At 36.9% G+C, this 119,646-nt stretch overlaps 5 protein-coding genes across 7 annotated transcripts; 2 read left to right on the top strand and 3 right to left on the bottom strand.

Annotated features, from left to right (window-relative positions):
- Positions 1–4,224: 4,224 nt before the first annotated feature.
- Best1 (bestrophin 1) lies at positions 4,225–31,939 on the bottom strand. Of its 2 annotated transcripts, none has more exons than XM_074109004.1 (13): positions 31,318–31,939; positions 21,128–21,238; positions 20,165–20,336; positions 14,877–15,079; positions 14,622–14,790; positions 14,097–14,345; positions 13,772–14,005; positions 12,479–12,722; positions 11,998–12,145; positions 8,788–8,873; positions 6,735–6,920; positions 4,911–5,059; positions 4,225–4,514 (listed from the first exon to the last, which is right to left on the bottom strand). In XM_074109004.1, exons 1-13 carry the CDS (start codon positions 31,386–31,388, stop codon positions 4,395–4,397), a joined length of 2,142 nt encoding a protein of 713 aa, XP_073965105.1. In that variant the 5' UTR covers positions 31,389–31,939; the 3' UTR covers positions 4,225–4,394. The 2 variants fall into 2 exon arrangements, with proteins under 2 accessions (XP_073965105.1, XP_073965096.1); XM_074108995.1 differs by having other exon boundaries at positions 13,745–14,005.
- A 1,258-nt stretch (positions 31,940–33,197) lies between these two features.
- On the top strand, positions 33,198–49,608 carry LOC141443750 (uncharacterized). The gene is made up of 9 exons (XM_074109104.1): positions 33,198–33,483; positions 33,560–33,631; positions 36,662–36,912; positions 40,099–40,247; positions 41,553–41,754; positions 43,384–43,557; positions 45,392–45,589; positions 46,042–46,137; positions 46,298–49,608. The coding sequence occupies exons 1-9, from the start codon at positions 33,399–33,401 to the stop codon at positions 47,858–47,860; spliced, it is 2,790 nt and encodes a 929-aa protein (XP_073965205.1). The 5' UTR covers positions 33,198–33,398; the 3' UTR covers positions 47,861–49,608.
- A 2,754-nt stretch (positions 49,609–52,362) lies between these two features.
- On the bottom strand, positions 52,363–84,145 carry SP1173 (major facilitator superfamily domain-containing protein SP1173). Its single transcript, XM_074109174.1, has 14 exons — positions 83,937–84,145; positions 66,867–66,992; positions 63,926–64,064; positions 62,581–62,728; positions 62,268–62,372; positions 59,765–59,899; positions 58,930–59,128; positions 57,704–57,896; positions 56,802–57,053; positions 56,052–56,216; positions 54,810–54,976; positions 54,065–54,232; positions 53,743–53,934; positions 52,363–52,843 (listed from the first exon to the last, which is right to left on the bottom strand). Exons 2-14 carry the CDS (start codon positions 66,928–66,930, stop codon positions 52,752–52,754), a joined length of 2,019 nt encoding a protein of 672 aa, XP_073965275.1. The 5' UTR covers positions 66,931–66,992; positions 83,937–84,145; the 3' UTR covers positions 52,363–52,751.
- Positions 84,146–84,713: 568 nt separating this feature from the next.
- Positions 84,714–111,861, top strand: LOC141443671 (uncharacterized). Its single transcript, XM_074109015.1, is given in 30 exon segments — positions 84,714–85,162; positions 85,697–85,802; positions 88,593–88,772; positions 89,109–89,215; positions 89,451–89,648; positions 89,729–89,878; positions 90,041–90,661; positions 91,012–91,164; positions 91,279–91,374; positions 91,488–91,691; positions 92,015–92,140; positions 93,356–93,461; positions 94,211–94,300; positions 96,517–96,613; positions 96,740–97,026; positions 97,331–97,441; positions 97,756–97,901; positions 98,307–98,389; positions 98,469–98,547; positions 98,990–99,072; positions 101,588–101,666; positions 101,974–102,064; positions 102,142–102,212; positions 103,547–103,664; positions 104,086–104,195; positions 107,016–107,113; positions 107,836–108,008; positions 108,011–109,317; positions 111,445–111,520; positions 111,689–111,861. Coding segments are annotated over 30 exon segments (5,286 nt in total). The 5' UTR covers positions 84,714–85,027; the 3' UTR covers positions 111,694–111,861.
- A 33-nt stretch (positions 111,862–111,894) lies between these two features.
- On the bottom strand, positions 111,895–116,554 carry LOC141443677 (uncharacterized). 2 transcript variants are annotated; one of them, XM_074109024.1, is made up of 2 exons: positions 115,823–116,554; positions 111,895–112,177 (listed from the first exon to the last, which is right to left on the bottom strand). In XM_074109024.1, exons 1-2 carry the CDS (start codon positions 116,127–116,129, stop codon positions 112,041–112,043), a joined length of 444 nt encoding a protein of 147 aa, XP_073965125.1. In that variant the 5' UTR covers positions 116,130–116,554; the 3' UTR covers positions 111,895–112,040. The 2 variants fall into 2 exon arrangements, with proteins under 2 accessions (XP_073965125.1, XP_073965133.1); XM_074109032.1 differs by having other exon boundaries at positions 111,895–112,341.
- Positions 116,555–119,646: the final 3,092 nt, after the last annotated feature.

Below are 119,646 nucleotides of genomic sequence, written 5' to 3' on the forward strand. Positions count from 1 at the left end.
AATAGGGTCCATATTGACTCTCATAAGATCTTATTCCTATTTTTTATTTTACTACCGATTTGTGTTCATAATAATCACTTCATAATTTTTTTCCTCATACTTTTTTTGTTCATAAATTTTTATTACTAACATCGGAACTCCTTAACAAACAGTGTTCATATTATTTTTACTTATAATGTCATTACTAAGAACAAATCTCAACTCATAATGTTGTTTTTCAGAAAACTTCCCTTCATAACAGACGAATATCATAATTTTATTTTTCATAACGGTAACTACCTATTCAAAATAAAATTCACTTATATCGTTAATTATTTATATTATATTAGTATTAGTTGAAAAATATGTTCGGTCCTAGCGCTTCGCCGGCCGCTGCCGCGGCATGCTCGCTCGGCTCGCGCGCTGTAGGGTCACAGTCGTCGTACCTAACGGAGACCTTCATTTTGCACCATCGAGAATTTTCCAAGTCCCTGCGCGTCAATAATGCGATGCGGGTAAATAATACTTTAACAAATATATGAAAAAAAATAGTATCAACAAAGTTATGAATATTAGCGTTATGGAATAGAATGATTAGGAGTTCCGGTCGTTAGTACTTATAAGAAAATATAATGAAAACCAATAATATTATAAACAAGGTGTATGATTAGTGATATTATGATTTCTGATGATTGAGTTTCGACCGTTAGTATTAAAAAAATGAAGTGATCGTTATGATGTAAAATGGTATGAGAAACATTTTCGGACTTCCGATAATAGGACTTAAAAAGTTATGTCAAAAAATGCACACCCACACCCTTGGAAATAACTAAATTAGCCAATCGCAAGCAAACATCAAACTGACCTCACGATACTAACGCCATCTAGCGATATTTCACCTCTGTGAAAACCCTCATTGAGCTGGTTATGTGTGAAACCCTTAATTTGATAAATATTAAAAAGGTTCGTTCGTGATTCAAGCCTGGTCGTAATTTTGGAGTCCTAAAAATTCTATGTATAAAAAAAAACAAAAAGCAAGCCTGTCCAATATACTGTACAGTAGGTACACTGCCAAATTAAGGGTCATGACGACTGTGTTCCTCATGAGGCCCCTCTTTTCCACTGGACGCGTGCCCTGGATCATGCGAACGATGCCCTCCCTCGTGAACGGAGCGCCCAGTCATTCTTAACCACAGAATATGCAATAGTATAAGTCCGTGCCCACGGCCCCCGACAGGTTTAAATTCTCACCAACCTTATAAAACCTGTTACCGACTAAGTTACCGTACTGCAAATAATAGTTAATACCTACCTGAGGTGTGAGCCGTGGTGGCCTATTATAGTGGTTTGACGTTGACCTAAGGCCTCTCAAGCAGAGGATCGTGGATTCAAACCCCAGCTCGCACCTCTTGAGTTTTTCTAAATTCACATTCACGAGTTTTTACGGTGAAGGAAAACATCGTGAGGAAACCTGCACAAACCTGCGAAGCAATTCAATGGAGTGTGTGAGTGAAGTTCCTAATACGCACTGGGCCCGCGTAGGAACTACGGCCCAAGCCCACTCACTGAGAGGAGGTCTGTGCCCAGCAGTGGGACGTAAATAGGCTGGGATAAAGCTTGGGAAGGATTTTTCGAAATTCCCACGGACTATATAGAGAGGAAACGGTTAGGGGAGGAGTTCTAGAGTGGCCAGTGGCCACCACAAACCGAAAGACAGTGTTGGTACGCTTCCCACTTGGTGGACCTGGACCAACAGCACCAGAGTTGCGGGCACCTGATGTATTTAGGTTTTTTTCATTTTCATTGTGGCGTTTTAAGATCTTTTTACTTGACTGCCTACGTGCTTCTCAGCTGGTGATGTGACGAGCTAGGGGGAACTGATTTATTTTATTCCTTTCCACTAAGGGAAGCCGTTGAGTTTTCTAAGCTAGTTTATAAAATTTCCTGACTAGTTCAGATAAGTAGCTAAGAAAACATTCTGGTAGTACCGCGTGCTGCGGTTATACCCCTTGAAAATATGAAGTAGGTAACTTTTTTACTTGACTAAATTTAAGAGTTAAAACAAACAATTCATTTTCTCACCCGCGACACAGTACCCGCGACCTCACGATAGCTACGTCAATGCAACAAATATGTGTTCATGCAGCTCCTCCACCTTCTCTCTTACAGTGTGGAGGTGGAGGAACTGCAGGAACACACATTTGATGCCTAGACGTAACTAATATGGTAGTCGTGGGTGAGCAAGTAATTGTTTATAGTTTATTGACATGGACCTCCGCAAAATAACACCTGATTCAAAAAATTATTCAAATACAATTATTGGCATTGATCACTTTTTTGCAATGTGGTCTAATTCCAAAACCATTTCGAGGGATAGGTTTATTCAATCATTTTATCACATTTTAACAAAAAAGTACTAAATAATCTTTGCAAAATAAACGTTTGACCTTCATCGTAATAGTACATTACTGCAGAGGCCATGAAGTAAGGGATTGATGGACGAGTTCGGGGTAGACGGCCGAGTCGTAGACGAGGCCGGATAAAACGAGTCCAGCAATCCCTGTTCTGGCCGAGGCTTGTATAGTGCTTTTCTCAAACAATGTGAGGAAATATTTCATCCATCCATCCATCGCATCGCATCGCATCGCATTGCAGTATCGCAAATGCTTACAGAGTAGTGGTGGTTGGCTGTTCGTAATTTTTCCTTTGTCAGTTTATGTTAGTAAACAAATTTAAAAAGTTAGAGCAGCGGACAATTGATAGGAACTTGTTTAAAAGTTGATAGACCACTTATTTGGCTGATGGTACCTACGTATATATAACTAAACCTGAGGCCTAATCCTGACAGGCCTGTCAAGTATGTCAACGGTGTCAGTTATATTTAAAATTCGTTAAATTTTTAATTACGACTAAATATAATCAATATTAGCCGTGGTGGCCTAAGGGTCGTGGGTTCAAACTCCGGCTCGCATCTCTTGAGTTTCTCAAAATTCATGTGCGGAATTATATTTGAAATTCACGATCTTTGCGGTGGAGGAATACATCGTGAGGAAAGCTGCACAAACCTGCGCAACAATTCAATGGTGCGTGTGAACGTTTTAAACATTCGTGATTCTCACTCATAGTCAAAATACCACAAACGACGAGTAAAATACGTCGAGGTAAATATTACTTGTGTAATAATAGCGTGATAGATAAGTCCCGTTTGTGGTATTTTGACTATGGTGCGTGTGAAGTTCCCAATCCGCATTGGGCCCGCGTGGGAACTATGGCCCAAGCTCTCTTGTTCTGAGAGGAGGCCTGTGCCCATCAGTGGGACGTATATAGGCTGGGATGGATAATATGATATTCTATTGTAAATTTATGCGATCTACGGAATGAGCGAGCGAAGTGGATATGGGTGCATAGGAGGAATTCGTGTCTGTCCTCCTGTCCAGTGGTAGTGTAGGGGTATGGCACGCAACACGGAATGCTGAGGACCTGGGTTCGATTCCCAGCGCTGGTCTCTTTTTCTGGTTTTTCTGTGCATCCATGTCTGTTTGTATTTTCGATATATAAAAATAAATAAACATTATCTTTTTTTTAGACCAATGGCAATTTTTTAACTTGCACAGAATCTTCCGGCCAGCTTTATATATACGATGTAGCTAAACAAGCATCCCTAGCAGTTGAGCTTTCCCATTTCCAAGATAACCTGAATCAGTTCGAAAGACTGGGTGCATTACCTGGACATTAGTCGTTTAATTTGGTCTTATTTTACTCAACATGGGTTTTGCTTACATAAAGACAGTATTTTCACACTATCCGATCCGATATCGGTATCGAACGACGATGGACGACACCCGATAGCCGACACCATGTGCTGTTTTCACTTTTCACATATTTCCGACAAAATTGTTCCGATAGCCGGCTCTATATGGCCACGCATCGGGCTCTGCGCAAACAGACAATTTAGATACATGCATAGCACACATAAAACATTATCGTCCGACAGCCCACGGGTGACCGATATTGCCGCCAACATATCGGTGTCGGCTCCGATATCTGATATCGGGTCGGACAATGTGAAAGACAGGTACATTATTTCATACATTTTACTTGCCCCAATATCGTATCCCCGTCGGATAATGTGAAAACGCTCTTAGTTGTTATGGTTGGAAAGACTCCTAATAATTTGTGATTCCAGTTGAAATTGGATCTTGACTTGAAGCATTTTTAGGAAGTTCTAACAGAGCAAAGAAAAAATGAACGAACCAAATTTGCACATTTTAATGTAGGTATTAAATAAAATAAGTCCCTCATATACATACATCATTCTGATTCACATGATCTGTTCTTATAAGTATCACAATAATAATACTGAAATTGTGCAAAGAAAGAATTCAATCCCACTGGAATATAGAGCTTCTGCTGTGTCAGGTGGTGTCTTCTTTGGAGCCATTCATCATCTTCTCTTGTTCCTTCTTTAAAACCGATTGTACTAGGAGTTCATCTAGTAAAATTTCGTTGTCTAGCAATTCAAAGCTACCAGCTGGCTGGAATAAAAAAAAATGGTTAAGCTAAATACAAATAGTAACTACAAGAACCACAACGCCGCATCCGCATAACAAAATCGAAGAATAAAGTTAATTTCTATCTATCGAAACAATACGTTAGGTAGTCAATCTAACCTCATATAGGTAGACCGCCGTAAGCTCGAACCGCACAATACAACCTTTTTACAATAAATGCCCCAATGAAGAAACTTCCTTGATGCGCTGTATTTGAATGGATCTGATAATTTATAAATGCGATAATTTGTGTTTTTTCGCACTTGTATTTTTGTGTGCGCTGGAATTAATTTAATGAAATTTGGTATGCAGGTAGCATATTTTTCACGCGAGCAAAGCCACCGCTAAATCGCTATTTACTTATATGTCAATAATACCAACCTGTTGAGCGCTGACAGAGCGAGCCATTAGCTTTTGCAAATATTTTGCTCTCCGATGTTGCTCGCGAATGCTGCGCAAGCGATCGAATTCGTCCATATCATTGTCGGGGTCGTCCCCCGTGTCACCGCCGTCTCCATCTATTTCATCCACTGCAAAAACAACGAAGTAAGTTTCGGCCGTATTGCCTAACTTTACTGACGCTCGCGATCGCAAACAATTGACTGTTATTTGATTGCGATCGCGAGCGTCGGAAACATTAGGCAATACGGCCTCTGGCCTGCAGAATGGTTATGAATGTTATGATATTATTCGAAGAGGTCATCCATAAAGTACATCGCACATTTAGGGAGGGGGGAGGGGGTCAATACAAGGTGTCTTAAAATGAATTCGTTTAAATTATCTTGAATTTGCTTTACGGTGAAGGAAAACATTGTGAGGAAACCTGCACAACAAACCAGCGAAGCAATTCAACGGTGTGTGTGAAGTTCCCAATCCGCACTGGGCCCGCATGGGAACTACTGCCCATCATTCCGAGAGGAGGCCTGTGCCCTGCAGTGGGACGTATATAGGCTGGGATGAACTTGAATTACTCTGACTAACGGTTTTCAAACATTCTATCCGTTTCCCAAAATACCCATTCCTTTTTTAACTTCCGTTTTTAATCTTTTTATTTTGGAAACGGTCAGTTCAGGATTAGCTCTTTTTGGAAAATGGATATCAAGCCAAACATAAATTTTGGGAACCACGTATACCTATAATAAAATGGATTATTAAAGAAATGGTAGTGACAGGAACGGTTTTTTTTGGAAAATTGTGCGTTGAGAAATGGATAGTATCTATAATGATCCGAAACCGACTGAATACTGTAAACGGTTGTCAGTTTTTTTTTTTAATTGATGTTCAAACTGTACCGCGTTAAAAGCCTGACTACATTTTGAAAACCATTTATTCTTCTTTCTTCCAATGCCGAATCGGACTTTTTGCACACCCGTCCGCTCAGTCCATACCGCTCATTATCCTTTTTAGGGTTCCGTAGCCAAAGTGGCAACAAAAACGGCACCCTTATAGTTTCGCTTGTCTGTCTGTCTTTCTGTCCGTCCGTCCGCGGCTTTGCTAAGAGACTATCACTGCTAGAAAGCTGTAATTTTGCACGGCTATATGTAGCATGCAACTATACTGACAAAAAATTGAAAAAAAAATTGGGGGTTGTGAAGACGATTTTTGATTCAGTGATCTGTTTGCGAAATATTCAACTTGAAAGTGCATATTTTCTCATCCACCCTCTTATAACCCGTCCCCTTTTAAAAGCTAAACTTTTGATTTAAAAATTTAGAAAATATTCATGATGGTAGTAAGTTAAGTAAATCAAACTTACCAGGAAGACTATAACGGCTATGTTTGCTTGAGAATTATTAGTAGACTACTAATAATTTACTCTAAGCGCAAGTTATATAAAAATATACCTACTTAAACTAGGAAAATTCCGTACAAAATACAAAATCTTTAGAAAAATATGAGGTAAGTACTTGTTTAATACAGATACTTAGTATGATTTTTTCGTAATGGCTACGGAACCCTATTCTGTAGAGTGTGGAGCTACCCACTAAGAAATTCGAAAATCGAACTTTGTATCGTACCGTCTCTCTCACTCTCGTATTAAATAATATAAGCGTAAGCGGGACCGCAAGATACGAAGTTCGAAGTTTGCACTTCGAAGTGCAAATAAAAAGCAAAAAAAGTATAAGGTCTGAACATGTCTGACACGCTCTTAGCCGTTTTTTTTGTTGGAAGGCGGGCATAAGAGGGACTTGTAAATGGGCATACGCAAGGTCTGGCTGCCGGCGGCGCTGAGCGAGGGCCCGACGTCGCTGTCGAGGCGCGGGCGCGGCTCGTCCGCGTCGGCCGGCACGCTCACGAACGACGGCTGCGTCGACATCGACAACGCGGCCGGGCTCGTGTTGCCAACTGGCCGCGCCCAGTGAGTCGGCGCTGATGACGACAGTCGGGTGCCTGGAAGTTAAACATTTTTTTTTTTAAACTGACCAGCGATTGACCATCTCAGCGTTTCCTAAACTTTATTGACCCTAGTCCGGACGATTAAATATTCGAGCGTTTCCACCGCCTCATTTTTCTGGTCATATTATTTACGAATTGGCTGTAGATTTTGATTTTTCAATTATTTGTTAGAGTTCTTGTATTTTTACCGGATAACTAAAAAAAACTATCAGAATATTCGGCCATTTTTACAGAAGTGTCCAGAAAAATTACTGTTGAAACGGTCAAATTTTAATATTTCTCTATCGTGACCCACCACAAGTTTTTTAATCCTCCAAATGAAAACATACCTACAGGGAAAATAAGAAACACATTGCAATGTCCACATGTGATAAGCGTGACGACCACCACGGAGCGAGCGTTTGCATTGACGCAAAGGCAACGCATCTCTTTGATCTTGAACGTGTATGACTGTATGATTAATTGGATCGAAGACAACGTTTCGGACCCGATATTATATTTTCGTGGTCTGGTTGGTACCGAGGCAATGAAGTAGCGATTCGTCATAATACTCTTTTGAATCTGAAAGTCACTTCGCATTTACTACCGGCGCACGCCGGAGTAGTTGGTACTCATGGGCAGCGGTGATCATTTCCCATCAGATGACCCGCTTGCTCGTTTTCCTCCCTCTCATAATAATAATTAAAAAAACGCTCAGCGCCCGAACATATTCTCACAAAGTTCCATATCTCAAAAACGGCTGAACCGATTTTGATAAAACATGTCTAAGAACTATCGCTAGAAAATCTGCTTTCAAATAAAAAAACACATTAAAATCGGCGCACCCGTTTAAGAGCTACGGTGCCGCAGAGACACACATACACACACACACACACATTGCGTCGGTGTTTAAATATAGCTGAGTCCCCTCGCCCATCGCGAGGCGCTCGATCCAGTAGGTTGGTCGGAATTAGGAATTAGTGACTCCTCGGATATCGGAGTCACAGTATATATATATAAAATATTTTTTTTGTTCGCGCTGTATCTCGATCGAATAGCTAAAAATAACGATTCTGAAAGTTCCGTATTATCATCAAATTTTTAAATAATTTATTGAATCAGGCGCAACTAAATAATTTATTGAATCAGGCGCAACTTTGCGGAGGTCCATATCAATGAAGTAAAAGAATTCTTTTAGTTCAATCATATTTTTCACCACTAAAAACGCGCGCTTTATAAACGGCAAATATTCAATTCAATTTATTCCGATAACAATTGACATTGTGTTGGATATTAAAAACTATGAGATATACATATATAAACAAACAAAAAACAACAACTAAGAAACTGGTAGAACGATAGATAGGTACATATTTCTTACAACTAAATATAATTGAAAACTATCATTAATAAAATCACTCACATCCTAAGCTTACATCATAAAACCACTTACACTCCGTGAGCTCTTAAAAACCTTCGGATTTTAGAAGCATGCTTCGGATATTGACGGTGGCTGGACGGTATTTATCAGGTCAAGATTGATCACCGCGGTACGATGCATACCGGGCTGATATTTAACGGCATGGCTTTCAATGTACGTGTACACGAAAAACATGGTCGGTGTTTCCATGTCGGTATTGTCCGGGCCGATAAAGACTGTCACTTCACATATCTCCGAGCCAACAAAGGTTCGTTAGCTCTAAGCAATATGAATCTGCGTTTGATGACACGACAAATTCAAATTTACTCAGAAGGTTAACAACCCTTAAATCCAAGTTCGGGGTAAAATGAATCAAAGGTTATGCTAACCACGGAATGTTTATTCGTATATCGTGTCAGCTCATGTTTTCATGTCAAAGCATAATTAAATTAACGAACTTACTGCTTTTATTCGTGTTCCGAGTGGGGACGTTAACTGGTTGGCTGGGCGTAGGGGGGCCATTTGCAAATAAACTCATTGCCGTAGGTCTGAAAAAAAAATTTTTTTTTTTCAAGTTTCCAAGCCATACCAGGAATCTGGTGGGTTATTATGTTATTAAATAGCATTCTGTACCTACTTCCCGCTGTGCACTGCGCGCAACTAATTGGTCGTAAGTAAATGTCTTCTAACTGAAGAAATTCGTTCTCAATGGAATATTAGACGTTAACCAGCGTGAGTCGAAGACACGCGAACGTTTATTTATTTGCTGATTTTCAAGGTTAACAGTTGGCGTTCAGAACACGCTTAGTTCAGTCGCTCGAAATACAAGTAAGTGGCTCTGATATCGAATTACACACATCAACAAAAGTTTTAGGATATCTACTCATTATCCCTAGACAAATTTGATGTTTTGTTTGACTCAGTAGTACTTAATATGCCTATATTGAAATATTCAAAACTGTCTAGGGATAAAAAATACCTATCCCTTCGCACTTTTAATCAGTGTAGGTACTATAATGTTACGAAAGTTAAACCAAAATTCATCATCATCATCATCATCATCATCCCAGCCTATATACGTCCCACTGCTGGGCACAGGCCTCCTATCAGAATAAGAGGCCAAACCAAAATTATTGTACATTTATTACAAACAAACTAGACATTATATGGTGTTATCGGAAGTGTAACTAATTTATTTGGCGGATACTAATCACCGGTGTCGCTTCCATTGTTGCACAACACAAAGCGTGAGAATAATAAATGTCAAGCATTACCTCGATTACATTATACAGTCGCGGAATGGCTACTTCTGTTTAAAACGACTGGACAGTTTTCTAGAACTAACAGCAGGAAAGCAAAAATTACCATTAGATGAATAACTAGATTAACAAGAACTTGAAACGACAGCTATTTTATTATCACATCACATTTTGCAGTTGTTGGTAAAGATAGCGCTTTGAGATACCGCACCGGTTATATTGTATAGTGTTAGTTTTCTAAAAGATAAGATCTAAGTACCTATTTGTGTTGTAATCATGACATGCAGTCATCACCACATCACCTTCAGAGACTTAACAAATATCACCTCTTTAAACAGGCAAGCAGTCAGTAGAGTAGTAAACTAGTGGCGGATAAATACCTATGAGAAGCGTCGCGTGAGATGCATTATGATATGACCTTCTAGTTTATAGCCAAGGGCAATTGCATTTAAAAATCCCAACGCAACTATCGACTACCTAGTATAACATAAAGTAGTAACTTATCAAAGTACCTACCTACTTATTCATATTATATAAATTATTAGTTAGACGAACTTATTTCCAGAACAATACAGGTCCAACTAAAAAAAGGTATATTAGGTACAATAAAATTAAATAAGCTAAAACTATAATAAATCTAAAAATGGACCCTGCGGCATGGTACCAAAGATGCTGGCAGCATTTCCTCGTTGGATCGCAGACTGATGCGTTGAAAGAGGAAACTGCCAGCTCTTTGGTCTCCTGTGGTATCTCTGAGTCTCTTTGATAGATCTTTGAAGAGACTCAGAGCGCCAGGGCCCCACAGACCAAGAGTCTTAATATTTCATATTCAAAAATAGAAATCAGGATTACCTAAATCCCACAGATAGAGGTTATCATAAAATTTCAGGGTACGGGGAGGTAAATGTCTAAGGCACAAGTAGGAATAGGCCTGCTTCGGCCGCTTGTAGACGTCCGTTGTTTTCACCGTACAACGGACCTTTTTTGCGGTGTTGTATAGTTTCGTCGCCGGACAAGTGTCCGGTGCATGAACACACATTCAGGCCGCTTGTAGACGTTCACCGAACAACGAACCGTTTTTTTTTGCCAGACTTGCGGTGTTGTATTGTATGGCTTACATGAATGTGTGTACATGCACCGGACACTTGACCGGCGACTTAATTGCCCGGTGCATGTTCACATTCATTGTAAGACATACACCGCAAGTCCGCCAAAAAAAATAAGGGCCGTTGTCCGGTGAAAACCACGGACGTCTACAAGCGGCCTCTTTGTAACCATACAACACCGCAAGTCGGACAAAAAAAACGGTCCGTTGTCCGGTGAAAACAACGGACGTCTACAAGCGGCCTTAGCCGTTTCGTAATATCAGCCGAAACATTTATTACATTAAACGCCTGATAATATATATATTTTTTTTAATTGTCAGTGTTTGTCAGTGCCAAGGTGTAGTAGTACGGTTGCTATGGTCACCCTACGAATAAATATTTATTCGTAGTGGTCACCTTTAATCAAGATTATGTTTAGCAGGTTGACAGTTTGACGCAGTATGTCATACTCAATTGGTAAAGCAGATTATCGCTCTACTGAGCAAAGGAAAATAGATCTTAAGGTGACGAACCTTTTTTTACTCCGACTGTACACATATCTATGTGAGGACAACAATGATTCCATAAACTAGTTTAATAGTTAGTAGGTACTTAAAATAACGACTTTATCTTGACGATCTTGCATCATTCCGGGGCTGTTAAACACACTTACGTCAAGTTCTAATCAACACAGACAACACAGTACAAACATGCTGACACACTCGTGAAGCACAGATGAGTCAGTCTTTCCTCTTAGGACATAGCAAGGTTCGCATCGTTGATAAGCACGTGTTTGAACAATATGCACACTATAGTCGGAATAACGTGTGGCATTCTATTTTGCCAATCTAAAACCGTTCAAAATTGTTTGTATATGTAGATTTGTCAGTCTGGTTTTATCAAATTACTTAGCAACATCGTGCCCGATTTCTTTTAAATTACATTATTTGAAAAAACTATTGGAAAGTAATAAAAATTTGCATACCTACACAACTTAAACTCAATTAAATTTTCATCTAGTGGTCCAAGTTGACAAGAATAATTAGAGCTCTTATTTTCCACTAGATACTCTACTTGTATTACAAATACGGCACAATTGTTGGCACTTGAACAATTGTGATTGGCTGTGATTTAAAAAAAAATGGTCCCCATGTCAGTTAAAAATGGTATTAATGGTTATTCGAATTGGTAGCATGGTAGTCGCGCAGGAAAACCAAGGATTAAATCCATTGTTTGCTCCACAACACTAATTATAATTACGTACCTACCTAACAAATGAAGTAGGTACCTATATAATTTTTTTTTTATTATTTTACATCTATGATTACCTGTTATCCGGTCGCTTTCCCATACTGGTGATTGTAGCTTGCTCATCGACTTCCTCGATGACGTCATTGGCAATCTTCATGCTACCGCCTCCCGCGGTAGCGGGTTTGTTCAGAGTTGGATTACTGGCTGATATTGTGAAACGGCCCACTGCAATAAAAATAGGTACATGTCATTAATAAACCGAGACGAATACCTAACGAATAGTTAAGTCGCTTATTCACAAGGCGTACTTAACGTCGTCGGCGCACTTAATATGTTATTGGCAAACATCCTCCCACAGTCCCACACCGCAACGGTGTCAATGATCTAACTCACTTACGTAATGCGTGATCGAGACACATCAAAAGTTCTCGATTAATGCACAGTTCAAGGTGTTCTTTGGGTTTTGCCGATTGGTACGAAAAAGTTTGGTACGATTTAAAATAACGTCATTTTTTTCTCAGTAAAATTCATACTCATCGGTTTTTATTGGTGTCTCACCTCCGTCAGTTTGCACCTGGCTCTGGTTAGGCGTGGGTGGTTGTCGCTGATCTTCCTTCGAGAATAGTCTCTTTAACATGGATGTCACGGAGTTCGTCCGCGTGATGGGAGTCTGCTGGAGCGATATCATGGAATTCGTAGAGCCCAAACCCATGGAATTCCTATCTTCCTTCCGCCCGCGTTTACTGCCCCTCGAAACGATGAAATGAATGCCCGACTGTGCATCGTCGTTCATTTGAAGTTGCTGTACGGACCAACACAAATAAATGTTAAATTAAAATTAAGATAAGACAAATACAAGAAAGACAAATTATTAATTTGGAAAGACACAAAAAAAGATTTCATGGAGCACAGATAAGTACTTAAAAAAGTATTTTGCAGGGATGAAACGACATCAGTGCATGACAAAACAAAAGAAACATTGAGCTTTATTTACATCGCACATTTTCAGTTCAAGATACATCAAGAAAGGGATAGAATAACAACAGTAATTAAAATCACATTTACCTCACTATTTTATAAGAAATTGTTAAAAGAGAGCAATATTAACACATTTTTATTTGCGATGCAACATTTACTAACACGCTTTGGGTGGCGCATGCTTTAGTCAAGTTAATATGAAAATGCTATGTTTTTCAATCAGACAAATGTTAACAGAAATAGTATTAATATGACAATAAAAAACCCGGTAACCGTGGTTAGATATTATTATGGACTTATAAGAATGGAAAAATTAGGTACACACGTTTATTGATTCTGTTACGTTAACGTAGTTAGGTGTTATGTTATGATGTTAGTGTAAATTAGTTTACACAAGTACCCATTGTGTAAATACATAGTAGTCAGAGTAATAAATAAGCATAAAATCAGTTTCGTAGGCATTTATAAATATGATTCGTTGACGTGTTTTAGATTTAATTAAATCATATTTTCTGTTTTAGGTTAGGTACCTACTTTATTTTATTTCATTGATCAAAAGGGAATATCCTTTACCACACCGAGGAGATCCATAACCGTATCTCGAAAACAATGCAACAGTACCAATATAACGGTTGCCTTCCCAATGGCAAATAATAACCATAAGTCCATAAAGTAAGTACTGCACATTAAAAATAGATAGACGGCATAGTTTCTTGCGAATCTGTTAGTGACAAATAGGGAAAATAAACTAAACAAATATTGTTTGGCGACCCGTAACACCGACACACTGCCAAGCTCCACGTATAGTCCGAACGTGCAGCATGCTATATAATTAACGCGTCTAACCTCGGGCGGGGCGAACTTGTAACTCACGGTGTGAGAGGGGGCCATCTCGTCCATTTTGACGGCGGAGGGAGCGATGGTGACCATGCTGCGCTGGCGCGGCGGCACGGCCACGCGCGCCGTCGACGGCTCGGGATGCTCTTCCCGGTTGTTCTCCGTCGCTATCGTATATGGTAGCTCCGAAGGGAACACCTCGTCCCAGTACTGATCTTTGATCAGCTCCGGATGCTCGTGGTGCATTTCATCCACAATCATGTATGATACCTGGAATTAAATCGCAAAATTCATTGCTACTCACATCCACATTTTCTTTAATCGTTTACCAATCCAAATGCATTCAAATTAGTATGTTTACCTGTAAATCTCTGTCAATCAACCAGTTGACTTCAAAATCATCGTCGTCTTCACCGAAAGGGTTTATTAAAGACTCTGCTACTTTTAACCAGCCCATATAAAAGAAAAATTCTAATGTACTAAATATTGGAAAATATAAGTCTATGTTAACTATATAGACAGAGTCACTCGTAGTGTGCAGTTTGTTATCGACCCACTGACTGCCTAAAGCGGATGTAATAAAATATGAGTATACGGCTATTGTAACTACCTGAAATAAAATGAATTTTCGTTAATAAGTTTAACAAATTCAACCTTGTTTAATACCTAAGTACATTAAATTTGTTTTTATGTATTAAGGCAATATATTAAGTACAATATACTGCCCTTTTAAGCCAAAAGCCGCCGTTTCAAAAAAGCGAGTTATTAATACTATTGTGCAGCATTCTGCATCACATCACATGGTAAAAAATAACTTATTACTTACTAGTGGTTTTTTTTAAATAGCACCTTTTGGCAGGATACTGCCCAGTATACAAGTACATACCTGAGTATAAACAAGAGGTACACTGATTGTGTCGTAACTGAGCAATAATCCAGCTTGTCCTCTGAACTTATTAAGTTCATCTACAATTGTTTTGACAGCGAAGTCATCTCTTACTCTGCCCTCTTTTCGTGCTCTTGTCACAATACTCGCTGCCCAAACAATTGGCATCCTAAAAAATACCATATAGGAGGTTAAAAATGATGTAATTCTTACTCGTAACTTAGAGGCAGCGATCCTAATAACAAGTGACGGTACCAGTGTTTAGATGGTTTAGGAAATTTGTCGTTCAGGTTTTCCATAATAACTTTCTCATTTTCGAGAAGAAGGCCTGCTTCCACGAAATTGTCCAGAGTGGGAAACCGCTTTTTGACGCGGGGTGAGATCATACTTAGCACCATGGTAAGACAGAGACACACGTAGCGCACAATCGTTCGCCGCATTAGACGCCCGCGCTCATCCTGCGGACAAACTAGTTAATTTAGCACTGTATGATGAAGTCCTGTCTTATTTATACTCGTATTTTTAGGTGAGAAGCATTTGCTGAATAGTGACATTTTTAAGAGAGATCTTTCATCATCATCACATACCTATTATCATCGTAATATTTTAAACTTTCTCTACTTAAGTCTATTATAGCATCGCCTAGCTTAACGGTTTAAATTGTATTTGGACATTTCTCTACTAATTAGAAAATGCTTACCGAGATGCTAAATCATCTATCTATCCTATACATATAATAAAGCTGAAGAGGGTCGAACGAAAGTCTGTACATCTATACATACCCGTATAATAAAGCTACACACATGTACATGGCAGATATCCGAAAAAATGTTAGCTGGGGGTACATGGGGAGTTTACATATTTAGGTACAGTCGAGTTCATAAACTTGTGAGCAAAATTTTTATCAAACATATCTGAATAGGCTTCTTTCACATTTAAACGGAATATTATTAATTGCACATCAAATAAATAATTGCCTATCAATTTATTCTCATAATTTTTATACCTTTTTACATCAATTAAATTATTTCAATACAAATAAACTAACAGCCTTATTCATAAAAAGTTAAAGCCTCCTTGAAGGCCCGATGCTAAAAAACATGATTCATAAACGTCTGTTAGCGCTTATCAGTCGATCAAGGCTCTGCTAAAGTTAGAGGACCGTAGACCCTCCTTTACGAGGGGCACACTGAAATGATCGGAAATAGAATATTTCGGATTGAGTTACAATAAAACCTTTTTTAGAATTTGAATACTGGCCTCTTAGAATTTTAATGACATTCGAATAATTAAAAAAAATGTTTAAAAACTAAAACTATGTTGGTTTAAAGTTGACACGTCGTTAACAGTATCTCTTAGTAGCAAAGAGGTTAAGTACCTATGTAGAATAGAAACTTAGTAGTCTGTGGTCGTTAACAGAAATGGAGCTCACGCGTGAACATTTCCGTGCCATAATTTATCACAATTTTCGTCGCGGCTTATCTCAAGATAAATGTCTCAGCGAACTTGTTTCGATTTATGATGTTGAAGCACCGAGTCAAACGACAATATACCGCTGGTATGCCGAGTTCCGACGCGTTCATGTGTCGCTCAGCAGCACTGTTCCTTCTGCAGGTCGACCAAGAACAGCGGTCACGCATGAAAACATCGCTTGCCATTTTGGCACGTGAAAAGAGATAAATAGATATTTGTTCGCACGTTTTTAAAAATTCTTCCTGTGAGGGGGTGAAATAGGGGATGAAAGTTTATATGGAAGATCGTCATTGTCGAAGATAAATGGATGGTTCCTTATGAAACTTGGCATTTGGGTACGTGATAAGAGATAAATAGATATTTTTCGCGCGTTTTTTAAAATTCTTCCTGTGAGCGGGTGAAATAGGGGATGAAACTTTATATGGAAGATCGACATTGTCGAAGATAAGTCGACGGTTCTTTATGAACTTGGCATTTGGGCACGTGCTAAAAGATAAATACATATTTGTTCGCGCGTTTTTAAAAATTCTTCCTGTGGGAGGTGAAATAGGGGATGAAACTTCATATGGAAGATCGTCATTGTCGAAGATAAATCTATGGTTCTTTATGAAACTTGGCATTAAAAGAAATAAATAGATATTTGTTCAAGCGTTTTTGAAAATTTTACCTGCGAGGGGATGTTAGCAGAGGGGATGATGCAGTGTTAGCAGAGCCTTCTAAGCTCATGAGCAAAATGTACGCAATGAGGGGTAATTTTAGACGGCTTATTCACATGAAAAATTATGATTTTCAGATTTTTCTTATTTATTGTGCTATAAGAGCTACCTTTATGCAAAATTCCAAGTTTCTAGGACAGCCGGAAATACCCTATAACTTTTTCTGTTAAGGCAATTTGTATGGAAACACCTTTTTAATGACTGTTGCTTTTGATTGCCTTGACTTAGTAGAGGTTTGATTTTTTCACAGCTTTCGGGACTAATGACCTGAGTTTAGGGTTTTAATTTCAACTCGATACCTACCAAGATAAAGGGTCTTGACAGATAGACGAACGGACGGACAGCAAAGTAATCCTATAACGGTTCCATTTTTTCCTTTTTAGGTACGGAACCCTAGAAAACATTTGCTCCGGCGCTTTTCAAATTTCGACCTATTTACTTGAAAATATGGGGATGAAAGTTCTTAAGGAATTCCAAACAAATTACTAAATATAAGTATATTAATCGGAAATATGTGTAGCTATTGTTTATACATACTCACCCTGCGCAAACCTTTCTTTCCCGGGCCTTGCAGTAATGTACCTACTATTGGGATCACTGTCAGGTCGACGGCCCTGGGCTCATGCCCCATGTACCCTTTTGAGAAAGGTACCTACTCTACTTAGAGGTACTCGCAGTACTGGCCTTGATCTGACAACTTATCTCATTCAAAAAGTTCAAAGCGGAAGAGAGATAATTCGTTGAATTGACTGTGAACATTGCCATTAATGACACATTCACTTATTCATTGCCTTATCAAACAATTACTGACTAAAGTGACAAAGATCTTTTAACTTGGTCTGTTTCATTGAATTTAATCGTTAGGGGCCATTCATTTATTACGTAGATATGCATAGATCCGTCGAATTTTTTTATCTAACGTTATCACGTCTATTATTAATATAAATATAATGTTATTTAGAAAAGACTAAAGTACCAACTTAACGCCTCATGTGTCAAGATAAGATTGCGATTTCTCAAAAGTTTTATTTAATTACATAATTCTACGTAGTTAACCTTCAGCTGAATCTCTTGATTAAAGTAAATTAAAATTACTCAGACACACTAGCCCCTTCGCATCTCCACCGGACCTCCACAAGGGCAGCAGCCGCAGCAGAGGCAGCCGAAACCGCCAAGATAAGCAAATATGTACGAGAGCGACACTGAAAGTTTGTAGAACTGGCCACTTGTAAACAATATAATAAAAAAGTAAATTTAAATTTTGAAAATGGAACTCTGCCGATATTATTTGTTATTTGTTTTACAATTTGGCGGCTAATTGAAAATTGTCTGTGTCACGTCAACATGAATTTAACGCGAGAAAATTTTCGTGCAATGATTTTTTATGACTTTCGATGTCATTTAAGTCAACAAGAAAGCTATGATAGACTTCAATTGGCCTTTCATGATGAAGCTCCATCTCGTGCGACCATTTATAACTGGTTTAATGAGTTTAAACGTGGTTGCACTAATCTCACCGATGATCTGCGTGAGGGACGGCCTTCTACGGCGACGACTGAAAATAACATCAGTGTTGTGCGGCGTATGATAGAGACTGACAAAAGAGTGACGTATCAGCAGATTCGGACAAGCTTAGGCATAGGTATGAACAAATCCTTCATGAACATTTGTTGGTCAGGAAGCTTTGTGCTAGGTGGATACCTCATAATTTGACCGAAGCCCAAAAACTCCGTCGGGTTGATTGGTGCCGTCAAATGATTCAAAGATTTAACGGAGGTGACTCAAATTCTGTTTTCGACATACTTACGAGTGACGAAAGCTGGGTTTACTGTTATAATCCAGAAACCAAGAGACAGTCTGTTCGATGAGTGTTTCCTTTCGAGGAGTTGCCAACTAAAGTGAAGAGAGGTCGAAGCGTGGGAAAAAAGATGGTGGCCTCGTTCTCGGAAGGACAGGTCATCATCATCATCATGTCAGCCGAAAGACGTCCACTGCTGGACAAAGGCCTCCCCCAAGGCTCTCCACTCAGACCGGTCTTGTGCTTTTCGCATCCACCGCGATCCCGCTATCTTAACCAGGTCACTATGCGACAATTGTTTTAGAGGATCAAAAAACAGTTACTGCAGAGTGGTACACTAACAATTGTTTGCCACTTGTATTGGAAAAAGTTCGGGAGAAACGACCTCGAAGTAGGATCCTTCTTCACCACGACAACGCTTCGTCGCACACCGCCAGGCGAACGATCGACTAGCCGTATAGCCCCGACCTCACACCTTGCGATTTTTATTTATTCCCGAAAATAAAATAAAAACTTCGAGGAAAACTTTTTATGAACACCGAGGAAGCAGTAACAATAACACACTGATAAGTCGAATTTTGCCAAACATTTGTTGGAACTAAATCATTCTTTATCGGACTCAGATTCGTATGAAGTGTTACATTATTGTGGCAAGGGGTTTCGTCTCGATGTTTTAGAATGCATGGAGATAATTAGATACAACAGTATGGGGTCTATTATTAATGAGCAAGTAAATTTAGTTTGATCTCCCTTGCTACGGCTTGGATCTAATTTCAGCAATGGTAGTTAATAAAACATGCCTTGACAGTAAATAAATAAAAATCAAGGTAGTTTTGAAGGACGGTTTAAAAAAAATATTAATAATTTGTGGGTAGTTTTGTTTTGTTTCATAAAACGTATGTGGGTACTTGGGGAGTTACAGTGACAAGTTAAAACGGTGGTTGTGGTTCGTTAGTATAACAACTGGTAGCATGGTGGTTGTGTCACTCTGAATATGAGCTCTGGTTAAGTTCGAAACGCGTCAGTGTAGTGTGGTGGTGGTGATAGATGGATTTGTGTGTGTTCTTACAGTGTGGAGGTGGAGGAACTGCATGAACACGCATATTTTGCATAAGCTTAGCTATCGTAAGGTCGCGGGTGAGCAAGGAAATTCTTTTAGTTCATAAACGAAATAATCTATTTTCTCGTATAGCCAATAGCATTACATTCATATTTCGTAATATTGTGCCAATATTACGCGTTTGGCACATAACTACTGTCACTAGTTATTTAAAAATAGCTATGAAACGGCCAATTAGATTTAGGTAGTGCCACGAGAGTTGAAGTGAATGATTACACATACAGCTACACCTGATTACATAAAAGGAGAATGAATGAAATGAATGATTGCATGTCAAAATCCTGCTGTCATTACATGACATGTTCTTGTGTGCGTGACCTCTACCTTGGTGGCACTACCTATACAATACAACGCCAAAAACAACGTAAAAATGAAGTTAGCCTTGATGATTGGCTTATTATATTTTAACAAAAAGCAGTTCCAACATGTGGCTCACCTGACCGTGGACCGTGGCCGACACAAAAACGGCGATGGAGTCGGGCCAGGGTATAGATGTGTATTGATTCCACCATCGGTTCATAACCACTGTCACGTAGAAACCCAGTACGAAGGATAGCGGAATGACGTTGCCATGAAAACTGCAATAGTTTACCACGCCTTCGAATACCCTGTAAGTTGTATCTACTGAGTATCTACTATTTTATATCGGTACTGAGAAATATCAAAAGTACTTCTATTCATAATAGCGGCCTTAATGCCAAACAATGCATACAAATATGAAATATTCATAGAGAAGTAACGAGCATGCTTAATTAACAGTCGACTAAGTGTCGGCAATCGGCATGTATTTTAGCTATTGTATGCCGTTATCGGTAACGATGGTCGTGATATACAAATGTAAGTAAGGATTGGAACATAACTCTGAACTTAGTATTATAGCTATTAAAATTTATTATATCTATAGCACTGAGCAGTCCACACACCAATAAACTTGGTATACGCAGTCTAGTTTTAATTACTGCTCGTCAAACTCAAGCATTAATTTAAAGGCGCGTGGGAGAGATACTAAGTAAGGTGTTAGGTTTTTATAAACGATAAAAATTTCGCCAATAGCAAGTTTGGTTTGGTTTTCTTATTAGTGTTAAATTACAAGCATAAGTGTTAGTAATCATCGCAAACCAACAGAAAGTCTTTAGCATTAGGTAATATTTGTGCAAACACATGCTCTTTTTGGGCACGGCGGGGCGGTGACATAGTCTGTAATTGTTCAGTCGACCGACACACCGCACCCCTTTATTTGATGAAGTCTAAAATGCCAGTTCAGATTACTATGTGCATAAGCGAGAGTTAATAAAGTTAAAAAATAAAGCTGATTTAAATTAGATTTTATCTTAAGCGTATTAACAATAAGCACCTGCACAGCCACACGGTGAAAAGCCATTGCTTGTATTTGTATTACCTCTTTGAGTGCTCATCTAGTAGCAAACGATAGGTCAAATTTAATACGTAGTAAAAAAGTAAGAAACACAGGAGATCCAGCCACACAAGTTTGTAAATGCTTCCCCGCCATCTGGAAGAAGAGAAAAAGTTGTTGTAAAAAATCTATAAAGGTAAATCTGTTAAACTTTAAAAAAAAATACAACGGGTATGCTGGTTTAATTTTCAACATTTTCTGATTTGTTTGTGGAATAATTTTCATTAAGTCTTCTAATGCCTGAGCTGAGCGAGATAAAACACATAATGATTGGCAGTATAACCGACTGACGTCACCAAGGGATATAATAATATGGTGGTGATAAATCAGGCTAAACAGCAATTTTACTACAGCGTCAGAGATTAATCGGCTTATGTAAGTATCAGATGGGACGGTGTGTGACCGTACCACCACCACTTGTTTGAGTGAAGATCTAAGTTTCGATTTTATCCATGTTCTTCTAACAATACTACAAATACATTCATTACGAGTATTTCTCTTACCCGAGGACAGTGGATGTTGTATTAAAAAAGAATTAGTTTAGTATAACATTAAAGTACGAAAAATCCTCATTAAAAACCGTTATACATTGTAAAAAAAAAAGACAACCCCAATTGACGCTTGAATTACAAGTTTCAAGTGCATAAATGTTCACTAATTGTTTTCAAATTCGATAAGATAGCGACTTAGTAAGTTCTAATAGATAAATATTTTATCATAATAACCCTGTAAACTAAGATGTCATAGAAGTTTTGTTAGCTAGTGTTACATAATACTGTATTATATTTAAATCATCTATCTTCTTCTAATAAATACGACTTTTACGAAACGAATCAATGCGCAATATTAAATATAAGAGCGGGCTTTGTTCTATCACACTGATCGTGTTTAATGTATTGACCTTGTAACCGTGAGGAAGATATACTGCAGAGTTGATACCATGTCGCACGCAAGCCGAACGACCTACTCGTCTTTGTAGTTTAGCACAAGCAACGTGCATTCATAATTATAAGGTACGTATAAGTACCAACCATACACAACGAGTTATTTATGATTTCCGTTAACTTTAAGGGAACATTTAAAAGATGAAATGAAGTTAATTCCTCCAAGACCCTAGTTGGCTCCAGTAGCTCTTACTGTTAAAAAAACTAATCAAAAATTAAAATTAATAATTATTCGCAGTAAAACAGAATACAGGTACGTCTTTTTTAAAGTCCGTAACTATTTTTTTAATTCATACAAATTTAGAAAAAAAAAAAAAAAGTGCTTTTTTGCTTTGTTATTCTCATTTAATTACACCCGCGTCAAATCTTGTAACATTTTAACCTTAATGACTGAACTTATATTTTTGTGAACATCCTACTTAATATTATAAATGTGAAAGTTTGTGAAGATGTTTGTAGGTTTGGATGTTTGTTACTCAATCACGTCCAAGCCGCTTAACTAATTTAGATGAAATTCGGTATACAGATAGTTTTTATCCCGGAAAATTGCATAGTTTCCGCGGGATAGCGATAAACGAATACTACGCGGACGGAGTCGCGGGCAACAGCTAGTAAAAAAATAATAATCAAAAAGTTAAATATAGCCAGGTTCAACGAACCGTCATCTCTGTCGAGTTAACCCAAATCAAGTAAAACTCGCTGTACAAGCCTCAATTATCACGATTGTTATAGATAGAACCTGGTACTTGGCCGGCCCTAGTTATTATGTCGACGGCCGATCGTAAAATCCGCCAGATCATGAATTTCCTAGGCATATCATGAAACGCCGCCATTTCATGATTTGGCTAGTTCAGGCAGATCATGAAATTCCTAGGAATTATCGGATTTTGGAATGACAATTTCAAGCAAAATTAGTATGGAACTAGGACTTAGAAAAAATATTTGAAGTACATTTTGATGAACAAATAGCTTAGGTTAACGACTTTCATAGGTTCATAGATTCGTGATCAGGCGGATTTCACAGTTACAAAATGAGTCATATGAAAAACATATAGAAATAATAGTATCTTCATATATACTTTAGGAGTGAACTTTAAACATAAAGCAAAAACAATTAATATTTTAAGAATGCGGTATATATTGGTTATTTAATATCGCATCAGGAAGTCCCGTATCATTCATTAAGTACGTCATTTTGCAATGTATTCTACAACTACATACTCACGTTAACCTGACAAGAAAATAAGTTATCTGCTGTTTGCGATACGCACTTGATAATATTTAGCCAAAGATATCAGCTAACTGATGGACTTGGACATGAATGGCGGAAGTAAGTTAGCTAGCACGACGTATAATATTTAGAAATCTAATATTTATTATTGGAGAAAAATGAAAAAGCTAGCTTAACTAATAGTCTGCTTCTCTGTTTGGGTACAATAATTTAGAGCATTAATATAAAAGCACACATTTAAGCCGCGCGATGCGCGATGTACTTTTGTTCGTAGCGAACCTACTTGTTCTATTTTTTCATCACACTTGCTCGTCAATGACATTATTCCATACCTGTATAATAAAGGACAATGGCCTCAATTGTTCCCGCGGGAATTATGGATTTACGTATAGTTTTCCTCCCCAAGGGAGTTATGACTTAAGTTATTAGGTACGTCATTTCAGACTAAAGAGGTTTCAAGTCAGCCAATGTTTTATTTACATCTTTAAAACAGCTATAACCTAAATATACACCATAAAAATTTGCCACGCTTCATGAAACTTCGCTATTTTTATATTTTAAATTTATATCAATGTGTTTTGCTATAATTTTAGTAAATATTTTTTTAGCTTGTTGAAATGCCATTCGAATTCTAAACTAAACACGGTTCTTATTATTATTAATGGTAGACGACTCGAAAAAAGTGACAATCAGGGGGGCTACCACGAAATTCAAAAATCGAAGTTCATGCCGTGCTCCTGACGCTAATATTATTTAATACGAGTGAGAGGGACAGTACGTTACGAACTTCGATTTTCAAATTTTGTAGTAGCCTCCTGTATTGGCAGGTAGCCATATTTTATTCAGTTGTTTTTTTAGCGTCTTGCTTTTGTTGAGCTGTGAAGTGTTTGCACACACTAATTTAATTTTTTGCATTTTTTTCCTCGCAATGTGATGAAAATCATTGTGTATCACGAACCGGAAGAGGATTACAAATCACGTTAGTAATACCCTTCTTACACCCCTTAATGCACAATGTACAGTATAGTATAGTAGTTACTAGTATAACTAACTATGCATATACCTTTACCTATACTATGCCTATACCTTTTAAAGAGTAACGCTACTAAATGTACCTATCACTATCACTGAATTATCACTGACATACAACGCACATCTCAAACCATTAGAGCTAGAGACTTGAAATGAGGCAGATAACATTTCTTGAGGGTTACTACTAGGGATTTATATTTTTGTTTCTAGCCCAACACATTGCCGATTTTTTTTCAATATCAGCTGTGTCTTGCTTGGGATTATAGTTAAGTAATTCAATTAAATATAATCAACTTAAACAATTATTTCAATGTAATAGATAGATATAATCGTTAATTTTACTACCTACGCGATCGAAATGACGGGCAAATGTTAGATTAACATATTTTAATAGTGAATCCTTTATTGACTCGAAATAAATATGTAAATGTATATGAAAAAAATCTACTATCGTTATCACCATATCGGGTTTTAAATCCCAATACACCCGAACGTGTATTGTATGTAGATACTTACTCGTATAATAAACTACACGGTGATTTTTAACCGGTGATCAGGAATAACAAAAAGCGATAAAGGCGGTCATACTGAATAACTTTTCCCATGGGATCAATACGAAAATCGGGAAAAAAAACCCTGGTTTCATTCATTGAGGCTGATGAGGTGTTAATAAATAAAAACATGATTGTACTTATGTACAACTACAATAATGACTTTTTCATTGTTTACGTTTACAACAAATTTTAGTAGAGCCTCGGCCAGCAAAATAGTAGGTTACCTATGTTGACGAAAGTAGTATGATTTTATTTCATATATTTTAAATGTGTTAGTATAGTATTCTCGCAACACAATTACAATTAATCTTCATAACAACATAAACATAAAACCCTTTATTTAAGTGGACAAAGTAAGTAGAAAGAGAATAGAATCGATACAATATTGAAATGATTTTTATAATTTTCAGCCTGGAAATGGTGCAACGACCCCGTTTAAAGTGGGGAAGGACAATGCACTATTAACGGTGAATAATAGATATCCCTTACCTGGTAACGACCAAGTAAACCATGAATGAGAACTATTCACGTTTTATAGGCACGTCAGAAGTGTGTCACAGTTGGATAGAACTGAAGACTAAGGGAAGAAACTGAGGCGTGGTAGCAGAGGGTGTTTTGAATACTTCGTTACTAAAAATAGAATAATCATTAAATAACAGAAAAGTATTACTTTTCCTTAAGTAAGTGCATATTTTCGTTCAACACAGGCCTTAGACAATCGCAATGCCTTAGTTACGCTTGAAATAACAGTCTCTCTTCTTTAGATAACATGAATCTGCTTCAGTTTTGATTTTCGTAGGTACCTACCGGTTATACAATATGGACTGACTGAATGGAAGACTGCTTAGTTGTAGTAACTTCTGTAAAACATCTTTTACAAAACGAAACCAAACCATTACTGAAACTACATGGCCACTGCAGCTCTAGTGACCATGAACAGAATCCATAAAACTGTCACTAGAGGATTCATGATAATGATAACGAAGTGCGTATTTCAAGTGTGGTTCATGTCATAATTGTTTAATGTTGCGCATCTCAATGCGAAAGAACACTTTTGAAAGGAAAATAATTTATGTATTGTATTGTATGTATTTCAAGTGATATGTGTGTAAAACGTGGCGGTATTTTATTTGAATGCAAGAGATTTTAATTTAATTCAGGGCTTTTCCTAGAGATCCATAAGTCGTTTTGTTGACTCACCTCGGCTGGAGAAATGACTGCAGTAGGTAGTAGTAGCCCAGCCATATCGATTTGTTGGAGCAACGACCGTTTTGAGAGCTTTTAGCGTACCTATATTGCAGACTTCTTCCAACAGGAAGCATTATAACGATAGTGGATGTTCAATACTAAGATACTTAAAGTTTTTTATTTACAGATTCTAAGTATGATCACATTTTTGGAAACGTAACAAATAGGTAGGTCTTATATTCGCGAGTTTTCTGTGCACAAGACAAACCTCACTAATTTTTAGCCCATTTAGAGACATGAATTTAGTTAACTAACGTCGTTAACTTATGACTCAGAGGACAACTTCGATTTTTCATACTTTAGAACCCCTTTGAAACCTTTAGTAGGACGTCAGTAGGAGTGTTTTTGTGAGAAGTGAGTAGAAAATTATTTATCGAACAGCGATTCACTGTAATGGACCATGACCACAGCCTAAAGCGCCACAAAGGCGCCACACAAAAAAATGTTGCAAAGCATACATACAGTAACTAATTCGCCTTTTTCAGATAAAGCAGAAGAAATTTTTCAAGTTTAGCGGTTATTACGTGGGTCATGCCAAAAGAAATTAGATATTCAAAAACTACAAGGTTTATTATTTACTAGCTTTTACCCGCGGCTTCGCACGCGTTAACTATTCGGTCTGGTAGTTGCAATTGAAATTTTCGGGATTTTACAAAATTCCCCTGGAAAATTCCAAAATTTATATCGTAGTCTTCATTTTTTTTTTTTTTTTTTTTATTTATTCTCAAAGAAAGGTACATAATTTTATTTACATAACTAATTTCGCCAAACTATGACGTTTATTGGCGAATATTGCGCTCACTTAGAACAATTGTACCCTACTTAATTAAAACTTATCTACTTAATGTTTTGCGAATCAAATTTTTCTAGCAAAAACTTATTTAGTTTATTCTTAAAAACTTTAAGACTATTACAATCATTTTCCAGAGGAATATTATTAAATAATCGTGGAGTGATGTATATTCTCGTTCTCTTACCGTAATAATTATTAGCTTTAGGTTCAACATACCTATTTAGGTTGTGTTGTGAATAACTGTACAAAATTCAAGACTAAACCCAGTGCTGAAATTTCAATTTTTTTCCCTATCCAATTTCAAATTCAAATAATTTATTAAACTACCAGCGTTTTCGGAAAGACCATCATTGCCAAGAAGAATGCGCCGCAAAAAACTTGGCAGAAAGTCATTTTTTTTAAAATAAAATAATTACTTACAAATAAAATACTTAAAAACTACTAAAATACAAAATAATAATAATAATACAGGGATGTATGGGGTCCCTTAGTTACAAAACTATCCCGTGGGAATATCGGGATAAAAAGTAGCGTATGTGTTATTCCAGACGTCCGGCTACCTACATACCAAATTTCATGCCTCTAAGCCCAGCGGTTGTTATTTCAAGATTTTATCCCTAGGTATCCCATGGGAATATTGGGTCAAAAAGTCGCCTATGTGTTATTCCAGACGTCCAGCTACCTACATACCAAATTTCATGACTCTAAGCCCAGCGGTTATTATTTCAAGATTATATCCCTATACCGTGAGAATATCGGGATAAAAGTAGCCTATGTGTTATTCCAGAGGTCCAGCTACCTACATACTAAATTTCATGGCTCTAAGCCCAGCGGTGGTTATTTCAAGATTTTTTACCTACGTATCCCGTGGGAATATCGGGTCAAAAAGTCTCCTATGTGTTATTCCAGACGTCCAACTACCTACATACCAAATTTCATGACTCTAAGCCCAGCGGTTGTTATTTCGAGATTTTATCCCTATCCCGTGGGAATATCGGGATAAAAAGTATTCTATGTTTTAATCCAGGTTAAAAACTAACTTTTCGCCAAATTTCATCCAAATCCGTCCAGCCGTTTCAGCGTGAAGAAGTAACAAACATACTCACTCACTCACAAACTTTCACATTTATAATATTAGTACGATACGATTATTGCTATCTATTTTTTCGAAGTATTCAGCGTGAGCACGTATACACTTTTTCATCCGGCTAAACCACATGGAAAATGTCAGTGACCATTCTTCTTTGGGTGCCTCAGAAATTTCATAATTATAGGCAGCCAGGGCATCTTCTTTGGTTTCAAATCGCCTTCCTTTTATCTTTTGGAAACAGGTAAAATCACAGGGTGCCAGATCGGGAGAATATGGCGGGTGAGGGAGTATAGTGACATTTTTCGAACTAAAATAGTCGAGTGTTCTGGCAGAAGTGTGCGGGGCGGCGTTGTCGTGGTGCCAGAGCAGGTGCGGGGTTCCGGACTTTGGCCGCTTGTCACACCAAGCTGACAGCACCTGTGGAGCACAAACTGTCACATACCATTCTGAGTTGACAGTTCTTTGATCCTCTAGCACCACAGTCGCAATATGGCCTGTCTTGCAGAAAAATGAGGCAACTATTAGTTTCTGTGTGCTTCGTGCTCGGCGACATTTTGTTGGAGTCGGTTCATCTTCAAAGCACCATACCGTTGACTGCCGCTTTGTTTCAGGATCGTAGTTATACAACCATGTTTCATCACTTGTCAGTTTATCATACACAGTTTTCTTCTCGCCAGCATCGAATTTATTTATCATAAATTTACACCAATCCACGCGGCGGTCTTTCTGCAAATCGTTGAGTTTATGCGGCACTCATCTCGAACAACGCTTATGGTGGGACAGTTGTCCATGAATTATGGTTTGCAGTGCTGCTGATCCAAATGCCTAGATCACGCTCAAGCTCTACGTATGTAATTCGTCGGTTCCACGATTTTTTTCCACGGCTTGCACATTTTCTTGAGTAACTGCGGTTGGCGGTCGCCCCGACTTCGCCTCATCTTCAAAGCTCTCCCGCCCTCTTTTAAATTCAGCAAACCAATTAAAGACAGTTGCACGAGAACAAACAGACTCACCAAAAGTCGTGGCTTAAAGTTCAAAACATTCTTGGGGCTTTGAACGTTTTTTAAAGTCATAATAAATCATAACTCGAAAATCACGTCGACTAAGTTCCATTGTAACCGCAAATTCCCGCCAGAATCAATCAGAAAAAAAATATTTAAAAAAATATTACGCAGATTTCCGGAGTATTCCATTTTTAAATTTATAGCTATTTAATCAGCCTTCACGGTGGTGTATAACTGGCCAGTATCAAATCAATCAAACGAGCATGGAGTATCTAATTGACAAGATTTAATTTTTTTAACATCTGTTAATTACTACAGGAATCGAAAGAGTTTTGCCTCCTGAACATGGGGAAATATATATTATAATTGATTTCTCCATATTAAAAAAAATACAAAAAATTGAAAAAATATGTCTGAATTTGCCAACACTACCACAGAATAGATATGTTTCCTTTGCCTTTATCACCAGAAAAAGGAGCGGTCATAATTTTGATATTGTCTCTATGCAACGTCTACGTCAGATTTACGTGATCTTTTTTTTAAGAGACTAGACAAAAGTAATAGATCTATTGTGTCGTAGTTTTGGAGTTATGCCCTTTTAGAATAAGCACATCTTAAAAAAAATGTAATAAATTAATTAATAGTTGTAGCGAAATTTTAAAAATATCAGCGTTTTTCTCTTTTCAAACAGAATACAGAGAACGAATCAAATTATAGTCTTAGAAATATGAAATCTTTTGGCATGACCCTCGTAAAGTATATATTATTAAAGTGGATTAAAGACAATCAAACACAAAGGGGTTCAACTTTTTTGGTGACGGAGCCTCAAAATAGCCAGATGCACCTACTGGTTTTTTTTAATTATGGCCAGTAGTTTTGCGGTGCGCCTGGAGAAGCTTCGCGGAGCCCCTGGGCACAGAATATATAATAGTATTGACGTACCCTGGGCTTCGCGGAGCACACTGAGTAGGGCTTCATTGAAAAGGAAAATTTGCGAACTGTAGACAAATAGGGTAACATGATCCAGACAAATTAATTTTCGAATCTATGTTTTTATAAAATTAATGTATTTTTTTCCTTGGTCACGCTCACGCTACCCCTCCGGCGTCTTACGTACGTCAAAGTCGTAAAATGTCCAGGTGCCCAGGTTGTAGAATGACCAGGTAGTAGAATGTCAAGATCGTAAAATAACCAGGTGGTAGAATATCAAGGTCGTAAAATAACCAGGTAGTAGAATATCAAGGTCGTAAAATAACCAGGTAGTATAATGTCAAGGTCGTAATATAACCAGGTAGTAGAATGTCAAGATCGTAACATACTCGTAACCAGGTAGTTAAATGCCAGCAGGGCTACTACGAAACTCGAAACTCGAAGTTCGTATCATACCGTCCCTCTCGCTCTCGTATTAAATAGTTTAAGTGTCAGAGGGACCGCACGACACGAACTTCGAGTTTCGAGTTTCGTAGTAGCCCTGCAGGTGGTAAATTGATATTAATAGTACAGTTGTCAGGTGTGCCTCAATTGGTGCGAAGTGTATGCTGCATTGAAATCATGCACAGCTTTTTGGGGTTTCGTACCTAAATGGGTGCCAAGTTCAATGGTGAGTCCTGAAATTTATTTATAACAACTTAAAATATTTCATAAGAAAATATCATTTTGTCTCATCCTACTAATATCCAACTTCCTACTTACTAATATTATAAATGCGACAGTTTGTGGGTTTGTTTATTTGTTACTGCATCACGTCTAAACCGCTGAACCGATTTAGATGAAATTAGATATACAGATAGTTTGAGTCCCGAGGAAACATAGTTCCCGAAGCATAGCATAGTTCCCGCGGGATAGCGAAAAAAAATTCTACGCGGACGGAGTCGCGGGTAACAGGCTAGTAACTTTTATATTATAGCATTTATAGTCTTCGCAATTTGTAAAGCTGTAAGTTATTATTTTATTCTTCCGACCATTTGGCTTGCTGGTAGAAACTAGCCATCGATAGGGGTCTTCCAAGACTGTTTTAGTAGGTACTTAATTATAATTCGTATATGAGAACAAACCGTCAGAACTTCAATATATTATCCTATGAGACGAAATTATATTTTTATTTGTTTTGAACACGATAATGGTGATAAACAGACCACATACGGATAAGGGAGAATTTAGATGACATGTTTTTCTCTTGAAGTGTCTTGAAGTGTAAAATCCGAAAAAGCTAATGAAGCGTAAAGTAACTAACTACCGACCGACCATCTAACTTTTTCCAAATCCAAAGTTTGTCTTACCTGTACAAAAGTTTCAAAAATGTTCCAAATCCACGGCAAGTTGCAACCTCACCGGTGTAAGTTATTGTCATCTTGCTCTTATTTAATTTGTAACAGCATACAACACAAACATTGTTTTTTTTTATTACTTATTAACCGATGCAGCGCATCCCAAAGTTCTTAACTATCTGTATAAAGTGATAAATTATTTTAAGATTAGGCTGGCCCTTAATTTTTTTTACACTAACAAGTAAAAAGGTGTACATTTAATTATTTTAATAAAAGTTCGATAAATGCAAACGATTTTTTAACATTATCACACTGATCACATTCACGTTGATCCAATGCATGTTTAGGGAATAACCGAATAACTAAAATTAACTGCAGCGAAACAAATGCTGCAGCACTGCTTTGTTATTCGGACAGCATTAGTTTGTAGGTACATAAAAAATCAACACTTCCACTCCACTTCACGACCAAGCCGACACAATAATAATCCGACATGTGCGATGCGCCGGTGTGCGGCATAGGCTTACTAGCACTAGCACTCCACTCACTTCACTAACTACCACTATTAGCACTATATATATAGCATACACGAACAGACAAGAACAACGAAATCAACCACAGAACATTTTAAGTTGTTCTGTCTGTGATCGAACGAAACGAGTCATTGAACGAATACAACGAATGGATTAGCAGACGAAAATAAAATACAAAGCACGCACAACGCGCACGTGTGCGTATGGCGTGCACACAGTGTGAGTGAGTGAATGAATGAATGATATAATTACGGTAGTACTATTAGTTATTCTGTGATATAATACAGATACAATACAAGTATATGTTTGCTGCTGGGCTACTCCGAAACTCGAAGTTCGTGTCGTGCGGTCCCTCTGACACTTACACTGTTTGATACGAGAGCGAGAGGGACCGCACGACACGAACTTCGAGTTTCGGAGTAGCCCGCCTGGATCGGTGGGTAGGGTTACCATATATCACTATTTTCCGAATTTTCTGCAAAATTGTAAAAGAAAGGAATAGTAAGTATTGCTTCGATCAATGAAGTAACTCGTGTATTGGCTCGTGAAAATCATCATTTGGTGAAATGGAACTGAGGATGAAGACCACATTTGACCAACGGGGCTACTACTCAGTAATAATACTTCACTGGTTGAATTTAAATTGCTTTAACACAGTTGCTAAGCAATTTATGCGCAGCGTAATGCATATGGTGAAATGGAACGGGTGGTGAAGCACCAGGTCTCCTCATTAATTAACGTGCTCTGCATCGGAAAAAGCAATCTTTCCTTTCGTAAAAGGTGACGAGCAGTTCACATTTAACTATTGTATCTTAGATTATATACGCTAAAAAGCGTGAAAAAAATGTAGGTATAACAAAAAATTTAACCGACTACAAAAAAACCATGAATATAATTCTCTACCAGTCTGAAGTCGGTGCCTCAGCACGAGCCAGCAGGAGTGATTGAAGCCTAATAAGTATATGTATCCTCCTGCTGGCTCGTGCTGAGGCACCGACTTTACTGGTAGAAAATAATTTTCATGGTTTTTTGAAGTCGGTTAAATTTTTGCTATACCTAGCTTTTTCTTAGTTTACTTAGTTTACATTCTATTCTACCCCATTGTACCTCGATCTGCGCGATACGACGTCATCAATAAGCTTGTCTATGGTTTTCATTTAGTTGCATTTTTATTTTTCATTGTCTTCAAATATTCCAGTGCACACCGCATCTTACTGATATTATTTCTGGTTGAGTACAATAATATTTGAAGTTTTTGATTCTCCTGTAGTAGGTTTTTAAAGATTATTTACATAAATTACTGCATGAATATCAGAATTAAATTAATAAGTACTGGCAACACTACATGTATGTCTTTGGCGTTGATAACTTTTTAATTCATGAAAATGCCAAAATGGCTGAACTTCTACAGTATTTGCGTCAGTGGATTAATGTAAAAGTTTAGGTTTTGTTAAAAATCTTATACGAATTATACCTATAGCCACTCCATATTTCATGTGCATCTATAAACCTCCCACGAACGAATGTCAATATAACAGTTACTAATTAGCAACTTTCATTATGAGTGAAACTGCATTGACCGAGTCAAATTCTTTGGACCCTCTTGTGCCGGCTGACGAAGATGTTAAATTCCCGCCTTTACCTGGTAAGCACTTTATATTGGCATATAACACTGCTATAATAAAGTGGTGTAGATTGTCCTTATGTCACTTTTGTTACAGAACCAAGGGATGTAGATTTTGATGAAGATATTAGTGAGGATGAAAGAACTTTTTACAAAACTAAATTTAATGGTGAGTATTGTAATTTGCTGATTAATTTTAATAACTTCTTAGCAACGTGAAAGATCATGGCAAAGCTTAACTCGCGAAATAGATAATTGCTGTCTGGTTTGGTTTGGTCTGGATACATAACATTTACACTCATGGGATGGGGTGGCCTCACTACTTAAGTGAGAGTATGATTGAGCCCAGTGTCTTAGTAGTGCCAACTGCCACATTAAGAGGCTTAATAGAGGAGAGGAATCTGTTTTTTCTTTTCATTCAAATTTACAATTTCCACCCTAAATTGTATTTAAAGTTTTTTTTTATAACTTGTTTTCACTTTAACAGTTACATCTTTTCAAATTAAAGGTTTAAATTACCTAATCAATTAATTATATTTAAAACCTTTTTTAAATCACTCTTAAACACACTTGTTGTCTGTTTGCAAAATACTTAATGAATATTATGTTAAGCTGTTTATTTATTTTGACACCAATAAACTGAGCTTAAGGCCCAAAACCACGAAGGTGGCGAATTCCGATTTTGTAATTTGCAAGTAAAATCTTGAAAGGAATAGCACAATTAAAGACAACACACTCAGGGATTGTAGAACCGGTTTTATTAAATACTGGTATATAAATTGACAAATTATTACCGCTCAAAAGAGAATACCTAGATATTCTATTGTATTTTTCACCTACGATGAATTCTGTGACACTTGAAAATTTACCATATTACGCATACTATGTTTGCAAAATATTTTTTTTATAAATAATTTCTATGTTGAAGCAAAATAATGAAAAAAATGTAAAACTGTACTTTTTTAAATATATAGCAATATCAGTGTCCACTAAATAGACTCCATGGAATACGATGGAAAAATATATATTTTTTATAATGATGCAATGTGTGAAACAGAACAGAGTAGTGACGTGACACGACATTATCGGCAATTGCTGCGGTTCATTATTCAATAACAATGAACACTAAGATATTTTAATGTTTTAAACAAAACTTGCAAGGTTTTGTAACCATGGCTATTTGGAACCATTGTGGAACACGATCACAGCCATCTTGTGCCTCTTGTGGCCAGTGGTTCTCAGTATCACTGTCAGGACGAGTGTGTCTGCCTACCATACGAGTTGAATTTCCATTGCATTTTTTTTGCATTGTACTTTGTTATTGTTCATTTCTGTTATTATTGTTGTTGACTGTTTGTCGTTAAGTTTTAAGTTTGTTGTTATTTTTTGGCAAAATGCCAGTTTTGCAAGACTGTTTTGAACTCCCAGAGTCGGGAGTTTGTAATTCGTTTGAGGGATTATTTCCAGCAAGAACGAGAAAACGGTGGCCCAGTGGGCGGAAAAGTGGAATAACATATTTTTTAAAATATAATGCAACTTCTCCAAAAATACGCACTAATAAATCTTTGTTTTGATTGTTCACTCGATAAATGGTGCATCTCTAAAACTGTCAAACTCGAAACGTCACAGAACTCATTATAAGTGAAAAATATTATAATTAGAGGTATTGTTGTCATTTACGCTTTTGTATTTATCTCTATGTATGTATACCTGTATTCAATACAGCTATTAATTTCACTTGAAAGGCAAGGTGTCACTAACTAGACATTAATACTGAAATGCAACAAATAGGTGTAATTAGAGTACGTCACGCAATAGGCTATTTTAAAAACTGGTTAGTTATACCTACACCTTGATACTTAATTTATCCCTAAAACAAATTATTTTATAGAAAACTAATATTAATGGACCTTTAACCTTGTTTTCTGTTAAATTAATGACAATTACTTATTTTTAATTTTTTTTTTAAGGTATAGATATAACCAAGTAATTTCAATAGTATTAAATGCTTATTTACTTAAATTCATTCAGATTTATTTTTATGAGTTGCCAAAGCAAATTCTCCACCTTCATGATTTTGGGCCATAACAAATGGGTTTTTTTTTTTCAGAAAATGAGCATTACTGTACAATAAATAAATAAACACTTCTGAGAATATATGGATAATAAATTATAAAAAAAAAACCGGCCAAGACACGCGCGCAAAGGGATCCGTACCATTATCTGTAACAACATTAGACATTAGGCAAAAATGGCAAAAAAATCACTTTTGTTGTATGGGGGCCCACCTTAAATATTTATTTTATTTGAATTTAATTATTTATTTTTATAGTGAATATACAACAAATATTCTGTGAATATTGCAAGTGTCTTCCTGTTGCCATTATTAATATTGAGCAAAAAATTGTATGGGATTTATTATTATATTTATTTTATTGTTTTTAGTATTTGTTGTTATAGCGGCAACAGAAATACATCATCTGTGAAAATTTCAACTACCTATCTATTTAGCTATCATGGTTCATGAGATACGATCTGGTGACAGACAGACAGAAGACAGGACAGTGGAGTCTTAGTAATAGGGTCCCGTTTTTACCCTTTGGTTCTGTATGGAACCCTAAAAATATAATTGTTACATGTCTTGGTTTAAGAGTGATTGTCCACAGTCCCTATTTTGTCAATGAGGTCATGTTAAAAAAATAATTTTTAACTTGACCTCATTGCTAAATGATCCACTGTCCTGATGTCCTGGTTTGGCATTCAAACCTTTACTGTCACCTTCCTTACTCATCTTCTATTTTTGTACCATCAATTTATATGAGGTCCACAGAGTTGATCTGATTGCATTTATGGTCCACAGTACTTGTGACTGAAATATCAGGTTTTGCTGGTATACGCAATTAATGCAAAATATCAGCTATTGCTGATATACTATTGTAATCCTAAACAAAATTGCATACCTATGCTAAAATGACAAGTTGACCCTCACAGACTGAACTTTCCAAGTACAATGATTGTAATTTAAGGATTCAAACTGAATCCATGCTGCATACATTTTGCTTAAGAGCAGGATTCTGCTAACACTGGACATTCACAGAGACCTACAAATTTATTATTCAACTCTCAGCCAAATCTGACTCTTACTTGGTTGGTTTTCTAAAACAAGCACCATTAAAATGTAATTATTTCACAATTTCAGATTTAAATTGGGTAACAAGCTACAGGTTACATTGCACTGCCTGTGACCGTCATCTAGGATGCTCTGCTACCAATGAAAGTCGGATGCGAGCACATCCTATGCTACGCACTTTAATGTGCAATACATGCTTTGCATTTTATAATAGTGGAGAGTTTGAGAAGGGTGATGATGGCTCAGAGTTGTATTGCCGCTGGTGTGGCCAGGGAGGCCAGGTCTACTGCTGCGCGGATTGTCCCCATGTATTTTGTGCGGTAATATATAAATTTACTTATTGTTTGAACATAAGAAAGCTACTATACTGAGCGGCAAAAAATCTGGCCCTTAAATGTATGCAATTACAGGTAATTTTGTATGTAGAGTGGGCCAAATTTTGTGCCGCTGAGTATATAATTCGGCCAGAAGTAGATTGTTAAATGACAGTTTTCTATTCAAATAGTACTTGCCATTGTTTGTGTGGCAGAATTTTGATTCAAAATTTTGTCAATTCTTTGACGCCATATACTTTGATTAAGTGATGACCAATGTATGGAAGGAAATATTTGTCAACCACGAAAAAATAGTCTTTTTTTTATCTTATATTTGAAAGAGGCTTTAGTACACTAAATGCCAGCCTCATGGGGAGCCTCAGATACATGTTACACTCTCCCTTGTGCCGAAACCTAGTCTCTGGATGCAAAGGCCCGTCTGATGAACTTGTAAATCCACATTGCTTCTTTTGAAAGTGGTTGACTCAGCATCACATCAACATTTTTTGCCACGAAATTTAATTTGCCTAATTTTGTGAGAGTCACAATGGCGGGTGTATCTATACAAATATAAAAAACAATTATACTAAAATAATGTACTCAAAATGTACTATTTAGTACCTACCTTAAAAAAAATTGTACCCTACATGAACTTACTCGTATTACAATGTAAAGGTACACCCGCCATCCTGCCTGACTGGCAGGGCGGCGGGTGTATGCTAATTTACTATGAACCTATTGATTATTCACAAATGTTACTCAAAAAAAAGTACTAAATTTGAAGTTTAGTATGCCGTGAATTTTGAGCAATCAGATTTATGGTTTTTAAGTTATACCCATGTATTGTTTTTCTGCTTAATTTGTTTAAGTAAAAAAAAAATACCTACACGTGTATTACTACGAAACGATAAATCTGATTGCTCACATTTTGACGGCATATAATAAAGTACAAATTTAGTAAATTTTTTGGAGAATACTGGATCCGGTAGCTAAAGTTTTTGTGCCGAAGCTCAAAAAGACCGAAGTCAAAGAAAACAAAAGAAAATGTAGAAACTACACCCATTTTATCAATAACAGAAACGTACGGTAAGAAACAAGCTTAAGGTACAGTCAACTACAAAGATATGTATCCATGTTAATCTTTCAAAATGTTGTAACTTTTCGCATGTCATAATTAATTACCCATGGTAAGTGACATTTCTAGTAGCAACAAAACCTTAAGGTAGACTTCCGAGTAGAGTGGCTCCGGCGTCACTAACGCAGCGACAGTGACGCTGCGTTCGAACGTTAGTTCATACGTTTCCGTACTGCATAATACTATCGCTCTATCGCCGCGTTACTGTCGCTGCGTTAGTGACGCCGGAGCCGCTCTACTCGGAAGTCTACCTTAACATTATCATCGACTCGTTCAAAATGCAACAATTATGTATCCCGCAACGCTTCCTCCGAATGTACAGTCAAGTGTAAAGATATGTATCGATTTGAAGCACTGATAAATATGTTACCACGGCCTTATTACGCCGGAATAAGAGCCTATGAAAAATATTTTTGAAGGGTTAGATAAGACCATATGTTTGCAATTGACTGTACACTAACAAGCCTCTTTTACTATCTACCGATATATTTTGACAAATATAAGTAAACGTTCAATGTTCCAAAGAAATGTTACCAACACTCGAAATAAATATTATTTATCCAATGTTTACGTGAAACGTCAGTTTTTATTTTTTATTTTAGCGGCACTTATTTTATTAATTTTCAAATAGTACTATACTAATATTTTAAATGCGAAAATTTGAGAGTATGTATGTGTGTGTGTATAGTTTGTCACTCCTTCACGCTAAAACGGCTGGACGGATTTAGCTAAAATTTGCGAAAGCTGCGTGACTGGAATAATACATAGGCTACTTTACTTTTTATCGAAATATTCCCACGAGATCTCGATACGAGTAAAATTTCGAAATCTCAACTAGTAGGTTCAGAGCCATGAAATTTAGTACAGTTTTTTTGTAGCGTTAATGAAATCTACAATATTTTTTAGGAATTCTCATGGGAATCAAGTAAATCCCGGAAGTTCAATTCATCGGCTGGATCTAACGGTTTACGCGTGCGTAGCCGCGGGAAAAAACTAGTAGATAATGAAGAAGAAATTGAGTGTTTAAACTTCGAATCGGCTTGCTTGGATTCAGGGGGGCTACTACGAAATTCGAAAATCTACGGTCCCTCTCACTCGTATTAGCGTCAACAGGACGGCAAGATACGAAGTTTGAATTTTGCGCTTCGTAGTATAGTTTAGGGCCTGTTCTGAATTTAAAAATATTGGTTACATTTTTTTGGAACATTGAACTTTTGCTTATATTTGTCATAATATATCGGTAGATAGTAAAAGAGGCTTGTTAGTGTACATTCGGAGGAAGTGTAGCGGGATACATAATTGTTGCATTTTAAACGAGTCGATGATAATGTAAGGTTTTGTTGCTACTAGAAATGTCACTTACCATGGGTAATTAATTATGACATGCGAAAAGTTACAACATTTTGAAAGATTAACATGGATACATCTCTTTGTAGTTGACTGTACCTTAAGCTTGTTTCTTACTGTACGTTTCTATTATTGATAAAATGCGTGTAGTTTCTACATTTTCTTTTGTTTCTTTGACTTCGGTCTTTCTTAGCTTCGGCACAAAAACTTTAGCTACCGGATCCAGTATTCTCCAAAAAATTTACTAAATTTGTAACGTCAGAATGTCTGGTCCACTTTCATACTCGTTTTTTTATTGTCTATCGAGGTACTAATTATTGTAAGTTAGGTATTAAATAGTAGCAAATAGGTAGTAAATTTTGATATTTTCTAAACATCAAATATCTCCATTGGTCCAGGGGTTCTGACGGTTACATTAAATTTTACCTCTTCTAATTAACTTCGGTCAAGCTTCAATCTCGCCTGTTCAAAAAATAAGATGACCGTTAGTCAGTTCACTAGCTTACATTATGTGTGCATGTCATACACCAGCATCTAATATTGCAACCAGTCTACTACTGATCATCAACCTTATTCTGCAACCTTATTTTATAAGGAAAGCGTGGTAAATCTGATAAAACGCATCGTCAATCATTTCATCAACAAATGCTACATAAACTCTGATGTCCAGCTTCTATGATTCCAACTTGAAAGTATTGTTTTCGTTTCAGAAATGTATCAAACGTAATTTAGGTATACCGAAAATCAAGGAAATCGAAAATACTGATGATTGGAAATGTTTTAAGTGCAACAATAGGCCATTATGGGATCTCCGGGCAGCATGCTGGGCTCTATTGCGGTACTGTGACCTGAGAAACAGGTACGTTATTTTAACAATTATTTGTGCGCTTTATTTTTAAATCACTGCTCTTGTTTTTATATGGTTTTAGTTAGTTAGTTAGCCCCATGTGTTGTTGTTTTTGGGTCAAATCTAGTAATTGATTTTTCACCTCAGCAGCTCAAACAGGCAAGTTTTGCTATTAAAAATCAGTGAGCAAAATGCGATTTTGCTCACTCCGTGAGACAAAGTAATTTTTTAACAATTTTTTTTAAATGCTGGACTTGACTTAGATCCGTCACTTTCACTTCAACATGAAAAAAGCAAAAAATAGGATCAAATGTTCGATTCGATTTTCAAATTTTGTAGGCCTAAAAACACTAAAAAGAAACAAACAAATGTTCGGGTTCGCATACACATATAACCGCAAAATTATAAAACAAAAAACTACAAATAAATTCATTCATTCCAGATAAATTAGCTAACAAAACGAACATAAATTAACGAATATCCCGCTCCATTTTACTTTTTTTCTGTTCTTTTTTTTACTTTTTAATTAAACAATCTTAAATTATACTTACCTTAAGTATTAAAAATATCTTAAAAATTAATTAATTAAATGTATGGTAATAATAAAAAAATAAAAAATTACATGACAGCGAAATATTTCCAAAATGTTACAATTTTCCCGCTCTTTTAACAAAGTATGCAACCTCGTTGCACAAAAGCCGCTGCTCTTGTTTTTTTTTTTTAATAAAATTAAATTGAATAAATTTGCAACTAATCTATTTTTATATTTATGTTTCAAACAATAGAAATCCTAATAAAATCGTATTTAAATTTAAGTTTTTATAAAAAAAAAATACTTTTATGGTTCAACCTTTTTAATGACCCAAAGATGAGATCTTTTGCAGTATTAAAAAGTATGACATATTTTACAAAGAGTTCTAACCATGTTAAAGAGTTATAACTAAACTAAAATTCTTAACAATCGGATTATATTTAAAAGTTTTTGATATTGTTTGTTTTCTAAATATATAATAATATGTTATGTGATTATTTTAACCTTTAAATTAAATGTTCTCGCTGCTGAGGTGAAAAGTTGTATGTGTCACTCACTTGAGACCAAAGTTTTTTTGCATCTCAAGTGTTTGAATCTTTCTCTGATCTCAGGATTCTAACCTAGAATCACTCGCTACGCTACGCTCGTGATTCAATTGTAGAATCCTTTGCTTGCTCAGATTCAAAATCAACACTTGCAGCAAAAAACAATTGTTCTCTTGTTGCACAAATAACTATAAATATGATATTGTAAGTCTTGCCTGTCATATATGTTTTTTTTAACAGGATTACAATGGCTACTCAAGATCAGGCTCTTAAAGAAAAATATCAAGTTAGCTGTGCAACAGACTACACAGAATGTTGCAAACATAAAAAACGGCGAGAAAAAATAGAGAGCAATAAGAAACGGGAAGAAAAAAAAGAAGCTGAAAATTCAGCAAAGAAAGCTGCTGCTGCAGTTATTTCTAAAATTCCTCCTACTATCCAGGTATGTGATTCCAAGTGATCTTAAAGCTCAGCCATCTATTGTTATACTTCATTAAATATTTCTGGCAAAAGGATCTGGTCCTACTACCTTCCTCAAATACTAAATGATTTTCCCAGGGCTACAATTGATAAAATAACTAGCAATCTTAAGAACATAAAAAACATCATTAAGAATTTACTTATCAAGGGCAACTCATAGCCTAGCACTTAGAATCTTTAAAAATAAAGATTAGTTAGGTGAATTATGCAATTTATTCTAAAATGGTTATGAAATAAACAGATAAAATTTAATTTAAATTTATTTTTTAATTAATTACTTAGTACACTTAATACCACAGTAATGCGAAATAATTAATTTGCGTCAGGGTGCGAGGATATACATCACGATTATATTTTTTTTATAAAAATCATTGATATTATATTCATTTTTTTAAGTTTCAGAAACTAAACTATTTTCTTAAGACTAAAATGGCTGAATGGGCTAGATTCCTTTGCCTTAAACCGGAATAACAAAAAACAACACTAGCAACATTTTAATTTTTATTTAATTAAAGTAAATATGCAACTAAATATTCTGTGAATATTTCGAGCGTCTAACTGTCGCCCTTATTAATATCGACCAAAAAACGGCAAAAACATCACGTTTGTTGTATGGGAGCCCCCACTTAAATATTTATTTTATTCTGTTTTTAATGTTCGTTGTTGTAGCGGCCACAGAAATACGTCATCTGTGATAATTTGAACTCTCTAGTCTACCTATTACAATTCTTGAGATACATACAACCTTGTGATAGACGGACAGTGGAGTTTTAGTAATTAATAAGGTCCCGTTTTTACCTTTTGGGTACGGAACCCTAAAAACTTAAATAATATGTCAAAATAAAAAGAATTGTAGTGTTTGTTGTTTTTGCCGGATTTTGACCACAAGGTACAAATTGAATTGAATGTAAAATGGTTTCTTTCTGCACACAAATTATAAAATAATTATCTCTATATATATCTGATATATATCCGATATATATAAAAAGTCAGATTTTTGATTTTTATTATTAAAATTGGGATTTTTCGCACCCTGCTTTGCGTAAAGAATTTAGATGTTTTTTTCTTTTTGAAGAAGAACTTCACTTTTTTAAACATAGCCGAATGATCGCCAAAGCCTCGAAATATATTTATAAGATATTTGTCTTGTTTCAAGTTTCCACCCAATTTTTCGATACCTAAAGTTAGTATGTCAGTGTTATGTGAAAGTTGGAACTGATATTCGAATTGACAAGTAGTTTTGGGGTAGATGCAAAATTGACAGTAATTCAAAACGGGCGTGATTTATTCCGGGGGTAGTTAAACTATGTCAACTGGAGTGTCATTTTATTTACCTCAGTCGTTTAATGACATCGACCGTTACCAACGCGCTTAAATCGAATCTATGAAACAATTAATGTCAATAAAACGTTATAAAGTCCTCATTTTCTTATGGTAATAAAATGAGAACTTAATTTAATGTTTATTGTTATTAATTTTGTTCCTTACTGACAATTTGTAAAACAAAAACCGTTAAAAATAACGAACAAAGTAAAGATTTCTCATGAGCCTTTATAAGTGTTTGGTCTAAATAGTTTTTTTTTTTTTTTAGGTGAAAAAGTTCGCGTCCATCAATGTTGATGATGTAAAACAAGAAAAAAAACCTGTGAAAAGGTCAATAAGCCCCAAAAACAAAACCCTCTATCTCAAGAACCCTATTGCAGTATCGAGTCCAAAGTCTTATGGCAATTCAATGAATGTGTCGACTTATCCGAAGAAAATAAGGGTAAGTATATTTTAATTTTCAGGCACAGTCAAAGAAACAGAATAGCATACCAGAGTTTCCGTCTTGATACGCTCATGATTAATAGCAGTGATCAGAATAGGTGCAGAGTCAATTTACCTGCACGCAGAAAGAAGTAATATGCAGTTGTTGATACCAACCACCTAATCCCGCGATTCTATTCCGATCACTGTTGATAAGGTTCCCCTTGTCGCTGCAAATGCCATTTTGACATATCATGTGTCAAAAATCATAGTAAAATTTATTGTGGAAAATGTCTGCTTTGGTCCATAATTCAGTTTCCTTGTGTGTACCTAAATTATGACTACTTAACTCAATCTTATTATATTGCTGTTAAATTGGCTTATTTTTTTTACATAAATTATATCACTACTATGGTCTGTCCCAGAATTTGAGATACTAAAATGACGTTTCATGTGTTACCTGTTTTTTGCGTCTCATAAATAGTGATGTGCCGCAACCGGTTATTACCGTAAGATTTTGTAGGTACCTATGTATGTACGTCGTAAAATATTAAGATATGAACGGATCCGTGGTGTACTAAAATGTAGGACACTTAGGACATTCTAGAAAAGGTAAAATAGTTCTAATAAAAGTGCGACCGTTTTCGAGATATTTCGACTTTTTATAGATGTTGATGTTTAAGTTTCAATTTCATTCTAAGTAAGTTTTACATTAACTAAATAATATGAGAATAATGAATATTTGATTTATTATTCTATGATATGAATATCTAAATAAAAACACGAGTAAAGTAACGAAAATCGGTAAAATACCACTTGAATACGAAAAACATGAACAATGACGTTGTGTGATATCTGAGGGCCTACTCCGGAATTCGAAAATCAAAGTTCGTACCGTAACGTCCCTCTCACTTACGTATTAAATTTAGTAGTGTCAGAAGGACGGAACGACACGAACTTCGATTTTCGAATTTCGTAGTAGCCCTGCTGGCCCTGACTACGAATGCAAAACTCGAACTTCGTATGTTGCCGTCCCGCTGACGCTTATCTCAATCACATAACTATCTAACTGGACAGATCCAGCGGCTCTGCTGTGGCAAATATTAATGGAAGTGACTGTAAAATATGGTGGAGCGTCTATGTATGAAGAAAAAAAATGCTTAATCAGTCTCGAATACTTCGATTTTTTTATATATATTTTTATATTATTTTTTCGACATTATGTTTTAGCCCTCTTTACCTCAAAGATTTTATTTTTGAATGAGAATTTCGTAATTTCGCAAAAATAAATAAATATGTTTAATGCTGAAAAGTTGGGACATCAATTTGAATCAGAAATTGTATCAATACATACATTTGCGTGTTAAAAGTCCCATAGACATACTTAAACGAAAATTGGTAGTATTGGTAGTTTTGGCAGTCCATTTAATTTCAATTTTCGGTACATGGTTCCTTACAAAGGCGTTTTACTTGAACTAAGGACTAAGGTATGTTTTGAATAAGATTACAGCACACTGAGGTAAAAAAACCATATTTTAAGGAATTTAACTTAACGGTTTTTTTAAATCTTTGAATGACAGTAGAGGGCTTAAAGTAGGTTTATATATTTTTATTTTTCTCGTAATCCTTTAAACAAATCGCAACTTTTTAGCACTATTCAGCATTCAAAATCCAAAAAATAATAATTCGCTCAACCCTACTGTACAACTATTAATAAAAAAGTTGCCTGGAATAAATCCCTTTGAAAGACGTCACCTATTGCTCCTTTGTATGCAAACAACATTTTTTTTTTGTATTACTTGTGGAGAGTACTGACATATTTTTATAGTTATTGTAATGTATTTCTGTTTCAGTTATCTTCTTCGCCAATAATAAATCCTGTTCGGTTTGTTGCTGATCGTAAACAAGTTACTACCCCTATTCGCATCAGACCCAAAGGTCCAACGCTTCCAATTCCAATAATGACTCCATTCAATGGATACAATAATGTTAACACATACAACAACTTCATAAACGATAACATCAACCTTTCTTTAGAAAATTTAACACAGGTATGCTAGAATATTAACTATCACTTTTTAATTTGGTTCATGGTTAATAAAAATAGGTTTTTACAAACTTCCACTTAACTTGAAATGTTTGTTGAAAACCATTTTTCGACTACTTTCTGGTATCAAATTGACTTGAAATTTGGCATAATTATTTTACCATAATCTGGTAGTAAAATTTTGGTCGTCCGGCCAGCATCATCTCCAGGGAGCGTAACTTTGGTGTCGATGACAGACGTATGACGTCAAGCTAAATACAGTGTTTTTATCTAGACCTCTTTAGTTTACTGATATTATCAATGTCAGATAACGCAGTCAATTTTCATGGATTGCTTTGGGATTTGGAATTGCCAGAATTTTTACGCAAAGAACTATTTTTAAAATCATTGCCATAAAAAAAAATTACATGAAGATTTTTTTTATCTTATACATAGTTTTAAAAACCATGGTTTCAGGGATTAGATATGGCGGCGGTAGCGTCAATGAACAATAATGGCGGGGATGATGATGTAGTTTGCACACCCGATTTTCCCATGGAGCCATTATGTGAGGTATGTAAACGCAATAACTACTATTCGGATCATGACAACTGTGGAACTTTTCCGAATTAACTATCATACCTAACACCATGCTTAATATTAAACATTACAAGTCAGGTCATATGGTCCGGTCTTAAAACAAGATAATAACTTGTCGTTTATTTATTTTTAGGTCACAGAGGATAATACCGACGATGATGTACAATGCATCACGCCGGCACCTAAATCGTTCCCGAGAATAAGCAATCCGCCGCCACTTGTGCCACGCTTGGCGAACACGCTACCTGACCTGTCAGCTGAAAATATTGTACAAATGACTGAAAACGACGTCACAGTAAACGCACAAACAGGAGGACTAAAGTTCCGCGTGGACCCACAAACACTCTCTTCTAATAAAATGTATCGCTTACCCGATGGAAGGATTTTTGCCATTAATGCTAATCCTAATATGCCTGGCGGATATTCGGCTACAATTGTCGCAGTTACTGAAACTGCCAGCAAAACTGCGCCTAAAGGAGCGACATATGCAGCAAAACTAAGCGCAGTCACACCACAAGCTGTAAACTCTACTCCCAAACCTGTCCGTATTCCAGCAACTCGGTCTGGTGTTGCAAAGCGCAAGGCACCTAATACTGCCAAGGTCACGAGAGGAACTGAGACTGTGTCGAGAGAATGTGATTTGGATGTCCCTATTGAATGGTACAGACATAATTTGATAGATGCCATCGATGCCTTAGATTATTCAATGTCTCGTTTAAATAAATTGAGAAAAGAAGCTACTACAGTGCATTTGCGGACCCGCACGGTGGGTGAAATGAAAGTTCTGCACAAGACATTGGAGCGGCTATTACAAACCTCTAATACTAGGTTTAACGAAATTCGAGACAATTTAAGTAAAGGGTTCAAACAATATTTAGTCAAGAAAGCGGGTGGTAGCAATGGTACTAATAATATTAGCGATGATGATGATGATGATGACGATGATGATGTGGAAATATTACCCAATCCGGAAGAAAACGACGATCCAATCTTTATTGATGAGAATTCAGTTGATTCTAATGCCAATGACACAAACTCAATTGATCAACAGGAAGTAGATTTAACAGGTGCGATGAGTAGTGGTGAACTCAACGAAAGTGGGGAAAAGGCAGTAGATATGAATAATGTCACAAAAGTGAACGAAGAAATGCAAGATAAATCTAGTGAACAAGATGACACAATATCAAAAGCGCCTGAAGATGATCCTCTTGCTAATACTGAAATGGATCATAGCAACGAAAATAATAACGATGAATCAGAGCCCACAGATGAAAATCAAAAAAGTAACCAAAATGTAGACAATAAGGAGTCTTCTGAAATAGATGATGATAATAATGAAAATGAAAGTCACAATGAAAAAGAAATTTCTGAAAGTGATTCTTTAAAATTACATGAGTTGAATGATATTAATGGTGAGGAGAAAGTAGTTGATTCAAATGCCGAGAAACATAATGAAGAGAATATAGATGACTCAAAAGTAGCTTCTGATATCGCTGATGATAAAACTGGTCACAGTGAAATCAGTAAAAATGATGACGGCAAAAATGACGATAGCCAAGAAAACGACAATGATAGTAAGTTACAGGACACTGAAATGAGTGAAGAGATGATTGAGACTTTACTAAAAGATGATGACGGTGTAGATGATGATAATACTGAAACAAGTAATAATATGGATACTTCGGAAGGTGTTTAAATGTAAAATTAGGATTTTTTATTCTTTGTGCGCGGTCCGTGTCAAATATATCAAAGCTACCATGGCTGAAAAGTGTTCAAAATGATCTTCCTCGGAAGTATTTTTGAGCTCCTTTCTCATCTATGTATCTAACGCTGACAGCGCAAGTAGATAAACATAGGTTATATAAGTAAAGTTAAAAAGATTTATTATGTCTTAGGATTATGTAAGTCAAGTAAAATATCATTCCTGGGTATAAATTCCTAAACTGACATAATTTTTTACGTTTCAAATTATTGACGATGCATTGAACCACCCTTGGAACTAGAATCAGTACAGATATATATTGTAATTTGAGTTGGATCTGAGTTCTAGCTTATAAAAAATGTAAATATTTTAAGTAAGAAGTTAGGAGAAACTTACACAGGATACAATATTATATGTGTTGCGTTGTCAATTTTTATTTGTTCACAAATTATAAAGAGGTTTTTTTTTTCGTTATTGTAATATTAGTCATTCGAATATATTAAATATTGTATCTTTGATAAGACATGGCGTTTTGTGGTTATTAAACAATCGATGTCAACCACTTTTTGATAGATTTTCATCCTTGTAACCCAGAAAAGAAAGAGTGAAAATGATAATTGTTTTAGGGGTGCCAACTTACATTTCTGACCATTGGTAGCTAGCTAACTATAATTAATTAATTATCGTTTGATGTCTAATTTTGCTCCAAGTAATAGACCATTTTCTCAACGTATAATCGAGTTCAAAAGTAGTTTATTAGTGGACATTTACTTCGATTGCAAGTGTTGGACTGGCCGTATTCTAGAGATGGTAGATTTGCCGGCGGCCCTAGTCTGTCCTTCTCTGGCTTTCCACCTACATGAAAATTTACCACTGTACCAGAGGCCGTATTGCCTAACGTTTCTGACGCTACAAAAGCGCATAATTCTATGAAGAACGCTCCTATGTGTTAGCGGTTTAGCTATCTTTGTTGTTATTATTTTAACTTCATAAGGACTACGGAATCATTCATTACGCGTTCGGACATGTACCTACTTGGCCGGTTTAAGTAGGTACTTCAAAGCAATCAAAGCTGATAAATAAGACTTAATTTTTTTGGATGTGGCACATTTTTGTATGTGCCTGAATAATTTTTGCAAACTGCTGGCAAATCTTGTAATTGGGGAACGAAAGAAGGGCCCCTGTCAAAGTCGCTCTTGTATGTGTGTGCGTGCCACAGTGCGTGCGCGATACGTGTCATTTTGCTTTAGCCCTAGGCCAAGGCCGTTCCGTTTGTTCCCTAAATGTAGTACATTATATATTTCAAGTGTGTATTGTCTTAATTGCATGATTATACTGTACATCAAATTGTTATTAGTGTTGGTCTTTTAAGTTCCAATCGGTTATACTAGCTGATTGAGAGGGCAGATATATCGTACACTATAAAAACTAAGATTGTGTAGTTTAGCACATTGTGTTTGAACTGAATAGTATTGATTATTTGAAGTGTATAAAATTCGAAGAATTTATGGATTATGTTTGTGATAATTTTGTATGACTTAGCCTGGAACATTATAATTAAAAACTAAGTACATTTCATATATGAATACGATAGTAGTTAAGTTCGTAACATATATTTTTAAGCGAAGCAATGATTGTAAATAACACGTTAGGCCCAAGAATGTGCGCATGTTTATGCCAGCTACAAAATTAAATGTTTGTAATCATTATTTTGGGAATAAATTAGCTCTCATAACGTGGAATTGCGGGTTTCATTTGTCCTGTAATGGATCATACTATTCCTTATAGTGTAGGTAAGTGTGTAACAGAAGTAATTAGTAACTAAATATATTAAAATTAAAAAAAAAACCCTGCTTGCTGGTGCACGTCCGAGTGCGGTGTAAGGCGCAGAGCTTTGTTAGCGACTCCGCTACTTACAAAAAATCCATACTTCCATACTAATATTATAAACGCGAAAGTAACTGTCTGTCTGTCTGTTACGCTTTCACGACAAAACCGCTGAACCGATTTGGATGAAATTTGGTACAGAAATAGCATAGACTTTGGGAAAGAACATAGGCTATCTTTTATCGCGAAAAAGAGGCTTTAAGGGGTTGAAATAGGGGATGAAAGTTTATATGGTGGAAGTTCGTCGCTGTCGAAGATAAAACGGTATTTGTATGAGCTTTTTTGAAAATTCGACCAGTGAGGGGATGGAAGTTCATATGGAAGGTCGTCATTATCGAAGATAAATCGATGAATCTTTATTAAACTTACCATTTCGGCACGTGATTAAAAGATAAATAAACGTTTGTTCGTTCGTTTCTTTTTATTCTTCCTGTGAGGGGGGTGAAATAGGGCCTAAAACTTTATATGTAAAGATCGTCATTGTCGAAGACAAATCGATGGTCCTTTATGAAACTTAGCATTTGGGCACGTGATAAGAGATAAATAGATATTTGTTCGCGCGTTTTTTAAAATTCTTCCTGTGAGGGGGTGAAATAGGGGATGAAAGTTTATATGAAGGTCGTCATTGTCGAAGATAAATCGATGGTTCTTTATGAAACGTGGCACTTGGGCACTTATTAAAAATAAATAGATATTTGTTCAAGCGTTTTTGAAAATTTTACCTGTGAGGGGATGAAAATTTATCTGGAACGTCGTCTTATCACAGATAAATCGATGAATCTTTGTGTTTAGGTATTCGATAAGATAAGAACTAAAAAAACCGGTTAAATTCGACTCGGACTCGCTCATCAAGGGTTCCGTACGTAGGTATTTATAAATTTCCAGTGTTAGAAGAGCCTATTTTAAGCTCATAAGCAAAATGTACGCAATGTGGGCTCATTTTAGATGGCTTATTGACATAGACAGTCAGACATGAAAAATTATGATTTTTCAGATTTTTGTTATGTATATTGCTATAAGGGGAAAAAAATTGCTAATAGAACTACCTTTATACAAAATTCCAAGTTTCTAGGACAGCCGAAAGTACCCTATAACTTTTTCTGTTAAGGCGATTTGTATGGAAACACCTTTTTAATGACTAAAGCTTTTGATTGTGTTAACTAGAAGTTCAATTTTTTCACAGCTTCCAGGACTATTGACCTGAGTTTAGGGTTTTAATTTCAACTCGATACATACTCCGCGCGTTTACGGGATAAAGGGTCTTGACAGACAGACGGACGGACGGACAGAAAAGTGATCCTATGAGGGTTCCATTTTTTTCCTTTTGAGGTACGGAACCCTAAAAAACATTTGTTCCGGCTCTTTTCACATTTAGACATTTTTCATACTTGAAAATATGGGGATGAAAGTTTGTAAGGAATTCCAAACAAATTTACTATAAGTATACCTATTTATCGGAAATATGTGTAGTTATGCTTAGTAAGAATGCCGTCTTAATTATAATCCTACCCTCCTAACTTACAATAAAGGACGTAAGATGATGTCAAGAGTTCACTATGAAGAATTAGTCCTTTTGTGTTGGCAGGGTAGAATACACGTCGTATTGCTAAAATGTGGCTACCCGCAAAATATTTATGTTTTACCAAAGAATGAAAGAACAAAAAAATAGTTTAGATATAAAGCAATGTATTAAAATAGGTTATTTTCAGTAAACCGTAAAAGTTTCTATGTTCTATTATTGGCAGAAAAGGTACCCTAAATAAATTAAATACTATCCAAAGTTACTATTCCACGCGGACGAAGTCGCGGGCAAAAGCTAGTACTAACTAAATTGTTTTGTTTCACTGAAAAACAAATCAAAAGAACAATGTACCTAGTACGTAGTTCTAAATTGAAATTGTAATAGGAGAAGCGTAGTGATTATCTTATATTTTCCTTGGACGAAGTCGGGTACAAATCTAATAAAAATGATAAGACAAAACAACAACCTTCAAAAGAAGAAGGCATCACGGTATAAATATCATCATCATCATGTCAGCCGAATAAATAAATATAATTCACACCAATTGACCTAGTCCCAAAGTAAGCTTAGCAAAGCTTGTGTTATGGGTACTAAGAAAAGGATAAATATAATTATATAGATAGATACATACTTAAATACATATCGTCACTAATTTTAAAAAAGCTCTTATCCTTAAGATGAATGATTGGTCTCGCGCGCGAGACCAATCATTCATCTAAGCTCTTATCTTAAAATCGGCAGTTTTTATGAGTGAATTTTATGAACTTCATTTCAAGGGCCACTTTTGTTAACGTATCGATCGATTTGAGATACGAGATTTTTTCAAATTAGTGACGATATTAAACAAACATTCGTATTTTTCATACAAATATCTGCCCCGACACGGGAATCGAACCCGGGACCTCAAGCTTCGTAGTCAGGTTCTCTATCCACTAGGCCATCTGGTCGTCTAAACAACACAAGACAAGACAAGGAAAATTATTCATTTAGCCAATATGTATAAATTTAATGCAAAAGGATTTTACATGCAATTTCCATACAGCGTGTTATTTCCTGGATGGAACATGTTTAAAATAAAAGTCAAGAATTTCGTGACATTATTTTATTATTTTAATTAATTGTCATTTAACTCTTACCTAAAATAACTAGGTACAAATGCAAACAATATTAATAAGTAACAGTCAAACTGTTAAATAAATATTCATAGTTCACAAAAAGATTCTATTATTAAAAAGCACTTATTATATCACAATTGTGTACTCCATTGTTATGATATTAACATCAAAATACTTAGTAATAAACTTAAAGCCTATTCCAATGTAGGTAGACATGACATATGAAAGTGGAGGTCCGTAATCACATAGATTCAGTTGCATTTATCTACTTCAAATAGATCTTATCGGTTTTCTAATTTAAATTTTATTCCAGGTATGAAGGCAAATCATTAAGACACTTGAGTTTAGGGCTAGTCGTGATTTAATAGCGGAAATGACCCTTTCTGGAGCGTTCTTCGTGGTATACACGAGTAGGGGAGTATGTTCCGTTGGAGCCCCCGTTCGTGTTCAAGCCTGAAACAAACGAGTTGGAATTATTTTTCTGTTCCTGAATTGACGGAGTGGTGTTTCGACGTACCTTTGCCATTCAGACGTCCATCCACAGTGGGAGCTTTTGAAAAAGAAACAATAATTTATGTTCGTTGGACCAGAATATAAAGTGTAAGTAGAGTTTTCCATTCTATGTACCTTTGTGTTAATTAATTGTTTTTTTATCTTGTGAAAAACATCAGCTCGTATTTGAATATTTGAATTTTTTGCTTGAGACATGACATGAGTAGGTATGTACCACAACTATAACAAATGACACATTTTTTTTAAATAATTATGGAGCCGAAAAATATTTAGAACAATGTGCGATACATTTGAAATTTATGATGAACGTTTTGGCGAAGAAAAGCATCGTGAAGAAATTTGAATACACCAGCGACGCAGTTCCATCAAATGTGTATGAGGTTTCCAATCCGCGCATACTAGGCCCGCGTGAGAACAGCGTGCTTGTGCGGCCCACGCCATCTCATTCTAAGAGGGAGGATGCCTTGTGCCCAATGTGTCAGTGTCAGTGTCAGTTAGGTTCCGGCACACACGGAGGCACAACTGGCACAAGCCCGGATTCGAACTCACGACCGCTCTGCCTTAGAGGCCATAGGTCAAGCCACTAGAATACCACGGCTAACCTAGAGGCTACCACGGCTTCCAATTATACCATAGGTGTGGTTTTACAGTGACGCTTACGCCAGCGCGGTTGGTAAGCGCGGCCCGTAAAACTATGTAAACGATCAAGCGGACCGAACGTTAAACTAAGTAACGATCCAAGAGACGCAAAGCTCGTGGCCTGCGACGCTTATCAACCGCGCTGGCGTAAGCGTCACTGTAAAACCACCTAAGAGTGATACAGCTACTGGTACACGCACCTTGCAACAGATGAGTGGGCGGCGGCGCGGCGGGCGAGGCGCATCGCGGCGCCAGCAGTAAATGGTACAGCGCGAGGTAGATGGCGGCGGCTAGCAGCGCCACCACGCCGAGCGCGCGGTACGCGTCGCGGGCAGACTCCAGAGGTTGGCTCAACGTCACTATGCCGCTTACTATCGCGCCGATACAACGACCTGCGAGATTGGTGATCGTTAGCAACTGGCATGATGTGGCTTGCTATCAGATATTAGGTGAATCGGTACCTATTGATTTGGTTCGTTAAATAACGTTCGTCGTTCGTTCGTCGAAATTTTTTTTTCTTACCAATACAGAAATGCGCGATGACTGGCAGCGCCTGTCCCGTAGCTGTGTACTTTCTGGGCACAAGATGGCGGAAATACAACATAGCCGTTACCCACACCAGGCTAATCGTGAACACTTCTAAGATCTCGCAAATCACTATCCAGTTGTAATTCGTGCTGTACGCTAGACCTGTTGACAAAGATAAGTAAATTATTATTATTATTTAAATTATCAGGCAGGCAGTTGGAAGCAACTGTTAGGTGCCTGTATCTAGCTGTAAATTACTTGCATTTCATGTTCGAGATACTGTGCTGTGGTTCGTGTACCTACCTAAGTATAATTAGTAGAATATTTACCCATATACTCGTATAAAGAGAAGAGAAGATGGAAGTTGGAGGGTGAGATAAAATAGGGGACATAGTGTCTGACCCCCAATATTATTGGAGAGACCAAAGCGTTCAAACTCCGGTGGCTCGAACACGTGGAAAGGTTGGGAGAGGATCGAGCCGTGACGAGAGCGTACTTGGGACGACCGATTGGCGTAGACCGGTTGGTCGTCCCTGGTACCACAGGAGGGACGAGGTCCAGAGAGACCTTTTGGATCTCGGGGTCAAAGGCTGGCACGAGCTGGCCCAAGATCGTAAAGCATGGCGCAGTCTGGTGTTGGAGGCCAAGTCCCACTTTGGGTCACTGCGTCCGGATAGTAAGCAGTAGTAAGTAAAACGTTGAGTTATAAACAATTAAGTAGTTACTCGTAAGTTCGTACCAGTGTACCGCAGGCAGTAGAAGGTGAACGCGGTAATGAAGACGTTCGAGTGTCCGACGTAGTCAACGACAGCTTCAGCCCACCACAGCGCCGGGATCGCGGGCAGCGCGCCGATCGTCATCGTCAGCCCCAGTTCAGTCCAGGTACCGTTCAAGTCCATCACCATCCTGGATAAACATTTTCTTTTTATGAAGCAAAACAAACACGTAGTAACCCGCAACTATACAGAGTGCGTGTCTAATAATAACTAATAACAGAAAGCTGTAAGTAACTTTGGTTATCCCATAACACTGCTCTCGCGACGCTTTTATCTACATACGTCACATAGGTACGCCATAATATCAGATATTTCGGACCAGCCAAGGTGGTCAAAAATATCGGAACATGCACTATGCACTCTATTAAGTATTTCGTGTTTCGATATTTTTGAGCATGGCGACTGTAGCAGAGATGAACGAAGCCATTATAACACCACTCTTTTTGCGACGGGGCGGGGATTGAAAATTAATTTAATTTATTTTTTATTTATTGGTTTGCCAACAGATATAACACCATTAAAATTACAGAAAGTCGATAATTATGTTGGTAACATACACAGAGTGTTAATCCAATAACAGGCAAACACAACCTGCATAACTATTCGTTACAATGTGGAGCGCAGAAAATCAATCAAGGACGTTCTAATTGACAGTCTAAAGTTTATAGAAATTATAGATCAGTAAATTTATTCGATTGTTATCAAGACCCTAGCAGTCCTGGATTTTTCAATAGGCCGTATAGGCCGCGGCCTAGGGGCAGCAGCTTCCTAGGGGCGACAGATTTCAGAGGACGAGAAAATTATTATTATAATTATTGGGGCAGCGGAAATAAAGTGGCCCCCATAAAAAATATAAATCCGGCACTGGACCCTAGTTCAAAGTCCTGGACCCTAGTTAAAAATCAGCTTATAACATCCTCAGGAAGTAGGAAAAGTCACCGATTAGCTTTTACTAAATCTACAAGTTGCAGGCAAGTTGTCCGTCATTGGTGTAGGTAAGTATGTTTTTGTGTGAGCATGGTTTTCGGTTGGTGGTCAAAGTTATCATAGCATAATTAAATAGGTATGTCACTGTTTTAAAACACTGCGCTGTGTGAATTGGCTCTATAGGATAGGTATTCAAATACTCTCTAACAAGCCTCATCATGGCAAGCATTAAAACTCCATCCCTACTCATAAGCCCTTAGGTATCTATAGTTACTAACCAAGGTAAGTAAGCGTCGATACCGCTCCACAATATGCCAAGCAGAGTGACGACGGCGAACACAGCGGCTGTCTCAGCGCCGTAGCGGCGCACGGCATTCATTGGCATCGCTAACATGCCTGTTGAGGTGTGCCACCACCACTCCGGCGTTGACAAAGGCATGCGACTGGGGACATTAAAGGTACAAGTATCATCTGTCTGATGTTGGTGACCCGGTTAATTCATACTAAGTAATGTGTCGCGCAACTCGGTTGCGTTTGCTGGTCGCGGTCGCCAATATCGGAATGCAACCTTAAGATAAGAGTATCTCCTCTAGTAGTAGTAGTCCGTAGTATCGGACCGAACCGAACATCATTTAAATTATTTATTATTTTTGCCGAAACAAGAGTTCGGCTTTAGTTCTAGTTTCGGCCGAAACCGAAATATAAAATGTATATATACCTATAAACTAGTTATTTCTAATTTTAATTTTAACAGATCACAATCAGCCAGCCTCGAAAGACTAATTAGAATTCACTTATCATAGTTATCATTACCTAAACCTTCGTTCTTCGTTCCACGTTCCTACAAGATACTTACCCTTATTAGTTTCGCCATGTCATTAGTACGCGGCTTAGTTTACGGACTGTTAATCCTGGAAAGCTGTTACAACTTTGCATGGGTTTGGGTATAGGTTATAGTTTGTAATAACACGGATAAAAAGCGATTAAATACATGGTAAAGGTTTCCAAATTAGAGTAAGGAATCTTACCTATCTACGATCAAGATGACGGCTCCGATCAGCATGAATGCAGCGTGCAGCAGGAAAGGTATGAGAAAGGGGTTCTCGGGCATGTTTTGTGAGGCCAGGCCTGCCAGTGGGGGGAATATGGCAAGGCCTATAGTCCCGAAGGCTAACTGCCGGCCCACGTCACCACGCCCTATGGATGTCTCTCGCGTGGCAATGACGCAAGCTGTGCCTAGAAGAGCCAATGCTGCCGTAGGCCATATGTCTGATAATACCCTGGAAAAAAGAAATGCAAACAATATTAAATTAACTCTGTAACTTAAATATACATATTTAAATATCTGAAGGCCCCAACTCTGCCACCTGTCAAGTTCAGCTTTTTGAGATTTGATCAGAAAGCTGTTTGTTTGCTAACCGATTAGTACCAATATTTAGGTCAGGTAAGTGTAAGCACCACAATCATACTGCGGTACAATTAAATTTATCCCTTTTGCGTCAGATAAGAAACTGAATTTAAAAACTAGAAGGCATTTTTTTAATGGACTGAGTCTGGGGACGAATATCAAGTCGTTGTTATGGCGGCTTCTGTAGGTATATACAGCATGAAATTTTATGGACCGTTCAAATTTTGTATTGCTCAGACCATCAATCTGGACAACTTTCATTATGGGAGCAACTCTGAAATCACGAAAAAAAACAGCAGTTTCATACAAAAGTTCGTTACCTACTTGACCAAAATGTATGAAACTGCTGTTTTTTTTTCGTGATTTCAGAGTTGCTCCCATAATGAAAGTTGTTCAGATTTATGGTCTGAGCAAGTATACAAAATTTGAACAGTTCATAAAATTTCACCCTGTATTTAACTCGTTGATTACTTTTGGAATACCTATAGGTATAAATTAAATTACTGCGACAAGAATATAAACCTTATAACAAAGTAGCTCCAGAAAGTGGTAGTGGGGTCTCCAGTGTAGATTTTGCACTCAGCATGTGCCAGGACCCCTTGAGGCTCGTCGTATGGATCCAATACTTGGCATCGCACGGTGGGGATACATTCATCGTCCTCTCCTGTGATATCGGCGAGCCGCTCTGGTGGGACTATACATCTGGCTTCTCCTCCTGAAGAGGTTGTAAGGTTGCATTAGAAGACAAGAAGTATGATGAGTGATGGCTCATTATTTAAAGTTCTTAAGGTAAATAAAAAGCAGTAGACAGGTAGATGTAAAGTAGGTGGATGTAAATAGGTACCTACATCTTGCCAAGCCGGTGGGCCGTTGCTTGCTGGGTAATGTGCGTTAGACGAATACTTCTATGTCCATTTATTACTAAATAGCGCTATTTTGCAAGACGAGGTCAAAATATAATCAATCATTGCTGTCCGGCGAAATACTTTCGATGGGCGTAAAAAAGAGCACCATCCCGTCTGCTACTCATCATCAGGTACTTTAGATTAACTGAACACAGGGCAACGTGTAAATATCTAAGGGCCACGGTTCACGGCGAAACATCGACAGCATTGCCATAAAATATATAATATTCTCAATCAAATCTGAAGGGGTAAAACTTTGTTTCGTGAGGAGTAACGAACAAGATACCGACAACGATAGCGAGTAGGTACAAACGCGACGGAAGAATCACGCATCACTTGTTTGAAGGGGTAAATGCTATTTATGTCTTTACTGTGTTTTTGTTGTGATGTAGTGTGTTTTTCTTGTCAAAAAGTTTGAGTTTAAATGACAGTTCATTACAATTTTCAGGAGTGGGTAAATAAATAAATAAATACGGGACAATTCACACCAATTGACCAAGTCCCAAAGTAAGCTTAGCAAAGCTTGTGGTATGGGTACTAAGCAACGGATAATTATATAGATAAATACATATTAAATACCCAAGATCCGAGAACAAACATTCGTGTTTTTCATACAAATATCTGCCCGACACGGGAATCGGACCGAGGACTCAAGCTTCGTAGTCAGGTTCTCTAACCACTAGGCCATCAGGTCGTCTAGTAGGTACTTAGTTAAGTAAAATAAAATAAATCATCAAAACAAAAAAATATCTACGGATTGCCTAACGAAAGTGCCGAATCCACGCCACAGATGTGCATAGATAATAATGTAGTGAAGGGTCGCGGGTCGCGGGTCGAGCATACCTATGCGGTACGTGCACCACTGTTCGTCGGTGGTGGCGTTGTCGGCGGGGTCGCTGGCGGCGATGGTGAGCGGCACGCGCATGCGCGCCATGTGCTGCATGTACACCTGGCACTGCCCGTCGATGCACAGGTGCGGAGGGTTCGACTCAAACTTGAAGTTCGCGTCCTCGTCGTCCTCTGTCACCAGGATTGCTGAGGGCTGAAGAACACACAATAATTATCCTGGCCGGACAGTCTGACTGGTTCTTTAGCGATTATCGTGTTGGGTCTACCTAAGTTTTCAGTCTATGTAAGCAGCAGTCTCTTTCTAACCATCTAATGTCCATCGACCTCTACGAGTATATGACCAGCATATCACTGGTTCAGTGACAGCCTATTCACTAAACATTCGTTCTGCAATGGATAATTGCAAAATTATATAGCTCCCTTGGATGTTATTCGAGGCATTTGGACACCCTAAGGCCAAGGGGCCGTGTGCGCCATCTTTACAAAGATTAGCCTGTGCACTTTGTAAAAGCCTCTTTACCACAGGACTATATTTGCTGGCGAATAACGGAATAACGCTGCCAGTCACTGGACACCCCTCTTTCTCTCTGTGCTCTTTTACTAAACTATACAAAAACTCACATTTGACTTGCTCCTTCGCGAAGAAAAGTAAAGTTATACAAAATAGCCACGAAAGGCTGATTAACCAAACTGAGTGACGAAAAAAATTGTCCCATTGGACAGAAGCCATTTATAAAAAAACCTACTTATACTGCTCCTTTTGAGTAAATTTAAGTACCTAGGCCATAAATGTCGAACAAGAATAATTATAGTAAAGTTGTGTACTCACAGTTGCATTAGCGACGCTTTCGTACATGGGGCTAAGGGTCGTCGATGTTGAAGTAGTTGTGTACGGCTGTCTCACCCACGTCATGTTCTTGTCTCCGCAGCCATACTCACAAGCACCTAACGCCAAGACGCCTGGCTGTAGAAAAAAAGGTTGAAACTAATGCCCAATGAACTATAAACAATTACTTTGCTCACTTTTGATCAAAGCGAGGTCACATTAAGTGAGTAAAGTACCTAATTGTTTATAGTTCACTGATATGGACCTCTGCAAAGAAACGCCTGATTCAATAAATTTAGTACCTAAATGGACTTCAAAAAAGACAAGGCAGTACTCTGCCTCAGGCAGATCAGAGCCAGGTCAAGTCAGAAGAAAGGTCGCTGCTAATAAGTAAGAGATAGGAATATCCGAGTAAACCATTAACATTGTTTTAGATAATGTGAGAAAATTATCACGAAAAGCCCTATCAATGTACAGATTCAGAATAACAGTAGGTACTTACTTACAGGCATAACATTTCCCTTACTTTTGTATGGAAGTTTTAGATACAAGGTCAAGGCCAAGGAATTTTAACGAATACCTACCTATAACTAATTTCAGCAATGTTTCTTAGATGATTCTGCAAACCAAGTTGTATCTAACACTAGAATAGTCACGTTTTACGATTTTTAACTCGTGAAACAAAAAACAAAAAGTACCTACGCTAAGCGGAAATAAACAAATAGGTACTTAAGTAGGTAGAGTCAAAAACGCAGTCAAAGGTAATTGAACTTTTGAGTAAAGCAAAACAATGTTAAATTATACAGAATGTATTGTTGTACGGAATATTTGCTTGCAACGCGAGTCATCGTCTAAGGTATGTACAAGTATTTCAAACAGTGCCAATCTCATACTGCTAGTAAAGACCATTTATACAAGATTTCACGTTGCTATAAGATTTACGAGTGGGTTTACTGGTGGAATTCTATACCTACTGATTAATGCCTTTGATGGGAGACTTTGGCACGTAAACAGATCGATTATAGACTCCGAGCTTCATCGCTACCTATTTTTTTCTTAGAGATTCGACGTGTCAACTTAACAATCGATCGTGGTTATGACTATGAGATGATTATTTTCTGGCCCTAATCGTATCCAGGGACGACAAGGGGACATAATTGCTGCTGATGATAGACCACTTACATACATATCCATGTCGCGTAGGTGTAGTATTGTACTTCTCGCACCGTTTAAATGGCCCTTGAGTTGACTTTAAAAATAGTATAATGTCTTAAACTTTCGTGATTTTCACTCATAGTTAAAATACCACGCACAGGACTTATCACGCTAACACGCACGAGTAATATTTATCTCGACGTTTCGGCAACATAACAGTGGCCGGCGTGGTCACGAGTAGACCACGTCGAGTTGAGTCTACTCGTGACCACGGCCACTGTAATGTTGCCGAAACGCCGAGGTAAATATTACAAAACTAGTTTTAAAATACCATGCACAGGACTTATCACGCAAACACACACGAGTAATATTTACCTTTCTATACGCTGTCATTGCAATATTTGTAACAGTAGGTAACATCCGTATCCTAATTATAAATGCGAGTATAGTTTGTTTGTTACGCTTTCATGCTAAATCACTGAATCGATGTAGATAAAATTTGGTTGTGGTGGTTTGAAATTGGGAAGGGCGTAGGGTAGTTTTGATATTGGAAAATGGTGTAGCTCCCATGGGTTAGCGCTAAATGAACTATACGCAGGTGAAATCGTGGGCAACAGCTAGTAAATGATAATAGGTACTAATACTACCACCTATGTATATCTACAGCTACTAAAGTAGGTAACAAGCAATATAATAATAATAATAACCTTTATTTCAAGTAACTGTGACTCATTTTGTTAGTAGACAGGCTTATTTCTAGAGTTAGTAATAGAATATTAAAATGAAAAATACAATTAAAATAACATTTACACGAAGGTGTGGAGTTGCATCCACTTTCTCAAATATATAGCACCCTAGTTCAAATCAAGCATTAACAGCTTTAATCCACTTTGTATCATGCATGAGCATGACCCAATTTCCATAATATTGTTTGTGCCTGGAAAAATCGTAAAGTGACCCGGTCAGTGACCGCCGAGACACTGACATTTATATGCAAAAAGCCTGTAGGTGAAGTTAGAAGTCCCCCTCTTGTTATATCTTAACTAGTCTATTACCCGCGACTCGTCCGCGTAGAATTCATTTATCGCTATCCAATTTCGATCGAACTATGCATTTTCCGGGACAAAACTATCCTATGTCCTTTCTCGGGACAAACTATCTGTATGCCGAATTTCATCTAAATCGATTCAGCGGTTTAGTCGTGATGAGGTAACAAACAAACAACAACAACAACAACCAAACAAACTTTCGCATTCATAATATTGTGGGATTTACTAGATTTCGATTTTCGATCCTTCGAACCGGATATTACCTACCGGAAATTGGTTCGTAAAAGTAAGTCTGCACACACCTTTTCTTCAGAAAAATAACTGCACCTTCTGCCTTCCGTGCAAACTTCTTGCATAATATAGGCACCGTCAGCATCACACGAAAACCAAACATGAGGTCTACGGGCCTGTAAAAATAAACTTGACGTGTAAAATGAAATAAACAATAAGTAGGTACTCTTATAAGTAGGTAACCTTTAGCTATCCTAACGAAAATTGGATTAGATATTGCTACACTGAGGCACCTAAGAAATAATATATTAAAGTAAGTACTAAACAAATAACTTTATAATTCGAACCGTATTCGGACATCGACCTCTACATTTCTATATTTACCTCTTGTCGGTCAGTATAAGGCACAGCCAAGAGCAACGTGTAGAACAGTGCGCTGAGGATAAGGCAGACGGCGGTGATGATGCGAAGGAGACGGCCCGAGCCACTAGGCCCGGAGCCGCCCGTCGTGGACCCTCTGCCCACTGACAACCTGTGCCATACAAAATGACAGTTATTTATTGTGTCGATTCAAAGCGCCCCTACCCAACCAAGTGGCGCCGGTAATATAATTGATAGCTTACTACTTGTTGTGAAATGTTGTCCAATATTAATTCGTTAATAGCCTCTCCAGCTTGGTTGTATATTTAATACAGGCATAGCTTCGTGGTTAGCCCCGACTTATTATGATAGTCGCTTATATATTTTCAAAGCAGCCTATGGCTATGTAGAGCAACAAAACTCATCGTAAGATTGATCCAAATTCAAACAACTCGTAATAGGTAGGAACGACTTCTTACCTAAGCTTGCTAGCTTCCAAGAACCATTATACAATGAAAAATTAGGTAGATCCACTCAGTCAAATTGGGCAGTCGTCATTTAAATTTTACATATCAATTGTGCGACTCGAATCTACAGTACTTAACTTAGTACAGTACTAAACTGGTAGGAGAAAAAAATACACTTTGTTGTGTGAAACAATTGGATGAAATAACATTGAGTTTTTCAGAGAATCGATCGAGCGCGTTTCCACACGCGATATGGCTTTTATAATACCTCCTTGCCCCATAAGAAAGCCTAAGGCAATTTCACAAGAGTTGTTTGTAATTTGAAAATTTGTAAATACAAATGCTACTTAATAAGGTATATAAACTAAGCTGTCGTAATTGTTTATAAAATTATAAATATTTACCTGGTATCAAAGTTAAATGTTAATGGGAAAGTAGATCAATGGGGTATAGATAGATACTACTTAGTATACATTAGTCCGTATGTGGTATTTTAGCGTATAGACCCCAATTGGATGAGTTAGCTGGAAGCCATTGTAAGTATAGTATAGATCGACAGATTGAATCGGACAAACAAGGAAGTACGACAATGGGCCACTAAAGACGGCATCAGAAATAGAGCGGGAGAAGACACTCAAAACATTTGTCTGTCTGTCTAGTATTATTTTTAAATAAAATTAGCTCAGGCGTAACGTGTCTTCGAAATTCAAGAAGTGCTTTGTCGCGTTCACTTCTCTCTCTAATAAAGGATATTGAGCAAATAATATGTAGCTCTAAATAAACTTTGGTTTATTGAATAAAATAAAAACCCAGTACTTACTTAAAAATAACTCGCGTCTAGGCTTCTCGATATATTCTATGGCGACTGTAGCTACACCTACATAAATAAAATAGGTACTAACTTATCAATGAGATGTCCTAGAATGGCGGGGCCGAGTAGCGCGACGCAAGGTGCCACTGCTGATATGAGTCGAGCCTCTCCTCGCGTTAGTCCCGCCGATAGCATATGTACTGGCAGAAATGGAAATATGCATCCCACACCTATAACAAAGACATCAGGTAAACTTTACTAAGCACTTTATTATTTACTCACCCACTAGCTTTGCCTTTTGCATACTTTGTTGAATGCGCGCCCACATTTTAACCTTATCTATCAGTAAGTTAAGTGGAACCAACTTATTATCAAATCTTCATTGATCAATGTATGTTTTAAGCTTTAAATATGCATATGCATATGCACCAACAGTGAACACTGTTGGCCTTTTAGAGAGGCTCAGAGTCACGCAACGAGCTATGGAGAGAGCTATGCTTGGAGTTTCTTTGCGCGATAGAATCCGGAATACGGGAATTCATCCAAAGGCTACTAGAAACACAGGGAAGCTTAAAGTTCCATCTTACAGACTGGCTAAAACCAAAAAGTTGTTTCTGGGAAGTTGCATACGTTTTATAATAAAATTACAAAAAATATTATAAATTAAACAAATACAAAATTCAGATCTATTGTCAAGAAGACATTAATATCTAAGGCGTATTATAAAGTTAATGATTATATCATGGACAGTGATATTTGGAAATAATTCCGATCCGCATTAGCGGTCACTTCAAATAGCGAACCTACTGTGTTAAAAATAAAGTTGTGTTAAATTGTTAAATACTTGTGTTCGTAGTGTGATGTATACATATCATGTAATAATATTGTAAATCTGTTTAAAAAAATATGCCTCGTTGAGTTTCTTGCCGGATTCTTCTCAATTTTCCAAACCGGTGGTAGATTTTTTTTGACATTCATAAGTGCTTGTTATAGCCTAAATTGAATTAAGATATTTTTGACTTTGAACTAAAGTCACCGACATAGCTAGAAAAATATGCAAGTTGAAGTGGCAATGGGCCACATCGCTCGAAGAACAGATAACCGTTGGGGAAGAAAAGTCCTCGAGTGGCGACCACGAACCGGAAGACGAAGCGTTGGCAGGCCTCCCACAAGGTGGACTGACAACATCGTGCATGAGAGTTGCGGGAAACCGGTGGATGCATGTGGCGAGTTAACGTTCATTATTTTGTTCAGCAGTGGACGTCTTCCGGCTGATGATGATGATGATGATGATATTTAAGTATGCATGTGTAGTTATTATTTAAAAAAAAATAAAGAATAACTTACACGTGCTTACAAAACGAGATTTGCTCTGATTTATGTTCTTAGGGCTGCCAAGAAAGGTAAGTACTTCAATCTTTTCTTTTTCAATTCAAACGAAACGGTCGCAAAGCAGGTCGAGGTGAATGGTCCCTAAATCATTCGGTACCTTCGCGGAGCTCTGAGCGCTCCATAGATGGAAGCTTGCAAGTGCACTACGGCATTATTGCGAGCGACCATCCGGCCGGCCATCGCATTGTCGCCCGACCGCTTTTTATTGTGAAGCGACCGAGATGGGATTGAGATTGAACCAACTGCACTGTCTACTGCACTTTGCAATTAACGAAATGGTGTTAAACGATTTACCGGCAGTTCAATGCTGTCGATTGCTGCCCATATTCATACAACTCGTTTATCTACTCGGCCCGTAATTGAATAAAGACTTGGGTTATAAGCGTATGGCAGTCGTTCTATTAAAGATTGACATCATCTTTATACTGAGAGATGAGACATTCATTAGATATTACACCATTCGTGAGTTTGTTTAGCCGAAGCAACTATTAAATTCTTTGTAATCGTAGTGCATTATTACTAAGAAGGAGGATAAATGCCAATCAGACCAGTTAGACTTCGCGATTATTTTAATATAATAAGTAGTATTTTCTCAAACATGCTCGGAAATGTATGCATTAATGTCACGAAATGGAGACATGAAGTTTCTCATTTATGGCTCCTTACCACCTCCCTACATAACTTCTTGGCCTAGTCCATGAAGTATGTATGAAAATCCATTATTGTCCGCTGCTCTAACTTTTTAAATTTGCTTACTAACATTAAACTGACAAAGGAAAAATTACAGACAGCCAACCACCACTACTCTGTAAGCATTTGCGATATTGCGATGCGATGCGATGCGATGCATGGATGGATGGACGGATGGTTAGACGGATGGACGGATGGTTAGTCGGATGGACGAATGGACGACGAATGGACGGATGGTTGGACGAATGGACGGATGGACGGATGGTTAGACGGATGGACGGATGGTTGGACGGATGGACGGATGGTTAGACGGATGGACGGATGGTTAGACGGATGGACGGATGGTTAGACGGATGGACGGATGGTTAGACGGATGGACGGATGGACGGACGGACGGACGGACGGATGGATGGATGGATGGATGGATGGATGGATGGATGGATGGATGGATGGATGGATGAAGTATTTCCTCACATTGTGTGAGAAAAGCATTACCCAAGCCTCGGACAGAACAGGGATTGCTGGACTCGTTTTATCCTACCCCGAACTCGTCCATCAATCCCTTACTTCATGGCCTATGCAGTAATGTACTATTATGATTTTAATGTTCATAGAGGTAATAATATCGTTAAGCTAAATGCACGAGTGTGCCTACTTCAAGTATGACTGTATAGCTATTAATAGGCTGGTTTGTTACAGACCTTGCACAAAAAACTACGAGTAAATAGAGCTATGGTCCAGTTGACAACGAGTTTAATTTAAATTAATAGGCGGTAAGTCAGCAGATGATTATAAAAAGAAGATTAAAATAGAATAGTACCAGTTCTAGTACGAAATGGTTGAGTTGCATATTGAATGTATCAGACAGATACTATATACTTACTAGTGAAATTAAAGATACTTTATTGCCAAATATGAAGAGTGAGTTATACTTAGTTAGTTATATTTACCTGAAAGAAAACAGAAGAGTACGCATTTTAGCGTAATAAGGTTCTTGTTGACTAGTTGCTTCATCTTGCTGCTTTTTAACCGCGCGTCAGTAGTTGAAAGGATTGACGTTTGCTAACATCTTGCATCTGAAACCGGAAAACACTAATTAAAGCCAGACTATACACACCTTCTTTATTACCAAACTATACCTAGGTACCTACCTACATACATGGGACCCACTGAAAAACAGCGTTGCGGCTTGCCGCAACATTGTGCTGAGTTGGGCCGAATTTATACTATTCGCTGTCCTTTTCTATATATAAATTTATGTTTCTCTCTCTCTACCGTCTACATAGATGTTGAATTATTAAAATTGTAACACTATTTAGCTATGTGTGTACTTACCATTGACGAGATAAATTAAAATAGATAGTCGAATTAAAATTACAACGGGAAATTATTAATTGCACATCAAATAAATAATTGCCTATCAATTTATTCTCATCATTTATATACTTTTGTACATCAATTAAATCATTTCAATACAAATAAACTACATGTTTAGCAAAACTAGTAGTGCGGATAATTCGAAAATATCACATTAAAAATACTGACTGCACAGCAAATTAATTAGATCGTGCGTGACGATACTAATTCTCATAGAAAAATAACTTTTAATGTCAATTTGGCACCGGGAAATTAGGTAGGTACATTAGGAAGAAGAAGAAGAAGAGGAGCATTAGGTACAATTGCGACCGCAACGCACGAGCCGAGCGGGCGAAGCGAGCTGGCTAATTTAAGCCAGAATGTAATTTACTTAAGTAATGTAAAATGTATATAAATGCTGAAAATAAATTGATAGGTATACATTATGTTGTACTTAATAATAAATAATAAGATGATATGTCAAATAAAATGCTGTTTCATTTATGTAAACTGCTGTGCGTTATATGAAAATAGAAGATAGATTAAAAAAAAAGAGTTACAAGTAATGATGTGCGCTATTAGCTGTGCAATAATAAAAATGCTTTACTTTAAGATAAATAGCGGTACTTACGCCACGAATATAAGTTGCGGTTTATTAAGTACGTAATATTTTGAGTGGAGTATTTTGCTGTGCAATCAGTACCTAATTTTGATGTGAATTCGGATTTTTATTGGATAAAAAAGGGTTTTTTTTTGATGTGCGATTAAATACTACCCAATCAGAACACCCGATGTCGCGTTCAAAAACTACACTAATACAAAAATAAATCTAACGATTTCGTTTTTAACCCCCGACGCTAAAAGAGGGGTGTATAAGTTTGACCATTAGGTATGGCTGTGTGATTTGCTCATTTAAATGTCATAGGTACGGAAGGACTTTAATTTATGACCCACCATGGAACCATTTCAAAGAAAAAGTCATTACCATTTTCCTTGTTAATTAATGCCATCACTATGACGTTTATTGTGAAATGGTTCCATTGCGGCTCATGAATTAAAGTCCTTGACCGTACCTACTTAAATTAAACGTTTACTCGTGACTATAATTAATAAATAAAGAAATTACTGATTTATGTAAGTACATTAGCGGTCTTGCGCTTAAATGGTCACACACACAAGCTGCTTGTCAATGTGTCTCACAGAGCACTTATACATATACCTCTATTTACACGACCACGTGCTAACATAGTAGAGGTAGTTCTATTATATATTTTGTGGTAGAGGCCACATCAAATAACAAGTTGTAAGTACTCACGTTTTAATAATGTTATGTGTTAAGAGGTTTTGTATACATATGGGCCAAATTAGGCAACGTTTGTATAGATATTTAATTTACTTTACAGGGTTATTATTAATTATGTTAAAATGCATTGAGTTAGGTTTAGGCTAGGGTTTTCTATACTTGAAACAATCGCAGAAAGTTTGCTTCCATAGTAAATCAAATTATATTAAATGTTAAAGCAAGTTATAGCAATATTCTATCATTACACACCTGAATGGTATAGGTATAGGTGCACAGTAGGTACAACAGCTAAATACATTTTTCACACCTCTCCTTCTGAAAAACTTTTCCTCCCTGACGAGAGGGAGCAAAGTGCAACTTTTCTGTTCAAGGCTTTTCTAAGTGTTTTATTGCAAATGTAATTTTTTGAAGTTGATAATTGTAAAGCCACTCCATTTTCTATGCTGGTTGTTCTTTAATAATATTTACAATTTATTTTTTCAAGTTTCTTAATGCACGTGTGAAAAGTTGTATGAGCCACTTGCAAAATTATTTTCATCTTGGGCGTTAACACTTGAATCCCTCATTACGCTCTGGATTCTACTTAAGAATCCCTCGCACGCTCAGGATTCTATTGTAGAACCCTTCGCTACATTCTGGATTCAATGTACGCCCTCGCCGTAAATACACCATTTTGCTCCCTTGTGACACAAATAACTATATAAAATGGGAAGTTAACGTGGTTTAATATTAATCACCGAATCAATTTATCACTTTTTCTTTTTGTTTTCGAATTGAAATTGGTTTGTTATCACAGTAGTACGCGATTACTCTGCAAATTGCTTACTTTTACTGCGAGCCAAGCAACTAAATTGTTTATCTTTTTGCGTGGGTGTCGGAGGCTGTATAGAGCGGCTTGACCCCTATTGTTATTCGATATTACATATTAAGTACTTAAGCTACAAACACAAAGGCTTACATAACCAAATATTATGGCTGATAAAGTACTCAGAGTACCTACACGCTCACGTATTCTATTTACAATGTATCGGGCAGCTGTTTCTTTTTTTAGGGTTAAGCCCTTATAGTTTCGCCCATCGCCGTGTCTGTCTGTCTGTCCGTCCGCGGCTTTGCTCAGGGACTATCAATGGTAGAAAGCTGTAATTTTGCACGAATATATATGTAAACTATGCCGACAAAATGGTACAATAAATATTTAAAAAAAATTTTTTAGTGTACCTCCCATAGACGTAGAGTGGGGGTATTTTGTTATTCTCATCCAACCTTGTAGTGTGGGGTATCATTGGACAGGTCTTTTCGGAGGGTTGCCAGAAGATTTTTCGATCCAGTGATGTGTTTGCAAAATATTCAACTTTAAAGTGCATATTTTTATTAACATCAGCGTCCCCCGTCCCCCCCCGGGTTGAACATGTTGGGTGGAACATTTTGAAAAAAATCGGGATGGTAGTAACTAAGTATACTTATCGAAAATAACAAAAAAAAGAAAAAGTAAATTAAATACCTAAGATTGCTTGAGATTATTAGTAGTTTAACAATAAATAGCAACCTAAGGTATAAAATACATATACCTAAACTTGGAAGACCGCACACACACAATACGAAATCCTTAGAAAAATGTTAAAATACATATTTGATTTTTTCGTAATGACTACGGAACCCTATCTTGGAAGTGTGCATACCCTCTTAGCCGTTTTTTATAAAGCTAACATAGTGTTATATTAGAAATATAATCCGTCATAAATATTTATTTACATTCATAAGTATACAATGGCCCTTCCAGCCGGATGGTTAAATTATTGCATTGGTAAACTTTTATTGAGACTACAATAAATGCAGTTTAAAGACGATTAATATTTAGCACTTTAAACAGCTTAAATACTCGTAAGTGCGTATTTTTTTGTAGAATCGTCTCTTTATATTGTGTCTATTTAGCATTTAGCCTGGCATACCTCACCCTACGCAATAATTATCTTGTTATTCGTTACCTACGCGTTTACTTCATAAAGAAACGAATAAAGCTAATCTTAGACATGCGACCATTACGCGGACTCATACAATTAGGTAGGCACCGAAATTACAACACCCAGATATTTGGGGTCAGTCGGTATAATTATAATCACAGAATGTTTAGCGTTCTCGTCTTTGGCGGCAGCTCTTTAATAATCGGGTATCGCCCACTGTATCTGGGTTACATCCGAGTAAACATAAACATTAGGGACGAACCAAGATGACTTTCACGTTAATAGAATTTGTAGCGAAGACGATCCGCATCTCGAACAGAACTGCTCACACGCCACTCACACACTTGCTATGACAAACTGCATAATGAAACTGTAGCCTTTGTGTATAATAGTCAAAGACTGTAGCCGACCGACTATATTCAAACTACATAAGTACATACCTAATTTGTGGAATTCGTTCGTATTTCTGACCGTATCTTTATAGTACTGGACTGACGAGGAAAATCGTTTCAAAGTACATTCACGGTGGTAATAGTAAAAGCTTAGCCATACTTATTCTTTAACCGCTAGATGTAAAAACCATATCATTTGTTTTATTACAATGGTTCCCTAATTTCATCCTTTTCTTATTGTGTTTTCCATAGGACAAATCGGTATAGTACCTTGGATACGGATTAACATAATCTAACATAATCGAAACATAATCATCATAATCTTCGGGACCTTGCCTAAGGGGCACTCTTTAAGTAGGTAATTTGTTTTAGTTTTCATTTTTATTTTATGTATGTTTTTCAAGCTTTTTGTTTCACCTGTCCCGTTGTCTCTCTATCTGTCTGTCTGTCTGTCGGTCTGTCTATCTGTCTGTAGTCAAATCTTGCAAGTTAAATTTGATCAACTTCCAGTAGTCAGATTGACTTGAAATTTAGAATACTTATGTAACAATACAATAATCTAGTAGTGACATCCTGGTACTCCAGCCAGGATCGTCTCCGCAGGACGGAACTCTTCAACGGTTAACTTGAAATTTGATATGCAAATGTAGTTTGGGTGACAGCGCAAGTACAGTCAACAAAAAGTACAGTCAGCAAAAAAAGCTTGTATTAAAAATGATTTTTTATGGTTAGGTTAATTAAGTCTAGTATAGTTTTTTTTGGTTTTTTGACGCCTTCGCGGAACGCCAGATTCGCAAAACGCCAGATTCGCATAATGCCAGATTTTCAAATTCGCAGTATACCAGATTCGCAGAATTCCAGATTCGCACGATGCCAGATTTCAGATTCGTAGAATGCCAGATGCGCAGAACGTCAAATTCGCCGAATGCCGCAGATTCGTGCAATCATCAACCCGGCCTTTAAACGTCCCACTGCTGGGCACAGGCCACCTCTCGGAATGAGCAGGTTGCTTGTGCAGGTTTCCTCACGATTTTTTCCTTTACCGTAAAGCTCGTGGTAAATTTCATATAAATATATATAGAAAAACATCGTGAGTTTCTTGCACAAATCTACGAAGCAATTCAATGGTGTGTGTGAAGTTCCCGATCCGCACTGGGCCCGCGTGGGAAGTACGGCCCTAGCCCTCTCATTCCGAGAGGAGGCCTGTGCCCAGCAGTGGGACGTTTATAGGCTGGGTTGATGATTTTACGAATCTGGCATTCTGCGAATTTGAAATCTGGCATCGTGCGAATCTGGCATTATGCTAATCTGGTATACTGCGTATCTGAAAATCTGGCGTTTTTAAAATCTGGTACAAAGCCTCAAAACCGTCCATCTATGTCATCTCACACTGCGAACTGCGTAGCTTAGGTAGAAAAGGGGCTCTGCTAACATTGAAAATTTTATCTACAAAGCACCCTCGATATACGAATCCGACTCGCACTTGGCCGGCCTTTTTTCAATTTTTTTAAAAACAAAAATTAAAAATATATATATATACTTAGTCATTTTTAGCTGTCTTAGATTAATTATTTTTGTTCTTTTTTTATATTACGTGTGTTACCTGTAAATAATAAATTATTACCTACATTGTTTCGTTTACCTGGGTACTAAGAACACTTGCAATTTCATATTATAAATTAAAATAGCGCGTGACTGTACTCAAGCACTTTAGGTAACTTAACGTAAATATGTTTTTATAGGTATACCGAAACATGAAAGTGATATCATTGAAAATAATAATACAGACATTGTATAAATATTCATATTTTGTATTCGATGAAATGTACCTGTGTTGGAATGGAAACCAACTCTCTGACGGTTGCATACAACAAATGACAGTGATCAGCCTACCGTGACGAACCGGCATGAGGGGTACCCATCTATACACAAACATCTACATTTATACAACAAAGATAACTTCTGCGCACGTCTTTCTAAACGTTTGTATTACCCTTCACTTTCTCTGTTACCAAATAAAACAAGATTTTTAAAAGTTCATTTGAAAAATCCATGCACTATGCAAACCTGTTATGTCTCACAATCTCAACCAGCTCGACACTTAACATTACACGATCAATAACCTGTTGAATGGGAACAAAATCGATAAGGAAGTTAAAGTAGAACATTTCTATTAAGCCGGAGTTAATAGAGAGCCGCAGAATAATTAACTTAAATTAATGTTAACTGACGCAGTTGTTGGCCGTAATCTGCCTTAACGACTCACTGATTAATTCTGGCTTTAGATAAGTCACACTAACCTATCCTAACTATTTCAATAAAGTACTTCGTTACTTTTACCAGTAAACTATCTGTATCCATATTATGTACTATCAAATTTGTACACTATCTAAATCGATTGTCACAATCAATTTTCTAGACTCTACCTTAATCGGTTGAGATTCTGAATTCTGACTCAGCAAGCTAATCTAATAATTTCTTGCAATACGATACAATAATAAATATTATTTATTGACCACAACAATCAGGAAAAAGTTGGGTCAATAGGAGGCGACCTTGTCACATAAAAGGGATCTCTACCTGTCTATATGAGGGTACTTTGTTCTAAAATTAAACACTATTTCGAAATCCTAATAATTACGTGGCGTGAATGACTTCATTTATCGTGTCGCATAGAAAGAAACGATCTGACCCCGAAGACACGCGTCGAGCGAAGCAGAAAAGTCGATGTCGTCACCGCTATAATCGGCGAAGGTCTGTCGCCGACCCGCTCCCGACGCCTGTGCGTTTCGTCAGATATCGCTAATAACTGAATGAAATGGTTTAGACCATCACACATGTCACATTTATAACTTTTAGTACGCTTTAAGACAACTTAGTGATAAAATTCTCCGGAACTCGGTTAAAACTCATTTTAATCGAGTTCGGCATTGCAAAATCAACAAAAAACGCGAATGACAAAAGATTACATCGTCTGACCAGACCGGCTTTAGGAATACAATGTCCGTTGAGTAAGTATAGTTACATTATTTACATACTACTCTAAATACTAAGTATATCTAGGAAAGTAGTAATATTTTACTAAAAGTTGGTTCGACCATTCATTTCGGCAACTTAAATTACTCGCCGTACTTCCGTCTCATGGATATTTTATTTTTAATCGAATTAGGACGCAACGTTTAATTTCATGTCACGTACCTATCTATTATCATTTTGACCAGGTGCTTACCACTACTTAACAGACATAAAACTTTCCATCTAGGTACATACATTACATTACACCAGCCTAGTTTAGATATTTTTACCGGCCAAATATGAGTGTTTGCAAACGTGGTGAACAATCAAGTTTGTTTAAGTACCTACCTACAACTCCATCATTAGAAGTGTTTTATTTTTGGGAAGTTATATTCTCTCAGTTTTTTGCGTGTATAACCTAATCAAAAAAAGTTGGAAAACTCCCGACGTTGTCACTTCAAAGTTCAATATTTCAAAAACGGCTGAACCGATTTCGATAAAACATGTCTAAGAACCATCGCTAGAAAACCTGCTTTCAAATAAAAAAACCGCATTCAAATCAGTCCACCCGTTTAAAAGCTACGGTGCTACAGACAGACACACAGACACACATAGCGGTGCAACTTATAACACCTACTTACTGTGTGCTGCGGCTGCGCCTAGCCTTTGTATTTAGGATTTTGTTCAGTTAACATGATTTTAGAAGTTAAACACGTAGCTGATAAGACTTAATAAAGCTGCCTACTTGGGTTTTCTACTTAGTCATTGACTCTATTGTTTTACTTTTAGGGTGTAGGTAGGTGCGATGGTTCATTCATATTCTAAGGCTTCGTCTTGGAATATAGGTACACGGTAACTTCCATTATCAATTCATCAATTAAACGATCTTTCTATATCCTGATGGACAACTTTAATACAATTAAGTAGAGGCACAGCATGGCTTGTTTACTCTAGTCATACTTGTTAGAGACAAAATGCTGCACTTCGTGAAGAAAGCAAGCCGCTTTGCACAGTGATAGTACACACTAAACTGAGTGATTTGACTCGCAGCAGCGGAAGTTTCACCCCTTAGGAACAGAGATGGCGCCACTTCTTTAAAAAATATTTCAAAAAATTCTACAAGCTAAAGTAATAAACCGATTTCTATGTTTAATATCTCAAATGAGAGCCTATTATATACGTTACTTATAAAAAAATATAAAAAAAATATTTACAAAAAACTTTTGTCAAAAAACGCCATCTTAAGTTTTTTTTTTCTGACCTGATTTGTAGTTTTTACTTGATTGCTTAAAAAAACTGTATGCAACATGAATGGTTTAATGCATGTACATATTACTGAGTACATAACAAGTATTTTAAAAAAAAATCCGACACCGATACCTATCATATTTAACGAAATATGACAGTTTAAATGTGAGCACAAATTTCTTTAAAAATATTTCAAAAAATTCTACAAGCTAAAGTAATAGACCGATTTCAATGTTTAATATCTCAAATTAAAGCTCATAACATTCATTATTTACAAAAAAATATAAAAAAAATATTTACTGAAAACTTTTGGCAAAAAACACCATCTCAAGTTTTTTTTTCTTACCTGATTGGTAGTTTTTATTTGATTGCTTAAAAAAACTGTAAGCAACATGAATGGTTTAATGCATATACATGTTACTGAGTACATAATAAGTATTTAAAAAAAATTAACACCGATACCTATCATATTTCACGAAATATGAAAGTTTAAATGTGAGCACAAATTTCTTTAAAAAAAAACAATAAATTCTACAAGCTAAACTAATAAACCGATTTAAATGTTTAATATCCCAAATCAAAGCTCATAAAATTCATTACGTAGAAAAAAATATTAAAAAAATATTTACTGAAAAATTTTGGCAAAAAACGCCATCTTAAGTTTTTATTTCTTACCTGATTGGTAGTTTTTACTTGATTGCTTAAAAACATTGTATGTTGTATGCAACATGAATGGTTTAATGCATACTTATATAATTTCTGAGTAAATAACAAGTATTATAAAAAAAACCTGCACAATTAAACTTAATTATTTCGTGAAGTATGAAGGGTATCGGTGTAGGTTTTTTTATAATACTTGTTATTTACTCAGAAATATATATAAGTATGCATTAACCATTCATGTTGCATACAACATACAATGTTTTTAAGCAATCAAGTAAAACTACCAATCAGGTAAGAAATAAAAACATAAGATGGCGTTTTTTGCCAAAAATTTTCAGTAAATATTTTTTTAATATTTTTTTCTACATAATGAATTTTATGAGCTTTGATTTGGGATATTAAACATTTAAATCGGTTTATAAGTTTAGCTTGTAGAATTTATTGAATTTTTTTAAAGAAATTTGTGCTCACATTTAAACTTTCATATTTCGTGAAATATGATAGGTATCGGTGTCAAATTTTTTTTAAATACTTATTATGTACTTAGTAACATGTATATGCATTAAACCATTCATGTTGCATAAAGTTTTTTTAAGCAATCAAATAAAAACTACCAATCAGGTAAGAAAAAAAAACTTGAGATGGTGTTTTTTGCCAAAAGTTTTCAGTAAATTTTTTTTTATATTTTTTTGTAAATAATGAATGTTATGAGCTTTAATTTGAGATATTAAACATTGAAATCGGTGTATTACTTTAGCTCGTAGAATTTTTTGAAATATTTTTTAAAAGAAATTTGTGCTCACATTTAAACTGTCATATTTCGTTAAATGATAGGTATCGGTGTCGGATTTTTTTTTAAAATACTTGTTATGTACTCAGTAATATGTACATGCATTAAACCATTCATATTACATACAGTTTTTTTAAGCAATCAAGTAAAAACTACAAATCAGGTAAGAAAAAAACTTAAGATGGCGTTTTTTGACAAAAGTTTTTATAAATATTTTTTTGTATTTTTTATAAGTAACGTATATAATAGGCTCTCATTTGAGATATTAAACATAGAAATCGGTTTATTACTTTAGCTTGTAGAATTTTTTGAAATATTTTTTAAAGAAGTGGCGCCATCTCTGTTCCTAAGGGTGAAACTTCCGCTGCTGCGAGTCAAATCACTCAGTTTAGTCTGTACTATCACTGTGCAAAGCGGCTTGCTTTCTTCACGAAATGCAGCATCGGCCAAAAAATGGCCTTAACAAGTATGACTACTCGTAATAGGTAATCAAAGAGAATTTATTAGACTTCATAAAATAAAACCGGCCAAGAGCGTGTCGGACACGCCCAAAATAGGGTTCCGTAGCAATAGCTAGAAAAATATTACTTATTTTTTTTCGTAATGACGAAAAAATTAAGTAATATTTTTCTAAGGATTTCGTATTTTATATATATATAAACTACTAATAATTCTCAAGAAAACTTAGCCGTTATAGTTTTCCTTAGAAGTTTGATATACTGACTACCATCCTGAATTTTATCAAATTTTTCCACCCACCGGTTTAGATTTTAGAGGGGGGGGGGGGGACAACTACGCTAGATTTTAATGAAAATTTGCACTTTCAAGTTGAATATTTCACAAACAAATCACTGAATCGAAATTGTCCTTTTAAAATACCTATCCAACGATACCCCACACTATAGGGTTGGATGAGAAAAAAAAAATCACCCCCATTTTACGTCTATGGGAGGTATCCTAAAAAAAATTGTTTTTGAATTTTTAATTGTACTATTTTGTCGGCAAAGTTTACCTATATATCCGTGCAAAATTACAGCTTTCTAGCATTGATAGTCCCTGAGCAAAGTCGCGGACGGACAGACAGACAGACAGACATGGCGAAACTATAAGAGTTCGACTAGATATTGTTTTCAAAATGATCCACTGATTATCATTAGTATTAAATGCAAAATGATTTATATAACATTAATGTAATATTGATTGTAATTTAATTATTTCCTATTTTTTTTATTGTATAATTATTTAAATTCATAAGTAAAAATTTGTATGCTGAAAGGCAAGACATGAAGGACAGGACATCAAATTTTTGTACATCTATATATTCAATTTAATAATCTATCTTTATCTTAATAATAATTTATCTTTATCTTTATCTTTATCCGTTTTTGCCATTTTGGCTCCGGAACCCTAAAAAACGGAAAACATAACTATATATACGCGGGATTTAGGTTCGGTCTGCACATGTATTCAAGATTTAGCGGTTCATTGAACTCTAACTTTGGTCACGTTTGTTTTTTAGGTGCGACTCGACGCAAAGGGAGGTGAGAGCGATGGGAGTCTTTTCGTGTTGTTATTGTTAGGTACCAATCGATCCCTTGAGGACGGTGCTATTTCGAATTCCAGAACAGTTGGTAAGTAATTCTCAATAGATGAGACTCTATCTTAGGCAAATTCTTAGAATACCTAAAGAAGGCTCATTGGCTCATTGCACCGACCGCAAAGATCCTTAATCTAAGCCTAACACGAAGTCTAATGTAATGTAGGTATGATCAGAATTTCATTCATAATCCCTACAAAATACCCACTCGAACTCGTCGAAATAGTATTTGCTGAAACCACAAACACAAAATGTTATAAATGTATTCTATATACGTAGGTTCTATATATATAAAAGGCAAAACTGACTCACTGGGTTATAAATCAACGCACAGCCCAAACCGCTGGGCCTAGAAACTTGAAATTTGGTACAGGGGTTCTTTTTATGATGTAAGTGAAGTGAGCACTAAGAAAGGATTTTTAGAAATTCATCCCCTATAGGGGGGTGAAGTTTATATGGAATTTTTCTCAATTTTTCTCATATGAAAATAGGTGTATAAGTTCTCGATTACAATCAAAAATTATTTGTCTCCGTGAAATGGATAAAATTCCCCCTAAAGGGGTAAAATGGGGGGTAAAGTTTGTACTTCAGGGTCCTGATAACAAATAAAAATGATCTGCGTCGGCAAAGATAAAGAAAGAAGAAGTAGCTTTCGATCTAAATTGTAACCTTGTTATATTTCAAATAAAGTCTTTCATTCTTTCATTCACTTATTAGGGGGTAGTTTCTATGACATTGAGATTTCCATTCCTTATTTCTACACTAAAAATATAGTCACATTTTAAAATTATCCGTATGGTGTTGGCGACTTTAATAGGGGTGGGAGTTTTTCATACAAAATGTACAACTAAAATGTGGAAATTAAATTTAAATTTAAAATGATGTGTTAAATAAATTTGCAAATAATTATGCAGACCTAACTTAAAAATTACTCACCGGGTTGTGCATAATAAAATCAATAATTTTAAGGAAGCGTAATTTTTGTGTGATTATCCGTTACAAAATATTATGTACAGTGCCATTTCGAATATATATTAAAGAAGGGTTCTAGAGTAATAGATTCGGTTGTCGCCGGAAGCATACGAAATAATTAGGTAATTGACTCTCGTGCTTTGCATAAAACTTTTCATAAACTAGTTTCAAAACTGGTAAAAAATATTGTTTATGGCGAAGTATTATAAGTAGTAAACTGTTACCAGTTACCTATCATTTACATTATGCCCTGATAACTAAAGTACATGCGGACAAAGTCGAGGGCAAAAGCTAGTAAATGTTATAAAAAAGATTATAAACAGAATGCAACCAAATATAATGAGACCCATTCAAGCTTTTTTACTTCTGAGGTTATTGCAATGTTGTGGTACACCGGGTGTGGCCTGTAATATGAGCAAATAATTGAAACATAGATCATACTCATCAAACTGAATAACATTAGTTTAGCGACTTTTAAAATAATTCGTTTTTTAATTTTTATTACACTTAAGTTTATTCGAAGAAGCAATGTAAAGCAAAATGCTTCTTGATCTTGATGTTTGTAGCGTGACAGGTTAAGTCAGTTGTGTTCTAGGATGGCGTACATTGATAGCATTATTTAATTTGTATGAAAACAGAAAAATTCAAAGACTATTATTTTTAAAAGTCGCTGAAAATGTTGTTCAGTTTGACGAGGATGATCTAGGTATGTTTCAATTTTTTGCTTGTAGGTATTACAGGCTACACCCGGTAAAAAGATAGATATTCTTATTTAAAAATTGCACTGTGTGCTTGAGACGCCTGACCCGATATCAGTTTCAACGATGACTAAAATTTATTGTGCTACTAAACTACCGAATACGATAATATAGACGTTCTAAAATAACACTACGTTATTAATCGAAGTACAGACACCAAAGGTCAATAACAATAAATGATAACTTGCTGTGCTACCTATACACTGCTATGTCGCAAGCGAAGACTGCACCATTAGCGTATTTAGGGTTGTTTTTAAGGGGGGGGGGGGCTGGCCTGGATTTTTGTGTGAAGATATTAGTATGATAGAATTTTGAATCGGTAGCCCAACATCCTGGGGTGGGCACGGCCCCCCCCTCTATTATACGCATGGACTGCACCCTGCAAGACTTTAAGTACTTTTAATAAGGTACTATAGACAAATATATGTGAATAAATGTCTTCTATTATGTTCTATATTATGTACTTAACCTTAATGGTAACAACATAAGTAAGTAAACGGAGTTCGTGCGTGCACTCCCTAAACACATTTAAGTCATAAAAGGGATACAGCAAACATGTGTAACCCATTTTAACTGTTCCCACCGACATGACATCAACCGGGAAACTTTTATTAGCCTTGGAATCTGGCAGAATCGGAAATCAGTTTGTACTTACCTATTTTTTTAAACGTCTGCCCGAAGGAGAATTATGTTTTTCGAGCGTGTCTATGTATTACTATCCTGTCTTGCTTGTACCTACATTGGCTAAGCTTCTATAGCACCTTATTATTATCGCTCGTTGTTACTTACGTCCGTCAGTCAGTCACAAGGGCTGTATCTTAAGAATCATAACAGATAGACCGCTGAAATGTACTTATACATAATGTGTATCTCTTTTGCTACTACAAAAGAAAATAATAAAATAAATGTATTAATTTGTTTTTGTTGTATCTCTATAATATTTAAACACACACACCTCAAACTAGGAATGATCATAGATATGAACAAACTTCATACCAACAAATAATAGAAACAATGATTGAAACCGATAAACGAGAGACGGTTTTAGCCAAAAAAAGTAAAATTGGATATACAAACAAAAATGATTTATTGTATAAATCAATTTCAAGCAAAATACAATGCTCAATAAGTATAAAACTAAAAGTATGTTTTTTTTGAGATTTTGTGTTGCACCTTTATAAATTTTTGCCCTTGACTGTGTGGAGCCCTGGGTGCGCGCGTCCGATTCGCACTTGACCAGTTTTTTATCAATCAATCAATCAATAGTTTACCTAGAGGTGCTAAATACGTCCCCATTTAGGTGGCGTGGAATACGAGCATGCAAGCGAGGATAGCGGCCCAGCATTAGCATAATTGGAGGTCGGCAGCGGCCGCAGGACCGGTTTATAGGTTCGAGGTACGGACGTGACGTCATCGCTGACATCATCAACATATGACAATTTAAAATAACGTATAAATAAAGTCTAAATATTGTAGTATGGCAATTGCCCACTTTCAGCGTTTAGCAGTAACACAATAGTTTACTGCTACATAAACGCATATTGCTTGTATCAGCGACAATCATAATGTATATAATCTAGGTTTGAGTTATTAAAGAGGCTCTCTTTACGCACACACAGCTATCGTCTTATTGACCATCTCCCACATCACCCTTATATTACAATATATTTAAGTTCCCGCGCAGATAGCTTCAGCCAGCGTAATAAACATTTTCTTAGTACTTTAATTGTCGCTTTAACTTAACTAGTGTTTGATTTTGTCTTATTGAATAAAGATTTTATTATTATTATTATTATACTAATTCCCTATGCCCATTGCAGCCACCAGCGCCATAACCATATTTGACAACAATTCTGATACGACCTGATATTTCTAGGGCCGCTAGGACGTGTCAGATATTTTTTCGCGCACCGCTGTGGCAGATATTAATGCAGATGACGTACCTAACCTAAATTAAAGCGACAAAATACTTATGTCGATCTGTTGCTTACTTAAGAGACAAAACTTGGTAGGTAGGCAACTAACTACTTATATCGCGTAACCTAAAAACTCTAAAAAGAAATAAATTGCTTCGCATGTTCGTGTAACTAAAGGTGTGGCTTTAACACAAAATTGACGAGTTCTTTTATTAATTAAACCAGTATCTCTATGTAGGTCGGCGCACCCACGACAGCTAAAAACCCACCCTCAGCCGCTCCCACCCCAAGCCACCAATATTTTCTAACACGGCATTTGTCGGCAACGGCAATGTGGCTATAATAACTCGGCGTGTGTTGTGAAAACACCTGCTGCGAAAACATTATCTGGTTGACTAGTTAAAAAAAGCTTGCCTATGTTCACTTGTGGCGCGAAAAGGATAAGTACCTAATTCTAAAAAAGACGATATATATAGATATAACCGATATTTGTTTACATCAGAAAAAAATATTAAATGCACTACCCCTGCAATGAAATAAATTATATTTAGTTTGATGAAGTCAGTGTCAATCTCAATAGTAGACTGGGGCAGCGAAAGCTGTCCACGCATTTTTAGGGTTCCGTAGCCAAAATGGCAAAAACGACAATGGTCGCCCGGCTTAAATAATGTTGATACTTCTGCTCTTTGAGATAAATAAATCATTTTTTGTTTAAATCAACCTCCTACCACCCTCAAAATGCAAATATTATAGATTATGTTGGAATTAAAATGTTAGAAGATATAAATTCAATGCCAATCTGGTCAAAATGGTCCAAAAAAGTATGCGTCTGGCCTGTACTTAAATGGGCACTGACAAAGGTTATAAAATTTACCAAGGGAAAAATGCATCATCAAGTTTCACACATTAATACATGAATGCTACATCAAACAGCTTGAAGAGTCCCAAGTATAATTTAATATCTGGAAAATTTAAATAATATTTAAGTATCAACATCGCTTAATACAGCAAGTGTTGTCAGCCTCATTTTTTTTTAATTTGCCGCGGTTACTTGTGGACATCTTTCGCTGGCCAGAGTCTAGCTGGTCTACTCTAAGGGGCTGTTTCAACACCCGTTGATTAATTTTAACTGACGGATAAATGTGATGCCGTCTCCGTTTATTCCAACAAAACAAACAAAGACGGCATACCGCATTTATCCGTCAGTTAAAATTAATCAATGGGTGGTGAAACAGCCCCTAAATCTCGTCTGGATCCACTCTGCCACACATTTTGATCGGGGAGAGACTGAGGCACCGGACTTCAAAATAATGTAACACACAAGATAAGATTATTCAGATGAAGAAATCTACAAATTGGTATTTTTCACTTTTTTTAAATAGTAGATTGTACAACAAGAGCATAAAACGAGCCACTTTACCCAAGACGTTCATATAGCCACCCGAGCCGGTATGACGAGGGTGGATAGAGACGTCGAGGGGAAAATGGGTTTAATGCTCGAGTTTTACACTGCTTTTCACTTAGATTGTGAGGAAATGAAATAGCAACAGTGGAAACAATTGAATTTCACTAAGAATTTTACCTAGACTTACTATCTACAACTTATTCAGCCTTACCTTTCATCATGGGAAATATTATAGCGAGTCTGTTAATATATATCACTGCGAGTATATTCACTTGGTAATAATATTATTCGTAAATTAATACATAGCAAACTACAAAAAATTAAATAATCAGTTTTCTCATGAAAAAGCTGCCTATTATCGTAGCTTAAAAATATGTAAGTACGCAGATACGGAGCAAAAAAAGTTAAAGTAGTTAAATGGTGTGTAACGATGACGATCTGAATGAATTAACGGTAGTACGTGAGCTTTTTATAAACCTGTGCTAAGTATGTTGTTAATATTTATCATTATAAAATTTTTCCATCCGTACAAAAGAATAATTATTTCGAATGAAAGTAGAACGCCGGCTCCGTTACTAATACCCAAGGCGGTATGTAATTAATCAAAAAGGAAAATCCTAACTTTGAGAAATTATACTACTCACCCACAAGTACTATACTATAGTTCAAAACAGCACTTATTCAACAATGGTTCACTTCATGCACTATCACGATAAAACGCTCACTTTGTAAAAGTTTCAAACGATGTAAATTAAATTTCGCCCGTAAAATCGAAAACACTACCATCCACTGCTGCCAACTAGTTACAGAATGAGTAGAAGCGAGATAGCCGATTGCTATTTGCTTATTCGACCCTTTCTACGGCGGCGTGGTGCACCCATGTTTTTTATGCTAACGGTACGTTTCTAAATATTTTGAGTTCGAGTAGAACCATTTTTATATAAAGTTGAAATTATACACCTGAATTTTGTAGATGTATAACTATGAATGAGATGAAGAACATTAAAGTTTGACTTAATTTGACATCATAATTTTTTGGTTTCATTTATAACATTTTTTTATGTATGGTCTCCATCTCTATGTTGCGGTTTGCTAAAACGCGTGAATAAAACCATAGACAAAATAATAGATGCCAAAAGTGACATGTGTTTTAGGGTTGAGCGCCCTAATCTTATATATTTAACTTATGGTATCGATATCGACCTTTACAAAGTTTGGAATAAATAGTATTGTATCAAAATATTTTTTATGGTGGGAACCTGAAATAATTTATTCCATTACTTTTATTGTTTCTTACATTATTTTATTTTATTTAAATTGTCAGATAACTGATGTTATTATAATCTGATCACTTTCATAAATAAGAAAAAACTTCAAAAAGACGTTTAGTTGTTTGTTATCGATATTGAATGAACATCCTTAAGCAAGGTGCCGTCGTCGTTGATTGATTGATTGTTATACTTATTATATTGTTCGCTCAAAAAATTGTACATTACAGTCATTTAGTTTTTTGTGTTCTGAAACATCTAGAGTATTTAACTTATTTTTGTAAGTTTTATAGTATTTCAATAGCTAGTCTTGGAAAAAGTGTCGTTTAAAGTTGTACTTGAAAATGATGTTTAAATGGCTTCTTCAAAAGACTGTACTTTCGCAAATCATATTGCCGGCCTATTCTTAAGTTTTTTAATTATTTATGGACACTTGATGCGCTCAGCTGACATAGATTACAATTGTTATGGCTCCTGGTAACAACGAGCGCCATCCAAGTCACACGGGCACGATACCCAAGACAAAAGCACGAAACAACTGCAATGTGCCTCAGGAGGCTGTGACCCCCACAAGGAGAGACATGGCTTCAAATCTAGTCACGGTAGGCTATAAATACATTTAAAAATATAAGTTGGATCTACCAAATTAAATTAATCAGTTTCCTACGGTGATGTTTGTTATTTTGTATTCTATCAAGTCAGATTCATTGTGCCTGGCTTCAGTATGGTGTTGTGGTGTGAAGTTACTACTGAGAGCACATGTACCCACAGCTTTTATTTTTAGACATTCAGGAGAAACATTATTATATTGGCTCACTACCAACTCGCATAGTGTGCCACTCATTCAGTACATGCTCCAGAGTTTTTTAATTATTTGTATTTTTTTAACAAGATTTCATACTTATAGCTATCTTAAAACTTTGTGTTTTATTTTTTGATGTCCATTATTCTTTATGGGTGGTTGTTTTTCAAAATTTCGTAAGCAAAAAGTGTGTCAAAGTATTGTTTTCTCTGAGATAAAAATAATTATGTTATTGAAAGTAAAATGAAATAGTAAAAAAAAACAATATGTTTATAAGTAGCAGATGTGAGCTGATAATATGATATGAGCAATAATTAACTTTCCTTTTTTTTAGACGTCCCTGGATTGGGTACCTGTTTCGGAATATAACACAAGAACTAATTATAACCAAACAAGAAAGCAGACAAATAATACATCTGACCAAGAGCTGACTGATTTAGGTAAGTTATATGTAAACTTCTAAGTAGTGATTGTGCCTTTAGTACAAATCTCTGTTTTGGTTTTTAAAAAACCCCGAGTGTCATGTTTCACTTGTCCCTTAAAACTAATTCTTAAATTTAAACATGTAATTAAGCATATCCATAAGTAATAAAACAACATTTACTTATAGTTAAAGATAAATGCAGTATCCAATATCTTAAATAGGTAATTCAGGTTTAAACAGAAACTATATTTGGGAACTATATTTTCTGTCACTTAAATTTAGATTTGTCATTAAACTGCAATACCCTAATTATTATATCTATTCCTAAGAAATAAATTGGTCATCAAATTAATCAAATCTGTCTCTAAGTATGTCATCAGATTAATGTAAACCTGTATCCTAAATTATAGTTTGATCATCAAAATTCGATCACCAAAATAATGGATCTGCCACCTAATAAATAGATCAGTTCCTTAATTCAATGCTTTACCTATTCTACTAAGGTAGGTCTGGTTAGGTACGACGACGAGCGAAGCGAGGAGGAGTGTTAGGTAGAACTGCGACCCTCAGTGCGCGAGCCTAGCGAGCGAAGCGAGCGTGCCGCGGCCGGCGAAGTGCCAGAACCAAACATTTTTTGCTAATACTTGTATGATGAAAATGAAATGTTTGTAGTAGTGGATGAAAGAAAGAAAGAAAGAAAAGTTTGTTTTGGCTCCAATAACTACTAAAACTAAGATGTTTGTATGTATTTAAGTATATATGTACGAGGGGCGTTTCAATATTTCTCGGTATAACAATGAAAACAAAAGAATGTGAAAGTAAGTTTATTTTTTATTTTTCAATATATTCCCCCCTTATGTTTACACTTATTAGATCGGTCTTTTTTTTTAAACCCTCATAAAAATATTTTTCGTCTTTGGTGTCAAAATGAACTGAACTGCTGCCTTCAGTGCTTCATCGTCAGAAAATCGTTTTCCTCAAAAATCTCTTTTGAGATTGGGAAACAAAAAAAGTTGCTAGGAGCTAAATTGGGACTATACGGTGGATGAGTAATAGTTTCGAACCCAGATTCAATAGCAGCGGCCCTGGCAATACGAGCAGTATGCACCGGGGCGTTGTCATGCAGCAGCAGAACTCCCTTGCTTAACTTTCCTCTCCTCTTCTCTTTGATTGCTTCCTTTAATTGGTGTAGAATGTTAGTGTAGTACTCCCTGGTAAGTGGTAATATTTACAGCCTTTAATTTAAAATCAATCAGCAATATTCCTTCACAATCCCAGAATATTGTGGCCATGACCTTACCAGCTGAAGGCATGACCTTGAACTTCTTGGGTTGAGGTGTTCCTTTAATGTTTAATTTACTGCATGGATTCTTGCTTACTCTCAGGATCATAATGATGAACCCAGGTTGACATCTCCGTCTCCGTTAACAATTCTTTGAAGTACCTCATCAGGATTTTTACCGCACATCTCAATAAAGTCAGAACAACAAGCTACACGCGTATCTTTCTGAAGCGGCGAAAGCCTTCGCGGCATCCATCTTGCACTTACTTTTGACATATTGAGGTGGTCATGTATAATACCATCACCATGCACAGTACCAATAGAAAGATTGGTCCTTTGTGCTATGGATTTCACCTTCACTCAACCATCTTCCAATATTATTTTCTCCACTTTGACATTTTCTGGTGAAGTTGCCTCGACAGGCCAACCAGCTCTAGGGTCGTCTTTGATGCTCTCCCTCCCCTGCTTAAATTCACTAGACCACTTCTGGATCGTAGATAAAGAAGGAGCAGACTCACGGTTTACAGAATCAATTTCTTCTTTTATGGTCTTTTGATTTTTCCCCTGTTTTGTCAAGAATTTTATTACGGCTCGGTGCTCTAATTTATTAAACATTGCAAAATCGTTCATAGTGAGTGATCACGTTTATTCCGCTGTTGCAGAGAAACAAAAGAAGTTACCAGTTTGAATTTTACTTTTTGAAACTGTCAATGAAAGATACTTAGCGGCCAGTATTAAAAAAATAACTAAAGATTTTTAAAATATATCAATACCAAGAATTTATTGAACGCCCCTCGTATGTATTGCTTAGTTTGGGGCTGAGTCAATTGGTGTAATTTGTGAGAAGATATTATTATTATTATTTCATTCATTGTATATCATTATTGTCAAATTTCAGTTCAATTATTTGATGATCAATATTATTTTTTAATTAAATTCTATTATTTTCTTATTAAGCCATTTCTATATTGTTTGGTGATTCAGTTTTAGTGACACATCTATTAATTTTGGAACCCAATATAATTATTTGATGATCAATATTATTTCCGAGTAATTTTTAAATAATATTTAGGTAATGTTTTAATATTATTTGGTGATTAAATTTAGATGACATTTTAGGAACAAATATTATCGAAAACGCATTTATTAGGTGATCAATAAAATCATACCCTTTATAAATTACTATCACATAAGGCTTTATACACTAAACTAATAAGTAAAAATAAAAATTTTGGTGATTTATTCAATAGTTACCTAAGTAATGCTAATATTCCCTGATTTGTAAAAAAAAATGTTTAATACACACATGTAATATGTTTAACATAATGTTAATTACTGCAGTTTATTTTTGTATTTATGTTTTGTATAATCATTTACAAAATAAAACTTAAACTATTTAATCCTAAGTGTGAAAATAACTAGATTTTTTTATGAAAATGAAAAATAACCTAGTGTTCTTGCATGATTTGTATATAATGTGCAATGCCATATTAATTCTACTAATAAAAACTAATATTATTTTAGACAATTCAGTATCATTTGAGAGTGGGTTTGGGAGGTTTGTTCCGGTGAGACCCCAGCCACGGGCTTTGCCCCTCAATGTGCAGAATCGCGAGAACCTAACAAACGACCAACATGACGACGTCGCCGGCTCCTCTATGACCGGACACACTTTACACCCTTACGCACATCAAATGCAAAATGGTAGCTTTTACATCATATAAAACAAATAAGGCCATCAGAAAACAAGTTGTCGAATTCCAAAGCACAATTAATTTTTTTACGCTTTATTCATTTACAATCTCTTTTAAATTGGAGAAAAACTTGGGTAAGCCATTTCTTTTCTGATGGCCGTAATTGGCTATAGTTTATATCGTTTATATTGTTTATGATTCCACAGTTGAAAGGAATAATCCTATGCAACCTGTATTGGTGGATTGAAAAAAAACCTGGTCAATATTACATGTAACATCGGATCTCTTTCCTTTCAGTTCAAATGTTGATTCATATAATATTTAGCATTATTCATTTTTTCCATAGGTTTAGTTCCTCACTCCAATCATGTCAATCATGCAGCTGCCGCTGTTATGATCGTCAACCCCACCACACCTAATGCATTGACAGCAAATATGTCCCAACCATTTAATGTAAGTGTAAATCAAGTCAGTATATTGTGCCATTTACATTGTATTTAAAATTACCATACCTTAAGTCCATACCCTTTACGTGTGGTATTAACCTGTATTGTGTGAGTGACATCTGTTCAACAACATGCTGTCCAATTAATTATATATTAATTCTGGTTTCCGATAAAATTAGTATTAAATTCAAAAGTAATAGATGTATTAGTTCATGCTAATAAACATGTGACTCGTATTTCAGGCACCAAATCAAAATAGAAAGAATTTGACGAATAATTTGAATCCCACTCGTAACAATTTTGACGGTAACCACACGAGTAATAACAACGCCACCGTACCAGTATCCAATTCTAGGTCAGGAACAAAGACTGTTAATCTTATAAACAACATGTATGATCAGGGGCAAGGCAGCCTGAACAATCTCAATGAGAATAATCATGTAAGTATTTGCGTTAAAGCCTTGCTGTAGCAAACAATCGCAATTGTAACAACAGTAGGTAAGTTTAACCATGTCTTTAGGTTCACAGAGAATCCGCTAGAGCTTTAGGTGAAGCAATAGTGGCGGCATGTCCTGACACTGCGGCGGTTGAACGGCGATTAGGACAAATACGGGAGTATATAAGGGTTACTTCATCACTTGTTGACACCATGCGCAATTCTGAAGATGAGGTAAGATAATTATTAGCTGATTGTAACTTAAAGCCTAATGTAAAGGTTAATTCGTCTTGGCTTCTGCCAGTGCTACAATATTAGAGCAGTAGATACAATATTGTTTACACTTAAAAGTAGTATACACATAAGCCAATTTATTTGATTAAATTTCTAATTTAGGCTTTTATTGAGCATACAAAAGAAGAATATGATGAACTGGTAGAGATGGTAATGAAATTAAAGGAGAGTGAGACAAAATTAGAGAAAGTGCTGACTGAGGAACCTGATAATGTTGAAGTGCCTGCTGAAGAAGCAGATAGCGGAGCTCAGGCGGCACCAGCAGATCCCGCAGGTGATGCCACAGGAATTGTTCCTGAGATGAATATCAGTGAAGATGAAACATGCTGTGAGAAAAGCATCATAGATACTGGTGTTTCATGTACAAAAAATCTTAAAAAAGTTACCAATTTAGAGAATGAACAGTTGAATAAGAGTTTACACTGTGCTAAGAACTCTCAGGAGGCCCTAGCAAACCAGGATGCGAGCGACGTTTGCGGCGCGACATCCGACTCCGCGCAGCCAATATTGGAGCTCATCTGCGACAAGCGTAAACCAGATGATAATAATACTTTGGAAATAATAGAAATCGAAAGCATTCCTTATGGAGACAACGAAAGTAAAACACACGATCGCCACTTAAACGAGGTGTTACGTAAAAATATTATCTCATGCGTAGAAAAAGTAGCGCTAATAGAGGAAATGAAAAATAAAAACTGTAATTCCAGTAACATTGAAGATCAGGTTTCTGACTGTTGATGTTTGCTGTAAAAGTGTGTTTACTCTGTCATGAATTGGAACAATCCATAGCATGTGTTGGATGTAAAAACTCAAACCAGAAAATAACCATCTCTATTACTATTCCTTTCATAATCACCAACAATCATTTGTAACTGTCAATCGTGTGAAAAATGTTTGCTTCCTAGCCTAGAGTCTAACGATTTTGAGTATTAGCTTAGTTTAGCCCTTCTAACAGAGCTTACCTAGTTTTTCTTGACACTGCCAGCTGTAACTGAGAGAAATGTTTATATTTGTAATGTTGTATTTTACTTTCAATGCTTTTTCGTTAATTTTCTGTAATTGTGTGTTGGCAGGAGATAGTCGTCCGGCCAGTGTCAGTGCAGAGTAATGGCTCGGCTTACAGTGAGAATGAGTTGTGGCAGAATGAGATAAAAAATAAAATGGAGTTGTCTCAACGCCGGTTAACTGCATTGAAACAGCAACAGAAAAGGTTGCTTAAATACCAGGTAACAACCGTCTGAGTTTGGGTTTGAACTCCTATTTTGCTTGTAGTATGTAGGTATCTACAAATCAACCTGAAATTGTGGTCATACATGTATACCTTAATTGTTGGTTTATAGGAGGAAGCAAAGCAACAATTGGAGGAAATGAATAGAGAAAGGCAATCACAGGAAGCACTCCCATCAACTTCTCTTGATAATTTTGGTGGCATGCAGGTACAAAACATTTTTGTCAGGACAATAAAAAATCAAATTTTTCTTCCCTAAAGAAGATTCCATCCAATTGTAAGTTCCAGTTACCACTTTGTTAAAGTAGCTTGTTTTTTCAGAGTCATCCAATGAACGGTAACTACAACCATCGAATGTACGCCGCGAATCAGATTGGTGTGGCGACTACTCTGCCACACTCCACGGAAGCTTTGCAAGCACCCAACACTTCTAGTAACGCGAACAGCGAGCACGGCCATTCCGCTCACTCCAACAGCCAGGACGATCGGTTCTCGCACCGTGATGCGAATATTGCTAGCAGTGAGGTAAACCATTTTTTTTAAATGGAGATAATTTGATAGTGTTTTTTTACGTCTATTAATATGGTCTAGCAATAGTGTCTAGTAATAGTTTTCGAAAAAAATATTTTATCGTTCGACGGGATGTCTTCCAGGTGGTCCCACATATTTTTTTATCGGAATCGGTTTCATAATGTTTTATTAATGTTCATGTTTTAAGCAATAGTTTTTAGCAATTATTTTTAATTTATACATTATAATACGTACCCGGTCATGCCTCCCCCATACTATATAGGCTTGCCGTAACTAAGCGGGCGATTATTTTTAACCACCATGTGACCTTTTGTCAGGAGGCGGGAGGTGGCGCCCGCGACAGTGACGCCGAGGAAGACGACGCGCTGCTCTCTGAGCGCGGGCGTATGCTGCAGGCTAAACTGCGAGAATTGCAGCTCAAGAAACAGCACATGGAGAATCTCGTAACTACTCTTCTTCTTACCTCTAGGATATTTGAATAGGATATAGAACTATGAGGTCACTTGTTAGTAGCCAGCTCAATTGACTACAATTTATTTCGAAACAACTAATATCTTATTTGACAGTTATAGTCAAAATACCACCAACGGGACTTATCACGCTAACACACACGAGTAATATTTACCTCGACGTTTCGGCAACATTACAGTGGCCGTGGTCACGAGTAGACTGAAGTGTGGGGTGTCAAGTCTGCCTAGCAGGGCGAGTCCTTCGAACTACCCGCACTTGATCACCAATAGTACCGACACACGTATCACGAACTACCCGCACTTGGTCATTTTTATTTGTCACCCCATCAAACCGACACACAACACTTACAACGTCCGCTCGTTCCTCAGAACATTCATCCTGACGCCGACACTTATTAATAACAGGATTCCATATCCATCGTCCCGGTTGAAATTCTTATGTTTTTTTTATTTCAACTGCTTCACGTACCTTCTTGAGTAGAATTGACGTTCCGTGGACAGAATTTTGGAATTGTGAAGCTCCAAACCACTGAACTCCTGACTCCAACAAATGCTCGGCTATGGTTGACTTATTTACCTGGCGATTTTTAGCAGCTGCAATATGTTCCTTGACCCTCTCAGCTATTGTTCTTTTCGTCTGTCCGATATAGGAACTACCACAACTACAAAGATAAAGATAAAAATATCAGTCGGTACAATCAGTCTACTCGTGAACACGGCCGGCCACTGTAATGTTGCCGTAACGTCGAGGTAAATATTACTCGTATGTGTTGGCGTGATAAGTCCCGTTGGTGGTATTTTGACTGGTATTTTGATTGAGTGAAAATCACGAAAGTTTAAGACGTTATAATTTTACAGTTCATGAGATTCCCCATTAACTGTAAAATTTAGAAACGCTTGAAACTTTTTATATCAATAGGAATAAACTTTCTAATTAACAGAAACAAATATCAGATTTTGAAGTAGCATCAATTAATTTAAAACAATTAAAGAGTTTTCCTTACCGCCAAATTACGACAGTCCGGTCGGTTACGGGTTGTTCCATATTCCAGAATAAAAAACATTACAAAAGAATTTATGTGTCTTTGACTAGATCGTTTGACAGGAACTCCATGCCTTTTCTGTCTTCACAACCATGTTTTTTTTTCAGAATTAAACAATAATTGTGTTATAATCTTACATGTCCAGGTATCAGAATTTCAAAAGCTCCAAATGGCGACACACCTTGGAAGCTCTAACAACACGTACTCCAGCTCCGGAGAAGACAGCGGGGATGAAGAACCTTCACTTAAGTGTAAATATATTTTTTTACATATTTGTTCTCTCAACGCTCCGTGCCAGCTAATTCCCTCTTTTTGCGTACTTTTTCGGCTGTTTTGCGTGTTTTTTCACTTGTTCGAATTAACTTTATCTTTAGCTGTTAGTCTGACACATCTGACATACGAGTATGATTTGAAAAGAAAATGTAAATAAATAATTTTCATTTTTTTATTCTACAAGCACAGGGGTGCCTTACTAATCACGCTATCACGTTCTCCATTCGTGTCAATGCCTTTGTGCGTGCATAAATTAATATAGTCTAAGATCCGTTTAAGAACGACATTCATCGAGCTGGTTAATGGATGAAACGTATTTTAAATTGAATTTAATATGTCAATAAATATATCTATTAACATGTTTATTCCTGCCTGCCCGAGAGTAGTGACGGGAAAAAAAAACAGCCTAACGTTTGCATATTCTATGGACTTCCTACTTTCGATTGGTATGGAATTTGTCTATTAATCTGTCATCTCCCAGGATAACAGGATCAAAGGAATTTGGGCACAAATTTGTGCCTCTGGGAGAGGACAGGTTAACCAAAACATTAAAAAAAATTTTGTTTAGTTATTTATTAATCTAATCCCAGACTGAAATGTTTTAGATAACCCATATGCTATATATTTATTAACCAGCTCGGTGACGGTCGTTCTTAAACGGATCTTCTACTAATATTTTCTGTGATATGCTAACTATATGTGTATTAAGTTTAAATGTATGTTACAGGCAACAAGTCAGGTGGGAATATCAAAAATGAGGATCCTTTTAAACTTATGGAAATCAAAGCAATTAAAACGGCCTTGCAAAAGACTAAAGGTAAGACCTAGGACTAAAAGTAAGACCTAATGACTCCCTGCAAAAAGTCCTTGCCTATCTGTAAGTCTATGATTAGGAAGGATCTATCACCTTGCGTATGAATGTTATAGTTAGCTTATTTATATGTTGTAATATATCTACCTATCTATCTGTTTAGATTTTTTGTGTATGTGTATTGTATGAATAGCTCGTTTTATGTATTCTTGATATTGCTCTTAATCTACTGTAAATTGCACCACCTGCTAAAATGAGCTTCTTTTGTGGTGATGCGAGTTTCGTTTCAACGTCATAGACGTCACGAACGGAACGAAACGAATGGCATGGTTTCACGTTTCACTCTTGCGACAAGTGGTGATTTTTATAACAACGCTACTTTGTTTGTGGTGATGCGATTTACGTTTCAACGTTATACACGTAACGAACGGAACGAATGGCATGGAATGGAGTAAAAATTATAGCCGCTTACCCTTGCCGCTGTAAGAGTTTGGTTGGCGCCTTACATGAATTTAAATATTATTTGTATTGCAGTATGGTAAGGTAAGGACGAATCTATATTTGTTTAATGCAGTCAGTCCTAAGCCTGAATAAAGTATTTGTATCAGTTACAGTTACAGAACTTAAAGTTTGAATTAGCCATCATGAAGTAATTGATATGTGCTAAATAACAATACAAATATTCTTTATTGATCAACAAAAGCAGTACAAAGACATTACAAAAATAAAAAAATTCAAAAATAACGTCATACATAGCTCAATAGCTTATTACTAATTACTTTAAATACTCAGTTACAGTGACAGTCACAAAACTCGTCACCGCACCGCGTACGTACAATGAAAGAAATTGGTTACTAAAATCACTGGTTTTAGTAACCAGTGACGTGATTCTTGTCACCAGTTTCGTTTCGTTTCCCTCAAATCACGTAACGACCCATGCCTAGGATGTCCCAATTTTTGCCAACATATAATAAATCGAAAACCATTTGAAGAAATAGGCTTTGTGAAGCGTTTTCAGAAATCAGATTCCAAAAATGTGATAAACTGAATTAAATAAACAAAATTTAAGTAATGACCCTCATTTGACCCCTGCAGTGTCTCGTCACAAAGGCAGTTATAACGCAGGTCTACACTCTTAAGCAAATTGACAGTTTGAAATGTTGCTATCCTGCTTATAATAGCAAAGAGTGACTAAGATAGAACTTTAATCACATGATGCGCACCTGGCTTTAAACAGTTGTCATTTATCGTAAAGTCCGAAATGTATACGAGTATTTCCAATGTATTTTTACAAATTAAATTATTAAATTACTACGTCACAAGTAAATACAAAATAATTTAAATATCAGATTTAAATAAAAATATCTATTTATTATCACACCATTAAACAAACATAGGAATAATCAAAATTAAAAGAAGAGAAATAAATAAAACTATTTGTCATGGCCATTTAGGACCCTAAGCCCTGCTTGAATTATTGTCAAATTGTTTATGCCACTGATTATGTTATGTACGACCTGGATTTTTCTAGGCAATCGAACGTGGCTGTCTCACTGTGACGTCATCCAGCGTATTTCGTAAAAAAATATAAAAAAATTAAATACTCATCCAAATTCAAAAACAATGAAAACGGTATCTTAAAATATCCTATTCTTTACAAAAATAAAATAAAAAGAATAGGTTATTTTTTTTTGGTGCATCCCAATTGTATATGACCTAGGCCAGGCGTTTTCAACCTTTTGGTTTTAACGGCAAACTTTTCGTTCATCAAAGTTTCACGGCACACCAGTAAAAATAGTCAAGTGCGAGTCGAACTGGCGCGTAGAGGGTTCCGTACAGTATACCCAAAATACGTATAACGTAACAGACAGCGGAGGCTTATTAATAGGGTCTCGTTGACACCTTAAGGTACGAATCGCAGACGCCACGCGCCAGTTGTTTCCGTACTGTTTTTTCATTAAAATAGCTATTCATGATTTCAATGCAGCATACACTTCGTGGCAATCGCGGCACACCGGTTGAAAACGTCACTTTTTTATATTACTCGATAAATTTATAAATATCTTATTACGTTATCGTATGGGATAAGTTCGCCTTTGTACATCTTATTATCCTGTGTTCTGTTATTTTCATGTGTTTTTATGTACAATAAAGAGTTTTACAATACAATACAATTACAATACGTTCCTGTAACTCTTATGACACAACGTTTTTCTTTTCAGATCTTATGCGTTCAGTCGAAAACTATGAATCTGATCATCTCTCTGGAGCACATGACGATTCGTTTCAGATGCCAAGTCATTCTAACGTACATGACAAGTAAGGACTTTTTATTTTTATTAATGAAAATCCTATTTAATAGATAGATATCTTATTTTCATTTTATAATTATCAAGCCCAGATTCCAATCATATATAAAAATATATTTTTACCACTTCTTTGTAGCAAATCCGAGGGCGGTGGTAGTATCGGCGGCTGGTCCAACGAAGGCAGCGTATGCCGCGTCCGCAACTCTCTGCCGCAGCGACACAAGTTCACCAACGAACAACATTCGCAACAGCACTTGCAACAGAGTCAGCAACACCTGCAGCAGTCGCAACAACACATGCAACAGCACTTGCAGCCTCACCCGCAACACTCACATCAACACTCGCAACAGCATCCGCAACACTCGCAACAGCATCCGCAACAACACTCGCAACAGCATGTACAGCATCATCCGCAGCAAATGAGTAAAGTTTCCTTCATAATCTTATAGATTTAAACGATTTCAGTTACTAATTTTTACATCTGTACTTACTCTGAACTATTGAACCGCTGTCCAGCCGAATGCCGAGGACCTGGGTTCGATTCCCAGCGCTGGTCTTATTTTTCTAGTTTTTCTGTGCATCTATATTTCAGTTTGTATTTTCCATATGGGTTTTACGAGATGACCGTAAAAGTAACAAAAATTTGGAGTTGAAATAAAAAATACAGAAAGATTCCAAAAAAACAATCATATTTTTAATTTATCAATGTTTTACTTTATTTTTTTAGGTCACGAGACGAATATAGCTTCGTTGCAAGAGCTAGCTCAAGAGCTCCGTATGGAGACTGAGAAGATCGTCGGTGAACGCGCGCGGATCAAGGATTTGATTTCTAATAAGGGTAAGTACCAACTTAACTGCTACATAGGTATCCACTAACCACCAAACAAAGTCTTATTTTTATTGGAATAAAATGACACTAGTTTACTTTGTTAACAGACGCTGGTAGTCCCTTTGCATTTTAAAGTTATTTCCTTTCGTCAATAAACTTAAACTTTAGTGCCATTGTAAGTTCGCGTAGTTTAACATGGTTTGTCTTGGTTTGCAACTTTGTCATTTTGTCCGTGCTCCAAAATAAAATGTTTTTTTTTTTTTTACTTTTCCGCTTTGGTTAATTTTGTATGACCAAACTGGTAAAACCCCTGTTATTAGCAGAATCGAGTCGTAAGCAGAAGAAGGTGAACGAGCAGCCCTCCAGTGGCAGCTGGGGCTGCGCTGGGCCCGCTGAGCGGCGACAGATGCAGCTGCGCGCGTTGCTTGCCGACAAACAACGCGAGCTCGACAAGCTGCTCAATAAGGAGGTATTGTCTTTGTAGTGACGATTTTTCTTTATTTCCTCGCATTAAAAATATTGGAGAAAAGCACTATACATGCCTCAGCGGAAATGGCAATTCGTGGATTCGTATTTATTGACGAACTCAGCTACGCTTCGTCTGTCAAAGTCTACTCATCCACGAATTGCTGTTACCCGGCCTCGACAGTAATGTACTATTTCTTCCTAGTGTCTGAATTTCCACTGCTAAACATAATTCAAGCCTCTATAAAGATCGGTCTTACGTGCGTTTTGCATCGTTCGATATCCAACCGCCGTAGATACATCTTGTACAGGGTCGCTTGACACTCTCGGTTTGTGATGTCGACTTGAGAAAACATACTTTTATTTAGGTTGACCTGTGTTAAATAATGTTATTCTTATTCAATTACAGAAAGTTTTATGCGCCAGCGCAGAAGCACAGAAAGTGGCCGCTGACTCGCGCACAGCCTCCGTTGTGAATCAGTCCTACAATAGGTAAGATGTTTCTCACTGTAAACTGTAAATGTATTCCTTTATATGATAATTTATTCTTAATTATTTAATGTATTTGCAGCGAACAAGAAGAGCCGGATTCCCGATCGGAGCAAATACTTCTAGACTCGCAAAACTCAAGAGATACTGACAACTTTAGGGTATGTAGAATAGATATGAATTCAATTTAATAGCGTAATATACGTTTTTGGTGTAGTGAATGGGCTATTTGTGTTCAGAGGCTAGCCAGTGATAAATATCCGTAACGCCTAATCGATCAACTGCCCGAAACAGTCCTAAGAGCTTGTTTGTCTGTTTTTTTTTTTGTTGTATCTACTAACTTCCACTTCGGCGAGCAAGCAGTTGAAGTCTTCTTCAGTGCTCTGGCACGCAGTATTTGTTTGTTTGCTACCATAAACTCATCTGAAATATGTGGGGCAAAACTTTAAGATATATGAGAGATGATGTCTCTACTTATCTTTGATATAATTTCATTGGCTAAAGGGTTGATTAACGGTTTCGTCACTCATTATACATTATTTATAGCATGTCGTCTACGTAGATGAATGTAGTTATTAAATAAATGGTCAGGCGTGTCCGCAGGGCGGCGATAGCGCGCTCGGTGCTCGTTCCGTCAATACCATCCCTTCGCAACTTGGCAGCGCCTACTGCAGCGACAGTGATAGGTAAATATTTTATGTACTTTACTTTAAGCGCATTATAGACTTCATAGGTAAAAAAAATTGTGGTAACCTGCTTCCTATAACACAAAAGTTACCACTGCTACAATTCTTCATAATAGTGACTTTTTGTATGAAAAGTTAATGTAGGATTCATCCGCAACATGCTTCGTCATGAAAACTAGCCTAAAACCCTTCCCACTGCATCGTACCCGGCTCAAACGTCCCCATAATACCAGAGCATTACCCAGTTGAATGGCAATGGAGACCTGTTGCACCAAATACGAGTCAGAGCGAGGCGCATCCCCTATCCCACAATCGATGGCCTAACTCTCTAAACAACTCACGAGCCTCTGAGCCCCAGGATCCAGCCGTCTCGACCGCAACCGGCACCGGCATTACCGGCCGGGTTATACAGGATTGTAGCACTTTCGGGAAACTTCGGCATATCTTGTCGTCAGACATCCCTCAGTGCCTAAAAACGAAAGTCTTCAACCAGTGCGTCCTGCCAGTTTTAACCTACGGAGCCGAAACGTGGACCTTGACTGCGGGGCTAATCCACAAATTCGGGGCCGCTCAGCGAGCTACGGAGAGAGCAATGCTAGGGGTTTCTTTGAAGGGTAAAATCCAGAAACACAATATTCTTCAAAAAACGAAAGTCAGCGACGTTGCTCAAAGAATTAGTTTGCTGAAGTGGCGTTGGGCTGGCCACGTCTGTCGCAGGACCGATGATCGGTGGAGTAGACGAGTCCTCGAATGGAGACCACCGACGGGAAAACGTAGTGTAGGGCGTCCTGAGGCACGGTGGACGGACGACCTTAAAAGGGTCGCTGGCGGCGGATGGATGCGTAGGGCTGAAGACAGAGTGTTGTCCTATGTCCAGCAGTTGACTACTGTAGGCTGATGATGATGATGGTGATGTTGCACTTTGTAACTTTAGCGGTCCAGGGCCCTGCTGGTCTGTCTTATAATCACTCAGGTCGTGGGTTCGAATCCGGGATGGCAACTCTGAGCTTTTCGGAATTTATGTACGAAATTACATTTCAAATTCACCATGAGCTTTATGGTGAAGGAAAACATTGTGAGGAAACCAGCACACCTGCGATAGTGTATGCGAAGTCCTCGATGTGCACTGGGCCCGCATTTGAACTACGCCCCAAGCCCTCTCATTCTGAGAGGAAGCCTGTGCGGCGAATATAGACAGATGATGATGATGACTACTAATACGAACGATAAAAAATCAATAAAGTTTTTTTTTACAATACATTTAGTGCCTTTTTGCCATCAGTAGTCTTCGGATATATTTAGTAGAGATGTGCCGACTAGTCGCGACTAGTTATCTTTCGTAGTCGGCGACTAGTCGGCTCGGCAAAAAGCGCCGACTATCCGGGTACGAATATTTACGTGTAGGTATAGGTACACAGAGGGAGCTATTAATTTTATTTTGTCATTAGTTATACCTACTCGACTTTTCATGGTCTAATTGACCTCGTCTCCCGGTCCGCGGACGCCATTCGTGAAACCCTATCGGCCATCAGTTCTGCGAGCTATGTGCTCTGCCCACTGCCACTTCAGTTTCGCAATTCTTCGGGCTATGTCGGTAACCTTAGTTTTACTGCGGATATCATCATTTCGGATTCTATCCCGCAGAGAAACCCCGTGCATAGCCCTCTGAGTGACTTTGAGCTTCCTCATGAGGATCGTTAGCGACCACGTCTCAATCCGTAAGTCATCACGGCAACACACATTGGTCAAAGACTTTTGACTTCAAACACTGCGATAATTTGGAAGAAAAGACACTGCGAAGCTTTCCGAACGCTGCCCAGCCGACTTCAATATACCGGTAGTCAACTTGGCAACTGCAGCACAGCCCAAGTCTCGATCGAATCGAAGGCTTTCTCTAGTTTACAAATGTCATACTCTTCGGTCTTCTGTATAACCTGCCGCAACGCATGTATGTGGTCTACGGTTTATAGCCTTTTCGGATGCCGGACATGTAGCTCTTTCACTTTAATGAACGGCTTTAATAGATACAAAAACAAAAATCTAGAAATAAAATAATACACATCCGAGAACAGGCGTCGGTTGCGATTTGCGCCCAAATCAGCTTTTCACGAAATTGTGATCGGCTTTACAATTAGTCGGCTTTTTGCCTAGTCGGCTAGTAGTCTTCGGATATATTTAGCTGTGTGTGTTATTTTTATTTATTACTAGCTTTTGCCCGCGGCTTCGCCCGCGTGGAGTTCGGTTATCGCGCCCTGTTCCCTCGGGAACTGTCCATTTTTCCGGGATAAAAAGTAGCTTATGTCAATCTGGTCCATAAACTATCTCTATGCCAAAAATCACTTCGATCCATCACTCCATTTCGACGTGAAAGAGGGACAAACATACAAACACACACAATTTCGCATTTATAATATTAGTATGGATTCAATTCGACTCTAGTTTCGAGACTTATAAGTACCTAATTGTATATTAAAGATTTGACTAAGTATTTCATTTTATTATTGTTGCATGACAGCGCATCCAGAACAAAATCTAACCAAAGGAGTCGCGCCCGACGGAGGCAACCTCAGGACCGGTTATCCGAAGATAACAACGTAAGATATCACTTATTTTATTAGATTAAAGTAATTGTGTGTATCATAACGTCATAAGTTCAATTGAAATCATCAGTGTCATTCCAAGACTGACCGAAGTACTTTGACCCAATAAAGGGTAACTTAGGGCCATATGAAAATCACCATAAAAACACTAAAGCGTGATCGGTCAGTGCAAGTGCGGTCCAAATGCTATGGCAATGTGTCATAATTTCAATGCAATAATACAAACTGGAATAATATAATCTCAATGGCCAAAGTTACTCCTTATCTTACGTTAATAAATAACGACATTATTTCTTTTCAGGTACCACAAACAAATTCTAGCCACTCAATGAGGCACGAACCAAGAGTCGAGCCATCAAATGTTAATATGGTTCCGCCAATTTCACAAAATAGTGAGTACAATTTTCCAACATAGAATCACTTATTTATTATTATTTGAGCAACTGTTTATAATTCTCACTTGTTACAGTTGAAAATCCTATCAACATGCCATATCCACATCTACCACCGCCATACTGGAATAATAATAAAATTAATCAGGTAAATAAGACTTAAACTCTAACTTGTAACCCACAAAAGTCCCCAACAATCCACCAACCGACTTCAAATAAGGAGGAGATTCTGTTTCATTGGTTTTTTGGTGTGTTACTTCAGAACTTTTTTCTATGTGATCCGATTTGGATGATTATTTTTTTATTTGAAATCTGGTGCTTCTCATGTAGATTTGATCAAAATCTACTAGAAAACAGAAGTTTTTGAATTATCCATAATAAAATAATGCAAGCAGTTGAGATTAAGCTATTGTAACTTAGATTAGTTATAATGAATAGCGGTAAGAAAATTATAATAAAAAATTTAACCAATTCCAAAACATTATGATTATATTTTTCTACGAGATTGAAGTCAAGAGTGAATCAGCACAAGACAGCAGAAGTGATAGATGCCCAATAAATAGTATACAGGCCCAGCCCAGCTCTACTGGCTCGTGCTGAGACACTGCCTTCACTGTTAGAAAATTTTCATCGTTTTTTGGAGTCGCTTAAATTTTTTGTTATAATTTTATACGACGTTTTTATTCGGAAAAGTAATCTTAAGTGTTTTTTTTTATTATTGTAAATACGTTTTCTTAAGTACATATTTTTTCAAAGTTCGGTAGTTAATTCTTTAGTGATATTACAAAAAAAAACCGGCCAAGAGCGTGTCGGACACGTCCGAAATATGGATCCGTAGCCATTACAAAAAAATTAAGTAATATTTTTCTAAGGATTTCGTATTTTGTACGGAATATTCCAAGTTTAGGTATATTTTATACTTTAGGCTGCTATTTACTCTTAAACTACTTAATTCTCAAGAAAACTTAACCGTTATAGTTTTCCTTGTAAGTTTGATATACTTACTTCCATCCTGAATTTTTACAAATGTTTCCACCCACCGGCTTAGATTTTAGAGGGGGGGACGCTCGATTTTAATGAAAATTTGCACTTCAAAGTTGAATATTTTGCAAACAAATCACTGAATTGGAAAATCGTTTTAGCAACCCCTAATGGTTTTAAAAGACCTAACCAACGATGCCCCACACTACAAGATTAGATGAGAAAAAAAAATACTTTACTTTACGTCTATGGGAGGTACTGTAAAGAAAAAAAAAATTTTTTTTATTATACCATTTTGTTGGCATAGTTTACATATATATTCGTGCAAAATTACAGCTTTCTAGCATTGATAGTCCCAGAGCAAAGCCGCGGACGGACAGACAAACAGACAGACATGGCGAAACTATAAGGGTTCCGTTTTTGCCATTTTGGCTACGGAATCCTAAAAATAGGGCTGTATTAGATTTTCATTGCCATCTCTGAGAAAAAGCAATGTTTCAGGATATGCGCACGAACCAGTTCACACAGAACAGCCATTCGCAGACCATGGAGCGGTTGTTGGGGACGCCGCAAATGGCTTTTCCTCCATCCATGCCCATGAACATGATGATGCCATACGGTTAGTCTATGTACTTGCATATCTTTTCATTGTTGATAGTAAAGAATTTGTTACATTTAGGTTAGGTGGGAGCAAATGGAGACATTTTTGGTTTTGAGTTCTTTTTGGTCTTTACTTCTACTGAAAGAAAGAAAGATTTATTTTGGCTCCATAAGTACCACCACCTTACAATAATAAAATAGATAAGACTAAAACTAGCACTAAAACTAAGTTACTTGGTGACACGGCAGGATACCAAAAAGGGTCTCCACTCAGCATGTGTTGCCGCACATTATGTGCAGTAACGCTGGTTTTCTGTGGAGTCCAAACTGCTGGTTAGGGTCCGAGGGTCCCCTGAGTGGGAGGCCCCGAGACACGGCACCGCCTAGCTCTCGATAGCTACGACACTGACTGGTTATAATAATGGTTATGATATTGTCAGGCATGGTTGGCGGGTGCAGTTGTGGCTGCGGTTTCTGGGGCGCGTGGTGCTGGCAGCAGCTGGCGATGCAACAGCGAGAGATACACCAGCTCCGGGACCAGCTCACTCACGTAAGACTTATTTAATAACTAGAGGCTTTGCACGCTTAAATTATTCGATCTGGTAGTTATAATTGAAATTTCGGGATTTTACAAAATTCTCCTGGGAATTCCCAAAATTTAGATCGTGGTGTTCATTGAGGTAATGTCACAGAATATATAATAGTACTAACGTACAGAATGGCCACGCTCCGCCCCGCACCGGTTCGAGTTACCCCACCCCTCAAGCGCACATTGCAGGAAAACCGCAGGATAGCAGTCGGGTGCGCAACTCAATGTATGTCGGCCGCACGGCACTAAGTTCGGGAGCAATCATTTTGCGAAATCGTAACGGTACCCTACCTACTTCCTTTTTCTAAATAAATAGTGATTTCTGAAATTAACGCGATTAATACATGAAATAACTACCTACCGAATGATTGTTTTATGTTTGTAGACGTAAGTGTATATCTATTGTAATTGAAAATAATAATGCTTAAAAAACGCAACCAGACACATTTTAAGCAGGTTTAAATAAATCGAGGATATTCTGGCAGAACCGGATAAGTGCACAATATTTATTTTTATACGGTTTTGCTAGATAAATAAAGCAGAAAACATTGAGTATGCCTATGTATGTAACTTTAAAAAAAATGCACTTATTCTGTTTTGTCAGAAATCCCTCAAAATAGATAAGATTACATCGTTAGATTACATTTATTTGCACATATCTAAGCCATACCTACATTATGAGTACCTTTAAATGTTATTGGTAGCACTTATAGTACTATACGGTTTTGCAATAGTCAGCCCTGTGCAGCTTACGCACACATCGACGCGTGTACAGACATCGTCGTGCCTATGTAGATTCAAGAACGCGTATTTTGTACGGCGTGGCCGCCCTGTGATAATGTTAAGAACAACTGTCCAAAATTTAATTACTCTAAACCCAGCGGTTGAAATTTCAAGATTGTATCCCTATCCCGGGGGAATATCGGGATAAAAAGTAAATTGTGTGTTATTCCCGACATTCAGCTACCTAGGTACATACCAAATTTCATGACTCTAAGCCCAGTGGTAGTTATTTCGAGATTTTATCCATATCCCGTGTGAATATTGGGATAAAAACTGGCCTATGTGTTCCAGATGTCCAGCTACCAAATTTCATGATTCTAAACCCAGCAGTTATTATTTCGAGATTTTATCCCTATTCCCGTTAGTAAATAAATGTCTTCTTTCTTTCTATCCCGTGGGAATATAGAGATAAAAAGAAGCCTATGTATTATTCCAGACGTTAGCTATCTACGTACCCAATTTCATCCAAATGCGTCCAGCCGACCTTGATGTATCGGCTCACAGCACTGATTTAAAACAATATAAAAAGTCGGCCAAGTGAGAGTGCGAGCGACTCGTGCATGAAGGGTTTCGCACCTCCGTACAATGTTTTAAAAACCACTAGTTCAGTACTTTTTGCCCCTGGTTACCAAAGTAGGTAGTCGTCAAGACGAATCAAATGAGACCAAAATCGATGCGGTCGTGTCGTTTTATTACAGAGTTCCTATGGCCAACATCTAACTTCATCATCAGATCAGCTCTACGTCATAATAATATTGCATTGTCATCGGATTTTTACATGCATGCAAAATTTTAGCTCAATTTGTTGAAGATATCCACTTCAAATTTAAGTTGAAATGTTAATTCCACCCGAACAAACATAACTAGTTACAATTACATTACAAGTTAATAAAAACATATCACCAAAATGTAAGCACTAGGTGCATGTATTTTGAATAAAGAACGATTTAAATTCTCATCCTCGTTGGCTGTCGCCCTGTCGGAGGCTGAATAGACTCTAGCAATGCCCGCGGCAGGAAAAAAAATAGCTGTCGGCTTGGTTCATTTGCGGGAAATTCAGCGGACTTCGTATGTTGTGTAATTAAATAATAAGAAGCTCGACTAGTGTCAATAAATTTTAAACTGTATTATAAACCTTGTAAATAGTGTTAAATACTTAGTATGATTTTTTAAGTGTAAAAAACAATAGGTAAACATAGTGATTATACGGTGTGGATTTGGCGAGCGCTTTATCAAAGTTGGCTTCATTGAGGTTTGTGGTTCATAAATTGCTTTATTAATTTTGCACAAAAACGAATAAACCACACAATCAGACAGTCATTATATTATATTATCGAAGCTTTTATAAAATTGCAAACTTAAAAGGTAAATATTCAAACGAAATAGCTAGTCGTTGCTAGGCGACTCGGTCGAAAAACGCTGTTAAAAACACGTTTCTTGTATTACGACCCGCTTTAATTTGTAACTACTTTATTTTTAGTATTTGTTGTTATAGCGGCCACAGTAATACATAATCTGTGAAAATTTCAAGTGTAACTTTTATGGCTTAAGAGATAGAGCCCTGTGACAGACGGACAGACAGACAGGCGGACAGACAGACAGACAGCGAAGTCTCAGTAATAGGGTCCCGTTGGCACCCTTTGGGTACGGAACCCCAGCACGGAACTTGTTCTCGGTCGGGCAGTGCTTAAGCGGTTGAGTTTCGGCGTAGAAAGTAAGACAAGCGGTGAAATCACTGGTACATGAGGTATTCTATCTTAGTCCTCTAAACTGGCAACGCATTTTCATATCGTTCCATATGCGGAAGATATTGCGCGGAAAAACAAGAGATCTAAAGATTTGATAGGTAGATTCAAGCGTTAGTTCTGTTAATAAACTTCGTCATTTTATCCTGCTCCTTCGCTGCCACAAGCACAACAGGGGGTAATGAAGGACTGAGGTAAAAGGATGTAGTTAGTTTAGAGGTTTATTTATAATAAAAAAAATGCTATTTTACAGCTTGAAGAACGTTGGCGGGCGGAGACAGCTTCCCATACGTTGAACAACCAAGTGCCTCCCGGGAACCGGGCAAACAACTACTGGGATAACTTCCGAAGGTAACATTATTTTAGTTACTCAATCGATTTAAAATTTAGCATATCTAACGTATCTATTTATAGTTATAAAAGCTTATACTTATTAATTTTTCTAGTTTTATAAACTTTTTTTTAAGGAAATTTGTGATAATTATTTTTCTCTTTTCAGATACTAGCTATGATACATAACAAACGTTACGTAGCATAACTATACCTAATTTATATCGAAATGTAGTCATAATGTAATATTGTTTTGTTTTCATCAATAAAGGGTGAGAATTGTGTTCAATTATGTAACCCTTATTGGATTTTGTTTGGCTAAAGCTTCAGTAACATCTAAGCTTATGTATTTATTTATGTGATTAATTAGCGTACCTTTTTATAGGTTTCGCAGTTCTACAACCGACTTCAAAAAAATATTAATTTCTCGATTCGGTTGTAGGTATTCAACATTTTATTTTGTTCCCATTTAAATTTGATAAAAAATACCACCTCTAAGGAAGTTCTTTGAAGTCTGTTTTATTTTATTAAAATTGTTTAAAATCCTAAAAGCATCGTTTGCGAGTGCATTTCCGAAGCTAGTGTTTTGTATTTTTTTTAAGAGCGCATGGTTTTTTACATAATGCTCTCGAGATTCCGTGGCGACCTCGCCTACTAACCGCCTTGTCGTTTATCGAGCGTTCGTTTGCTAACACGAGAGCGCATCGCCGCTCAGTTCTCATCAGCTCTTCTATTGTTTGCAGTTACTCCCGGCAGAATTTGCTATCTGCGAACAGCAAAACGAACGCGGACGGGCACCTGTTGCCGGGCGGCGCGCCGCCGCACCCGCTGGCGTCCCGCTCGCACAACGCGCTGCGGCGCGCGCCGCCGCCGCCCAAGCGGAACACCGAGCCCGCGCCCCCGCGCCGCACGCCCCCAGCCCGCGCCGCAACCTCTACGAGCGCTCGCTGTCCTTCTCCTCCGCGCCCGACGTGCTCAACGTCAACGTGGACTCGCCCGCGCCGCCCGACGACCCCCCCGCCGCCGCCGCCGCCGCGCCCGCCCCCGCCCCCGCCGCCGCCGCCTCCAACCTCAACCTGCACCGGCCCGACGCCGCCTTCCGCAACCTGAACATCGCCGACCCGATCCCGGAGATCATCCAGGCGCACTCCAACAACCTCAACACGCCGGCCGACACCAAGAGGAAGTCCTCCTCCAAGCTGCCCGCCAAGAACTCTACCAACCGGCGCAACCTCGCGCTCGACTACGCCCAATCTAACATCAACATCGCCGGGCCCTCGCACGCGCAGAATCCCAACCTAGCGTCCACCGGCCGCGACGTGAGGGACAAGGCCGCCTCGAAACTCTTCGACCTTTTGCGGGAGAATGTCTATTCGGAGGTCACCGCCCTTATCGGCGTAAACGAATCTCATCCGGATTTTCTCATTCAGCTGTTCAAGGAGCTGCAGTTGATCAGCTCCGACCCTCTGCGTCAGAGAGTTTTACAATCTATTCGGAACGTCCTATCTCAGTACGGCGCCATGTTGGACGGTCAGACGAACGACTTGCCGCAGGACGAACGGCTGGATGCCGCCGTGACGACGACCTCCGACGCGGGTGAGCACGAGCCGACGCTCCCCGCGCCGAGCGCGTGCTCCAGCTCGATGCAGTACGAGAACGGCATTGTTCGCTTTTTATACCTAAAAAGCGACGAGATATGCACCCCTGAACTTTTAGAAGCTCTAGCCGCGCAGGTCACGAATGGTGGTCTGGACGGCAGGCCGATCCAGATTTCCAAAAAGAGGCTCCTCGATTTCCTATCGAAATACGAAGGTATGCGAGTCTGCAACGTGTCGAACGACATAATCGAGAGCTTGCCGCTGGTCGTGTCGGGCGTGAGCGACGGCGACGAGTCGGCGCAGCTGGCCGGCGAGCTGGCGGAGTCGTCCATGCTGCAGGACGTGGCCGGCGCGCTGAACCTGTTCAGCGCGAGCGACCCGCAGCTGCACCCGCTGAACGCGTGCCCCTACGACATGTGGCGTGTGGACGTTGACGGCGCCGACCGTGACGACGGCGGCAGCCCGCGCTCCAGCCGGGAGGGCAAGGTCGATCTGATCAACTGCTCGGAGATGCTCAACGGCGACCTGGCCGAGGCGGACCAGACGTGCCGCGCGGAGCCGCGCGACGACCGCGCCGCCGACGCGCTGCCGGACGTCGTCGACACCGAGGAGGCTACTCCCACAGAGGTAATACAACAGGTGCTATACTGTAGGTGCCTCCCTTTAATCAATTGTGCTAGCAGAAGTGACTGAGCTGCACGGTATCAGACTATACTACTTTTTAACCTTACTATGGTTTATTTGTGAAACCTAGATACTAAAATGACAGTCTGAAATGTCAAACGTAAAAATAATGTGGCCAGCATAAAACGAACAGTCCTGCTCTATGATTTCGGTTTCCGATATATAAATAATCGATAAAACGTATATTTTATGATAACAAAAAAAACATTAGTTTAATTTCAATTTCATTAAATTCAATATTCTACTTTCCATTTTGAAAATATAAATGCACTTTTACGATAGTGATAAAATCAATAAAAAATACAGTGTTCATCACTTAGTGCCAACGTAAAAAAACATAACAGAGGGGCTACTACAAAACTGGAAAAACAAAGTTCGTATCGCACCGTCCCTTTCACTCTCGTATCAAATGAGATAAGCGTCAGAGTGAGTCGGCAACATACGAAGTTCGAGTTTTGCATTTCGTAGTACAGGGCCAGATGTCACACAACGTCGTTCATGTTTTTTGTATTCGACATTCGTTACTTTACTCGTATTGTGATCGGATGTGTTCAGTGCATTTTCTCGTGTTATGGTAATGTGTGTTTTTATGGTAAGCATTGAGGCGGATCGTACTTAGAATGAAATTGTAACTTCAATATCAACATCTATAAAAAGTAGAAATATCTCCAAAACGGTCACTTTTTATTTAGACCCATTATACCTTTTCTAGAATGTCCTAAGTGCCCTACATGTTAGTACGTCTCGGATCCGTTCATATCTTAATATTTTATACATGTAACATAGGTACTACAAATTCTTTCGGTGATAACCGGTTGTGGCACATCACTATTTATGAGACGCAAAAAACAGGTAACACATGAAAAGTCATTTTAGTATCTCGGATTAAGAAACAGACCATAATACTGTAGTTATGTTGCATTGAGTAAACACAGAAAATTATTCTTGCCAAAACAATGTGTCAATTCAGAATGACCGTAATTTGAAAAGCGAATTCAAAAAAATGCAGACATGTTTGATCGTTCCCTCTCGCTACTTCAGGTTGCTATAGACATAAGCGAGCCGGCATATACCTCTCGTATGCTACATAAAAAAAACTGCGTTCTAGTCTCGTTTGTCCCAAGTAAAAGCAATTTTACAAATAAAAAAATTATTAGAAAAAGATTGCTTTAAGTTTGGTGCAGAGATAAATTGGCCCCGCCGGGCGATAAAATCGAATAGATGTATGGGGAAAAAGCCACTGCTTTGCACACTAGGCCGGATAAGCCTAAGATCAAGTACAGTAATCGCTTAGTCGGTTTTGTTGATAAAAAAATACTGCCGAACCCACAGGGCCAACCCGCAGGTGTATACCAAGCCATACTGCCATTCTTATCTGTCGTTTTTTAGTTAATTCCGGTTTTTCCCCACTTCGTTTAAATACGCAGTTGCTAAAATTATCATTTGCATTTTAATTATAATAGGTAAGCTGTAACGCTGTTTTGGAGGACCCATTATTTATACCATTTTGGTAGATTTTTTCAACATGTTTATTCAATGTGGTGTTGGGCTAGAAGCGATTACGCAGTCGTTAGAACTACATTTTTTTAAAGGCCTCCCAATAAAATTACTATTTAACATTATTTCTATAACACACTTATAATTTGGTTTGTTCTAGCACTACGTATAGGTTTACTGTCGTGTGCTTTTTATACCAATCGCTTTCTCACGTGTGTATTCATTGATATATTAAAACTGTAATCGTGAAGAAGTATAATAAACTTGATACATGAAACTGCATTTTCACTTCTTAATATTTTATCAAGATTGCATGTTGAACTTTACTCAATATAATTTGAGTATGTCTTGGAATCTACGGGGATTAGTTTTCTTATTGAGAAAATGGAAACTATGAATTTCTTTTAAACTGTATATTTACAAAAATCAGGTACATAATAATATCACAGTTACAGTACAAGGAATATAAATCTGATACAAAGACTATATTACATTCAGTTTCGAATTGTTATATGAAAAGTAAATCTGTACGTCAAGTAAAGTACGTAACAGTGTGATCTATTTACATTAAAGGCTGAAGCAGAATGGCTCGGGCTTGATCGCGTGCCAACAAGGCTGCATATGGGAGAATCATCTGAAAGACAGAAAGGTGAAGTTAATATTATGTAAAAGCGGAGCAAACACCCAAACCTCAAACTTATGTTTGCTTCCAGTTTGAGTGACCCTGAAACTAAAAATCACAAGATTAGATCTTCACACTGCATCTGAAACAGAAAAATGAAATAAATGGAAATTAATATTATTTCTTCTTTTTCAGATTAAATCTCGAGCTTCCAGTTGAAATTCCGAATCTGTATGTTTCATTTTTACCGCGTTCCATGTTATATTTTATTCTATCCTCATGATTGGTTTTTGTTTTAGAGTATGTAAGAAATTTGAATTCAAAAGTATTTAATGGTTAGATCAATAAAGTAAAATATTATTTAAGAAGTGTTTTTTTTTTTTCAAAAATAAAAGCCTTGATCCCGGTTTGAATTTATTACGAAAACCTTAAATTTAAGTTATTGAGAAATGATCTTAACTATATATAATTCAAGTATTAGTGTCCCAGTCACTTATGTGTAGTTCTTAAAAATATCACATTCCACATCATAATTCATAAACTAGATTCACAAACACTGCAATAAATCGATAAAGTTTCCTCCATGAATATTCCAGTATAAGGACTCCAACAACTCTTCTTTGCTTCTGTCCAATTTCTTGATTTCGTTTGTCTCAGGTCCATTTTTTTTCTCTTTTTTCACCTCTGCAGATAGAATTATTTCTGAATTAGATATTGATTTCTGGATTTATGTCAATTTGGATGAGATTAGATCATATGGACCATGAGACAACGAGATATATCTGGGTTGTTGTGGGTTGGACGCAGTAAACAGGGGTTGTAGTTGGTAGTCGGTGGCACCATACCCTCTGAAATAAAGTCGGACTTATCACACTGTGCCTAGGGTGCCACAGTGGGAAGTCTCCAGCCAGGTCCATCTTTGTTGCGATTTCAACCATGCTCACAATACACATTGTTTTTGAGATTTGTAGGGTAAACTATCCATTCATTGGCATTTAACTAATCAATGACTGCATTTTTAATCACTGGATTTATGCCCATTATATTAAGGTTGCCAAGATTTAGGATTGTTGATCCTATTGATTGAGTAAATATGTCTCCGAGCGAGAGTCGAAGATGACTCTTTGTTTGGCAGGCAGTTATAATGGACAAGCAAGAGAAAAAAATGTTTATCAATATGCAGCTTTGACCAAACAGATCTACCCTACCAGACAAATCATTATTATATGATGCATAGAATGATTTCAATGGTAAATTATTGGCTAAATTAAATTTTTGGTTACATTAAAGAGTCCTTGATTCTACTCTTAATATTATGAATTATGAAGAAGGCTAAAATTATTAACGCTCCATAAAAACTCAAGCATTGTAAATCTTTGATTCAACTCAGCACCAGATCCAATCCAGAAAACATGTATGAGACATATAATTTTAATACAGCCTCAAAATTTAAGTGCGTGTGTATATGCTGATAAATATAAGTAGAGAACTGATCTGACTACTTTTTGCTTCTGAAACATTATTGAAGTTTACCAATTTGATCCCTTTTTCACGTTTTTATTTTCGTCAACCTTAAATGTTAATTTCAACACTGATAAGGGGTCATCCATAAAGTATGTCACACATTTGAGGAAGGGGGGGAGGGGTCAGGTTTGTGACACGGGAACAAAATAATTGCAAATTTCGTAGCAAAACGTGTGACAAGAGGAAGGGGGGGGGGTGCTTACTTTATGGATGATGAATGGCCCCATATTAGAAAATAACTTCTTGTTTTAGCAAAATTTACTATAATACATTTTTATGAATATTACATAATTGTCTCCCAAATTGTTATTTATTGTAGGCATGGGCATGGGATATTGGCTTTTGAATATTTACAGGTATTGGACAGGCCAGATACCTTGTCAAATTACCAGATACTACTTAAGGTAATTTCATTTGCATCATTCACAGCCCATTACACTTAATTAATGATAATAATTACATTTATAATCTAATAACAATTAATGTTGTAATATTATTAGCTAGCTGCAACATAAAACCAGTAGGTACATAATCGCTAAGAATACAAATTTCTGGTTTTAAATAAATACATAACTTCCATTAAACATTTTTTTTTTCAATTCTAATGCAACAAAAAAATTGTGCACTTAGTTTAATCATTTACTTCATCAAACAAATTGAAGGCTTCTAGATAATTTAGTTTCAAGCCCCACCTAGCCCTTGTAAGTTTACATTGAAATAATTATGATTGAAATAAATAAATAAATATCATAGGATAATTGACCTAGTCCCAAACTAAGCAAAGCTTGTACTATTAGTGATTAGCTTGTATTATGGGTATGTTTCTTAATTTATTCCCCTCATGAACTAATAACCAAAAGATTGTGGGCATGGGACAATAATAATTAGCCCTTGACACATCTTAACGGCAAACAACCTCAACATGAAATTTTTCTATGTACTCATAAACTGTTCCTTGAGTTCCAACAGTTTAAACTGATAATACCGTGTAACTAGCTTCTTCCATAAGGTTTAATTTTCACTGTAAGTACTATTAGAATAGTACCAGCACTGTACTGTAGAGGCAATGTAAGAAAATTTAACCTTAATTAGAAAAAGCTAGTTATTCAAAGTTAACTAAGGCTTACTGTCTACATATACCACACATTGTTGAAACACTACACTATCATTTGATACACTACATCATCATTTATTGATGCTTGTGATTTGATGAAACTATGTCCATAGTCCATGTTATGTTGAGAAACCAAGGACACATTTCATTTTCATTCCTTTGTACAAAAAAAATATCTACATATTTCCATCCTTAAAAAATGTCTTGTCAGTACTACTTAGCATTTTAGTTTCTTACAAAGGTAGTCTTGTATTTCAAATAAAACACTAGTGACAACTCATTTGACTATTTTATAGCTACTGCTTGCAGACTTAATACTTAATAATTAGAATTAAAATTAATATCAATATAAACATGAAGAAATAATTGACTAAGATGTTATAATATTTTAGGTACATTATAATTATGTATGTGTATTGCAGTTTATGTGAGAAGGTACCTTAAGTGGTAGTTCATTTTCCTGTTTTCAGAATATGTAAGAAGAGTGCAAGTATAAATGTTTTCGGGGCATGTTGGTTGATACAACAAACAACTAAAAAACAGTGTTTATTTTTAAGAACATGCAGTTTAAAATACAGATGTTATGTTTAATGGCTGTAGAAACCATTCTGGTACTGTTAAATCACTTAAGGTATCTTTTCATGTCACCATTAAGTTACAACTAATGCCTGCCAAACAGATGCTGATTTAAGACATCAAAAGGAAAACTCAAAAACACTAAAAAAATAACAGTGTCAATGCAACAGGTGTATCAGATGCATTCACATTCACACCAGATTAAAACCCCTAACTTTCGATCACCTCATAAGATGGCATTAAATTTAGGAATTGAAATTGCAACAAATTCACTATTTAGAAGATTTTTATATACTCTGTTTTTTTTAGCATTAGAAAAAGGGTAAATAATCTTGATGTCTTTTTATTGAAAAATGATTTTAAAAAACAGTAACATGATACCAAAAGCATGTATGTAAGTAAATGATCATATGTCCTTGCTGTAAGGGTGACTTCAAATTGGTAATACAAAATTAGTGTTTTATGCTCAGTTAATGCTGGGTAATATAATGCATTAACTATTGTTGAAATCAGTCCGATGAAATTTGCGGTTTCAATACATTGTTCATGATTTCTTATTTCAATAATGCATAGAAACCACAATTTTTTTTCAGACTTGTTTCAACAAAAGAGTTAATGCATTATATTACCCAGCATTAACTGAGCATGAAACACTAATTTTGTATTACCAATTTGAAGTCAACCTGTATAATTGTTACATATTTGATGCAACTTAATTTTCAACTCTTTTTCTATAAAAAGACATGTCATGATCACTTTATCTTTCAATGCTAAAAAAATGAAATATAGGTAGGTACCACCTACACAAATAATATTATGTACAGAGACTTCCCACAAATTATAAGAAACAGTGACTACATAATATTCCTGCTGCATTGTTTAAATGTAACAGATAGGTTAAATAAGAGGTTAGTAAAATAAGTAAATATATAATAAACATTGATAAGACTAAGTATACAAATAATAAGTTAAATACAGACAAATATACTTTGTGAAACCTCTTTGAATTGAAACAAGTACCGAAGTAGGCATCCATTATTATCATTCATCTAAGTGAAAATTAATTCTAATCAATTCAATGAGTTTCCACAGAGGCCAATTAAACAGTAACCTACCTTCTCGAGGTCGCTTGGATTGACGATAATCGCCGTCGTCCGCGCTGCGTTTTCTAACGTTGGTTTGTGGCGAAGATTTTGCATTTTCTCGCGTAGCTTCCATCATTTCGCAATCGGTCACCATTTCTGTATTCTCCACATAACGTTTCGGGTTATGGAATCCGTAGTAACAATTCGTAGATATGTGTATATTCGGACATTGTCCCATTAATTGATTGGCATCAGAGCAAATTGGAGTAGGTCGCATTGCATCAAAATTATTTCTGGCGTCCTGCATGTTATACAAATCGAAACCGCTGGCCGGCATGTTGTCAGGTTCCTTATTTCAGTACACGACTAATTCAGAAGATAGTTGTACGTTGCAAATTCTTCTTTTGAAGTAATGATTTTAAGCAATGTAACTAAAACTGTGCAATGAAATTAAATAGCTTCCTTTTAAATAAAAACGAAAAGGCGTGGCGTTATCATGAGCTGTGGCTGTGACGGACGGTCGCGCACACAGAGTACTCTTTGGTACTTGCTTTTGTCGCGCATAGATGAGTGAGTGAGATCAAAGAGTATATAATCACTACGTTTTAAGAGTCGGAACTCTCATACAAAAACAAAACCACGATTGTAGTATGAATTCAGTGTCTTTTTGGTGCCAATATCAAGAAACGAACTGCACAGACTAAACAGGGCCGAAAAAGTCACATTGACAAGTAGTGTTGTTAGGAACAGTCGATATTATCGATATTGTAACGCATAGTGTTGTGCTTTTTTATCGATATATTGTCAAAAAACGGCACGTAGTGGTGCGCTTTTTATTAATTAAATGATCGAATTAAAGAAAAAAAAAGTTGTTTTTCTTAATATAATTTATTTTCATGTCATGGATCTGTTTTTCTTTACATAGGTAAATACAGTTTCACGTTACACAAGTATTGTATTGTAGTATTGTATTGTCCGTTTTGCACTGCACGCACTTGTGGAAGGCTGTGCATGTAAATATTCCACACTGGGCAACTCCAAAGCTGAACCTGAAACAAAGTTAAATTTAGCCAGTAGCTTACACTAACTAATGCAAGATAAAATAAAATTGGTACGCACAATCCAATTTTTGTCATATTGCAGGTCAATGACCTATGTTTACCTAGACAACTTTCTTACAATTTCTTGCCTTATTGTCAAATATGTCTTTACTTGTCAAATGAATGAAATGAAATGTAAGGTGATCTTGGAAGTTGACAATACATAATTTTGTATACCTCTGATAAACAATCTACTTGCCATGCCAAATGTAATGAAATTAATTCTGTAGTTTTACCCGATTCTGGTGAAGCCAAAAGGAGGATTATATTTTGACCTGTATGTATGCATATCCATTTCTATCTCCTCTAACTACTAAGCAGCTCAACCTATTTTTAACCCCTAACGCAAAAAGAGGAGTGTTATTACATGAGTGTACCATAAACACAGACAATACAGAAAAATGGTCAAGTGCGAGTTGGACTCGTACATTAAAGGTTCGTAAACAGTTCAATAAAAGTTTTTCTGAAAATTCTTCTAATATAAGTTTTTTTTTTGCTGACTGTACTATATGCCCTGGTTACCAAAGTACTCGTCAAGACGACAAACGAGTCCAAACTCGATGCAGTTGTGTTGAAGATCACAGTGTTCCTATGGTCACCGCTAGCTTTATCATCAGATCAACTCTAAAATTCTAAATTATGCTATAAGGTATAGATTTTTATCAGTGTTAGCTTACCTGTTGTATTGTCAGTTTTACACTGCGCACCACTTGTAGAAGGCTGTGCATGTAAATATTCCACACTGGGCAACTGCCAAAGCTGAACCTGAAACAAAGTTTAATTTAGCCAGAAGCTTCCACTAACTTATACAGGTGAAATATAATTAGTGTGTATAGCCATTTTTCTGTCTATTACTAATGCTCTGACGGCAACTATACTATACACTCAAAATACCTAGCATTATTATTGATGACAGCAAATTAATTTATTTATATATTGTATTTAGCAAAAAAAGGGTGCATGTGTATTGATGGTATTTATTAGGGTTATGATTTTATGGGGGCGACATGAAAAACAGCGCCTGTTAGCCAAGGGACTTTGTTCTGCAAGGTGCAGGCATAAGCTGAGTCGCTTTCCCTTTTGATAGTTTGATTGTACTTATTATTTGTTATGTCCTATGAAATTTGTTTCAAACATTAAATCAATATCTTTTATTATTTTATTATTATTATTATAAGATGCAGTAAGTAATGTTGCAATAGAGATAAATTGAGCATGAAAATAATTTTGTATTACCAATTTGAAGTCAACCTGTTATTGTTACATATTTGATGCAAAATTTTCAACTCTTTTTCTTAAAAAGACATGTCATGATCATTTTATCTTTCAATGCTAAAAAAATGAAATATAGGTTGGTACCACCTACACAAATATTTTCAGAGACTTCCCACAAATTATAAGAAACAGTGACTTAATATTCCTGCTGCATTGTTTAAATGTAACAGTAGGTTAAATAAAGGTTATAAAATAACAAATATTATAACATTGATAAGTAAGTATACAAATAATAAGTTAAATAGAGGAAATATACTTTGTGAAACATTTTGTTTTCACAATGTACCGAAGTAGGCATCCATTTTATCATTCATCAAGTGAATTAATTCTTATTAATGAGGACAGGCCAATGAAAAGTAACCTACCTTCTCGAGTCCTGGATTGAATAATCGCCGTCTTCCGCGCTGAAAAGTTAATGTTTGTGGCGAAGATTTTGCATTTTCTCGCGTAGCTTCCATCATTTCGCAATCGGTCACCATTTCTGTATTCTCCACATAACGTTTCGGGTTATGGAATCCGTAGTAACAATTCGTAGATATGTGTATATTCGGACATTGTCCCATTAATTGATTGGCATCAGAGCAAATTGGAGTAGGTCGCATTGCATCAAAATTATTTCTGGCGTCCTGCATGTAAATACAAATCGAAACCGCTGGTCAGCATGTTTCAGGTTCCTTATTTCAGTACACGACTAATTCAGAAGATAGTTGTACGTTGCAAATTCTTCTTTTTAAGTAATGATTTTAAGCAATGTAACTAAAACTGTGCAATGAAATTAAATAGCTTAAGTTAAATAAAAACGAAAACACAGATCATGTGACGGACGGTCGCGCACACAGAGTAAGTACTCTTTGGTACCTACTTGCTTTTGTCGCGCATAGATGAGTGAGTGAGATGAGAGCTATCGTTTTTTGTATTTCTAGATGGCGCCACTGTTGCGTGAGGTTTTTAAGTGTGGCTTTCAAAGTCTGTTATTACGGGCGTGAAAACAAAGTTTAGATTAGATTAAAACCATATTTAATACACCTTAAAACCGTACCATAAAAATATCGAGTAACGACAGTGTTGCGTAGCCCCGTTTTGTTCGGAAAAAAGGGAGGACAAAAGTTTCCGAAAGACAAAACTGTCTCAAAACACAGACATTCACTGCCCCGTAACGCATAATTGCCATAATTAATTTCAGGTAATGCAAAATATTCACAAAATCATTCTAATTATAAATAAACCCGCGTAGCTCAGCCAAAAACTATGAGATTTGACATTTCGGAGACCTTACGCTACACTAGCGCCCTTAGTGGCGAATTCATTCATACGCGATAGCCCTCATTGCTAAGGGTCAATTCAATTCAATTTTTGGGATTATAATGGCCCCATCGAACGATGCGATGATTCCGCGAATGTCGAGGTTGGATAAGACACTGCCAGTCGACTTCAGCACAGAGTACCTTTTTACTTGCCCCTAAAAAATGATGCCCCAAC

The sequence above is a fragment of the Choristoneura fumiferana genome, chromosome 2 (assembly GCF_025370935.1).
Source record: "Choristoneura fumiferana chromosome 2, NRCan_CFum_1, whole genome shotgun sequence".
Classification (NCBI taxonomy): Eukaryota; Metazoa; Arthropoda; class Insecta; order Lepidoptera; family Tortricidae; genus Choristoneura; species Choristoneura fumiferana.

Bases quoted from the DNA above. Each gene is read 5' to 3' on its own strand.
- Best1 (XM_074108995.1), bottom strand. From the start codon at position 31,388: ATGACAATAACTTACACCGGTGAGGTTGCAACTTGCCGTGGATTTGGA. The intron at 21,239-31,317 runs GTAAGACAAACT...CTCTTCTTCCAG, and splicing joins TTTTTGAAACTTTTGTACAG to ATGGCGGGGAAGCATTTACA. The intron at 6,921-8,787 runs GTAAGTTCGTTA...TTTAACTTCCAG, and splicing joins TCGGAACACGAATAAAAGCA to GCACCCGACTGTCGTCATCA.
- LOC141443750 (XM_074109104.1), top strand. From the start codon at position 33,399: ATGAGTGAAACTGCATTGACCGAGTCAAATTCTTTGGACCCTCTTGTG. The intron at 40,248-41,552 runs GTACGTTATTTT...TTTTTTTAACAG, and splicing joins TACTGTGACCTGAGAAACAG to GATTACAATGGCTACTCAAG. The intron at 41,755-43,383 runs GTATGTGATTCC...TTTTTTTTTTAG, and splicing joins AAATTCCTCCTACTATCCAG to GTGAAAAAGTTCGCGTCCAT.
- SP1173 (XM_074109174.1), bottom strand. From the start codon at position 66,930: ATGAAGCAACTAGTCAACAAGAACCTTATTACGCTAAAATGCGTACTC. The intron at 56,217-56,801 runs GTAAGATTCCTT...TAATGTCCCCAG, and splicing joins GTCATCTTGATCGTAGATAG to TCGCATGCCTTTGTCAACGC. The intron at 54,233-54,809 runs GTACGAACTTAC...CTTTGTCAACAG, and splicing joins CTACTGCCTGCGGTACACTG to GTCTAGCGTACAGCACGAAT.
- LOC141443677 (XM_074109024.1), bottom strand. From the start codon at position 116,129: ATGCCGGCCAGCGGTTTCGATTTGTATAACATGCAGGACGCCAGAAAT. The intron at 112,178-115,822 runs GTAGGTTACTGT...TTCTATCTGCAG, and splicing joins ATCCAAGCGACCTCGAGAAG to AGGTGAAAAAAGAGAAAAAA.